Source organism: Ananas comosus, linkage group 17 (genome assembly GCF_001540865.1).
Source record: "Ananas comosus cultivar F153 linkage group 17, ASM154086v1, whole genome shotgun sequence".
In the NCBI taxonomy this organism is placed as follows: Eukaryota; Viridiplantae; Streptophyta; class Magnoliopsida; order Poales; family Bromeliaceae; genus Ananas; species Ananas comosus.
In genome coordinates, this window is record NC_033637.1 from 3,237,215 (window position 1) to 3,352,104 (window position 114,890).

General features: G+C 37.9%; 12 protein-coding genes across 27 annotated transcripts; 6 read left to right on the plus strand and 6 right to left on the minus strand.

Moving 5' to 3' along the window:
* On the plus strand, positions 16,581-27,371 carry LOC109722660 (ankyrin-3). 4 transcript variants are annotated; one of them, XM_020250763.1, is made up of 4 exons: positions 16,581-17,092; positions 22,765-23,040; positions 25,363-25,500; positions 25,591-27,371. In XM_020250763.1, exons 1-4 carry the CDS (start codon positions 16,706-16,708, stop codon positions 27,121-27,123), a joined length of 2,334 nt encoding a protein of 777 aa, XP_020106352.1. In that variant the 5' UTR covers positions 16,581-16,705; the 3' UTR covers positions 27,124-27,371. The 4 variants fall into 4 exon arrangements, with proteins under 4 accessions (XP_020106352.1, XP_020106353.1, XP_020106354.1 ...); XM_020250764.1 differs by lacking the exon at positions 16,581-17,092 and adding an exon at positions 21,105-21,287; XM_020250765.1 differs by lacking the exon at positions 16,581-17,092 and adding an exon at positions 22,367-22,501.
* On the plus strand, positions 27,781-30,468 carry LOC109722662 (transcription termination factor MTERF5, chloroplastic). The gene is made up of 4 exons (XM_020250768.1): positions 27,781-28,047; positions 28,602-28,651; positions 28,733-28,954; positions 29,081-30,468. The coding sequence occupies exons 1-4, from the start codon at positions 27,944-27,946 to the stop codon at positions 30,160-30,162; spliced, it is 1,458 nt and encodes a 485-aa protein (XP_020106357.1). The 5' UTR covers positions 27,781-27,943; the 3' UTR covers positions 30,163-30,468.
* Positions 31,184-39,724, plus strand: LOC109722661 (probable pre-mRNA-splicing factor ATP-dependent RNA helicase DEAH4). Its single transcript, XM_020250767.1, has 17 exons — positions 31,184-31,553; positions 32,294-32,386; positions 32,486-32,590; positions 32,895-33,112; positions 33,203-33,255; positions 33,461-33,577; positions 34,136-34,227; positions 34,546-34,632; positions 35,136-35,350; positions 35,553-35,645; positions 36,233-36,356; positions 36,526-36,670; positions 37,357-37,426; positions 37,969-38,129; positions 38,536-38,711; positions 38,864-39,080; positions 39,287-39,724. Exons 1-16 carry the CDS (start codon positions 31,345-31,347, stop codon positions 39,015-39,017), a joined length of 2,112 nt encoding a protein of 703 aa, XP_020106356.1. The 5' UTR covers positions 31,184-31,344; the 3' UTR covers positions 39,018-39,080; positions 39,287-39,724.
* LOC109723614 (adenylate kinase 4-like) lies at positions 43,077-47,563 on the plus strand. Of its 3 annotated transcripts, none has more exons than XM_020252054.1 (6): positions 43,077-43,416; positions 44,380-44,525; positions 44,627-44,746; positions 44,862-45,029; positions 45,523-45,612; positions 47,185-47,563. In XM_020252054.1, exons 1-6 carry the CDS (start codon positions 43,104-43,106, stop codon positions 47,281-47,283), a joined length of 936 nt encoding a protein of 311 aa, XP_020107643.1. In that variant the 5' UTR covers positions 43,077-43,103; the 3' UTR covers positions 47,284-47,563. The 3 variants fall into 3 exon arrangements, with proteins under 3 accessions (XP_020107643.1, XP_020107644.1, XP_020107645.1); XM_020252055.1 differs by having other exon boundaries at positions 43,244-43,420; XM_020252056.1 differs by having other exon boundaries at positions 43,244-43,396.
* Positions 48,296-52,958, minus strand: LOC109723492 (probable aspartyl aminopeptidase). Its single transcript, XM_020251876.1, has 11 exons — positions 52,620-52,958; positions 52,348-52,483; positions 52,177-52,255; positions 51,802-52,004; positions 51,442-51,511; positions 50,485-50,580; positions 50,223-50,378; positions 49,834-50,010; positions 49,272-49,346; positions 48,979-49,119; positions 48,296-48,683 (listed from the first exon to the last, which is right to left on the minus strand). The coding sequence occupies exons 1-11, from the start codon at positions 52,696-52,698 to the stop codon at positions 48,462-48,464; spliced, it is 1,434 nt and encodes a 477-aa protein (XP_020107465.1). The 5' UTR covers positions 52,699-52,958; the 3' UTR covers positions 48,296-48,461.
* On the plus strand, positions 54,704-65,702 carry LOC109722684 (urease). Its single transcript, XM_020250795.1, has 19 exons — positions 54,704-55,007; positions 55,204-55,337; positions 56,630-56,703; positions 57,095-57,140; positions 57,706-57,811; positions 58,184-58,326; positions 59,063-59,173; positions 60,217-60,374; positions 60,824-61,202; positions 61,294-61,402; positions 61,627-61,766; positions 62,031-62,168; positions 62,257-62,348; positions 63,015-63,144; positions 63,224-63,382; positions 63,574-63,744; positions 64,117-64,251; positions 64,505-64,576; positions 64,884-65,702. The coding sequence occupies exons 2-19, from the start codon at positions 55,212-55,214 to the stop codon at positions 65,103-65,105; spliced, it is 2,511 nt and encodes an 836-aa protein (XP_020106384.1). The 5' UTR covers positions 54,704-55,007; positions 55,204-55,211; the 3' UTR covers positions 65,106-65,702.
* LOC109723351 (4-coumarate--CoA ligase-like 5) lies at positions 65,232-68,064 on the minus strand. Its single transcript, XM_020251688.1, has 8 exons — positions 67,399-68,064; positions 66,645-66,789; positions 66,351-66,496; positions 66,143-66,210; positions 65,935-66,037; positions 65,769-65,832; positions 65,658-65,677; positions 65,232-65,315 (listed from the first exon to the last, which is right to left on the minus strand). Exons 1-8 carry the CDS (start codon positions 68,062-68,064, stop codon positions 65,232-65,234), a joined length of 1,296 nt encoding a protein of 431 aa, XP_020107277.1.
* Positions 74,840-81,927, minus strand: LOC109723352 (4-coumarate--CoA ligase-like 7). The gene is made up of 7 exons (XM_020251689.1): positions 81,578-81,927; positions 80,474-81,106; positions 77,529-77,718; positions 76,745-76,890; positions 76,092-76,159; positions 75,442-75,544; positions 74,840-75,318 (listed from the first exon to the last, which is right to left on the minus strand). Exons 1-7 carry the CDS (start codon positions 81,896-81,898, stop codon positions 75,193-75,195), a joined length of 1,587 nt encoding a protein of 528 aa, XP_020107278.1. The 5' UTR covers positions 81,899-81,927; the 3' UTR covers positions 74,840-75,192.
* On the minus strand, positions 83,560-88,297 carry LOC109722685 (4-coumarate--CoA ligase-like 7). 2 transcript variants are annotated; one of them, XM_020250796.1, is made up of 7 exons: positions 87,428-88,297; positions 87,083-87,298; positions 84,936-85,122; positions 84,330-84,475; positions 84,138-84,205; positions 83,910-84,012; positions 83,560-83,786 (listed from the first exon to the last, which is right to left on the minus strand). In XM_020250796.1, the coding sequence occupies exons 1-7, from the start codon at positions 88,154-88,156 to the stop codon at positions 83,664-83,666; spliced, it is 1,572 nt and encodes a 523-aa protein (XP_020106385.1). In that variant the 5' UTR covers positions 88,157-88,297; the 3' UTR covers positions 83,560-83,663. The 2 variants fall into 2 exon arrangements, with proteins under 2 accessions (XP_020106385.1, XP_020106386.1); XM_020250797.1 differs by having other exon boundaries at positions 87,083-87,295; positions 87,428-88,296.
* LOC109723168 (cyclin-dependent kinase G-2) lies at positions 91,263-99,699 on the minus strand. 10 transcript variants are annotated; one of them, XM_020251439.1, is made up of 13 exons: positions 99,535-99,699; positions 97,931-99,437; positions 97,721-97,849; positions 97,503-97,638; positions 97,341-97,429; positions 97,114-97,225; positions 96,916-97,022; positions 96,635-96,822; positions 96,194-96,533; positions 94,490-94,610; positions 94,133-94,226; positions 93,095-93,262; positions 91,263-93,000 (listed from the first exon to the last, which is right to left on the minus strand). In XM_020251439.1, the coding sequence occupies exons 2-8, from the start codon at positions 99,388-99,390 to the stop codon at positions 96,723-96,725; spliced, it is 2,133 nt and encodes a 710-aa protein (XP_020107028.1). In that variant the 5' UTR covers positions 99,391-99,437; positions 99,535-99,699; the 3' UTR covers positions 91,263-93,000; positions 93,095-93,262; positions 94,133-94,226; positions 94,490-94,610; positions 96,194-96,533; positions 96,635-96,722. The 10 variants fall into 10 exon arrangements, with proteins under 10 accessions (XP_020107028.1, XP_020107027.1, XP_020107023.1 ...); XM_020251438.1 differs by having other exon boundaries at positions 93,095-93,407; XM_020251434.1 differs by having other exon boundaries at positions 93,095-94,610; positions 96,194-96,287; positions 96,471-96,533.
* LOC109723483 (probable inactive receptor kinase At1g27190) lies at positions 106,864-109,692 on the plus strand. The gene has a single exon (XM_020251867.1). The coding sequence runs from the start codon at positions 107,021-107,023 to the stop codon at positions 108,899-108,901; it is 1,881 nt and encodes a 626-aa protein (XP_020107456.1). The 5' UTR covers positions 106,864-107,020; the 3' UTR covers positions 108,902-109,692.
* On the minus strand, positions 111,992-114,395 carry LOC109722827 (putative magnesium transporter MRS2-G). Its single transcript, XM_020250982.1, has 4 exons — positions 113,751-114,395; positions 113,029-113,393; positions 112,476-112,760; positions 111,992-112,376 (listed from the first exon to the last, which is right to left on the minus strand). Exons 1-4 carry the CDS (start codon positions 114,118-114,120, stop codon positions 112,098-112,100), a joined length of 1,299 nt encoding a protein of 432 aa, XP_020106571.1. The 5' UTR covers positions 114,121-114,395; the 3' UTR covers positions 111,992-112,097.

Genomic DNA, 114,890 nt, shown 5'->3' on the forward strand with positions numbered 1-114,890 from the left:
ATAGTCCAATTATAAATAGACATATTATACCGACCGTTTCTAGAGGAAGTCGCAAAGGACGCTTGGTGATTGGTATCCGATACCCAATTTTGAATCCTAGTTGATTCATATTTTCAGTTAAATTTATTTCTAAATAAAATAAACAAAACAGGTAACATGCTACCTATATTTCAAAAAAAAAAAAAGAAAGACATATTATAATTGCCAATATATTAATAATATTATAGAAGATATACCCAAATATTTCTTTCAAAACATATAAAATGATATTTAAGTAACGAGTATTCCTCCCATGCTCTCAAAAGGAGGCCTCTTGTACTTTCGATGATGGAACACGTACATTTGATTTATTGATCCACTCCATTATAAATAATTTATATTATTAAAATTTTTTATAATATTTCGACTATTATACTTTTATAATTATAGTTTTTTTTATACTCATAAATTTCGGCCCTTAAATCTCTCTTTTTGGTCATTTCTATCCGTTATATCGTATTATTCAACCAACCACCTACTCAACTCTAAAAAATCACTATCATTTTAACCGAAAACCACTATTATCCTAATCGCACATCCCTTCATTCAACAGTCGAAAACTTATGAGTACAAAAAGATTTATACTTATAAGAGTATAGTAGCTCTACTCCTATTTAAAAATCAAATTTTATAATTTTTTTACATCATTTATCAAGTGAGCAAAGAGTCCCAGAAATGACTATTTTAATAGCTAACATAGCACGGTTGTAAAATCAACGGTGTAGAACAGTACAAATTAGATAAAATTTTAATAGTAAATTCGACTTATCATCAAAATTAAGATTAATATTTCTGATTTGAAATTTAAATTTTTTATCACTACTTACGTGAATTTTTATTTTTAACTAATTATTTTGAGACTATTCATTTATTAGATAAAAAAAAATTAAAAAATATAAAATTTAATTTTTATATATTTTTAATATTGTAGGTCATATGTAACGAAATTAATAGATGAATCGAATATCCCGTAATAAAAAATAATTTATAAATATAGTAAATTTTTTGTACTTTCGAAAGGGTAAAAATCTAGCATTTTTTAAGTAAGTTAAAGTAGTAGATAATAAGGGGCAAATGGGAGAATCCGAGGGGTTGGTATTATACTGGATTGCTGCCAAGAGAAGCAGTTGTTAGAGCCGACAGCCCACGCTCTGAGAAGGCTGTTAATTATTGGGGGCGGCTCCTCGGGAACCACGTCCCGAGTGCAGACTGACAAAAGAAAGGACTGTGGTCTCTCTCAGACCAACCGTCCCTAGAGCATGTGGTAAAAAATTTAATGATTGGTATCTGAGACCTAAATTTGAATTCTAATTGTTTCACATTTCTAGCTAAGTTTATTTCTAAATGAAATAAACGAAGCGGGTAGCGTGCTACCTATCTCTCTCTCAAAAAAAAAAAAGTTACTGTTCAACGTATTGGAATAAAATTTTATTTCGCAGCAGTTATGGTACGTTTGTTTAACCCAAGTCAAATTTAAGTTAAACAAAAAGTTCAAGTGAATTTAAATTTAGATAAAACTTAATTTTTTTTTTACTGTTTAGTTATACTGCAGTGTAACTAAAAGTTTTACGGTTATGTTATTTATTTGGTAAAAATAAATAGCATAGATGTGAAAGATACATTTTTTTTTCTTTTTTGAGTGGCCCGAAATCAATTACATTATTTTAACGATTCAACTTTCGATTGAAAATAAAATTACAGTGAATCAAACAATAGAAGTGAGTGTTTATAGTCGAAAACTATTTCACGGTCTCTTTACTTACAAGAAAACAAATACAAAAGGAATCAACAATGATAGAGCACGTAGTTTTATGTTGGATAATAATATCTTAAAAAAACCTACTATCCTATTTTTGGACAATACGAAGATTTTTAGTTGACTATTTTTTATTCCGATATGAAAAAATTATAATTACCGACGTGTTATTTGGTGGTGAGTTCAAACTTGTTAACATTTTGTCAAAAGGTACCGACCGTCCCTAGAGCAAATGGCAAAGGGCTTGGTGGTTGGTACCCGAGATTCAAGTTCGAATTCTAGTTGATTCATACATCCAGCTACGTTTATTTCTAAATGAAATAAATGAAGCAGGTAGCGTGCCACCTATCTCTCAAAAAAAAAAAAAAACATTTTGTCAAAAGGTTTTGTAAGGCATTATCATATACATAATAATAAGTAAGATTTTATGCTGTAAAAACCAATTCGAGCCCAACCAAGTTAGATTTGGATGGACACAATCGTAGCCCAACATATATGGGCCTAAAACTTAACCTTGCCTAACCCAATGGGCCAAATTACATGGGCCTTGGGCTTGGACTTCAAGAAATAATCTGGAATCAAACTTAACAAAATGAACCAGGAAAAGTCATGGAAAAAAGGAATGCTTTGTAGGAGGAACATAAAAAAGAAAAAAAAAAGAAAAAAAAAAGAAGTAGAAGAAGAAGAAGAAGAAGAAGAAGATATTGCTTGGAATCATCTTTGGTATTTGATGTATTGACAACTGAGAGGATTAGATTTACTGTCGAGTTTACATCGGTTCGCCGGAGCATTTCGGTAGTAAGGCAAGTGGTTGGGTGAGAGCGAGTATCCTGTCATGTGGCAGGAGATTGGGTTGGACCGAGTCGTATTCAAAGTGGAGAGCTTTTGAGATTAATAATTAGCAACAACGATCCTACAAGGCGCAGGTTCGAATCCCCTAAACCTAAGATGATACTTGAAATTATTGCAGGTTCGAAGTGGGGAGCTTTTGAGAAATTCGCTACTTGAATTTGACTCAAAAGCAATGTACTTAAACGAAGATTAGTCAAGCACTTAAAATTATTCCAAAAAAAGAAAAAATATATAAAAATAAAAACCTATGCAGATATATTATATCGTGCTAAGATTGAACCTAGGCCGTACAGTATCCTTCACCCTGGTCCCAGCCCTATAAAATGTTACTAGCTCTCCTAGCGTGAATATTATTTCTCAAAAATCAATTTGATGGTTGTGAGAATCTCTAACCTAATGTACAACTCATATGTGAATTCTTATATATGACTAGATTCACATTTGAGTCTCTCTCTCCCTTGTGCGCGCATAATTTAAGCTAATAGGGAGTTAATGTTGTTTATAATTTACACTCAACACTCTCCCTCTTATATAATATTTTGACTATAAACGCAAAACACAAGTTTTAAACAATTGAGAGAAAATTTAACAAAGCTAATGTAAAATGTCTAATTAATGTGATTTAAACTCAGAATCTCCTATAACATAATCTTATATATATATATATGATATAATCTTATATTTTCTAACAATTAAATGATAGAGAACAGCTGTTAATCATATATACTCAACATATCTCTGATCTCTCTCTCTGGGTCAAATATTAGGTGAAAGTGTGGGTAGAACAGTGGAAGGACATTGTATATTTATACATATATGATCATGAGTTGACAATCTTACTCATAGTTTGGAAAAGTTGAATGCACCATGCATATAAGAGTTGGGACAAAAGAGAGAGTAGTAAATAACAAGTCTTCTTTTGGTCCATTTTATAGTAGCAAAATGAATTGATTATGTCCACTCAAAAAAGGAATCCAAAATTAGGATCCATATGGAGAGCTGGGAGTGGTGGGGTTAAAGAGGAAGTTGGTTAATTGGTCCTGAACTAGATTTTCCTGAGGAAATATTAACAATAATTTGATAAGGGCTCCACTTCTTCATGATATCCTATTGCTTTAGTTTCTTTCCTTTGACATTCTAGTATTATCCAAGCCATGCATGAGATTCCATTCATGGTAATTATGACCACTTTGGGCTACATATATCATATGTGTGAGTGTTATGCTTCAAGTATAGTTTTGTTTGTGTCCTTCTATATTTGCTTTTTATTCGATAAAACTTTCTCCCCCCAATTTTGAAAAGGCAAAGTTACAGTGACAAATAATGCGGATCAATTCTAATGTGTGATTGTTGATTAATCAAATAGTTTGATCTGTCAATAACAAATTTCGCTCTGTTAATCTATCGTTGCGTGAGCATATCTAAATGATTAGCCTACTCGATAACTCTTCAAATATGGCCATCTCTCTCTCTCTCTCTCTCTCTCTCTCTCTCTCCAAATAAAGAAAAAGTTGAAACAAAATGATGAAACAAGAGAGGGGCAACATTTCAAAGGAGATTGCATATTAATAAAATGGAAGGATGCGTGAGTGGAAATTGTTTTGTCCTGTGAGACAAGAATGTTGTCCTTGAAATAATCTTTGCTTCTGTTAGGGAGCTTTAGGGCACAAGCAAACATGAGTAGGGGTTATTTGAAGCTTTATCTATGTTCCTCTATGGTACTTTAGGTTTTTAAGTCTCCTAATATTGCAAAGACACGAGAGAGGTGCTTAACAAAGTAAAGTCACAGTTTGTCCTTACTATGTTTAAAAGCTTGAGAGTAGTACTAGTGAACTTGATGGATAGCCTTTGTAATCTTTTTTGAGATGACAAATAGTGCCCAAGGGTCACTATTTAGGTCTTGTTTTGATTACTATGGTTGGTAGAGATATTATTTTTACCATGAGCTACATCTCGTCCAATCTTAACATAATTTCTGTCACGTGGCCGGCCAGTGGCAAACTACATTGGAGTAGGGTGAAGCCCTTTTACGGCATGTTTTGCTTTGTTAGAAGATGTTATATAGTTCAATCAATATGTTGTTTGAATAGTGCTTTTAGATATCTCTCAAAAAAAAAAAAAGTGCTTTTAGAAAAAATAACTAAATCAAAATCTCTTTCACATCTTCTCCTTACGGCATAATCATAAATCCCTTATTGGAGGTTTTACATACTTTTATATCAACTCAATATCTCAATTCTACGTTCAATACCCTGTCAAAATTTTTAACCTTTCTTAGTTTACCTAATGCTAGCCAACTTTACTCAGGATAATTGTTGCTGAAGGCAGAAGCAGAAATAAAAATAAATATGCACTACCTTTGAAAAATATCTACTGTAAATTTATATTTTTATGAACATCACGGTATACAAAAATAAAAATAAAAAACCTCAACCCTCGCAACCCTTCTTAATTGATTCAAAAGCATTAGGTGTTGGAGAGAAAGAGAAGGTGATAAGAAGTTTCATACATCTCACTTTATTAATATGATGGCTAGGCCACCACTTAATACTGCAAAAAAATTGTTGATTAGGGTGGCACAAGGTTGGCAAATATGCCCTATAAGATGGAGGTATATAGTTTACCACTAGATCCTAAATTAGGGTTAATTTAGTGCACAAAAGTCGTTTTCTTTTGCTTTGGATAGGATAAACCACATTCCTTGAAGGGCTTAAACTAACCCTAGATATATAGATAGTGGATACTTCTAAATTGCCAAGTAACCCATCAAATTTAATTCGTTACTTACCACATCCTAGCAATATAGTTTGTGAAAGATAAAGGCTAGCTAGGGTTTAAAAAAGTTAGGGTTTTCCCATAGCAACTTAGCTTTGACCATTGGACCCTAAAGTAGGTTTGATTTAGAAGTATTTCTTTTGCCTTGGATATGATAAACAACACACCTTGAAGGGCTTAAAATTATAATAACCCTAGAAGGGTCTAGATAGTGGATATTCCAAATTGCCAAGTAACCCATCAAATTTAATTTGCTAGTTACCACACCCTAGTAGCAACATGTATAGGTTGCCTAAGATCAAGGCTAGGGCTTTGAAGTTAGGGTTTTCACAGAGCAACTTAGCTAAGACTTGACAAGATGCCAAATATGAGAGGACATGTGTTTCATTATATTTAGTCAACAAACAATCCATGATTGGGTTGGGGATTGTATGTCCCCAAAGCCCAAGCAAGTGGGGCACATGGCTTGGAACTAAATTAGGGTTTTAGCTCAAATAGTGCCCTAACCCTAAGTAGGGGGGAAAAAATTAAAAACAAAGTTGCTTGTAAAACAATGGCACAAGGCTTTGAATGTGGCAGTCCTTGTGCAAAACAGTGCATGCATGTTGTAATGCCTAGGAGTGTAAAAGTCATTGTATATATTTAATATATGGAGTAACTTATATAAATAGTTGAGACCATCCTTGAGATTTACCAAGTTATTACAAGGAATTACAGTGAGATTTAACATAATTTGAATATTTAGAAGCTTTTCTGGTGCAGTAATGAACCTACTTTTAGCTTTTGCAATTTGGGTCTTTTTTTTTTAAACAAAAAAATTAGTTCCAAACTACTTTTATTTATCTTTATATTTCCTTCTACAATTATCCAAACATGAACTTTCTCGCTCTAAAAAAAAAAAGAAGAAAAGGGATAGGGGAATTAAAAGGGTGTTTTGATCCATGAAATACTGAACCTAGTGTTTATAACAACAAAACGGCAAGATAAAAAATGCGTACGTAGACCTTATTTGAACTATATCAACCTTAATAAGTCATAAATTTTACCAGCTAATTTAATAATGTTTATAAATAGATACCTGAATTTAGAAAAATTTTATATTGTTAACTAATTTTGCAGCTCAATTTCTTCGATATTTGGCTTACAAACATTAAGCAATAGTGGATCCCGAAGAATAGGAAACAGGGTGCTTTAATTAACTAGCTCTTGAAAGATGTACGCATTTGCTATAACTAATTAAGCTTCAAGTTAAGCGGAATAACTCGATCTTAGAGTTCTCCTAGTAAAATCTATAGCTCAAGATTTTGTGTCGAGGAAATGCTCGACGGCTTCTATTGTTCCTTTATTTCAAGGGCTGTTTTAGATGAGAAATCGTGGGTCGAACTTAGTGAGCATATGAAGGTAGAAATTTAGTATGTTTGGCGCTCGCACATCAAAATCATGGATCTTGCTGAACCCTACTACTCACAAGTCGGCTCATGTTCTCGCAACTCACGATATTGCTCTCTATCGGGACGGCAGCAAGTTCTCTCTCATATAGCCTCCACTCTGTAAAATTACTGAGCTTGGATTCATTATTATCAAATAGATTCTAATCACACATCAAAACGGAATCCTCTCTCACTCTGTCGTACACTTAAATGTCTAGGATATATATATCATATATGAATCTCTAAAGCTGCAATAGTGATCCAAGAGCGTGACAACTAATATTCATCTCAGCTTCACTAATTACAAGATTCGAGTACAAGAAGATGAATATCCAAAAGATCACTAAATAACCATGTCGTACAAAAAATTAAATTAGTCCATTGATCATGTTGTTCGAGCCATTAATAAAATTCCTAATTAATGGACCATCGTTTAATCGATGAACTTGTAAAATGGTCAATGCTAAACATGTAGTATGCGGCATAAATTTATCAGTTAACTTTAACTACCAAATTTTCCTTTTTATTTACTTTTTTAAGGACTGAAAAAAAGAAAATTTAATTATCAAGCTTCTATTTAAGCCTGTTCCTCTTAATAATTCAGAAGAACTTATGACAAGTCATTAAAGTTATTAATTACGTGCATAGTTGTTATTAGGTGAATTTCTCTCCGGAGGTTGTTAATGTTCTGCAATATATTGTTACGGGGGTTGATCAAGTACAAAATTATTCTAATTCCTAAACTTAAGTGAACTAATCATGCTCGAAATTTAGTCCCAACACCGACCGTCCCTAGTTGATTCACATTTTTAATTAAATTTATTTTTAAATAAAATAAACAAAACAAACAACATATTAGCTATTGCTCAAAAAAAAAAAAAAATCCAATTTCACTCATTTAGTAATTCAATGATCAAACAAGCGAAAAAAAAAAAGGGGAAAACTTTAAAAACTTCCCTTGTGGTTTCGTAGTTTCTCACTTTGCTCCCCTGTGATTTAAAGTGTATCAATTTGCTTCCCTGTGGTTTCATTTTTATCTTTTCGGTAGTTTTTTTGTTAATATTTTATTAAATTATATACAAAAAACTTCAGATACCCATCTAGATTTATCAAATATTCACTTTAGTATTCTTTAATTTTAACTTTATCACTGATTTAAGAAAAAAAATAATGAAATTGATAAGAAAAAAAAAAAAAATAAACCACATGGTGGCAAATTGATATATTTTTAACCAGAGGGGGGCAAAGTGAGAAACTACGAAACCACAGGGGTTTCTGAAGTTTTCCCCAAAAAAAAATCACGCTAGGTCTGCTGACGTCACTGCCACGTGGCAGTGAACCACTGGAGACAAAAAGTGAAACTTTGGTTCGAGGCTTTCCTATGCCACGTGAGATTCACGTGACCTAATTGGTCAATGGTCAATGGTCAACACCCACTCGCCAAATTCTCTTGTCCGAGAGATTTTAATTTGTTGCCCAAAATGCTAATATTTCCGAAGAGCACGAAAAATAAGAAAAAGAAATTAAAGGTTACTTGAATTATCAAAGTGTCTCAGAGTGTACGCCATAATGTTCCACACATTCATAATTAATGCTTGTAGACAAACAGAAATGTAAATTTGGCCTAGCATAGCATCATAGCACTCCGTTCAAAGATTTAATCATGCATGGAAAAAAAGACTAACCAATGAATTTATTTGTACAAAATTTTCAAATACGTATGATTAAATTTAATAAGTTAATAATGGCCAAATTTAATGTATCAAATTGAGCTTACACAATTTAGAATGAGCGTACAATAATAATCATTGATGGCCAATTTTGTATATTTACCGTAAAATGACAAATATATATATATAAACAAAAGAGGCTTAAAACTGATTCCGACATCTAAATATTTTATACCTTATTATATTTAATGTATCGCGCACAACGACAGCTGGCCAGATTGAACCGTCGTAGTATTATGCGTGCTTTATCATGCCGTGCATTGCAGATAGAATTTTCGTCCTAAGTTTCTGAAGCAAAAGACAGGAGGAAAATAAGAAAATAATGAACACGATTAAATTAAAAAAAAATTCTTAGCCCCTGATTCGATGATCCCCACGCAAGGGTGAGGGTCCACGGTATGGACCGAGTCACATATAACCCTGATATTTTTTTGTCCTAAGAGCAAACATGATGCAGAAGATAAGAACAAAGTTCAATTGGGCTTATATGAGGCTCAGATGGGATTCCCTTATAAATTAGTGTACCAACATTTTCTCAAAAAAAAAAAAAACATTTGCTGTCACGTTTCGCATTTGGCTCGCAATGGGAAGTGTTGGTGTAGTGAATGAACCAAAGGGCTTAACGAGAAGATGGTATATTTGGTTGGTGGTTTTGTGATTTTTTTTTTAAAAAAGAACTTTTAGATAGTTGGGTTGTTGGCTGCAGCAACAATTTTCTTATACTCTTGGACCTACTTTTTTTTTTTTTTCTAGTTTGTTCTCCATCTATGGGGATGGCAAAACATTTATAGATTGACTTTCAGGTGAGGAGTATTTCTCAAATTTGGGCAAGAAGTTGTTCGGCTACTATCCATCAACAACTGTTCCTAACGCAAGTGGCCAAAAAGCCTTAATGATTAATATCCGATGTTTAAGTTTTGAATCCTAATAAGTTATTTCTAAACTAAATAAACAAACGGTACATTTACTATCTCTCTCAGAAAAAAAAAAAAAAAATCGGTAAATGATTCACAAACATAAAATGAAAGGGACTTATCCACATACTATGTTTCTTAAAGGAGTTAAGGTAGAAAGAGCAACGGTTTTAACCATAATACCTTCAAAATTAAGTATCATATCTGGATGGAAAATACTTTTTTTTTTCAAAATGTTTAATTGTATTATACTGCACTGTATATTATTCGGCTTTCTACTTTCCGCACTGTACTTTTATTTTTTTCAAAGGCACTCCTCAACTATTTTTTTTTAATTTATACGATATAATTAATAAACCTATAATTCTATATAAAAATTGTTTTAAAAAAATTGCTTAAAAGTGGTAGAGCTTATTTTGGTATGAAAAATAAAAAAAAACATTAAAATAACAAAAGAATAATTAAAATTTACTATTTAACCACTGTCTCTTGATAAAATTGTTAAATGTCGTCTAAAATAATGGATTTGTTAACATGACGTAGAGATTGGCAATTAAGAAAAATAATAGTTTGGTGATATCTATGAGAAAAAAAAAGGTATAATTAAAATAGAAAAATAAAAAAAATCTATATATACAGTATAGATATTGATAAAATATAATAATGTAGCGTATCTTTGCGGAAAAAAAATTATATGATATATCTATGAAAATAATATTAAAGTACAGTGCGATAGATTGTAATTAATCCTTTTAAAAATCAATGCAAGTGTATTTGATGAGTTGAGAATTGGAGAACATGAGCCAAATAATTAATTTGCATCTCCCATATTATGTTGCCTACATCCAAGAGCAACTTGATACAAAAGCCATAGAATTGAAGTGTTAACGTAAAGTAGCCTGGCCCTATTAATAACACTTCAAGATTGTGTTTTTTGTTAATTATTTTTTAGAAAAACTTTAAATATCATTATTGTGTTTTCGCGTTTTCTCATTTTAGCACCATATCATTTAAAGTATACCATTTAGTATTATGTAGTTTCGTTTTTCTCTTTTTGTCATCACTTCCGTTAACTCTTCGTTAAATAGTATAGAAAAAATTTCAGATATTTCACCTATGATTTATCAAATGAAAAAAATTAACGGAGGGAATAATAAAAAAAGAAAAATAAAACTATAGAGTAACTAAAGTGATACATTTTAAATCATAAAATATTAAAATGAGAAAGCATGAAACCACAAGGTGGTATTTAAATTTTTTTTTTTATTTTTTATAGAGAAAGAATGATATAGAAAGTTATTATTCCATTCATTTTTTGAAAAACAAATTTAATAAAAAATGTGAAGTAACTAGTTATTGAATTTGAGATCTTAAATATCAGTCAGACAATCACCAAATATTTTGCCACTAACTAGCTATGGCNTTTTTTTTTTTTTATAGGACTATGAGTTTTTTTTTGAGAGAAAAATAATATGTTACCCGTTTCGTTTATTTTTTAAAAAATAAACTTATTTCTAAAATTTCTACGAGTTCTATACTTCTACTTTATTTCTGATTCAATGGTAACAACTCCAACGGAGCATTTGGTTAAAAAAGTATATGAATAAAGTTTCTACGGGAAACAAAGTTAACACTCGGAGCTATTTAAAGCAGATGCTATAGTATGAAACTTCTCATTTGGCGTAAAAAAGAATAAGAAAAAAATCACTGAAACTGTACTAATAATGTATTTTATAATAATAATACTCCTGTATATATATTTATATACATATATATCTCACTGTATCTGGTACTCTTTTACTCTGTTCATGCCACGTGGTGTTGTGGATTTCGCAGTGTATCGGTTCCACCTCGCAAATGCAGCAGTGCCACGCATCTTGTCAACAGGGGAGTGACATGTAACCGTTATACGGAAGAGCTTCTTCTTTTTATTTATTTATTTCCTTTTCCGCTTCTCCAGTGTCAGGAGGCGGCAGCCGGAACCGCGGCTTTATCGGGGGCAACGAAGTCCACGTGGCCACATCTCGTTGACGCACCACTTCCTTATCCCTTAAAAAAAAAAAAAAAAACACAGTTATTATATTACTATTATTATATTTTCAACTAATAAAATAATTCCCATTAAATTTATCCATCAGATCATATGATTAATAGAAAAATATTTTTACTGTACTTTCTCTTAAAAGGAGAGATATGATTATTTGTTACTGATAACATAGTGTAAGTATGATATAATAGACTTTCTCCTTATCGCTTTTTCTCGCACGTGCCCCCGTGTAATCTTCTTCCATTGGCTTGGCTCGGCTCGGCTAGATGATTGGCTTAACATAAAAAACTATAGAATTTAGCTCACTTAAAGAGCAAACTCACAAATTATATTATAATCTGAGTAATTAACTAACGTAATTGGCTAAAATTTTAATAATTGATACTTACAATTTTAAACTTGAAACCTAATATTTTATATTTTTAATTGAGTTTGTTTTTTAAAAAATAAATAAAATGAGCAGCATGTCGTTGTACTTTTTAAAAATATTATAATTTATTAACTTAAAACGATAATTTTATTTTGATAGATTTTAGTTAAAATAAAATGTGCGGTCAAATCGAAGCTATTATAAAATAATAGCTTAGTGTATTTTTTTAAATGAACAAAAATATAGTTTTTTACAAATAGCATGATTTAAATTTTATGTGGGCAAAATAATTTTTCTCAACATTGAGGGCGGAATTTGTAATGACCATGGCCATCTGGTAATGACTGGTAAGACGAATGGTATTGTGGATAGGCGGCAAAATTGATTCGTGCAGTGCCAAAATCGCTCCTAGCTATACTTCCCTCAAATTTCTTTTTTTACTTTTTATTTTGAGTCATCCAAATTAGTAGTGACTAGTTATTATCTGTTAATTATTATAATTTTATTTGCAAAAAATTAATTACAATTAATTTTTAGAATCATTGATTTGATAATATTTGAAATTTTCTTGATCGGTTAGGAAAAAAAGAGATATTTATTGCATTTTAAAATATAAAGAAAAACTATAAAAGTTAAGTATTGCTTCAATCTATTTATTGATTGCCGAAATTTTTTGTGAAACAACCGTTGTACTCTAAAAGTTTAAGCTGTTAGAGAACAGTGTTTAAATATCTTTATATTTAACACTCCCCCTCACGTCTGGGCTCGAGACTTTTCCATGTTAAACATTTTTATATTTAACACTCCCCCTCACGTCTGGGCTCGAGACTTTTAATCGGCCCATGACGTGGGCTTGAATTAAATGGGAGGAAATTAATATGCTAGGAGCCTAGGACCTCCTGCTCTGATACCATGTGAAACAACCGTTGTACTCTAAAAGCTTAAGTTGTTAGAGAACAGTGTTTTAAACATTTTTATATTTAACACTCCCCCTCACGTCTGGGCTCGAGACTTTTTAATCGGCCCATGACGTGGGCTTGAATTAAATGGGAGGAAATTAATATGCTAGGAGCCTAGGACCTCCTGCTCTGATACCATGTGAAACAACCGTTGTACTCTAAAAGCTTAAGTTGTTAGAGAACAGTGTTTTAAACATTTTTATATTTAACACTCCCCCTCACGTCTGGGCTCGAGACTTTTTAATCGGCCCATAACGTAAGCTTTTAGAGTATAACGGTTGTTTCACATGGTATCAGAGCAGGATGTCCTGAGTTCAAGTCACGCCAGGCTCTTAACATATTAATTTCCTCCCATTTAATTCAAGCCCACGTCATGGGCCGATTAAAAATTTCGAGCCCAACGTGAGGGGGAGTGTTAAATATAAAAATATTTAAAAATACCGTTATCTAACAGCTTAAGCTTTTAGAGTACAACGGTTGTTTCACATTTTTTTTTTTTAATGTTTTGATGTTTTACCGTCACATTCTGAATTACAGTGAAAGTCTAAATTACGCCAACAGGCTATATCACACTTATAAAATTATATATAAGATATCTGATCAAAATAGCTATATAGTTGATAAGTTTGCTTGACGAAAAAAGTTTATTAGATTATTTGATGAAGCTTGAGGGATGTAAAATTTATTCTCTCACTCTTTCTTATCTCTTTCTTTCTCTTTCTCTCTCTCTCTCTCTTTCTCTCTCTTTTCCTTTTTTTGACCTAGATAAAATGTAAGGTTAGTGCAGAAAGATGACGGTGATATGACATAAAAACCAAAAGGAACTGAAGAAACCTGTGAAGCCCTTTACTATCTATTGGTAGGTATAAATCACTTCAGGCCATCTGTTGGCCTGCTTTTACTTGATTGATGATTTGAGAACTTAGATATGAGGAGATGATTCAGAATCCTCCTCCTGTTTCCTCTACCTGCTTCTGCATTTGACCATATAGTCTCTGAATTTGTTAAATAATATAAAGTTGCTGTTTACCTCCAATAATTTGAATCATTAATGAATGACGTTTTTTAATTTAGATGTTTTGATAAATTAAGATGTGAAAATTAATAATAATAGAAAATTGCGGGATTCATATTCAAAATTTTTGCATTTTAATACTGCATGCATTAAATAAAACAAAAGAATTATACCTTACATTCAATAATTTAAGCTATTAGAACCGGCGGTTTCTATTATGAGTAACAACACATATTTTCAACAAATTTTATTTTTTTTAAAAAAGTTTGTAGCATACCGCTATTCTCTTTAAAAAATTTAAGCTAACAAAAGTGATAAATTTAATTTATGTATCCAATACATAAGTATCGCAAAATTAATTTTGCATTGAAGTGGACAATTCCTACTCATTACTCACAAAATTAATCATCTACCAGTAATGAGGGCTACATCCCCTCCAATATATTTTTGGAATGAAAAGGATGAACACGTCCGAAGGGTATGGAAAGGGCTCGGAGCCATTGCCTACGAAAATCCCCGGGGCTAAGTTTTAGTGCGGTGTCAGATGATCAGAACCGTCCACAAAAGCAAAGGGTGCATGCGGCATGCCTAGCTAGTGGGCTATTTGCATTAGCTACGTTGCCTTCGGTTCTGTACTTTGGCCTACACAATCCGTCCCCGCCGGCCTCGGCGGAGCCTTTTCCAACTTTTGAACTGCTCCGAATGATAAAAAAAACAGTCGGACAAAACAGGAGAACCGCGCCTCCAGCTGGTGTGGAACGTACTGTCTGGAATACCTCGGCACCTTCCTTCCATCCACTACAACAAAAATAATCTACAGCGATATTTTTAAATATAGGTATATATCAAAAAAGTGCTGCTAACTAAAATTATCGATACTTTTAAAAAATGTTGCTATATGTGGGGTCGCTAGGTATATAGTGACAGTTAAAGAGTATCGCTATAACCTAAAAAAGTGCTGCTAATTTATCAACACTTATTTAAGCATTTAACAACCGCCGAAACTCTATCTCATTGGCTGCGGTGGCGGAGGAGGACGACAGGAAAGGCTCTTCGTCTAGAATTTCAGTGGATTGAGTGAAGAGAGAAGAAAAGATGACAATTGATTTTTCTTTTTTTTTTTCTTTTCTGTTTGTAATCGGGTCAAATGGACTGGGTGTGGTGGTTGAGTAAAGTAATCTTTTATTTTTGGTTGGATTGGACTTTATATTTAGGCATTAGCAGATATTTTTTTAAATTTTAGCATAAATAAGACACTTACTCAAAAGTGTCCCAAACATGTGTCCCTATAATCTAATTCTGTTGTAGTGATCGACTTTTACTTTCTGCACAGCTGATGAAAAACCAGTATTCAAGAAAGATATACAATTCAATTACATATTTGCAAGTTAGTTCTTATTCAGTTCGAAATGAGCTCGAGATCAATAGCTCGTTTAATAAACGAACGCAAACACGAGATGAGGAACATGAGCTCAGATCGGCTCGTCTCCCGTTCGGCTCGAATTTACAATATATATACATACATTAAAAATTTTGACTATTTGAATTTTTGGGCAACCCAAATCATTAGAGTAAGATTTTAAATTTCTACCCTTCTTCTAACTTTTCACCTACGAGTAACGCTAACAATTTAAAACTTAAATATTTGCACGGATTATTGTCTTGGTGCATTTGATTAGAGCTCCTGGTTTGGTGAAATCACTTGTGCGGTCACATTGCCAGAGCATTTTGCAAGCATCGATCTATAAGCTGCTTTTGATTTGGATGTAAATAAAATTAACTTGTTGAAACAAGTTAAAGCACGCCAATGGTGCATTGATAAAAACTAGCTAATTTTAGATAATTTACTATTTGTTAATGTTCTAGACCAACCAAGGTTTGAAAGCTTATCTGAACAATACTTCTGAGAGACTCCATTTATCGTCAATAATCATAGAGTTTTTTTTTTTTTAATCATATTAGGGTTTTACTCATCGCCAAATAGAAAGGTCTTACTATAGAGTATAATTTAAACCGAAAGCAAATAAAAATAAGCACAAACATGAGGGCATAAATCCCATGTTCAATCTTGTATAGTACAAAATAACCGATACATTTACAATCTTGCGGGATATCCTTTTTTAAAAAATATTTATACTTCTCTCGTATAGAAAAAAATTTTAAAATGTGGCAATAATTTTGTATTATCTATATCTCAAATTTAGTCATGGAGTTTGCTGTCACCATATATATTACTATATCTCAAACTAATTAAATTTAGTCATTAAATTTATACATTCCATCATATTTTTTTATAAAAAAATTATTATATATTTTTTTCTAATAAAAAAATTTGTTTAGGATATATAGTAATAAGGAGTGCCACTGAACTTTTACTGCAGCCGTGTAAACTGATCAGGTGAGCCACGAGACGACCTGACAACAATATTAACACCCCGAGCCGCAGAGCGTAAGCCGAGCCATACCTCCACTCTCGAGTCTAAAGAGCAGTAAATTGTCCAAAATACCCCTCCGGCCAGGGTGTGCACCTGGGCTGGGCCCCACTCCCCGTCACTTCTCTCTTCTTTATTATTGCCAATTTATTATATTCAGTATATCTTATTTATTTCCACCCCTGTGTATTTCACCCGAGGTACCTTAACCCCACCCCCTCACTCCACGCTCCCCACTATAAATTATCTCCCTCCCCTCCCCCCGTTCTCTGGCGCTCTCCCTTTTCAAGTTTCCCCAGATAGAACGAAGAGAGAGAGAGAGAGAGAGAGAGAGAGACAAAGAGAGAGGACGAGAGAAGAGGGGATCGGAGGAGATCTCGAGATCAATGGCGGTGTTGCGATCGGCGACGATCGCCGTCGTCGTCGGCGGGGGCGGCGGCGGCGGCGGTGGAGGTGGCGGAGCGGTGGCTGCGGCGAGGGGGAGGTATCAGCAGCAGGTGTGGCCGGTGGACTACGAGGCGGAGGTGTCGCAGCGGCTGGTGGAGGCGGCGGCGCGCGGCGACGCGAAGGCGGCGGCGGAGTGCCTCGCCGACGCCGCCGTGGACGTGAACTACGCCGGCGCCGTGTGGCTCCGCTCGCGCCGCGTCGAGGTGGCGCTCCGCGAGGAGGCCCCCGACGAGGTCCTCGTCGAGTACGAGGAGATCCGCACCGACGCGTCCCCGCTCTTCCTCGCCGCGCACGCCGGGGACCTCGCCCTCGTCCGCACCTTGCTGGTACGCCACCTCCTCCTCACTACCCACCCCTCTCCCTGTTTATCGCGCTTTCGATCGACTTTGGGTCTCTTCTTCAATCGGTAACAGCGGTATTTCGATTTCGATCTCGGTTTTGATAGTTTAAGCAAATTTGATTTGAATTTCGATTTCGTAGAATGCTTCATTTCCGGGTTCGCGCTATTTGATCTCAAAATCGTTTGAAATCTCCAGGAATTAGGGCTTGTGGGGCTCCGTCCGTACGTTACATCTCGATTGCTTCCCTCCATTTAATTTCGAATTTTCTAGTCATCGTATATATTACGAAGCGTTTACGATATACATTTTTCCTTTCTAAAAATAGCGAGTCATAGCATACGCAAGCTCAGATTGAGTGTTTCCGAGTCTCGTACGTTTCGCAGGATATCCCTGCCGTTACGAAACACCCAAAATTTGCAGGTGCGACTCTACTACGGATTTTGTTAAAATAGTGTAATGAGTAGTATGATCTTAAAAATATATATATATACATACGTATATTCTAATTTAAAAAATTTTCGTTTAACACCGTGGATTCGGAGAGATCAATGAGTTGCTCCTTCCTTATCGAGTTGTGAGATCACAGCCGTTGGTTATCCCGATCATCATCCTTTGAACGGCTAAGATTCGCTCAAGGCGCTTAAGATTGGGTAGCGCGTAGTGGGGTTTATGTATAGAAGGTTACTCGATACTCCACCTCGTTACATCTGAAAAAAAAAAAAGCACACCCCATTCTCCCATCCTTTTCTCCTTGTTTTAAGCCGTCGCGTAGCAGCGAGGCCGTACGAGTGAGACCTCCCCTTCCCTGCTACAAATGGTCCCCTAATCCCTCTGTAACCTAATAATTAAGACCGACTCGTTTCTTTAACTCTTTCAATTAATTAGCTTTGAGGTGGGTTTTGGTCCTTTTGGACCATTTTGTGAGTAGATGGTCTTAGTGATCCTATCCATAGAGGAAGTAGCTAGGTGCCAAGTGGATTCTTATGTAGTTATCTATATGCATAAAAACCTCTTGAATAAGAATATTAGCCTCATGTTCAATATAAATTAAGTAGTTCTGATTTTGTCAAAAACACTTGATAATCTAGTCTATCTAGTCGAATGCTTAGTAGATTGTTTAATTAATAGCATAGATTTCTAGCAGTCCATGTATGATTTGTGTTAGTATCTAAAAGAATCTTGTTAGCAAGGCCGTCGGCAGCCACAGTGATTCACTAGTGTTCGCTTGCCTCCAACTTGTCACAATAATCACCAGTTTATTATGTTGCGCATTTTTTATAAAGTTGTATATTTTTTTTTAAAAAAAAAAAATATAATAGATAGTATGCATGCTTTTTGTTTTTTTTTTTCTCTTGACAAAATGAAAACGGTGAGTTGCAACAGTCAAAGCATCTCAATCAATCGATTTCACTTCCACCGGATACTACGATCATCAGTTACAACCAGGAATCCCAATCAATCAATTCTGCTAGATACTATGCTCGATCGCTGTTACGGCGGCATCTCAGCTACTAGTATTGGTTGTCACAATTAGCCAATTTGAACTGCCACTGTCACAAACACCATTGCCAGCGACAGTTCTTCCCTATCGCGCTGTAGATTATAGCATCCTCGGCAATTCTCAGTGGCCACCATTGCTAGCCAATGCTGTACATGGATCGGTCACATTTGTTGCCTAGGATAACTTGATTACGACCATTAGTTGAGGGGTGTTTGTGAAAAAAAAAAAAATTAGTGTGGAGCTTCCCAACGACGTCTTGTAAGTCATAAGAGGCTTTTAATTTACTGTTATGTCCTTTGTCCAAAAGTTATAATTTTTTTTTTTAATAAATTTTAAATGAAGATAAAATTAATACATAACAGTAAATTGGAGGTATGTCAATGAGACTTCATTGAAGATCCACCCATTGAAGTTTCATTCGAATTTTGTACTAATGCAGATTGATTTTAGGCTAAAAGGGCTAACTGAAGCATTTTCCATCTATAAATAAGCTAATGGAATAATAAATGGAACCCAATTTTTTATGTAAGTTCTTTGACCCCCATTTTAATTTTGTCCATTACTTATCCACTGTACATATGGGAGGTGTAAGAACTCGGAAAGACTGGGCGAATATTTGGTTATTTGTAGAAGCCGTGAGGAGACACTGGAATGGGATCACGCGAATTGCCCATATGGAGCATTAAATGCCCAATTTAATTTTTATGTATTTAGCACCATGAAGTAAATGCTCTTTTTCTATCACGGTTCTCCACTGCTGGGACCTCGTACCTCCATTCTTAGTCAAATCTCAACTTATTATTTACAACTTGTAATGCCGCTTTCCGCATCTCTTGTGGCCCTTGCTTGCCATCTCGACCGTCCTTTCCCTAAATAAAATGGCGCCCCGACCGTCCTTTCTCATCTTATTATTGTAAATTGGTATCTTCCTAGATCTAGTTCCACCATTTATTGCTTCGTACTAGAAGTTATGTGATTCGAGTGCCTATTCCAAGACCTAAAAGAAAAAAAAAAGAAAAAGAAAAAGGGGAGAATAAAGCTAAACTAAAAAAAATTAAAGAATGATAAAAAATATTATAATTTTCTTTGCCTTCTCAAGCAATAAATGGTGGAACTAGATCTAGGAAGATACCAATTTACAATAATAAGATGAGAAAGGACGGTCGGGGCGCCATTTTATTTAGGGAAAGGNAAAAAAAAAGAAAAAGAAAAAGGGGAGAATAAAGCTAAACTAAAAAAAATTAAAGAATGATAAAAAATATTATAATTTTCTTTGCCTTCTCAAGCAATTGGAAATAAGTTTTTTCTAGGAAATTGACTTTTGTCAGTGTTAACCTTGATTCTTAGAGCTGCCTTTATATTCACAATTCACGGAAGGTGAAGTGTTAAAGCTAATTTTGAGTTGTTTCCTACGGCACCGCAGATTGATTTTTTTAACAATAGCCAGGTCCCTAGTCTAGATCTTGAAACTATATTTTTCCATTCCTATCTATTTATTTTCACTCGAACATTCCAGTAGGTCTTTTTGGATGATTAAATTGATGATCATTAGGTGACTGATATTCTACTGATGGGACTTGGAAGTACGGAACATGTTTTCACGACCAGCAGAAATTATTGCTGATTTTCTATTTAATTATTTTTGCCCTAGGTTCCATATTTCCCATTAATCTTCAAAAACATCTAATCTATATGTTAATCCGAAATTAGAGTTATGAGTTCTAAATTTGAACAAACAAAATTAACTGCTAGCTGTTTTGGTCGCCAAATAATTTCTGGATATGATAGCTCTAGTTCGAGGATCCGCAAAGATTACTGGACCTCCACCAAATACCAAGCTTGGGCCATGTAACGGACGCTTCTTGTGTACTGTGTAGATGACTCTGGCACCAGCGTGTCATTGTATCTGGTCAGTGATCTCCTAACATCACCGCATTATATGTTCGCCCAGAGAGTTGTTGCAGATGCAACCCAACCATGCCCCCCTGGGTAAATTTGCTTATTCGGGGCTACTGGAACAAAATTAATGCTGCGGAGAGATAACTACAGTTTCGGAAAATGATCCACTCATGAACTTCATCAAGAGCGAGATGGGCACTGATTCATCTTCCTGGGTAGCTAACTGTTGCATGAATAACTTAAGTTTAGGACCATTCAACCCCACAGGCTCTTAAATCGCACCTCTTTTCTTTTAAAAACCCGTTGCCAATATAATTTTTTTTTTAATCATTTCTCATTTGAGCGAAGATTCTTTTTATTTTTTGGGAGATAGATAGTACGCTACTCGTTTTATTTATTTTATCTAGAAATAAATTTAGCGGAAAATATGAATCAATTAGGATTCGAACTTGGAACCTACCAACCACCAAATTTTTTTTCCACCTGCGCTGGGGGCGGTCGGTGGTCCAGAAGATTCTGATTCATGAAATATTGGATATAGCAGTGACTCCAGTAAATGTGGCTCCATTGATGAAGAACCCTCTCTTGATCTACTGTTTGTTTTGTTTGATTTAGTTCCTAGCTACCGTCCGGTGCGGTGTGGATCTTTGTTTGTTTCTCTTTAACATTGTGAGTTGTGAACTGCATGAGTGGCACAGGGGGGATGGATGAGGCGGCACAGAGCGAATGTCCCAAGCCATTGCTACTACGTGGAGGGTTTCCTTCCTTTGTTGCCGAACCGTACGTACGACTAATTTGTCGCTCGCCTGCTTCTTTCGCTCTGCGTTTGCCAGCTGTGAAGTTTGCTGCACAAATGCAAGGAGCCACAAACTTGGCTTGCTTTGTGCCAGCTGTTCTTTCTGAGCCACAGTGAACTCGCCGCCCTGCCTGAAAAATTCAGGAGAAAATGACAAGGCATAAAAACCGACAAGGACTCGATGCCTTCCAATAGCTCTAATGTAATAAGTAAATAATACTCAAATTTTTAAAAAAACTTAATATATCTTTTTCTTTTTTTTTTTTNTATTAACTATTTACTAATTTATAAGAAAAGTATTATTTTTTTAGAGAGATAGGTAGCTTGCTACCTGCTTCGTTTATTTTGTTTAAAAATAAACTTAGCTGGAAATGTGAATCAACTAGGATTCGAATCTGGATCTCGGGTACCAACCACCAAGTCCTTTGCCACTTGTTCTAGGGACGGTCGGTAAAAAAAAAAAAAAAAAAAAACTTTATATATCATTCCTATAGTTTATACTTTTATTTTTATTTTAATACTCTATAGTTTAAAATATATCAATTTAGTGGCCTATGATTTTATTTTTATCTTTGTATTATTGATTCTACTAATTTTTTCATTAAATTAGTGACAAAAATTAAAACTAAAAGGTACTAAAGTGAATATTTGATAAATCTAGATGGAGTATCTGAAGTTATTTTTGTATATAATTTAATGAAATATTAGCGGAGAAGCTGACGAAAGGATAAAAATTAAACTTCAGGATACCAACTTGATACACTTTAAACTGTATGGTACTAAAGTGAGAAAGTGCGAAAGGTATTTGAAGTTTACCCCAAATTTAATAAATGTGTACTAATAAGTTTACTAAGTATAATCCATTTAGGAATAAAGAGCAGGTTTTTGGAAATATTGGTAGAGTTATTTTTATTTAGAGTTAAATCTGGTCACTATATTAAACTGGACAGTAGCATTTAATTCATAGATAGTGATTAGATTTAGCTAACGTAATTTTGTTTTAAAATGAAACGTGGCCAAAGGCAATTAATAGGTGACAAAAATTCAAGTCGTATATTAGCCACAGCTACTCAGCTAGCATGCACTGTGTCATGAGTGCTTCATTATCTAATGTCTAATATACTTCGGCTAAGTCATTGGCTCGAAACCAGTAGAAGTTTTAGTTATTTAATATGCCTGCCCTACGTCTTATTATAAGGTGTAAATTTTTACATAATGTAATTCTGAGATTTAATTTTTTTTTAAAAAATAATTACAAAAATAATAAGATAAATGAGGTAATCTGGACAATCGAGATTCTAGCATGGCTCCTTAATTTTGATATTTTCCATTGATACGTGTTGGCCAACACTCTCACACGGTACAAACGAAGAATCATACAAAAATCTGGATTATGTTTTGCCGTTTGTTAATTTAAATTAGACAGGTGCTGATCGGCTGTGATTTGGTCCACGGTTGCAGGCGTGGGGCGCGGACGTGAACCAGAAGCAGTACCGGGGGTGGGCGACGACGGCGGCGGTGCGGGAAGGGAGGAGGGAGGTGGTGGAGGCGCTGCTGCGGGCGGGGGCGTCGCAGCCGGCGTGCGAGGAGGCCGTGGTGGAGGCCGCCCTGCAGGGCCGCCCCCGCCTCGCCGAGCTCCTCATGTCCTCCGACCTCGTCCATCCCCCCGCCGCGGCCCACGCCCTCGCCTCCGCCGCCGCCCGCGGATTCGTGGACGTGGTGGACGCCCTCATCAAGGTATGCATGCATTTTTTTTCATTGAGCACGTGATTCTACGATTGTTCCATCCAAAGCTCACTTTTTCTTTCCCTACAGATCTAATTATTCTCTGCCTTTTTGTTTTTGCTTAAGAATACAATAAAATTTAATATACTTAAAAATTTTCAGTTGAGGAATTGTTATCCGTAGATATTTGTTGTACAAAATATTCGATATTTCATATCCACCCGAATCCTTTCTGGATCCGAAAGAGATTCAATAAAAAATGAATACTACACGGGTAAAAAAAAAGAAGTACACATTAAAGTTTCGGGTGTAAGTTCAGATACTTTATACTCATAACTGATTTGGATCCGATCCGAACCCGACCTTCTAATGGGTTAGATTTGGAAGAGTTTTCAAATCCGAATTTGTATCCGGTGAAATATCGGATAATAAATAAAAAAATTGGATTAATTACACCAGTAGTCCCCAACCTTCTCACCAATTTTCACTTGAGTTTCCAATCTTTTTTTTTTTTGCAATTGAGTCCCTAACCTTTTGATTTTATTACAATTACGTTTCAACCGTTAAAAAACTGAAACCGTTAAAATTAACGAAATTGCCACGTCAGCGTCTATTTGGCAACCTTTTGTATTTCAATTTAGTTTCCTAAACTTTGCACATTTTTTATTTTAGTCCCTAAAAATAAAACTTCAACATTTTAAATTTAAATTCAAAAATGATATTAAAATTAAAATTTTAAACTAACGAGAAATTAGAATTTTGAATTTGAATTTAAAGTCTAATTAAAATTTTGAATTGAAATTCAAATTTTAAATTTAAATTTTAAATTGAGTCTAAATTTTGAATTCAAACTTAAAATTTTGATTTTGATTTTGCTATTTTAATTTACATTTAAAATGAAAGTTTTGAAACCGAAATTTAAATTTAAAATCATATTCAAAATTTTGATTTTAAATTTTAAATTTGAATTCAAAATTTAAATTTGAATTTAAGATTTGATTTCAATTCTAAATTTGAATTTAAACTTCGAATTCAAATTCACATTTTGAATTTGAAATTTCAAATCGAAGTTTGAAATTAAAGTAGAATTTAGAATTCCAAATGTGAATTTGAATTTAAAATTAAACACAATCGAAATTTGAATTCCAATTTAAATTTGAATCTAAAATTAATATTTAAATTTAATCAAAATTTAAATTTAAAATTTAAATATTAATTTTTTTTTTGAATTTATAAATTTAATGGGTTACACCATTGGTCCTCAACCTTTGCTCTGTTTTTTCAATTTGGTTCCCAACCTTTTTTTTTTTGCAATCCATTGACACAGCGCCACCGTGACGCTGACATGGCGCCTCCGTGGCGCTGACGTGGTGCTGACGTGGCATTTTCCGTCAATTTTTAACAATTATCTAACGGGACTTAATTGAAATGAAATCAAAAGATTAGGGACTTGACTGGAAAAAAAATAAAGGTTGGAGACCAAATTAAAAAACAGTGTAAATGTTAGGGACCGTTAGTGTAATTAACCCTAAAAAAATTTGAAGTTGAGAGCTCAAGGACTTATAAATAAAAGATCTTTGTGGATTTGCATTATAGTGAAATCCCAGTCGCTCTACTATTCTCTTTTTTTTTTACTCAATTTTTTTAACACTATCCGTTATGTTTATTGCTTGAATCTTTTTTTTGAAATAATTTTATTAGACTGGATGCAACTCATTAGAATACGAGTTTTCTATAGTGAAAAATTTATAATATCTATAAATTATTTAATAAAGTTTACCATTTAATAAAGTTTACCAAAACAAATACATACGGATATTTATATTTGATCTAGACTCGATTCTTATCCGATTGGTACCCCATCTTAAGCCGGTAGTGTACAGGTGGTACTATCCAGTCTCGCTCAAATAGTTCCTATGAATATGTTATGAACCTAAGTACTCAGACCCAGACGTGGCTGTAGGATTCAGTATTTAGTCCCATACTGATTTTTGAGTAGCCAAAAATGTTTTCCTTGTATGCCGCTGAGTACCCGTGAAAGTGTTCGCGGAAAGGAGAGATTGGTTGGCATCTCCCCTGACAGGGACGAGAATCTCTGTTAGAAACACACGGTTAAGGCTTCTGCCTTGGCGCGGATCTTTACACATTTTTTCACCTTTTTTTTATGAAAAAGCCTCTAAGAGCAATTTATTAATTCTTGCAAATTCAATGATGAGATGCTATTAATGAAGAGATCTTCAACAGCGACCCCCGCTGTAATAACAGCCAGATTAGCTACCCACATTATCTGTATTCGATTTTTGGTTCCTTAAATTTCTTGACTCTTCTTTGCAGTGTGGAGTTGATCCCAATGCTACAGACCGCATGCTGCTCCGCTCATTGAAGCCAGCGCTGCACACCAACGTCGACTGCACGGCCCTTGTCGCCGCCATCGTCAGCCGGCAGATCGCTGTTGTTCGACTGCTATTGCAGGTGCTGTTTACTGACTGATTTCATTCAACAAGCAAATAAATCTACTTTTCTCTGAATTACTCTCCTTATGTTCGATAAAATGCCGCACAGGCCAGCGTAAGAAAAGACGTCAAAGTCAGCCTCGGTGCATGGTCATGGGACATGGCGACTGGCGAGGAGTTCCGCGTGGGTGCCGGGCTCGCCGAACCCTACAACGTTGCGTGGTGCGCCGTGGAATACTACGAGTCCACTGGCACGATACTTCGAATGCTGCTACAGCACCATCCTGTCAATGCTCTACACTTGGGCCGGACGCTCCTCCACCATGCCATCCTCTGTGCTAACCCGCGCACAGTCCAGACCCTGCTGGCTGCAGGAGCTGATTGCGAATTCCCAGTTAAAACCGTCCGGAAGAACGAGTTCCGCCCGATCCATATGGTAGCTCGCCTTGGACAACCTGCCATCTTGCAACTATTGATTGATAAGGGATGCGAGCTCAATGCGAGAACTGAATCTGGAGACACCGCATTGATGATATCCGCACGGTACAAGCGTGAGGATTGTATAAGAATTCTTGTCTCCGCCGGTGCCGATCTCGGTCTTGTGAACTTTTCCGGTGCCTTTGCGGCTTTGGTTGCTGCTTCTAACCGATGGAGTGTTGGCTTCCAGCGAGCAGTTCTTGGCGCAATTCGTGGAGGGACAATCCCTAAATCGTCTGATCGGTCTGTTTTCTCTCCCCTGATGTTTGCGGCCTGCAGTGGTGATGTGGGAGCACTGGAAGTGCTTTTGATGCAGCCGGAAGTGGACATTGACGAGCAAGACGAAGCTGGGTTCTCGCCTGTCATGGTCGCAGCCAAGGAAGGCCATGTAGATGCCTTCCGCTTCCTTGTGTTCGCGGGTGCGGACGTGGAGCTAAGTAATAAATTAGGGGAAACCGCTATCTCGCTTTCCCAATTGAACAAGGATCGGGATCTTTTTGAGCAGGTGATGCTCGAATTCGCGCTCGAGAAGGGGGCGGCTGGAGGGTTCTACGCTCTTCACTGCGCTGCTCGGCGTGGAGACCTGGCTGCTGTCCGTCTCTTGACGAATAAGGGCTGCGACGTTAACATAATGAACGAAGAAGGATATACGCCGCTGATGTTGGCAGCAAAGGAAGGCCATGGAGAAATATGTGAGCACTTGATCCTATCCGGCGCAAAGTGCGATATCAAGAATCATCGGGGTGAGACGGCCCTTTCTCTTGCGAGGACAAACTCTAAGGCATTCACAAGCGAAGCGGAGCGCGTGATAATGGACGAGCTTTCGAGGGTCTTGGTTTTGCGAGGCGGGAGAGTGAGGAAGCACACGAAGTGCGGGAGGGGATCGCCGCACGATAAGATGTTGAGGATGGTGGGGGCAGCCGGCGTGCTGCGGTGGGGGAAGTCGAGCTGTCGGAATGTGGTGTGCCGAGAGGCGGAGATTGGGGGTAGCTCAGCTTTCCAATGGAACAGGAAGGGGAAGGGGGATGCTTATGATCCCGGGCTTTTTAGGGTGGTGACCACGAAGGGGAGGGAGGTGCATTTCGTGTGCGACGGCGGGGAGGAGGTGGCGGAGCTCTGGGTTAGAGGGATTAGGCTTGTAACAAAAGCAGCATTTGGTAACTAGGGCAGTTAAGGTGCATTTTTTTATTTTTTTTTTTAATTTTCATTTTTAACTTTTTGGCCTTGTAGGAATGGTGTGCTTGTAAGGGGATGGTGATGTAAAGAGGGGAAAGGAAAATATGGTGGTGTTTCGTTGTGAGTGTAGCTGCTGATCTTCATCTCGAAGGCGGGCTTTTGTTTGTGCTCGGGATTATGACTGCTGTATAGCTTGGTTTTTTATGAAAATTTGCTCTGTCAATGGTTTTTTGAGCATTGTTGAGGACGTTTCAAGCATTAATAACTCTCCCGGGCGAGGCTTATACAGTAGATAATTAATGCGCGAGTTGTTCTCACTTTATGCATTGATTTTCTAAGAAAAATTACTGTTAAAATCAAATTGGATTATAAAACAGGTAAAAATGCATTAAGCTTAGAAATCTATGCTTGTTAAAATTCGGGGACCTCAAAATTCATCGAGAATAAATAAAACCCACGTTTAGAAATAATTGCCTGCAACTGATGTACCATACACGTCAAACACCGTATTCTTAAAACTCTATATGAGATGCTTCATAACAGAAACTTCAAAACCAGTTAAATTGAAAGAATCTGTATACAATATTATTCTGTACGCCAGGTGCAGGCAATAATTTGTCGCCCCCCGTTCCTAAATCCTCATTGGATAATCAGATACTTACGGATGAGGCGAGTTCCTATAGACCGAAAATTATCTCCCCCTCTCCCACGCTCTCTCCACTCGCCGGAGCTGCTTCGCCCGCATCGACCTATCTCAAGCCTAACCCCAAACCCCACCCTCATCTCCGCAGACATCAAAATCAACGGCCATGAGCGTCCGACTCGCTCCTCCTCCCCTCGCCAGCGTTCGAACCCCGCCGCAGGAGCCTCCCAACCACCCACTCGTTCTCCCCAAACCCATCACCGTTTCCAGGTCCAATTCCTTTCTCTTTTTCTTTTTTTATTTAAGTTTCATAATTATAGTTATGCGCTGCTGCGAAACAAAAATTGAAATATGAGATGCGATAGAGCACCGAAGAACACAGAGATGGGAACAAGGATTACAACGAAACACTTTGAAATGTTTGGGATGTTGCTTAGGATGTTAAGCTGATCAAACCAAACAGAAACAATCAAAATTTTGAATAGCATGTTGAACCTCTCATCAAGTTAACCTGTGTCGAAATTCGTAAAACCAAGCAAAAGAAGAAAACTGCGGCATGGGATTCTGATAAATCGAATGCATTTATTATATCTTGTGACGATTTTCGTATTATGGTTGCATCTCTTTTTTGGACAGCGCAGTTAACTTCAAAATCTTATTATGTTTCACAACTCTTTGGCCTGTGATGAGATTCAGTAGCATAGTGCATGGCACAAGTAAATAATCTAGCGAAGGTTGATTGATGGTTATCGGAAAACCGAATTTTTTTACCAAACAAAATAAGTTCACTAAGCATGTATGATTGTTTCCGGTTGTTCATGCAGGCTTCACAATAGCAGATTCCCACAACATTTTGTCTGTAAAGCAAGGATGGGTATGTTTTCCTCTGCACCTGTTTTTGTCGTTTCGTTTGCCTCATGTTTGGGATTCTCATGTAACGATATTTATTATGCAGTTGCAGATGAGTTTGGAGTAGCTAGCGCTCGAGGATTTGCAGCGATACCCTCAAGCTTGCTGGCTGCGGAGAGAGAGGAGGCGAAAGCCGTGCTATCTTTGTTCTTGAGAAAACAGGGTTTGAGCAATGCAGTCGCGGCGAGGACTATCAACAAATCCGATTGCTTCATTGACCACCTCATCTCCATGCTCCACACGAAACATAAATCTCGATATCTAGTAGGTTCGAATTCAAACATACGCATTTTTTCTTTAGAGATACCTATGAATATTCCCCGCAAAATCATCCAAGCCGCACTTCATGATCTAATACCATCATTTTATGTTTTATTACGCTTTTGATTTTCAGGAAGAGAGCTTACCACTCTCGAAATCAGAGGCGCACTCGTTCCATACTTAGAAGTCCTTCTAGAAGAACACGGAGACATGCTAGTGGACGTCGTAGAGAACTACCCTAACCCTCCGGGAACCGAAAGATCTATTCCTTCTCCTACTATAATTATATCCGACCCAACCTCGAGGAAGGAAAGAGCGATTACTCGTGTTAGCCAAAGAAACTCTCAAGGTGTCCTCCCCGCACAAGTGCTCTACCTAATGGACCTCGGCATGGACCTCGACCAGATCAAAACCATCGCCCGCAAATTCCCGGCATTTGCTTACTACAGTTTGGACCGTAAAATAAAGCCCGTGGTGGAGCTTCTACTCGATCTTGGCGTGCCGCAATCTGATATCCCCACTATCCTCAACAAAAGGCCTCAGCTTTGCGGAATCAGCTTCTCCGAGAATCTGAAGCCTATGATGGCTTATTTAGAGAGCTTGGGTGTGGACAAGAGCCAGTGGGCCAAAGTCATATACCGGTTCCCCGCATTGCTTACCTACAGCAGACAGAAAGTGAAGGCGACTTTGGATTACCTTGCCGAATTGGGTGTTCCGGAGAAGAATATAGGAAAGATTTTAACGCGCTGCCCCCATATTATAAGTTACAGCGTGGATGACAATCTTAAGCCAACGGCCGAATACTTTCGGTCTTTGGGTGTCAATGTAGCCTCTCTTATACAGAAATGCCCGCAAACATTCGGACTAAGTATCGAGGCGAGCTTGAAGCCAATTACCGAGTTTTTCCTCGGGAGGGGTTATAGCATAGAGGAAGTGGGTACTATGGTTCATAGGTATGGAGCTCTTTACACTTTTAGTTTGGCGGATAACTTGAAACCGAAATGGGCGTTCTTCTTAACGATGGAGTATCCGAGGTCGGAGCTCGTTAAATTTCCCCATTATTTTGGATACAGTTTAGCAGAGAGGATAAAGCCCCGATATAGTCGTATGAGAGAGTGCGGGGTGAGGCTGGTGCTGAACCAGGTATTGTCCGTCTCGGATAGTAAGTTCGAGAGCGCGTTAGAGAAGAAGATGGATAAACTGTTGAAGAAATGATCACGAACTCTATTGGATACGGATGTGTGCATAAAGAGGAGGTTTTCATAGCAAAATATGTGGCATTTCGACTAGAACTCGACAATGTTGTAATTTTGAAGTGCATGTAAAGAAGGTGAAAGCCGAAACGAAGAAGATCAGGAAGATGTTGTTAATTCTTGCACCAGGCTAGGTTGGAATAGCCCATGTCTATTGTAAAATGTTTATATGGGCTATTAACTTGTGTAATGGTTAAATTATTCATGTAGAGATGAAAAGAACTAAATCAGTTACTGATCTTCTCTAGTTTGTAGACATCTTCTTGCTTTAGCTTTCTATGTGCAGCATTCATTTTTAATTTTTATTTTTATTTTTATTTTTCATTGAAATATTTTCTCCTTTGCATCGCAAAGGCTGTTTGTTTGCGTATAAAAGTTGTAGAGATGTCATAAGAGGTTGCCACTTAGATATGCTTTCTCAGCAAAAGCACAATTTCCGCCGTGAGACTATTTCATCTATCATTCATCATGTTAATGATACGAATTTTTTATACGTTTGATACCATTTTTGTTTGTTTTTTTTCCTCTGGTTAAAACGTTATGAATTCAATTTCAGCTTGTACTAGCACAATTATTTAATATACAGGGTATAAGCCATAAGCTTGATGCGTTGCTCTTTTTTAATGTTGTAGTTGGTTAGTTTATAATATATTTGGCTAGATTAAGAGACAAGTTATTTAAAAAAATTTTGAAAGCCAAAATTTTTTTTGTTTTTTTTGTTTTTATTTTTTATTGCAAATAAATATTTTGGATGAAAACGTTATAAAATGATTTACTGTTCACCACAACATTTTTTGATATTTAAAATTTTTAAATAAACATAAACAGGGTACGAAACGAGGCCAACTCTAGCCTTCTCATCTGGACCCAACTTGGACACAAGATTCTTTCGGGCCCAATTTTGGACCATCTCGGATCCGGGTCGGTTACATAACTAGTCCATAGTCCAAACCCGCAGTGAGCTCCCTTCTCCAGGAGCGCATCCTCGCGGGAACACAGGGCGAGGGTTCAGCAACAAACACGAAAAACCCCCAATTCACACTCCATTGAACTCAAACCTCTCTCTCTCTCTCTCTCTCTCTCTCTCTCTCTCTCTCTCTCTCCGGCGACGAGGAGGAGGAGGAGGAGGAGGAGGAGCTTGGCCATGGATGCTTTGGTGGTTCTCCCGATCGTGGCGTTCGAGGATAAGATAGCGGAGACGGTGGAGGCGAACCCGGTGGTGGTCATCATCGGCGAGACGGGCTCCGGCAAGAGCACTCAGCTCTCTCAGATATTGCGTCGCCGCGGCTACACCCGCTCCGGCACCATCGCCGTCACCCAGCCCCGCAGGGTCGCCGCCGTCTCCGTCTCCAGGTCAAATCCCCCTCCTCCCCTCTCCTCCTCTCCCCTTCTCTCTCGTTGTGAGCGTAAAAAAATGATGCCTTTTGAGTGTTATGTAGAACAATTGATTATTCTAAATGCTTAAAGCTGCTAAATCACGGTGTTCTAATATTAAATGTTCCGTATTTCATGCCACGGTTGAGTTTGCGGCAAAGACGAGGACTTGAATTAAACCGGAGAAAATTAAATGAAAGTTGCTATAGAATGATATTTTGAATGTATAGGCTCGAGACATTTCAATAGGCTAAAGATTTGTTGTCGAATTGAATGGGAGGAAACTGAAACTAAATGAGGCTGGGAGGCTGAGGCATTCGAAGTCAAGACGTCGTGCTCCGATATCGTGTGAGACAACCGGTTATACTAAAAGATTAAGCTGCCAAAAAAGACTATGTTTTTAATATTGTATATTCATCATTTAAATTTTCTATACTTGGCCAATGCTTATACCACTGATTTCCACTAAACTCTGGTTATATTGTCCATATATAGGCTAGTTAGTTATTGTGGAATGTGGACCTTTAGTTAGTCATGAAGTACTGAAAAGTTAAAGACAATCTAAGTTTCTGGGAAAGAATATTGTCTTGCGAAATTAATTATGGCACTTGCTTCACCACGATGATATGCTTATGATTTATTCTATCCATCTTAAAATTTATATAAATATTGGCGAAATTTATAATCTAATCGATCCATTCTTGTTCTTTTGTTAATAGGAGGGTCGCACAGGAACTCGGTGTTGTACTAGGAGAGGAAGTGGGTTATGCCATTCGGTTTGAAGACCGAACTTCAGAGAAAACTTGTATTAAGTAAGCTTTCACTTCTATTTGTCTCTGGAAAGACTTGGATTTCATAGTTGCATAATTTTTTTATATATGTAATATGACGATGTGAATCTAAATGCTCAGGTATCTCACTGATGGTTGTCTTCTTCGTGAAAGTCTGTCAAATCCAGAGCTAAATCAGTACTCGGTCATTATCTTGGATGAAGCTCATGAGCGTAGTCTAAACACGTAAAGAAATTTGCCTTTTGATATCGATTAGGCTTTCAACTTGTCACTATATACAAACATACAATTCTCTTTCAGTTAAGAAATTCATTTAAACAAGATATCTAGTGAAACTTATAAATACACACATATATGCTTACCAATGTGAATTGGATAATTCTACCTCAATTGTCTATCTGTTAATTAACTTGTATAATTTTTCGTGGCTTTTCCTATTAATTTTACGTCAGCAAAATTTTTCCCCCCTAAAAAGTGGTGGTTCATTCATAGTTTTTATATATATATTTTTCCCTCCTCTCTGTTGCAGTGACATACTGTTGGGTTTGATGAAACGCTTAATTAAGACACGCTCTTCAAATTTAAAAGTTCTCATCACTTCTGCAACCCTTGATGGCGTCAAAGTGTCAAAATTTTTCTCAGGTTGTCCTATATTGAACATCCCTGGGACCTTATTTCCTGTGGAAAAGTTTTACAGCACTGAGCGTCCTACAAACTACATTGAATCTGCTCTCAAAACTGCTCTTGGTACGGACTATATTTTGCCCTCTTAAATTGCCTATGTTCAGAACATCAAACTTTTGCTTCTACATTTACCACTTTTCTTGCTCTTTGCAGATATACATCTAAAGGAACCACCCGGGGATATTTTAATATTTATGACTGGAAAGGTGCGTTATTTACTTGAGGTGGTATGGTTTTTACATCTGTTTAGGCTAGTTGGTTGCTACTTCTCTGAACCTAAATTCACAAATCTTATCTTCTTCTTAGCTATGGGTCTTTGCTTTAGTTACTTGATCTTTCCTTCTTTGTTTTTTCGGTGCCGTCCAGTGGACTTGCTAATTTTGAACTAAAAAGACAGCCCCCTACTTTCAGGATGACATTGACAAAATGGTGTCAAAATTGGAGGAAAGAATTCAAAACCTTGAAGAAGGTTCTTGTCTGGATGCTCTAGTCCTTCCACTTCATGGTTCCTTGCCACCTGAAATGCAGGTAATGCATCTTCCTTTTCTCTTTTGTAGTATGTGTCTGTGCTAAGCAATTGCGTGGTTTTGATCCTCGAACTTTCTTACTCTTTTTTTTTTTTTTTTTTTTTAAATTTTAATGATGCCGTACATTCACTTCTCATGTACATGATATACTATGAACATACAAAATCGTATGTTTCCATCTTCCTTTTTCTTTATGTGGATTCCTTTTTATTTGCAGAGAAAGTATTAATCATAGTTATGTTGGCAACAGTTGTTAATATATTCTCTTGTTTCATTAATTCCTTAATTAGTACATATGGAACCAACATTTGTATTGGAAAAATCTTTCTTTCGTGAACTGTCTAAAATGAAGTTTAGTTTGATTAATGCTGTTTCTGAGTGCACTTTAGTTTTTTATGTTTTTCCTACTCGTATGTCATCTTCTACAAATTTTTTTTGTCAGTTTGGGGAATGTTTTGGTAAAACAGTTAAACTGACTGATTTTGTCTTCCACTTGCTTTATTGCATATTTTTATGAGCATTGGTGAATTGCTGTCTCATGCTTTTCTTGTTTGTCTAGGTACGCGTATTTGCTCAAGCACCATCTAACTGTCGGCGGTTCATTGTTGCAACAAATATAGCTGAAACTTCTTTGACTGTTGATGGTGTTGTGTAAGGAGCAAGTACATGCAGTTATCATTGCTTTCCTTTCAGTCATCCTTTTTTTTATTCTCCTGCTTCTTCTTTATCTAGAGCTTCCTTTTTTTTTGTTTCATGTTGCCACAAGATATAGACAAGGGGTTAATCTTGTTTTTTTACTATCACTAAGTTATTTGTAAGCTATTTAACTACTTAGGACAAATGAAGTCAGATAATCTTATTTGCTGATCTTGTATGCTAATGTGATCTTGTAACTCATGCATGTCAAAAGTTCTTGCTAAGTATTTATTTAATTATCTTTCAATGTGCTGATTATTTTATTTATACTAGGTATGTAATTGATTCTGGATATGTGAAGCAACGGCAGTACAACCCATCCAGTGGAATGTATTCCCTTGATATTGTGCAAATTAGCAGGTAAATTTTGGTTTTATGATCTGGGAGTCTTGCGTTGCCTTCATTTTGTGTCACTGTGTAAATTTATGCATGAAAGGTCATTCAATACATCAAATGTCTATTATATTGTTTCTATGCACTTGTTTCTTGAACTGGAGGAAAATTATGTATACCAAAAGAGAAACACTAAAAAGTTTTAACACTGGAATCTGATCTATGATGGTGTTGGTCCAGTTAGAAATCGGTCTACATATTTTCTGGTTTTCTTTGAACAGTTTCTTGTTCAGAGTATAGGTTAGTATTTTTATTCCTGGTCTTCTTATCTTTTATTTGCTGACTGCTTTATGCTCATGCTAGTTGTCATGAAGTAGATTCTCCTTTTGATTTAATAGACTACTGAAAAATTGACAATGAGCAGTGCTTCTACATTTTCCTTGAGCAATGCATTTGTCTTACATTTCATCATTTTTACATCAGTTCATTAATATAATTTAAAGTGAGTATGTTGGCACAAATGGTTACAGAGTGCAAGCTGATCAGCGTGCTGGCCGAGCTGGAAGAACTTGTCCTGGCAAGTGTTACAGGTTATACCCTGCTTCTGTGTATAGTGAAGAATTTCTTGATGCAACAGTGCCTGAGATACAACGGTCATCTCTTGCTGGAACTGTCCTGTACCTGAAATCTCTAGATCTTCCTGACATTGATATCTTAAAGTTTGATTTCCTCGACCCGCCATCTCGTAAGCATGCTTTATTTTTCTCCTGATTCACAAGATTTTTGTGTTTCATGGATCGTTTGTCTCAAATTTCAATAGATGCATTGGATACCAAGGTTTCTACTTTTGCAGCTATGCAATTGTAGTGTAACTAATCTGATGAGACAAATTTTAAAATGTGGTCTTTATCTTAACATTTTGTAAGTTGCAACGTGTTTTCCCTCAGGTGAATCACTTGAAGACGCTTTGCGGCAACTGTACCTCATTGATGCAATTGACGAAAATGGGCAAATAACATCTGTTGGACGAACTATGGCTGGTAATAACTTCATATCACTTCACCATTTATTCTTGAACAGATGCTGCTGCATTTTTATATTTCTTTTTTCTTCTTCTTCTCCCTTTTTCTTTTTGCTGGATTATAATTCAAATTATGTTATATCCAAGCAGCAATATTGTTTACCTATTTTTTTTTGAAAGGATGAAGTGGTATGTGGGTGTCAAAGGTACCATGTATGCAGTTGGCAACTGCATAAGCATTTCGAGGTGCATATGCGGTATGTAGGTGCAATCAAAATATTTAAAGTAAAATTAAAATGTATCTGTAATATAGACTGAAGGGGAATAGAGGAAAATTTTTTCCAAGAGAAGTATGAAAGGACAGAGTAACATAATGGAGATCAGGTCAAACTTTCCAGTCTTTAAGAAAATTAGGTTGCGTAATTTGGAGTGTTGAATTTTCTGCATCATGTGTTTAACAGGCATAAAATATGATTAGTGATTGAGAGGTGGTCTTACAAGTTATTAGTTTTGTGTTACTGGAATGAGAGAAAAGTTACTAAGAAAATAGTCTTGGCTCATCAATTCTTCTATGCTTAACATGGAATATTTTACATGATTATGCAGAGCTTCCCCTGGAACCTTCACTTTCAAGGACCTTAATTGAGGCAAATGAGTTGGGATGCTTGTCCCAGGCGTTGACTGTTGCTGCTACTCTATCAGCAGAAATCACATTACATCAAGCTAGAAGGTGACCTTGCTTTCTTGTAACTATATTTCATTATATGCTTAGTTCATTACCAGAAACTATCTACTTTTTTGTTGGTTTATTGTTATTTCTGTGTGTATTATGTCGTCATCTACTTTGAATATTTTTCTTTAAATGTACATTCGTCGTATGCAATATGTGCTATATGCAGTAAGGGCAAGGAGAGGAAAAGGAAACAACAGGCAAGTCTACCCGATGGTTCTGGTTGGGGTGATCATATTCAGTTGCTTCAGATATATGAAAATTGGGATCTAGCCGACTATGATCCAGATTGGTGCACGGACAATGACTTGCAGGTGCTACTGTGGAAAATAGTTTCACAAGTCTCATTATCTTGCAAAGTCTAAACAGATGATGATTTTGTTTCAAGGAAATTTATTACATGTTACCTATTTGCTTTTCATGTTAGTACATATTAATTGTCTATATCTATTTACCTAGTTTAGACTTGGGGGATATCAAATGGAAAGATACAGAAGGAATTAGTAAAAATCTGTTGAACAACCTGCCAAATTGTTACTTTTCTGGTGGCAACTTATTCTATAGATCATGATGGTGGTTTATCTACCACTTTTTACTCTATTTTTTGGGTCCATCGTCATGCATTATTGGGTCAATAAAGATCCCAAAACTGCTTGATGCTTGACAAAGCTTTAAAGGCTAAAGCTACTAGGATTTGTTTGTTGTGCATGGTCTGTAGTTGCTATACATCATTATCTCTAGAACAGGTACTACCCTACCTTAAGCTGATCCATCCTACATCAGAATTGCTCTAATAAAACTCTATCAGGCCTCAATTGAACTTGATCTTTATTGTCAGGACATGCCACAGTATTCTTACCTGTTAGGTACCAAATTTGATTGCAATCTAGGCTCTTCACTCGCCTAAGTTGATTCCCAATTTGCATATATGTGCTACTTAAGAATTGATAATTTTGTTTACTAGACAAAATGTTAAGCACATTGCTTGGACCTTTTGCAGAAACGTAGTATGATGTTCAGTAAGGATGTGAGAAAGCAACTATCTCAGATAATACAGAAGATAGCCAAAGGTCAGTGGTGATTACGTTATTATCGCCATCCATTTTCGATGAAACCATGTCAATCAGAAATCTCCATTTCACCCACTATCTTCATATCGTGATCATTTGCATCATAGATTTTTTGCACTTTTTCAGAAGTGTACCTATTTTCAGACTTGTATATTTGACTTACTACATGTTTTGGGTGTGGAGTATAGTAGTGCCTGCTTGCTGCTACCTTATACATTTATCACTTCTTACCTGTTAGGTACCAAATTTGATTGGTTTTTTAATTCTGCTATTAGGTTAATTTGGATGAGATTGGTTTTTTAATCCTGCTATTAGGTTAATTTGGATGAGTAGATTTCTTGAATTACAATCTCTTCATTTTATTTGTCCGACGGAACTCCTGTTGTGGTCATTTGTTCGTGATTCTCTCTACAATGTACATATGTACAAACAAACAAAAATTTTAGTGCATTGCACGCAGTCATACGCTGTTCTTACTGGTGAACAAACTATTTTATCACGGATTATCTGCTTGTTGACGTTGCTGGAGTTTGAAAATTTAGGTCCAATGGAGGTGCAATCAAGCTCAAGGCATAAAAGGAATGACCATGACTATGAGAAGTTGAGGAGAGCTTTATGCGTCGGCTATGGTAATCAGCTGGCTGAAAGAATGCTTCATCACAATGGTTACCGTACACTTGGCTACAGGTCACAGCTTGTGCAGGTACACAATTTTAGATCACACAATTTAAACACATGGATCATTTTAAATAGAAGCCTTGAATCTTTAGTACGAGGAAGTATTGTTATAATAAATGGTCTATATTATTGTAGAATACTTGTATGCTATCCAAAAAGTGTTAACTTTCAGAATGTTTTATTGCTTGGCCTGTGATGCTTTAGCAATTAGGGACTCCCAGAAGCGTCCTAAATGTCTGAAAGGAAAACAATTATACCTGGCAAAGTAGACTCTGATGCTTAAATTTCTGTTATTTTTGACATAAATGGGGTAAAAAAAGAAACACAGCACCCAATGTTAGAAAGTAGAAAGATAACCCAGTTATCTATAACTGGTATAGAGTCATGATACATGTAGTGTAGCCGTTATAATTTATTCAACGGTCTTGCAGGTTCATCCATCTTCGGTGCTGCAAACTGATGAAAATGGGCAGTTACCAGACTATGTTGTGTATCATGAACTGATAAATACCTCTCGCCCTTTCATGAGAAATGTCTGTGCTGTTGAAATGAAATGGGTCCTTCCCATCTTAAAGAAGCTAGAGAAATTGGACATCGACAAATTGAGGTAAAATCTCCATTTTCGACGATGAGTCCTGAAGATAGATTTTATTTTTTGTTGGTAGTATTATTTTCTTGCCAGTTTTCCACTGAAGATAGATCAAACTAAAATCTGAAGAGAAGTTTGCTCGAACTCTGATGAATGCTTAAATCTGACAGTGGTGGTTCCCATGGTTCTAATGGATCTGAACCAATCGAGGATAAAACAACAAGCCTGCCCGCAAGTGACAAAGATGTTAAGCAACCTGTTGATGTGGATAGTAAAATTCAGGCGGCACGTGAGCGCTATCTTGCACGCAAAGGAAAGAGATAACACTACATTCTCAGTGACGAAAAAAAAAAACATTGTTGTTAGTCTTGAAGAGATTGTTAACTGGTAATTCCCGTTCCTTCTTATTCTAAGGCACCTAATGAGTTCATTTTCTCTTTTTTATCTTATTGTTGAAGTACGAAAAAAAAATTCCGAGAAAATATCTAGAAACTACTATGATTGAAATTTACAACATGGCACATTGGATATTTTACATCTTTTTTTTCTCAAACTAGCTTCTAACTATGATAGCTTTCTGCCCAAATGTGCAGGTGACGATTGGATATTCTTTATTTATACATACCGTCGTTTGTGCTTGTTCTTCAATGGTATCCAACAACCCCTTGATGAGGAACATTTGGAGAGAGATGAATCCAAGCACCAAAATTATTGTTCTCGCCGATGGTTGAAAAGGTGCTGCTACCGATGGTCACTCGTTTATTACCTTTTTACACGGGTAGACGAGTAGATAGATGTGCTAATCTGATTCAATGGAGAATTGCTGTTTATCATGAAATCAACAAGTTAACTTTGTACTGCTTTCTTATTATCTGTTATAACTCAGTACTTTTTGACATTTGTTAAGCTTTTACGCGGTGCTTCAATTTTTTACCTTTACAGTAGCTATAGATTAACTTGCTAATCTGATTCTATGAAATGCTTGTGCTGTGAAAATTATATGGAAATAAAAATTGATGTGAATTGATACTTCATATTTTTATCCAATTCGGATCGAATTCTTATCTTATGTTCTATTACAGTAAGTGTTAGGGCCTGTTTGATTGTTGGTTTCTGATGTTTGAACTCGTGACATTTGTTTCGACACTGTAGTCACGAGATTGTCTGAATTTTCACTCACAATCATATGGAGATCAGTCTTTCGATTTCGGTAAAATGTGGGATGAACTTGGATTCAGGAAACTCACGAATTCTCTGCTTTCCAACTCTCCGCTTCCAAATAACCCTTCAACACATTACTAGGGCGCATCATAGATGTGAAATGAGAAATCATTCAAAGACTAATGTGATAGTCTTAGCGATACCTTTGAAAATCAAATTTGGGTTATTTTTCGAAAAGCTTTCATGATCCCAATGGTCAAATGCAATCCCATGGATCAAACCACGTTGCTTGGTCTAACTTGTGGAGCCAATACGCTGATCGGCTGATGAGGTAGTTGTACACCTAAAACACCAACCAACAGAAGCTTCTTCCACCAGACTCTCGAGTCTAGTCCCTACAGTAAACACGACCAGAATTAGTTGACTAATGCCCTTTTTTTTTCTTNTTTTTTTTTTTTTTTTTTTAACTCCAAAATAGGATTACTTGAGCTCTAAGTATTAAAAAAAAAAAATTGCACAGGGCCTGGGCATCCAAAAAAGAAAGAAAATTCCTCCAAAATGGGGTTGTTGACTTCATTTCTAGTGTGATCTGAAAAATTAAATCACTAATTAATGCTGCCATTTGGTTGAAGTCTATTCATTAATTATATTTTAGAGTACATTTTGATATTTTTTTTTTTTTTTTAACTCTTTGGCCCTCGTGGGTACTTAGGAGGTGATTAGCTCAAGCTTTCATTGTTAGGTGAGCCAAAGCTGTGCGATTAAATCATATCATCAAAACCATCTTAAACAGAACAAAAGGAAGGGCCAAAAAGAAAAAGAAAGTCAGAGTTGCAACCTGAAAATCGAGCTTTCAAAATTCATACCAGATTTGTACTGGTTAAAAAAAAAAAGAAAATCCGAAAACAATATTTTCATTTAAATTTTGGAAAAAATTAATTTTTGTTGCCTTTTCTTGTTTTGCATCTCATTATTGCCTTGAGGCCTATTAGCATTTAAAATTTTATTGACACAACATATTTTGAAAAAAAGCATTTACCAACTGATCCAAGCAATGTAACTAGCAAATTTGTTATGCATCATATAATTCACAATCTTTTGGTTCTTGCTATATGCTTTATCCAAAAAAAACGTTGTGAAATGAAACTACGCCCCCAGCCCCCCTTTCAATAATCAACTGAATAAAATAAATATGGATAAAATTAACTTAAAGTTTTAAGTGAAATCACAGAAAAATTACAATACGTTCAAGGGTGTGTTTGGTTCCACGTAAAACTGTGGAAAAAAAAATTTCAGTGGAAAAAAAATTTTCGTTGGAAAAATGGTTTTATGTCGTTAGTGTTTGGTTTGTTGAAAAAAAAAAATAGTTTTTCATGACGATTGTTTGGTTGGAAGAAAAAAAAATAGATAAAAAACTATTTAATATTTTTTATTATATATTATTAATATATAATAATTAATATATTTTATATATTATTATAATTTTTATATACAGATTAAATATATTTAAAATTACAATAAACATATTACATCATATATAATATATTTAGAGATATTAATAAATAATTACAAATTTATAATAAAATATTATATATATAATAAATATATATATTTATAAATATGTATAATTAATTTTTACCATCTCATATATAGAGCTAGGCTCCTATGCTTTCGAAAGTACGAGGCCTCCGTACTTGTAAGTTGTTTTTGATGATGGGACGTCCGATTCGGCGACCGGTTCCGTTAGACATGATCTACGCTATTGGAACTATATAGAAACCAAATTTCATAATTTTTTGACTTCGTTTGCCTAGTGAACGAGTAGCCTCAAAATAAACGGCTGAAAATAAAAATCTCATAAAAAACAATGATAAAGGACTCAAATTTCAAATCGGAAGTATTGCACTCGCTATTGACGTTAAGTAGAATTTTCTATTAAATTTTCATATAATTTGGATACTTCTACACCATTGAACTTAAAAACGTGCCGCATCGGTCATTAAAATAATTATTTTTGGGACCTTCTGATCGCTTAATAAATGATGTCAAAAAATTATAAAATTTGGTTTCTAGATAGTTCTAATAGGGTAGATTATACCTAATAGAGCAAATCGTCAAATCGGATGTCCTATCATCGAAAACAACTTATAAGCACGGAGGTCTCGGTACTTTCGAAAGTATAGTAGACGCACTCCTCATATATATATATATATATATATATATAGAGTCCAGCTATGGTGCTTGTAAAAGTACCAAGCATTTGGTACTTGTCAATTTTCTACCATTAGATCTACGCCTTTGATCATTTTCCTCCGATAGATTATACTATTCAACCAACCACCCACTCAACCCTAGAGGGCCCACATCATCCTAACCGCACATCCTTTAATCCAACGGTCAAAAACTTACAAGCACCAATAACTTAGTACTTTTAAAAGCATATGAGAGAGAGAAAGAGAGAGAAAGAGTAGGTGAGCACACGGTCCACGAGAATCAGACTCTCTCGTGGACCGCATTTTTTTCAACGCTGTGAGCCCCGACTTTTGGGATCAAGTTTTCGTTTTCCGCCCGCGGTGGGCGGAAAACGAAACTAGGTTTTTTACGCAGAATCCGTAAAAAAATTTTTTCCGGCAACTTCTTTTACTAGCAACCAAACCAGGGAAAATCACTTTTCAAAGAAAAAAAAATTTTCAGAGTGTTTTTAAAGGCAACCAAACACCGCCTCAGTAAAAAAAAAAAAAAGATAAGAAATATTTTATTTATTAATTCAGTTATATTATATTTTTTAGGATAAACTTTAAATACCACCCATGTGGTTTCGTACGTTCTTATTTTCGTATCATGTAGTTTAAAGTATATCAAATTTGTATAATATGGTTTTATTTTTCTCTTTTCTTCAACTCCTCCATTAATATTTTGTTAAATTATATACAAAAAAAACTTTAGATACTCCATCTAAATTTATCGAATATTTCTTTTAATACTCTTTAGTTTTAATTTTGAATATATAATAAAAAAAATAAAATCACATGGTACTAAATTGATGCATTTTAAATTAACCATAAGGTACTAAAATGAGAAAGTACGAAACCATACAGGTGGTATTTGAAAATTTCCTATTTTTTATAATTTTATTCAAAAAAATAAAAATAAAATCTATTTTTTAATATGGTACGTTCGTACTTAACTCCAAAAATAAAATGCTCGGTCGTAAATATCAAAGGAGCCCTTCAAAAACCTAATAATTAAATGCTCTACTGGTCCTCGGGGCGGCAACGGGCGAAAGCCGTACGAGAAATCCTAAGCGAGCCCGTCTCTCTCTCTCTCTCTCTCTCTCTCTCTCTCTGTCACCTCACCTACACCCATTTTCCTTTCTATTTTTTTCTAGCCAAGGTGTGTGTAGAGAGAGAGAGAGAGAGAGAGAGAGAGAGAGAGGAGGAAAATGGCGAATCTCGAGGACGTGCCGACGCCGGATCTGATGACGGAGCTGCTCCGCCGCATGAAGTGCGCCTCCAAGCCCGACAAGCGCCTCATCCTCATCGGTACCCTAATCACTTCACCCGTAGGTCCATCGATCCATCGATCGAGCTCTCCTTTTTTTTTTTGGTTTTGGTTTCTCGCCAAAACCCTAGTTTTAGATCCGACATTGACCCCTTTTGATGCTGTTTTCTGGTTTCTATATGCGATTTATGCTTTCGATTGGTGCTTGAAGTGCTCCGATTGAGATTAGGGCCGTGTAGCTTAGGATCTAAGAGGGATTCGGTTTTGGTATGTTGTTTATCTCGTGTTTGGGAAATTTCCTGTTCATTTGCGAAAACAATTTAGTCGTTGTTGATGTTATATTAGATAGTTTGTTGCGTTCATGGACATTTTTGTGTAACTTTATGTTGTTTCAAGTCGATTATCTGTTGGTTTTAACTACTCTTATGATCATGTTAAATTATCACATATTAGGAATGTAAATAGAGGTGGATAGTTGTTGTCGTATATAAGGCAAAATAACTCTATAGTGTTGGTATGAATCATAAAAATTCAGCCTTTTTTAACTGCATAATTAACACCAACGGCGATGTGATTGAAGTTTGTTTATAGTCGATGTAACTTCGATGATGGTAGATATTCGCCCATCTGGTTGCCCATATGCAAATCATTATAGTTGTTGGTCGTATTTCTCCGATGCGGTATTCCTTCTTTTGCTTTTCATGTTTGCTGTCGAAAATTCTGTCTTATGGATTTTCTTTGTAAGTCATTTAGCTTGTTTCATCAATAAATCTGCTTTTCGCATTCTGACACTACTTTCGACGTAAAACAACACATAGAACCATAGATGAATATTTATACTTTAATGTTTGGTGCGGAAATATATTATCATTTGTAACTTTGTTTTGTGTGGGATGGAACAATTTATTATGGCTTATGGCATATTTCTCTCTTGCATTTTTCTGAAATGCAAGAGAGAACCTTTTTCAAGCCTCCTGTTCACTTAAGCCCTTTTTTTTTAATTTTAACTCGCTTTATTTTGCAGGTCCGCCGGGATCTGGAAAAGGAACTCAATCGCCTATTATTAAGGACGAATACTGCTTGTGCCATTTGGCCACTGGTGATATGTTGAGAGCTGCTGTTGCTGCTAAGACCCCTCTTGGAATTAAAGTGAAAGAGGCTATGGACAAGGTACTATACTGGAGCTTATTTGACAAAAGGGAAAGGGAAGAGAAAAGGTTCAAACACTTTTTCGCATTTGCTTATTGAAAATTCTGTTCTTGCTTTTTTAGGGAGAGCTTGTCTCTGATGATTTGGTTGTTGGAATTATTGATGAAGCAATGAAAAAGCCGTCCTGTCAAAAGGGTTTCATTCTTGATGGATTTCCTCGGACTGTTGTTCAAGCACAAAAGGTCAGATGCGTGTACTCTTTGATGAGTAAAATAGACCTGTTGGCTTTGGAATTAATTTTCTAATTTTGTGTGAAAGGTTTATTTTGATCACTACTGAATCAACTGGTGGATGCAGCTTGACGAGATGTTGGCCAAGCAGGGCAGCAAAATTGACAAGGTTCTCAACTTTGCAATCGACGATGCTATATTGGAAGAAAGAATTACTGGCCGCTGGATTCATCCCCCTAGCGGAAGGACCTACCATTCCAAGTTTGCACCTCCAAAGGTTTCAGGAATTGACGATGTAAGTGGAAGAACAAGCAGCTTATTCATTAAATTAATCATGATATTTACTCTATACAATACACATATTATTTCAATTGGTGTGAATAGTATCTTACCATTTGATCTATCACTTCATATTGCGTGCTCTTCACCTTGCAATACTTGAACTTTCTGTTTCTAAGCTTAGCTATTATTCACTGTTTTATAAAGCAACGGGCTTGGTAGAATGTTTCTCATATCTCAAAGTAAAGAAGTGGTGGCTGAGTAGACGAGTCCTTTCTCTTTCATGCTACTTTTGTAAGTGCATCAGGGGTTATTTTGCCTAAACATCTTTCGTGCTGTTACGTGACAAATTTCTTCTTGCATGGTTTATTAGCTGTATACATATCTTGAGTGTTTCGAAAACTGTGTGTGACTTAAACTCAGGCGTTACTTTAGTTGTGGAACTTATTCTCTCATGTGCTTATATTACTCTCTTCTTCTTTTTTTTTCTCTTTTCTTTTTGTTTCAAGGTCTCTGGAGAGCCATTGATTCAAAGAAAAGATGACACAGCTGAAGTCCTCAAGTCAAGGCTTGAAGCTTTCCACAGGCAAACTGAACCTGTACGTCATCTCTTTCGTTCCTTCTTGACTAGTGAAGTGTTGTACTAGGCCCTTTTAACAATTTTTAACTGTTAACAAGAAATTAGTGAAATTTTTCTATTTAACAAGCCTCCTCTTTACGTTGGTTATGTATGAGTAGGACTTTTTACTTGTATGTGAATTATATATAGATGATTTATAATATTGGTTACACAAGTCTAGCAACAATAACTATAGTAGGCAATCTACTGAATACATTTGATGGATTTCCTGTTTCTGTTAGTAATATCATGTTAAATGGAATCCTTCTGCAAATTCTCTTTGATCGCATTTTCTATTTCCATCCAGAATTTAATAGGTGCATGGGTATCAAATTGATATGTAATAGCTGACGACTGCTTGCAGCTGTCAAGGGAAAACAAAACCTTAAAATAAAAAAATACAGAAAAGGAAAAAAGAAGAAAAATAAAAGAGAAAAAAAAGAAAAATAAAGATGCTTACAACTTTGGAAAAGGTATGGTTATGGAAAGCACTTCCAAGCGGGGAATTCTTGCAAGGCCTTGTATGAAAATTGGTAAATAGGCCAACAAATGACGAACCAAGAGAGTAGTCTCATAATATCTGATCAGCGTTCCCACACTGCTGAAAGAATATGCTTAGTTTTGCTGTAGTAGTCAGTCCGGTCAGGCTATATCCAACCATGAAGTGTCAAGTCAGGATTACACACGCGTTTACCTACCACCCAACAGCATGTAATTAGAAAGTTCAGTTTTCTTTCATTTTTAGTTTTTATCTATATTTTCATTATTTTGATGGTCCTTTTTCTCTTTACTATTTAAATAATTCTTCATGCCATGTTACAATTGAGTTGCATTTTGATGGTACCACATATCATATGAGTTATATGCACTTTAATTTTAGGTGATCACACATATCTGCATTAAAGTCTGAGAGTATAGTTTTACTGTAAATTCTTCGGATGGCATATATACCATTAACATGCTCAATGGGTACCTCTTCTTTTGTTCACTGATGAACTGATTGATAGATGAAAATGTGGGGACGATAATATACCTTGCTTCTTTGATACATGAGAGTGTTGAATCTTGCCCTCCTACCTCTTTCTTCTTTTTCAAAGACTCTGTTACATCATTCTACCTCCTCTTTTTCTGTTTAACTTCTTTCTTATTTCCTTTTCTTCTGTCTTTTGTATCCTCTCACTTTGAATCTTTTCATTACAAAATGATTCTCTTATTACATAATACTTTGCTGCCCCTTTTGTCGCATGGTCAGGTTTCAATGGAAGCTGTTGCCAGTTGCGACAACTTTTGCATTACCACTATTTTTGGGGATATTAATTGGGTTCACTCTTGGCCAGAAAACTTTGGTTAAAAGAATTTAATTCAGCTCGACTTTGCCCACATCTGCTGAATTTTCATATATTGCCTGATTGTGTATCCTTTTGTTTTATCTATAATCTTTCTTCTTAGATTGGTATATTAGAGCTTTCCTGGTTCCTTCAATTACTTGCAATAAATGCTGTTTTCTATAGTTCGGAAATTTGAATTGTTTCGTATTATTTCCATATTGCAGGTCATTGACTACTACTCTAAGAAGGGATTAGTGGTGCAGCTTCCTGCTGAGAAACCCCCCAAAGAAGTCACCACCGAAGTTGAGAAGGCTCTTTCCTGAGATGCAGTTAACCATTGTTGACTATGACCATGATCTATCAAAAACCCCACTTGGGTTCATCTGTTGTCAAATTTGATAAAACTATTTGCTAGGGTTTATACCCCATAGATTTTTTTTTTTTCCCCCTAAATCACTTTAAACCTTTTTTGATCGGCTTTGCTGACTATGAGAGCTTTTCTACCGAATCTAGCGTCAAATAAAGTTTTTGTTTCCTGTCAAACATGCACTCTGTTCTGAAACCTGTGACACTGCAATGAATTGCTACATTTGGCAAGGTTTAGCTTCTCTAGTTTTACTATCAAACTTTTTACCAGTTTTCTTGCAGGGCATTCAACTGAGTTTTGAAATGATATATTCGTGACACAACTGGCGTCAAAGAGACCAATCTGTGTTCGTGAAGTTCTATCCCTGTACTGGTTGCTTTTTGTTGGGTGCGAGAGGTTTCCTAGGGGTAAAATTGCATAAAACTTACTTAAATTGTAGGCCATTTAAATTTAGCTATTCAAATATTTATTTATTGATTTATTTTTTGCTACCTAGTACTTCAATTTTTGCTTGATCCGAGTCAGTCAAATATTTTAATTTTAACATTTGAACGTATTATTTATCTTTATAAATTTATTTATTATAAACTTATGTATTACATATAATAATTCCGGCTCTTTAAAGAAATTTCACTATCATTATTATGTTACCTGTCGGTAAAATCAATACTTTTACCCTCACCAAAGTTAATTTTCAACCCCCCTAAAAAGAAAAAAAAAAACTGCCCACTTTTCTCTAAGGAAAAATTCTAGAATACATCAATTATATTGATGACATCGCATTCTCAACTAATCAAATAAATTTTTTTAAATTAATCTGTCGCATCATAATTATAAAAAATATTTTTATTATACTTTTATTTTTTTAAAAAAAAAGATGTAACTAACTTGCTATTACTGATGTGATGCAAGTGCGATACAGCTCAAGATACTTGTGGGAGGGCACATCCAAACTGACCAACATGCAGTTAACTAACGAGTCACGATAAAATTATTAAGAGCATAATATAAATCTCACGACATAAATTATGTCTGCTTTAACAAGCCTTTCCAATTTAGCTTCATTTATGACAACCCTGTAGGTTTACTGTCATAAGATGATGGGTAACACAACACAATATAACGTAAAAAACCCTAAAAATCAACCTTGATTTTGGCATCCAGCTCCGTATATTCGTCGAAATATGCCTTGAAATGCTCATACGAATGCCTCACATCATCGACCGCACACATTTCCCTTATGCTATGCATGGACAACTGCGGCGCTCCGACATCGACCGTCCGGATGCCGACGCCGCTAGCGAGTATGGGGCCAATGGTCGAACCGCAAGGCATATCGTTCCGAACAACAAAATCCTGCAAGAGAGAGAGAGCGCACACATTGTAAAAGAAATGCATCATTGCATAATCTTTATATGCCTTCATATTTCACCTTGAATTGGAAAACATCAGGGATTGAAAGGCTGTTGAAGTTCTTTATCAAGGAAATTGTAGCTAAAAAGCAACCCATGCTTAGAACACTAAGTTAGGGAGTTGAGAAGCATGGAATGTATCAGAAGTTGCAAAAAAAAAAAAAAAAGAAAAAAAAGAAAAAAAGAAATCAAATATTGTAGCTAAAAACATGATCCTGAGCTTTGGTTTGTAAGTTAACCTGAATAGGTAGTTGGTGCCTCTCTGCAATCTCCCGAAAGATAAATGAAGTGACAGCATTTGTCGCATAACGCTGATTTGCATTATGTTTGATAACAAGACCTCCGTGAAGTTTAGGTTGATGGTTCTCCTCATGTTTATCCTACAAAGACGAGCAAATCAAAACAAATGGAAGAGCACATTAATAGCGCAACCTGGGAGCATTTGAGACAGATAATTCTGAATAGTGAGAAGAACATTTAATGTTCAAATCCTATATGCCATTAATTTCACATACAAAGAAGTGAACCATACCATATAATTCGGGTGTAAAGCATGGGCCATGTCTGCAGATACCACGAAGCTTTTCTGTATTGCCTTTTCTAGCAACTGAAAAGCAATTGGGTCAGGTCTTACTATTATCTAGCAAAGCGAAGCCAAAAGTACTTTTAAGAACGTAGTGACTATCTTTTCAGAATTTCAAAGGAGAAAGATATGATTATATCTAACAGTAGTCACATTTTTAAGAGAAAAGCTCACAAATCAATGCAGCCAAGTATACATCAATAAATATGCCCAAACAAATGTAAAATTCGAATGTAACAAATTCTTGAATTTGCTTTATTGTTGAGAAAGAGAATCTGCAAGGCTATTTGCTTTTTGTGGATAATTTAGTTAGTTGTTTGTTAGTAGATTGTCAGATAAAAAACAGAACTACATCATCTTAGTGGATGAATCTTTTGAAACAGTGAATAAGTGCAGCATGAAGGTATTCAAGAATTAGCCCAAAAGGATATATTAGGACGATCTGACACTAAATAGAGAATAAATAATGGTGAGAGGAAACAATACACAATGTACGAAGAACAAAGGGAACCTTAGAATCTGAAGAGCTGAAAAATTGTGTTATTCTCGACAGAGCATCCAACATGGCAGGGGAACCAGCTCCCTGAGCTGAGTCAGATCCAACCTCCTCATGATCAAATAATGCGACCATTCTTACACCAGATTCCTCATCAAGAGAACTTTCCGGAGACGTTGAATCTATTAGAGCCTGAAAAAGACTGGTAGATGAGGCTAAGAGAAAAAAAGATTGCAACACTCACCATTTTTAAGGAATGATGTAGCGAAGAAACTCACAGACAAAGTAATTAACGGAGGCAATTCACCCCCCCACACACAAGACACAGACAAAAGGTCCTACAGTTTCATCCGGCTTTTCCTACTGTATATATAAAGAGTGCAACATAGTGAAAATGGACAGACCTTAAGAGAGCAAAAGGACATGCAGAGGTTGTCAACCCTTCCAGAGAATATAAATTCCTTCGCAGCGCCTCCTATAATGCTTGGTTGAGTGTCACAAAGTTGCAGCTCAAAATCACATATTGCATCAGGTTCGCAGGAAGCCTCATTGGCAATCAACTATTGCAGATGGAAATTAATATCGACAAAATATTTGAATGTAATGTAACATAGATCAGGCAAATAGGCCTAACAAAAATGAAGTTCAAAGCTAAAAAAAAAAAACCTGCAATAAAAGGGAGTGATGTTTTTTTTCATCTACATGCTGCTTCGCATTTGATTCAGCGGTACAGTTCTCTCCTACTAATTTCTGCATTTCGCCCTACACCATTGGTCAAGAAAATGAGTAATTGCTTTGTAAACGAAAATACAATCACACAATATATTGTAATACAAGCCTACTTATTCTTTTTCCTAATTTATGCACCACAAAAGATAATTATAATAGATTCCAGGAACTTGAGGGCCACTTAAAATAGAAATATTTCAGACAGCCGTCACAGGACACCTCGAAAAGGCAGAAAGAGTAAAAAGTCACAAAATAGAATAAGCAGTGGCAGTCCTGTTTTCTTCTAGGATTATAATTAGCATCCTCAGAAAAGAAAACAACTAACTTCACCAGAGGGCACGTTCAACAACAGTGGAGTCTTGGGATAAAGTAAAATACAGAAACTGATTAATATGATGAATTCATAAAGCATAACTTTCGTTATGATTCAAAGCAGTACACCATCAATATCATGCTTTAATCAGCCAAGAAAATCCACTATATGTTACTTGTTGTCCAAGTGATATCTAAGCTTGGTTCCATTAGCTAACGAATCTTTAATTCATCCATAAAATAAGCAACTCAGAAAATCATGGGTAACTTAATAGCTTTTCATTTAATGTAAAGCTCAACAAAAATAGGCATTAATTTGCAATATCAAAATGCAGGGCCATATAGCACGTAAATCACAAGTGCATTCCAACAAGTTATATAACTAGCGTGGTTTCCCATCACAACCAGCAATAAAGTTTATAGATTACATAACTAGTATATATGCTGTCAAGTTAAAAAAAAGACAATGGAAAATTGTGGTGACATGAACTCCTTTAGGCAAGCATTTTCGGCAAAAAAAAAGAGGCATATAACAGCACAAGGATGTGCCGAGAAACTAAAACACGAACACAGATAAATTACCTTAATGGCTGTTGCCAGCACAGGGACAAGTTGACTGTGGGTATTAAACTTGAATCCTTCATTAACGCTCCTACAAATGACATAATGACAGGTCTGTAAGAACTAATTAACGTCCATTAAAAAAAAAAGAAAAAATTCCATCATAACAGATAATCTTCTTTCTTCCCTTTAATTCTTTATCCAAAGCTTTCCTATCTTTTATCCAACCTTTAGAAAAATACTGCAACGTTGGAAAGTGTATTAATCGCACATGAGAGTGCTAGAATGCTAATAATACCTGTGTAAGCAATTAGATACCGCGAAAAATGGAAAATCACATAATCTAAACCCGAAATAGCTAGCTAATGCAAACTAACCAACCTATCCAAGTGAATAGCCAAGGTGGGAATCCGCAAAATAGGCTCCTGAATCCTCACAAGCTTATGTGAGTAGGAGATTTCACCTCCCTTCTTTTCTCTAATGATCACCCTCCCAGCCAGAGTCAAGTCGCGATCGAACCAGGTGTGCCACAGCCCGCCGCCATAAGTCTGAACACCGACCTCAAGATATCCTCCTTTCGAAACCTAAAGAGAAACTACATCAAAAACACTTTTTTTTTCTCCAAATCCCTACAAGCAAAGCTGCGAAACTATGTCCAAGCCTTAAAACTGAATAGAAGATCATCCAATGGTTTCAAGAACACACAAGTCTACTTTCTGAATTGCCAATGTCAGAGCAGCATCAAATTAATTATACCTTGGAGATAGGTTTGACTTTGAGGCACGGGCTATCGGTGTGCGCTCCGACGATGTGGAATCCATTTCCGGCAACGTATCTACACATCCATCATACCCCAGTAACATTAGAAAAGAAAAGAAAAAAAATCATCTTTTTACAGGGATAGAGAGGAGTATGAGATCAGCTCACTTCTTCCCAACGGCGAATGCGATGATGGTCGAATGGTTCCTGGTGAAGAAGTACTTGCCTCCGATTTCGAGCTTCCAATCCTCCCTCTCAGACACCTGCTTGAATCCCGCTTTCTCCAAACGCCTTTTCGCCTCCTCTACAACAACAACAACAACAACAACAACAACAACAACAACGCAGATTAAAAGATCATGTGTAGATTGTAGGGAAAAGAAAACGGAGGAATATTTGGTTTAGGGGATTTGAGGAAGGGGGTGTTTAGTTTAGGTTACCGACGGCGTGGAAGGCGGTGGGCGAGGCGTTGAGGAAGTCGACGAGGTCGACGGCGACGGGATCGACGGTCGCCGACATTTGCTTGCGTGGTCGGCGGCGGCGGCGGCGGCGGAGGCACTGCTGCTCCCAGAAACGTTTGATTGCAAGGGCCGACCGCTTTGCTCGTTTCCCTCTCTACTGCTAGGCTAGCCTACTACTCTGGATAATAACAGCAGCGGAGAATTGGATTCGGAGGAAAAATTGTAAATGAGTTCTGTGTCTGATGCAGGGGAATTTTTTGCTCTGTAATCGGGTTCCTCGTTTCGATTGATTGACAGAGATGTGCACCTGATCTCACGTGCTGTGCAACTGCCTAAACACACATTTTTGTTTTGCTCTTTTTATCTTTCACTTTTAGCATCCTCAGATATTTATTTCTCATAAATCAGCCTACAAAATTTATATTTACAAGATTGCCTTTATTTTTTGAAAAAACTTCAAAAGTTTTTCTTGTGGTTTCAATTTTTTTCATTTTAGTAGCATGTGGTTTAAAATATATCAAGTTAGTACCCTGTGGTTTCTCACTTTATCACTTTAGTACCATGTGGTTTAAAGTGTTTCAAGTTAGTATCCTATAGTTTTGCACTTTATTACTTTAGTACTCTGTGGTTTTAATTTTGTATCAAGTCAGTACCCTGTGGTTTTTTAAACCATAGGGTACTAAAGTAATAAAGTCACTTTATCACTTTAGTACCTTGTGGTTTAAAGTGTATCAAGTTAGTACCCTGTGGTTTTGCACTTTATCACTTTAGTACCCTGTGGTTTTAATTTTGTATCAAGTTAGTACTCTGTGTTTTTTAAACCACAGGATACTAAAGTGATAAAGTTAGTACCCTATAGTTTAAAGTGTATCAAGTTAGAACCCTGTGGTTTTGCACTTTATTACTTTAGTACCCTGTGGTTTTAATTTTGTATCAAGTTAGTACCCTGTGGTTTTTTAAACCATAAGGTACTAAAGTGATAAAATGTGAAACCACAGGATACTAAAGTGATAAAGTGCAAAATCACCGAGTACTAACTTGATACACTTTAAACCACAGGGTACTAAAGCGATAAGTGAGAAGCCACAGGGTACTAACTTGATACACTTTAAATCACATGGTACTAAAATGAAAAAGTGTAAAACCATATGGAGGGTTTTTAAAGTTTTCCCTTATTTTTTCACATAAGTACAGCATGAGCATCACTGGAGCGTGACTGATCAAGTTGAATACGATAAATCATTCACCGTGAAACACGATTAATTCACCGTGTCCAAATATAATGAATGATTCATTATATTCAACTTAAATTCTGAACCATCGGTCACGCTCAAGTAGTGCTTGTATGGCAAGGATAGGACGAATCTTATAAATACAAATTTTATAGGACTGTTTATAAAAAAAAATTTCGACGGGAGCAAAAAAAAAAAAAACACAAAACCTTTTGGTTTTGTTTGCGACCAAATTCTCTACCAATAGGATGCCGCCATGTGGCTCCAATAAAAAATAATAATAAAAAAAAACACCCTGCAGTAACACGGGCCGGGAGCGTGGGCTTTCTGGTCCATAGGACTGACCTCTTCGCCCATGGACCCCAAGGCCTATAGATATGCCGCATAGAGAGTGGAAATAAGGCCTGTGGACCGATCGGCCCGTTAGGCTCCTGGTCCGTTATTGTCGGTGGCCGAGAGGCTCGTGGACTTCCTGGACCAGACGGGGGCAGTCTACGGGCCTTGAGGCTAACTGTCTCCTACGGCCGGCCAGGCCATAGGACCTGAGGCCCAATGACTAGAAGGTGTACGGCCCATGAGGTCCATCAACCAGGTGACCACGAGCCTTGAGGGCCGCGGACACTTTTGCCTTACCAAACTCAGCTCCCGGACTTGACGATGCTAATGGATCTGGGTTGACGGAGCTCCCGCCTAGACTGGATCCGAATGGGTTGGTAAGTGCCTAATAATGGGTTAAAAGATAATCCGTCCCAAGTCCATTCCGATCCGTCAGAAAATGGAGCGGTAGACAAAAGAGACTCCGCCAAAAGCTCGCTTCTCTGCATCTCTAGCCGACTCACTGCGCCCTAGGTTTCACGCCAGAGCGCCAATCATCAAGCGGAGACAAATCAACGGCGGGGATGAGAGAATCGCGGCAAAATGGAGATTCGCCGTCGAAAGGTACTGCCGCACAAAACAGCGTACGAGAACTTGCCACGTGGGTGACGCTTACGCAAGGCTCGCGTCATCCCACCTTCGCCGTATCAACCTCCCGCGTATCGGAAAGTCAGCGACTTCGGAAAATCTCTGTTTCTGGCTCCGGCGAAGACCTTCGAACCGGAAGTGAAGCGTTGTCGACTGTCGAGTTCCAATTCAGGTTGAGTTACGGATCGATTTGTTGATATTACTATTCTCGCGTTCCAAATTCGCTGAACCATTTTTTTTTTTTTTCAATTTTCGCAACAATATCTACTAGAAGGCTGTTTCTAGAATAAGAAGGATTTTTTTTTTTTTTTAGATTTTTGGATTATTTACTGATAAATTTTGAGATGAGATGATTTTTGAGATGTCAGTTTGAGGGATGAAGTTGGTGCCGAGAGAGGTCGAGAAGTTGGGGCTGCACAATGCCGGATTTCTCGCGCAGAAGCGCCTCGCCCGCGGCCTCCGACTCAACTACACTGAGGCTGTGGCTCTTATAGCAACTCAGGTATCTTTTATTCTATTTCCTACAGTTGGATTTAGATGCTAAATTTTTCATTGATAGTTGTTGATATGCATGATTAATTGGGTGCTAAAGTTTTGAAAATGTTGAGATCTATGTTGAATATATATATATATATATATAGAGAGAGAGAGAGAGAGAGAGAGAGAGAGAGAGAGAGAGAGAGAGAGAGCGGCTGGTATACTATCGTACGGAGGTCTCCGTGCTACCAAGTTGTTTTCAATTATGTAGCTTTTAAATCGATGATCAGCTCCGTTGGACTTGATTTATACTATTGAAAGTATTTAGAAACTAAATTTCATAATTTTTTGGCATTATTTACCTATCAAACGAATAGTCTAAAAATAAACGGATGAAAATAAAAATCTCATAAAAAATGATGATAAAAGACTTGAATTTAAGATCAGAAATACTGATCTTACTCTAAATAGTAAATAGAATTTTTTATAAAACTTTTATTAGATTTGGATTGTTTTACACCGATAAATTCACAAACGCATCACATCGACCATTAAAATTGTCAATTTTGAGACCTTTTGATCACTAATCAAATGATGTCGAAAAAGTTATGAAATTTAGTTTCCAAATATTTTTAATAGTGTAGCTCAAGTCTAATGGAGTCGATCGTCGATTTGGAAGCCGCATCATTGAAAACAACTTGATAGCACAGAGGCCTCCGTGCTACCGATAGTATACTGGCCTAGTTCTCTCTCTCTCTCTCTATATATATATTTATATATTAAAAGTACCGTTCTTTGGCAGCATAAGTTTCAGAAAATAAAGATGCTTATATAATTTTATATGGTATTAAAGTCCCGTTAGGCTTCTAGTATAATTAATTTTTTCCCATTTAATTCAAGTTTACGTCTTCAGAATATCAAAATGTCTTGAACTCAGGAGGGGGGAGGAGTATTGAATATAAATATTAAAAATATTGTTGTTTGGCAGCTTAAGCTTTTGGAGAATAACGGTTGCTTCATATAATCTAGTAAGTATTGTGTATTGTGAAAGATGTTTTAGTTAGGGCCTCTTGGCGCTGACTGGAGCTACTACAGAAGTGTTGTTTGAGTAGATACATTCGAAGAAGCTTTTAGTTATAATCCTCTTTGTAGCTTGACTACCTTCGCTATTCGGCTTGAACCAGAAGTTTCAAATTATTTTTTGGAGCTTTGGCTTTTAGGGCTTCACCTTTTTGATGTGGTGCCCTGCCTTTCTGCTCATTTTATTACATTTCAGTACTCTGAAAAAATGCTTTCTTCTCTTTTCTTGATTCGCAGATTCTGGAGTTTGTTCGAGATGGAGACAAAAGTGTTACAGACTTGATGGACATAGGAAAACAACTTTTAGGCAGGTGTGCTATTTTTAGTGAGAAATTTGTCTTCTTTGGTACTAGTGCTGTTGTTTTGGATGAATTAGCAGTAATTGGAATTCTCCATTTTTATCATTCTTGGTTAGCTTGTGGTGCTCCCTGCCTAGATGCTGAATAGCATCTTCCTTAAAAAAAACAAAAAACAACAAGAAGATGCCACTAGCTTTTGTCTTTTGTTGCCAATGTTGCATAGAAAGTGCATATTGAAAAGAATAACAATCTGCGAAATTTTTTTGTGCTTACTAGTGCTCAGATTGACTTGTTTTTATGTTTGTTTACTTTTTACTGACTATTCATTCTGGAATTTGGAGGTAATACTATTTTCTGCTGATACACTTTGTTCTTAGCATTTAAATTTTTTCCTTTTTATCAGGCGTCAAGTTCTTCCAGCTGTACCAAACATTTTGGATACTGTTCAGGTAATTTATCTTGCAAAATGTTGCCCTACGCAACCTTACTGTCTTTTCTAATCAATCAGTAAATAAAAGACTTAGGATTTACACATATCCTATGTCCTTGTTTTCTTCGACCTGTACAGTTTTAAGCTAATAGGAAAATCTGATTGGCAACTTATACGGCTGATAGAAGGTCCCTCATGGCAAGTATGCCACGCATGTAAACTTTTTCTTGCTATATCTGTTTACATAAAACAAAATCATGATTCTCACACATTGCAAGTAGCCCAGAAAACTAGCTTCCTTGAGCCCTCCTGAAATTCTTTTGGCACCGCCAGATGATATGAAACTTTTTAATTTTACAGTTCAACAAGACATAATATAACAATATGAGTGCAGGATGAAGTGTTTACATAGGTAGAGTAGTTTTTCTTTGTTCTGAACTTAATGTTTTCTTGAATGCAGTTGACTTGATAGTATGCTAGTTTAATAATGAGAGCTCCACTGAATACTTAAATGGGATGATGTGTTTACTTTTGGTTCTATTACCTGCACATGCTTTCTCAATTGTTAACATCTTCATTTTTAGGTCGAAGGAACCTTCTTGGATGGCACAAAATTAATCACCATCCATGATCCTATTGCGGGTGATGATGGAAATTTGGAACTTGCACTGCATGGTTCTTTTCTTCCAGGTGGAGAATGCTGATTAGCATAATGCATCACAATCCCTTTTTTGTTTTCCCCTTTTTTTCCCTCTTTGTTAAAAAAATTGTCTTCATATCTGTAAACCATAGTCATAGATTTTAGTTGAATCTCCATGTGAAGACTTACACATAAGCATACTAAATGAGTCTCTTGCCTTTGCTAATGCACCTGGGCTTATGTTTTCTAGTTGTGCACAGATCTTATAACTAGCAGTACCTGTTAAACACTATTTAACCAATGCTCTGAAAAGGTGCCTCTTTTCTGGGAAAAAGAGGGAATGATGAAGTTAGACAGCTTTTTATACTGCAAATTTAACCGATCATTGTTCTTTTCATTAAGTGGCCTTATTATTTCTGCAGTTCCTTCACTCGAAAAATTTTCCGGGGATGAAGATGATTGCTTTCCTGGTGAAGTCATTTTCGAATCTGGAAATATTACTCTTAATGTGGGACGTGGGGCAGTGGTACTGAAAGTTGTTAACAAGGCGGATAGGCCTATTCAGGTGAATCGTCTTTGCCTGTTTTCTTGTATTGGTCTAGTTATGTATCTCCTTTCCATTTTAATAAACTTGATTTCAAGAAGTTCTATCATGTGTTAGCTACAACCTGACTCCATTTAGTGAAGGCTGTACATATATTATATATTTCTTTCTGATGCTATATTTATAGTTGTTATTGTCTACATCAAAATCATTTCTTGGGTACTTCTCACAATGGGAAACAATGCATTTGAGAGTTCTCAAATTAACTAATAGTTAAAGTAAATTCTGGCAGAAGTTACTGCCTCACCTTCTATGTCTCTACCAGTGTCCTTTGATCTAATCATTGCAAAACTGTTTTTGGTATTTGAGTTTTTGATATAACTGTTTCTTTTTGATAATTTAAGTTTTTGATATAACTGTTTCTTCCTGTTAGATAGATACAGATAAATGGAATCTTTTAAGTCCTTTCTTAAAACTAATCTTGTCTTCCATTTGTTTCAGAATGTTTCACTATCATCAGTATCACACAGTGTTACCTTGATAATCATAAATATTTCTTTGTGTTCAAGCATTAATATAATTTACATCGAGTCTGATTTGTTGCTGACACTAGCGCAGTATGAGATTTACGTTGGTATTTCTATTTGACATTAATTTGATCCTTCTATCATTTTTGAGAAATGTTCTTTTTCCCTATATTTGTTATTTTCATCTATTCTATCATGAGAGAATTCTGCGTCTATTGTTCACTTTGTAGATTGGGAGTCATTATCACTTTATAGAGGCGAATCCCTACTTGATTTTTGATAGACGAAGGTCCTACGGCATGAGATTAAACATACCAGCTGGAACAGCTACTCGGTTTGAGGTGATTGTCATTGGTATATACACACGCAAACACACACACACACACACACACACACACACACAGTAAAAACTCATTTTCCTATTGTGGCTCTGTTAAGTGTTGCATTCTACATGGCAAACTTTGACAGCTCAAAGAACATGGCAAAGTGTGCGGTAACTGTTTCTCTCCATTATTTGGCATTGTCACTTTATCAGCATTATTTATTTATGTCATGTAAACGTATAGTGTAATGTGCTTTGACTTGATTAGGCATGTCCCCTTAAAGATTTTGCGTAATTGATTAGTGATTCCATGAATTTCTAATTTTCTTTTTTTTTTTTTGTCTTCTCGGCTAGTTTATCATTCAGGAGAGTGCTTGTTTTTCTAGACTAGTGTACCTTGTTGGTTTATGTCTTTCCCGTTGGAATGATGCATGTACTATACTGTAAAACTTGTTATCTAAATTACTGGTGGTCCAGAGAAAAAGAATTGGTTACAGCTTAATTTTCTCCTTCATTAGCAAGATAACCTAATAAAAATCAGTTCTGATACATTCTTTTTTAGCACATGATGATATTCAGATTTATTTCGAAATATTTCTTCTTGTAAAAATGCTCAGGATTTTTATCTGTCTTTAATGCTTTAGAACTGATGTAAGCGATCAGAAGAGAACTTTTTAGCACATACATCTTCTTTCTGCCAATAACTAGCAGAATTTGTCACATATTGTATACTTCTCTTGAGAAGAAAAGGTTGTATTTCTGAGGAAAATTTTTGAAGAATAATTTCATCTTATTTTCATCTTAGTTATTAAATTGCATAAAAGTCTGGCTCATAAGTTTTCATCTATCTTCTATTTTTCCAAACTCCAAATATTTCACTATAATAGAATGTCGATTCTTTGCGCTTTCTGCAAATTTGAGGATGTGGAAATTTAACACCCACAAGCACCATGATGTAGTTGGAGCACCTTAACCTAAGTTTGTTCTTAACACCATAAAAGTAGATTCTATCTCGCATTGAATCAGACAATCTCATATTAACTTAAAATTTGTCTTTTCCAGCCAGGGGATGCCAAATTTGTAACCCTCGTAAGTATTGGAGGTAGGAATGTTATTAGAGGTGGAAACAACCTTGGAGATGGCCATGTTTCTCAACATGACAAGGTGATGAAAAATGTTATCACCAATAATTTTGGTAACGAAGAGCAGCCAGATGCCAGGTTTGGATCTCTCATGTGCATTGATTATTGGCAGTTTGGCATGTAAACCAACTGAAATTTAGCACATTGGTTACTCGACACTATAGACAAGTTAATTACTTAGTTTCTCTACTTTTATGAACTACCAGTTCGCTTACTCTATTTATTTTATTAATGGCTTATGTAGTAACTAGGGTTATCCTTCAGCCAAATAATGCTATATTTGGCATAACTTTGTTTAGTCATCTTAATAACTGAATATGTTTGTTTGCTTTTGATATTCTTCATCAGCAAAATTGATGATATATTCTTATAAGGTTTAGTTGAAAATGGAACTATTTTGAATTGGGATTTAGTTGGTAAATGGTGACTTACTTGGTAACTTAAGAAGAGTTCAGGGACTATGTACTTATTTGTCTAGGAGGCTATGTATTACTTAAATTCTAATGTAAACTCAACTTTCCTTGCAGTGAAGGTGTTATTGGAAATAATTCTAGTTTTAACTGCACAATTTCGCGTGAGGCATATGTGAACATGTATGGCCCTACTACTGGCGATAAAGTACGGCTTGGTGACACAGATTTATATGCAGAAATTGAAAAGGACTTTGCAGTTCATGGCGATGAATGTGTATTTGGAGGTGGAAAAGTTCTACGTGATGGAATGGGACAGGCTACAGGCTATCCATGCTTAGCCTGCTTAGATACAGTTATTACCAATGCTGTTATCATTGACTATACTGGAATTTATAAGGCAGATATTGGTATTAAAGGAGGTTTTGTTGTTGCAATAGGGAAAGCGGGGAACCCTGATAGTATGAATGGTGTACATGAAAATATGTTTGTGGGGGTAATCTCTTTTTCTTTGGGCGATTCTTACTGCTTGTAGTAACAGGTTGTGTTTTTTAGCTGATAGACTAATGATAAAAATTTAATTGTAGGCCAATACAGAAGTTATTGCTGGGGAGGGCATGATTGTAACTGCTGGTGGCATAGATTGTCATGTCCACTTTATATGCCCTCAGTTGGCAGAAGAGGCGATCTCAAGTGGTAAGGCTTCTTTACTTGCTGAAAATGGTAACTGAACATAAGTGGGATTGCCAACATAACCATCATCATTAAAATTCTTTCTCCTCCCAATCTCTGTCCATGTTTATGTATATCAAAGTCATAATTCATTCGTTTCTACTTAAGCAAGAAGTTTAGGTTATTTCTCATTTATGTGAGTAGAATGAGTCTATGAGAGCTTTAACATGAGAGACTACTATAATTAGGTATCACAACATTGGTTGGGGGTGGCACAGGCCCAGCAGATGGAACTCGTGCCACAACTTGTACTCCTGCACCAATTCAAATGCAGTTAATGCTACAATCAACTGATGATTTGCCGATCAATATGGGCTTCACAGGAAAGGTATTGCATGATTTTGATTTGCAATAATAATGCGAATCCTATATTTTAGGCATGATTAATTCATGTAATGTTTGTAATTTAAAGTGTTGTAAAGGATTTTATTTGTTGGTATGATGAACCTTGTGTTCATGCATAATATTAATCAATATAGAACTGAATGAACAAAAAGGACTGATATCTTTAAGCAAAAAGGATACTTCAAATTGGAATTCTTTAAGCAAACATAATGTTGCCATATCTTTTGATTCATGATGGATCATGCAGGGTAACAGTGCAAAACCGGAGGGATTAGTTGAGATCATTAAGGCAGGGGCAATGGGTTTGAAGCTACATGAAGACTGGGGAAGTACCCCTGCTGCAATAGACAATTGTTTATCCGTTGCAGACATTTTTGATATCCAAGTAATTGTCCTGTTCCGTCACACTTCTAACTTTTGGTAAAGACCAATGCAGTGGATCTTAGTTCTCGATGCTAACTAAATTTGAGCAGGTCAATATTCACACCGACACCTTAAATGAATCAGGATGTGTGGAACATACGATTGCAGCATTTAAAGATAGGACAATACACACTTATCATAGGTAAGCAGTTTTTGGTTAAAGTGCTTATTGTTTTTGTCAGCAGGAGACTTGAATATGGGGCACATTGCCTTACATTTTGGCTTTATTTACTTATTTCCATAGGTAATTGCACTTTATGCCTACTTCCTTTACTACCTTAGTTTCCATAGGTAATTATATTTCCAGCTAAATTCATTTCTAGAAAATGGACGAAAGGGTAGCATGCTACCTCTCTCTTCCTCTCTCCAAAAAAAAATATATATATCATTCACCTACTAATGTATGAAATTAGTTTCGAAGAAAAAAAATGTATGAAACTATTGGTTGACTTAATCTCATGCTGTTTGAAGGCCCAAATATCTGTCTTTTTGATGTATCACAAATCAATTTTATGTACTTGTTGGCCTTTTCATTCTGCATGACTAAAGGGTGCCGGCAACACTGTACTTGATGAAAGGCCACCCCCTTTATGTTCTACTTTTGGAACCTTAGGCCATGCCATGGCATGGGCCACGCAGATTGCAGAATGCAAACACTATGGCAACACAGTATGTATACCACAGCATACCAAGAGCAAGGCGGAACAACAATGTCTCCATCATACCAATTAAGTTGGAGAAGAGTTACTTCTAGAAAAGTCAAGCTAAATTTTGAAGTTGTAATTTATCCTGATTATATCGTGAACAGCGAAGGTGCAGGTGGTGGTCATGCTCCAGATATCATCAAAGTATGCGGCGTGAAAAATGTCTTGCCGTCATCAACAAATCCTACCCGACCTTTTACTTCAAATACTGTGGATGAGCACCTCGACATGCTGGTAAAGAACAACTTTTTTTATGTTTTTCTTAATAAACTTCTGGGAACTGTGTTCTAATAATTGGTTGGATTCACTGTAGTTGGTTTGTCATCATCTTGATAAGGACATTCCGGAAGATGTTGCATTTGCTGAGTCTAGAATCCGTGCAGAAACAATAGCTGCTGAAGACATCTTGCATGATATGGGGGCAATCAGTATCATATCATCTGATTCACAAGCAATGGGGCGCATTGGAGAGGTCAGTTAATTTCACTTCTAGTCTGTTATATGTAGGGGTTTTTTAAGAAATCATTTGATAAAATGAGTAAACTAGGTGAATATATAGGCTGCAGTGATATATAAAGTAGATTAACTGCAAATTGGCGAAAGATCAAATGGTGATTAAGTTTTTATTCCCCAGTGCATTTGTTGACGCCCTATTATCATCAGGTGATTACCCGGACGTGGCAAACTGCTCATAAGATGAAGACGCAGAGAGGTAGATCAATTGAACCCGGTGAGGCTGACAATGACAATTTTCGAATCAAGAGATATATAGCAAAATATACCATTAATCCAGCCATAGCTAATGGTTTTGCAAACTACATTGGTTCTATTGAGGTATGTTTCCTCTTTAAATTATTGTTGCTAAGATTTTAGGGCATTGTTAAAACTATCCTACAGACCTACAGAGGTGGGCTTTGGTGTGTTAGATATTTGATCCGTGGGGCAGCTAAAAATGGGCTAGCTTATCATCTTATTCTGTAAAAAGACTGGTCTTGAGCACTAACAGGATATAGTTGCAATGAGCCAAATAAATTTTGTAGTCTTACACAAAAAAAAACCTATATTTGCTGAATGATGTACTAAAATAATAATAGTAATTTCTCTGTTTGGATTCTTTTATTGGCTCTTTTATTCTCTTCGTGATTACTGCAACGTTGAAGCTGAATTTTAAAGGAACAAATTACTAAGGAACATTTTCTTTGACAGGTTGGAAAATTTGCTGATCTTGTCATATGGAAACCTCCTTTTTTTGGTGCAAAACCAGAAATGGTGATCAAAGGTGGTGTGATTACATGGGCCAATATGGGTGATCCAAATGCCAGCATTCCAACGCCAGAACCAGTATATTTTCAATCTCATCTGTGCATTACTTTTGTAGCAATAATATTTCTATTTAAGTTGCAGTGATGTGTTTAATATCATTAGTACTACTAGCTTAACTTGCCGTTCGACTGCCGGGATTTAGGATAGTCTTTTATGTAATTTCAATAGAGATACATGAACAAAAAATAAAATATCAATGCAATTTTAGCTTTTAATTTTCCAATCTGCATGTTCTTGATTTTTATATAGCAGTTTGTGACTGTTAGCGCAGGTGATTATGAGGCCAATGTTTGGTGCATTTGGAAAGGCTGCGAGCTCCCACTCCATTGCTTTCGTTAGCAAGGCAAGTTCGAATTCCTTCAAATTGGTATATGTGGGTCATATTTAGATATGTTGTTGTGTAAGTTCCTGCACAGGACAAATAAGAAAACTCTATTCCCCTTCTTTACTTATTTTCCAATGAAAGCCTCATTTTTTTGAAAAAGTACTCCTGATATTAAGCTTTTGAAGTTCACTGCAGGGAAGCCCAAAACTTTCTCAATATTTTCTCTTTCCTCTGAAATTCAAAGATTTCCCTCCAACTTACATGGCGGAGTAACCAAAGCATGGCTGAGAATTATCTTTTTTTAACCTTACTGATTCTATTGCAGGCTGCAAAAGAGGCAGGTATTGCGAATGACTACGGGCTCAAAAAGAGGGTGGAAGCTGTGGGTAATGTTCGCAGACTCACAAAGCTTGACATGAAGCTCAATGACTCACTTCCCGAGATAGATGTCGATCCCGAGTCCTATACTGTTACGGCCGACGGTGAGGTTCTGAAATGTGAGCCAGCGTCTTCCCTTCCGTTATCTCGAAATTACTTCCTCTTCTAGGATGCGGAGGCCATGCTGAAGCTACCCGCCCTCATCCGTCAACAGAACTTCAGTTCATAGCAAATCGGTGAGTCTGCCATAAATGGAAAGTAATCGATTGCGTTTGGGAGCAACACTCAATTATTATCACGCAGAGATGTGCTTCCTCTGTGTTTTGCTCATAAAGAATGGAGAGTTACTCAGAAACAGTTGCGATTCTCTTAAGCTATTCTGGGTAATCAATGTGGAAAGAGTATCAGTTTGATGCTCATAATGTTTCTGCTAAAAGAGCAGGGTGATGTTGAATTTGGAAACTGAAAGAGTGCGCAAATAAGAGGTTTTGCACATTGAACAGTTCCTTGAAAACTAATGATAATAATCAGGTAATGTTTATTGTTTTATTACATGTAAATGGGAGCGAACAAACAATCGGAGCAGGAAACGACTGTGTCACATAAATTACTTCCTTCCATTCAACTTTATTTGCAGAGACAAACTGCAAAATATGTCCGGAGTTATACGGACATGGCATTGTTTGGATCCATGGATATGACATTTTTAAGAGCCACTCACAGCAAATGTGAATGGTTCGACTATAAATGTTGCCAAATTACAAAATGATTTACAAATTCGAGCTTAATCGTGACAATGCAAGTTCCACCAAATCCTTCCTCAAGAGCTTACCTGAAGCATTCCTCGGTATCGAATCCACAAAAAGAACACGGCGAATCCTTTTGTACGGCGCAACCTGCACCGTCATTAGATCATATTATGAACGTTTTGATTGATTCACAGGGGTGAAGTTGGAGTGAAAAAAATCAGTAGCTGCATAAATTTTCGATAAACATACTTGTTTAGCTATGAATTGCATGATCTCCCTCGCGCCTAAAACGCTGTGAGGCTTTCTAACAACAAATGCAACAGGTACTTGACCTGCTTCCTCATCTGGATATCTGCAACACGAAACAATTTTCTAAAAAACAAAAAGAGAGAAATTATTGCGACTACAATATTTACATGTTTCAAACACAAAAAATTCGCTTTATCTTTGTATATACGGAATCACGGCAGCGTCAATTATATCTGGATGTGTCTGAAGTAACTGCTCTAGTTCAGCTGGGGGGACCTACATCAGAATAAATAAGAAACCATAGAATTTCTTAAGCATGAAATGTGGCGCAGCATAGATCATTTCTCTTTAAATTCATGTAATATCAATTACATAGAATCCCTCACCATTGAGAAGTTCATTTTCTCGGTAATTACCTGGTATCCCTTGTACTTTATTAACTCTTTCAACCGATCGATGATAAACAAGAATCCCTCGTCGTTGATGTAACAGAGGTCTCCGGTTCTCAACCATCCTTCAGAATTCAAAATTGCAGAAGTTGATTCCTCATCACCAATGTATCCTATACACAGTATAGTATGCAATAAAGATGTAGTTAGATTACATGAACTATTTCACAATTACGTAAAATTTCCTTCGAAAGAAGGCGGTGTGGAATCACCTACCCTGCATTACTGTCGGCGATCGGATCCATAGTTCCCCTTGCACACCTGGAGGCAGAGCAAGGCCAGTGACAGGATCTACAATCTTTGCTTCAAAGCTCCAGACGAGACGCCCGACAGATCGCATATATTTACTCGAGCCCGGATCATACGAATTGAAAGCGCTACCCGACGATTCGGTCAAGCCATATCCCTTCATAAGCATCAAAATTTTGTAATCTCACGACTTTGGAGTTAAAAACCTTGTATAACGAAAGCTCTGTTCATAATTCTGCCGAATCTCTCCGCCTCTCACTCTCTCAAGTCTCAATGTTTTTCTTTTTTTTTGAAAGATAAGTAGCACGCTATCCACTTCGTTTATTTCATTTAAAAATAAACTTAGTTGAAAATGTGAATCAACTAGGATTCGAATTTGGGTATCGGGTATCAACCATCAAGCCCTTTGCCACTTACTCTAGGGACGGTCGGTCTCTCAGGTCTCAATGTTGTTGGCCGAAACTAAGTTCTTACTGTTCAGTTCAGATGTTAAAATTTAACAAACAGTTGTTAGAAAAGTACTAGACATTCATCAAGATTTTAGCTTTTAACAAAAACTATGAGCTAGTTATACTAATCCCAAATCATGATTGAACAAATTTAGCTTCAATTTGTAAGTAAGAAGCTCCTGAAACTAATCCTCTTCTTATAATTTAGTTTGATTTTATTGTTATTAAAGGCCTAGTTTAGTAATGAGGTGGCTGTACTATAAAATGCTCAACTAAAAAAAATGGTGGAGATCAAACTAATCGGTCAGAGAGCTAACCGGGATCAGTCTGACATTAGGAAACACGGACGAGAACCGCCGGATCAGATCCGTGCCAATCGGCGCGCCGCCACAGAAAGCCGCCTGCAGCGAGCTCACATCCTCTGCCGCATCCTCGGCCTCTCGGATCCTCACCAGCGCCAGCACAGCCGGCGGCGCCAATGCGAGATGCGTGATCCGGAACCTCTCGACTATCGCCAGCGTCCGCTTAGCATCGAACCTCTCCGTCTGTATCGCCGCCGTCTCCCCCGCCGCCACGGACTTCAGGCAGAGCATGAACCCGTAGACGTGGAAGAGCGGCACCGTCAGCAGCGTAGTCGTTGTCGCCCCCGCTGATGTTGCCGGAGGCGGCGGCGGCGATAACGGTGGGCCGATCAGCAGCGCCGTCACCGATATCAGGTTGCGGTGGGTGAGCAAAACGCCCTTCACCCGCCCCGTCGTCCCCGAGGAGTAGAGGATCGCCGCGGAGTCCGATTGGCGGATCTCAACGTCCTCCACCGTGGGATCGGATTCGGAGATTTGCAAGAAGGATCGGAATCGGGGGGAGTCGAGGAGGATGGTGGGGAGGTCGGACGGTAGCTTGTGGGCGGTGGAGGAGGTGGCGAAGGCGACGGAGGGTNTATGTTTCCTTAAAAGGGACACATGCTTCGCTGTCGACGTGGACATTTAGTTTGTGATGATGCTTGTCATCATCTCTCGACGATCTCTTTTGTCTTTGATTTGTTTGACTCAAAGTATATGTATCAGGTTTAGGTTTTATGTCTCGATGAGCGTGACCGCTCAATTCAGATGATACATGTCTTTGAGCTTTGTTTTGTAGATGGACGTCATCCTCGTGGAGATCGAGTCGTGCTGCCCATCCCGAGATTGAGCGCTGCGGGAATGGAGCTAGGACCAGGCACCTTTCGCGTCGTCGGCCTCGGACACCGAGACGTTTTGTCTCCATTGTTGACCCGCACTCTTGATGACATTTTTGTTCATCAAGAGTCACCCATGGCGGGTTTGTTGTAGCCAGGTGGGTGATTCAGATGTCTTCCCTCGTTCTCATCAATCTTTTCGTACTTCATTTGAGATGGCGATAGCTAGTGATGTGATAGTACGAGATGTGATTGGTTGACATCCTTTACAGGTTAGACTGGATTAGGTTAGCCCTGACATTCGTATGGGCAGGGGCCCTGACACTTATGTGGGCAAGGACGGGGCAATGCTGATAGCCCGAGATAGGTGTGATTGACCAGGCACCTCTCGTTCAGGTTGACCGTACTCGCTGTGGTTGCGCTTTCGTGTTTCGGACTGAGGCCTCGCCGTGAGCACCCGCGATGGGTTGGCTCATACGTCGCATAGAGACAGCTCGAGTTTGTCCGAGACTTTTCGGTTTCAGTTCTTTAGCTGAGATTGACCAGATTGTTGGTTGTTCATTGTACGGGAGCCATGTTAGTCTGCGGTTTTTCCGCTATGCCCAGGTGGCAGTTGGGGCTGCCGTGGGTTGTCAGGCCTTGTCAGATTTGCGATGACATTTTTAAGTGAGCCGTGGAGTCGCGCTCACATTGATTTTAGATTTGATGGACCCTATGAACGATACTACTATGACGCTGTCATGTTTTAATACGTTGCCGGGTATCCCGATTTAGTCCATCAAATTTATCCACTGCTAAGGTTAGCACAAAAGAGGATTCAGTTTAGGGTCAGGTTGTACATGTAAATTCTAAATGATTAGTACAAGAGTTATGACTAAAATAGGTCCTATAGTAGTGCTAGTAGTTTGGTGTTGTACTAATGGCTTTGACTTTTTAGTATGTACAGCTGCTAATGCCATGAATCCTTATTTGGATACATTTGGGTGGAATCAGCGATTAGGGGTCGTCGCTCCTGTAGGGTTTCGTTTCCTTGTGGACGACCTAGTTAGGCGTTTGGAGGTTCCGGTCTTTAGTACGAGGGCGGTTTGAGATGTGTATTTTAGGCTTTTACTCGTGACTAAGACGGAGTTTTTGTCGTCGTCTCTTCTCTTATTAAGGCTAGTTCTTTTGGTGGTGGTTTTGGTCGTTCATTCCCGAAGCACCTAAAGAGAGCTTCAGGGCTTAGGTTGCTTGGTTCAGAGCAGCTTTAGGATGCGAGGATGCAGCTCTTCCTTGGCTTTGCGGCTGCCAGCTGCGACCTTTAGTCACTTTTGTCGTGGAGCTCGAGCTTAAGTTACTTCGAACTTCATCTCTTCTTTAGGTACCTCCTTACTCTCTATGGGTGGAGTTGGTCGCTGAGGTTAAGGTCGTGCCGCAGCTCTTGCCGCTTTTGTAAGGGAGCGGGCCGGAGGAGCGCTATGATGCCGCTGCGTGCATACGAGCCTGCCGAGGCGCCGCGCTACAGCTGCTGCTTTACGAGGTGTGCTTGGGAGAAACGAGTGTTAGCCGATCTCTCTCTCCTCTTCTTTTAATTAATTCCTCCGCCTCCAACGTTGGGAGATTTACCTATTCGTACGTACGTACGTACGTACCCCCGTGTACAGTAGTATATATATACATATTCCTATGATGTGTGTAGTAACTTTTGTTGAACCTTCATGCCTCCGGAGGAACGATGGATATCATATGGTCGGATGGAGTATATATATATATATATATATATAACGGCGGATTTGTCGGCGTGCCCGGGGAACGAGACATCCGGGGCATGACAATGTGGCTTCTAAATTGACGATCGATTCCGTTAGACTTGATCTACACTATTGAAAGTATTTGGAAACTAAATAAATTTTATAATTTTTCGATATCATATACCTATCAAACGAGTAGTCTAAAAATAAACGGCTGAAAATAAAAATCTCATAAAAAATGATGATAAAATACTTGAATTTAAGATCAGAGGTACTAATTTTACTATAAATAGTGAAAAAAATTTTATAAAAATTCCATCAGATTTGGATTGTTTTGCACCGTTAAATTCAAAAACGTATCACATCTACCATTAAAATTGTCAATTTTGAGACTTTTGATCACTAGCCAAATGATGCCGAAAAATTATGAAATTTAGTTTCCAAATACTTTTAATAGGGTAGAACAAGTCTAACGGAGCCGATTGTCGATTTGGAAGCCGCAATATTGAAAACAACTTGGTAGCACGAAGGCCTCCGTGCTACCGATAGTATACCAGCCTAGCTCTCTCTCTCTCTCTCTATATATATATATATGTGTGTGTGTCTGTGTGTGTGTGTGTGTGTGTGTGATTGCTTTGCTCATGAAAGAACTTGGCATTGTTAATTTGGCAACATTGTTATACTTTTGCTGGGAAGTGACTTATATAATTAGGAGAAAGTCACCTACAGGGCAAATATGGTACGCTGATCCAGATGATTGATCATAATTGTTATCTATCTAATATTATAAATTTCATCAGTAAATTAAAAAGGAATATGCTAATTAAATAAAATATTTATACATTTAGACATGACTTATTAATAAGTCAAATTTTAAATATAATACTTTTTTAGAAAGAGGCACGGAGCATATTTGAGATTTGCCAAAGATAGATTGGTTCTAACTTCCTATGTCTTTATCCTTACGAGCCTTTATCCTTACAAGTCATCGTGACAAAGCTTGTTCAAAATCCAAATTAAAAAAAGAAAAGAAACAAAAAAAAAAAAAACCCACTAATTGCACACTCCATTCCTAACAATTAACAACCAATATTTAAAAATTAAACCCACCAGCGACTCAAAAATATTACTAAACTAAGAATCACTGTTTCAACCTTGATAATACTTACTGACCGTCCCTAGAGCTAGGGCTGGCAAACGAGCGAGCCGGCTCGCGTTCGACTCGTGTTCGGCTCGATATTCGGCTCGCTCGAGCTCGACTCGAAATTAAATGAGCCGAGCTTGAACAAAATAAAAGGCTCGAAATTTATTTCAAGCCGAGCTTGAATATTACTCGGCTCGTTCGAATTAGGCTCGAAAAGCTCGAAAAGCTCGAAAATATATATATATAGGCTGGGACTACTATACTCTTATAAGTATAGACCCCTTTGTACTCATAAATTTTTAACCGTTGATTGATGAGATGTGTGGTTAGGATGATGGTGGTCTCCACTTAGAATGATAGTGGTCCCCTAGGGTTGAGTGGGTAGTTGGTTAAATAGTATGATCTAACGGATGAAAATGATTAATGGAATAAATCTAAGGGTCGAAAACTTATGCCACCGTTTGGTTGGGGGTTAAGGGGTGGAATAACCCCTTAACCCCCAATTTATACCCAAACACCACTCTTTTGGGGTGGGGTTAGTAAACCCCACCCCAAACCGGGTTAGTGAGGTTTACGAACCCCACTCCCCCTCCCAACTTTAACCCCGCACGCATCCCGAGCCCTCACTTTTTTCTTCTTTATCAATCATTAACCCCACTCCCCTCCCAATTTTAACCCCGCACGCATCCCGAGCTTTCACCTTTTTCTTCTTTATCAATCATTATCTTCTTATCCCACCTACTCCAACCAAACACTTTTTTTCACTATCTTAGACTAACTCCAACCTCCAACCAAACACAAAAAAATTTTAACACCATATAACCCTGAACTTAAGCCTATCCCTGGAATAGCTACTTTTTCTTAACCCCGAACCAAACGGGGGCTATGATATATACATATATATATACATATACATATATATGTATATACATATATATATGTATATATATATATATCTCAGACCAATGATATAAAAATACTCATAACCGAGGAAATATGAGTATTCAAAAGCTGGGAATCTAAATAAGGTAATTAGTAAAAGTAGGCAATCTAGTATGATAAATTGGTTGATGGGTTAATTGGGATCTCCTGGTGAAAGTAAAATTCATCCCTGGCGGTAGTAGGATTGGTGTGTAGGGTAGTTAGTATACTCATATTCCCCCAGATATGAGTATTCTCATATCATCGGAGTCGGATACATATATCTCTACACATATTCTCTGATATATATATCTCAGGCCGATGATATGAAAATATTCATAACCGAGGAAATATGNTTATAGTAGTAGTGATCAGCAGGAGAGTAGTGGCGCGAATCTTGTCCTGCTCAGCGGGTGGTCCATTTTATTTTATTTGAAAAAATTATAACACTAATAATCTCATAATATTGAATAATATAAAAGCAAGTAAGAGACTTATATAGTTTATTTGTGACTTGTAACTATTAAATTAGTAAATAAATTTTATTATGTCAGGCTTTTTATTTGAATAATTATTTAATACTTTTTATTTGAATAATTATTATTTAATACTTTAAATTTATTTTTTAATAAATTTAGGTTGGCTATGGGTAACGTGTTGGGACCGCAAGAAGCTTTTGGAAACAAAGAATTGTCCGAGGATAGGTAGAGAATCCGGCAAATGCAAGTAGGGCTGGCAAACGAGCGAGCCGGCTCGCGTTCGACTCGTGTTCGGCTCGATATTTGGCTCGCTCGAGCTCGGCTCGTTTCCACCCCTAAANTAAGCTCGCTCGAGCTCGGCTCGTTTCCACCCCTAAATGCAAGTGGGAGAGAGAGAGACTAGAGAGATAACAAATTTTTTTTTTTTTTTTTAAAAAAATCTATGATATTGATAGACCTCTCTTTCATGCGTTTTCACGTGGATCCGCCAAGGCGCAATTTCCAAATGTTCATGTCATAGATCTCGACGTGGAGATGCATACATATTAATATTGAAGAATAATGCTTTGGCCCACAATTTGTATTCCACTACATTATTAATATATATATAAACATAAACTAGTACTCACAGGTATTAGTGTAAAACGGGCCGGGTAGCACGTCGGCCGCCTGGCCCGTCACGACCTAGCATGGCACGGCTGCTGTCGCATTCGCGCCGGGCCGGTTCGACCCGGCTTTTCGGGCTGTGCTGGGCTGAACATTCGTGGTCCAAAGGCCAAGCACGGTACGGACCAGTGTCAGGCCTGGACATGATGGACAGGAAGGTGGGCCGGGTGGCCTGCATGGTGTGGGCCGTTTCTACTGGGCCGGCGAGGCCCAGGTATTAATAAGGGGAATTAGGCCTGTAGGCCTTTTAGGCCTGCCTTAGACAGGCCTATTTGGCCAGGCTTTATTAAGCCTATACAAATCTTAGGCCGGGCTCCTAGGAGCCTAGGAACCAGGCCTTAACCCAAGTCAAAAGATCTGCTAAGTCCAAGGGTTTGCGAGACCCTTGGATGGTTGCCCAACAGCTGTTGAGCCGTTGAAATTTTTTTTTTTGAAAAAAAAAAAATACTTTTTTGGCTTTTGAAAGAATAAAAAAATAAAAAAAGACATCTTTTTGGTTAAAATGACTGAAATGGCAACACTAACATTTAAAAATTGACCGTTAGAGAGGGCATTTTGGACAAACACTATTTTTTTATATTTAAAAAAATTAATTTTTTTACATCTATAAATACTCTTATAAATCTCCAAATTCATCACAACAAACATGCTTCATTCATTTTCTTCTACAAACACTAATTCTCTCTCAAACTTTCAAACGACCACTAATTCTTTCTCTAATGTAATGAAGAAAAAATTATGTTCGATTTTTTTTTTTTTTCCTATTGTTTACTAGCTGGCTGTGTAAACCATGCCACCTTATTTTCTTAATATATATTTTTAATTTTTAATTTTTTTAACTTTCCTCAAATGTAACTATGTAATATGATTAATTCAAAATCTATATATTTTTCGCCATTACTTTTTTTGAGAATATCAAATTCTTTTCAAATAATAAAAAAATATGAAAAAAATAATATCAATTTTATATTAAAGTTGGTTATTAGATCAAAGAGATGGAAGTTAAAAAATTTATATCAAAAATCTATATAATTGANTGGATCAAACAAATGTAAATTAAAATATTTATATTAAAAATCTATAAAAGTGAAAGTGAAAATTATTTATCTCTAAGTTCTAAATTTTATATAATATTAAAAATTTAAATTTATTGTTAGTATTAACTTATAATTTAAAAATTAGTTGTCTCTATTTCTAAAAAAATATTTTTTTTTAAAAAAAATATAAAAGAGATAGTTGGGAAGGAATTTAAAAAAACTTTTTACTAGACTAGCATGAAGCCCGGCCCGGCCTGGCCCGGCCTGGCCTGTGCCGGGTGGGCCTGGGAGCCGGGCCGGGCCTTCTTCTCTGAGAAAATATGCCAGCACGACCCAATCCGATTTTATAACCGGGTCAGGCCCGGCCGACCCTTGACCTGAATCGGCCCGAGTAATATGGGCCATGACAGCTCAACGAGGCCCACATTACACCCCTACCCATAGGTAGGGGGTTTAAAATTTCAATTTCTCATAATACAAATTTTACTATATTATTGATGTGTTATTATTTTTACATAAAAAATATAAAATATAAAATTAATCATAATTTTTAGAATTTAATTATTATGTTTAAGAGTCACGAACTCACCACATCAACAATAGCACGGGAACCATAATGTGGAAACTCCACTGATTTAAGCAAATATAACTGTGAACCCCTCCGTACGGTAGTCACTTCCAGAAACAAGGGGTTGATTGAAGCGAACTTCTTACTGAGCCCCTCTAACAAATGAAAATAATGCTTTACATCCGAGCAAACAGTGGAACGCCATTCATTTTTGGCTATTCTATTTAGGAAAAACTGGTACCTTCTTTAAATGTAATTGTAGTTATAATTAACTCGATCACCGTCACAGCAATACGAGTGTAATTGTTCTATCAATACAGCATTATTTTCATTTGTTCAGAGAAATGCAAAAGGCTCAATCACATTTGCGGCCAAGTTGCACATAGATAAAGCTATAGCTTCGATTGTAATCTCGAGAACGCGACTTGTACCAAATCCTTCCTCAATGTCTTCCCTGAAGCATTCTTAGGTATTGATTCAACGAAAATGGCACGGCGAATCTTTTTGTATGGTGCAACCTGCAACATTATGAGGAAGATATTGGATCTTGCGCCTCGAGCTCTTGTGAGGAGGAGCTTAACTGAATTAAGTTGGACTACACATCAAATATGAATATACATAAACGACAGGTATTCATATACCTGTTGAGATACAAATTCCGTGACTTGTGCCTCATTCAGCGTGCTGTTGGGTTGTCTTACAACAAAGGCTATGGGGACTTGACCTGCATTTTCATCCGGATATCTGCCAAAAAAAGCAATTAGAGAACTTGGTACTTGTTTGGCTCTTTTCTAAAATTTTGTTTTGGTTTTTCTTTAAGTTCTGTATCTGTAAAAGCATCTGATATGAGACTATTTGGTTTTCTTTTCTTTTTCTTTTTTTTGAGAGAGAAAGATAGCATGCTATCCGTTTCGTTTATTTTATTTAGAAATAAACTTAGCTGAAAATGTGAATCAACTAGGATTCGAACTTAGATCTCGGGTACCAACCATCAAGCCCTTTTGCCATTTGCACTAGGGACGGTCGGTCTATTTGGTTTTCTTATTGTTTCTTTAATTTGAAACCCATCTCACAATAAAAAAGAAAAAAAAATAGTACTATACATGTTTTTGTCTATTTGTTGTCAAAATAAAAACACGTATATATAGAGCATGTAGACAATCACACAAATAGAGGGGGAAAAAAAGAAAATTGTAAATAATGATAAACTTGCATTTAAGGATTGGTGGGTGAACCTACAATTTATCTTTAATTAAAAAGCTTGTCTATTTTTTTTGCCTAGTGTACTCACGGAATAACTGCAGCCTCAGTGATTTCTGGGTGAGTTTGAAGTAAGTGCTCGAGTTCTGCAGGGGGAACCTGCACCAAAGTAATATCTCAAGAATATACGACAAAATTTAAATGCAAAGCAAAATATTCCATGAACTATGCTTGAATCAATAGATTAGTAGGACTAAGAAAATCAACTGATCTACTTAGCATAGCAGTTTCCCAGATCTGTAATCAAAAGTTAGCATATAGCCACTTGAGAACTTGTAATTAATGGTAAGTAATACAGTAGGCGCATTTTATGCATTGCAGATACATCCTTTCAAGATCATAGGTGATTTAGCATTCTTAAAAGGTTGTTCTAGTCATCTGATCAACAAATTCAGAATATTATACGAGCTCCTGAAATAAGCCCTGCAGTCGATAAGCCTCATGATGGAAATACAGAACCAGTTCTAATTTACAGGTCATAAGCAGTCAACGAACCTCATGTAAAGCTTAATCATCTAGTAAACTAGAAAACCTTGAAACTGGGTTATATAGCATCAGTTTGGTACGTGATGATGTATGCATAATTGGCGTGATTTACGAATCAAATGCACAAAAAGCTGATGATTTTGTATCAGTTTGGTTTATCACACGTTTCATAACAAGGAAGATTCAAGCAGTAGTTACCTGGTATCCCTTATATTTTATCAACTCTTTTAACCTATCAAGAATGAAGAGGAATCCATCGTCATCGATGTAGCAGAGGTCCCCAGTTTTGAACCATCCTTCGGAGTTCAGAATTTCAGAGGTTGATCTCTCGTCACCAATGTAACCTACACTAATGTAATAAATAGAAATGACTTCAGCATAATATTTATCAAGCGCCACAAATATGTAGAGATAGAGCTAGTGGGTCAGTTTATGACAGTTCAAAGTAAAATCCCCAATTTGACAGACTAAAATAACTTTTTCTTCTTTTTTTTACCTACACTAATGTAATAAATAGAAATGACTTCAGCATAATATTTATCAAGCGCCACAAATATGTAGAGATAGAGCTAGTGGGTCAGTTTATGACAGTTCAAAGTAAAATCCCCAATTTGACAGACTAAAATAACTTTTTCTTTTTTTTTTTTTTTGAGAGATAGGTAGCACGCTAGCCGTTTCGTTTATTTTATTTAGAAATAAACTTAGCTAAAAATGTGAATCAACTAGGATTCGACCTTGGGTCTGGAGTACCAACCACCAAACCCTTTGCCAATTGCTCTACGGACGGTCGGTCAGACTAAAATAACTTAAATAAAAAATAGTTCACAGCAGGTATCAACTAAATTAATAAGATTCGGGGAGTTTCCATACGCTTTTACCAAAGTGACTAAACACTCTAAACTTGACTCAACAGCTGAATTGTATCTACGTCAATACAAAATTAAACATACACACACACTAAAATGGAAGTAAAGTTGCTTACCCTGCATAATTAATGGTCCTCGAATCCAAAGCTCCCCTCGAGCGCCTGGAGGCAAAGCAATTCCAGTGCCCGAATCGACAATCTTTGCTTCGCAGCCCCACACGAGACGTCCGACAGAACCGATACGTTGGCTTGCTTCCTCACCATGAAACCGGAAAACACCGGTCGTTGTCTCGGTCAATCCGTATCCCTTCACACCCACTAGAATTTATCACTATAAAGACTTAGAATGAAAGTAAAATCCAACCCGCGCTTTTGGTTTGGTTCGGCGGTTGCACATGCTTTTTCGCACAGCTCTAGTTACTCTGGGATGTTTGGCTCAGCCTATTCGACTAGAATAATCAAACAGAGCTAGAAAAAGGAGTAGGACCGATGGATTACTCGTACATATGCCTAATCCCGAAAAAGGAGGGAGCAAAGGGCGCCAACGACTTTAGACCTATTAGTCTTATTAACGGAGCACAGAAGATCACTTCCAAAGTTCTCACTAATAGGCTTGAGGGGGTGCTAAAAGATATTATATCACCTACTCAAACAGCATTCCTAAAAGGTAGATCGATTCTGGACTCCTTCGTAACAGCAAGTGAGGTTGTTAATTGGTGCTATAAAACGCAGGGGGAATGTGTAGGCATAAAAGCTGACTTTGAGAAGGCTTACGACAGAGTATGCTGGGGATTTCTCCGAAAAATCATGATATGGCTGGGGGCAAATCAGCGTTCGTGCGGTTGGATTGACCAATGTATTGCCAACGCCAAAATTGCTATCCTTGTTAATGGGGTTCCATCCAAGTGGATAAAAACCAAAAGAGGACTACGTCAAGGGGACCCGCTCTCTCCGTGCCTCTTTATTCTGGTTGCGGAAGGTTTAGCGAGATTGATAAATAAAGCGGTCAAAAGTCACTTGATAAGAGGAGTGGGACCTAACAGCGAATCTAAGGTTGCGTTTATCCAGTATGCTGATGATACAGTATTCTTTTGCGAAGCACACAGCAAACAAGTACGGAACCTACTCTTTGTCTGGCATATTTTCGAGCGGTCATCGGGGTTAAAGATCAACAGGAGTAAGTCAGAGCTTTTTTATTTAGGCAGGACGGCCCACCGGGGAGAGCGGTTTGCTCAGATTTTAGGTTGTAAATTGAGTTCTTTCCCGATACGATACCTTGGACTTCCCCTCAAGAATAGTCGACTCAACAAAGCGGACTGGTGGCCTATCATTAGTAGAATCGAGAAAAGGATTGAAGGATGGCAAGCAAACCTTTTGTCGGTCGGTGGAAGATTGACACTAGTAAATTCTGTCCTCTCAAATCTAACTATGTATTTTTTTCTCGGTGTTGAAAGCGCCGAAATGGGTCATAAAGCGCATAGAAGCACTTAGGAGGGCCTTCTTTTGGAAAGGAAGGAGCAGTGTGTCTGGCGGACATTGTTTAGTGAATTGGAAAACGGTTTGTCGAAGCAAAAAAGAGGGGGGCCTAGGAGTCATGGCCCTTGAGACCATGAACATAGCCTTATTAGCAAAGTGGCGGTGGAGAATGTTATCCGATAACGGCTCGCAATTGGGCAATTTTATTCGGAGTGCCTACTATGTTAGAAGAACACCCCTTAGGGAAGGGGGTCTCTTTTCGACCTTCTTCCCAATGGTGGCAGAGTGTGCTAAAGACAAGGGACATCTTCAGGTGTGGTTTATCTTTTACGATAGGGGACGGCAACAATGTCGGTTTCTGGACAGATAAATGGATTGGTGAAATGCCCCTGCAGTCACTCTTCCCTCGTATCTTTAACGACATAACATCGCGAATCCTTAAGGTCAGACAGTGCTTCGGGAGAAATGGTTGGAGGTGGCACAAGATTCTGCAAGGTTTCGCTCCGGAATCTCAAAATGATAGTGCATCATTACTGGAGTTGAGGGAACTAGTAGATACCCTCCTGTTGACGGATAACAGAGACGTAGCCAGATGGAGATGGACTGCAACAGAAATTTTCACAGTTAAATCTCTGTATACTTTCTTGCAGGATGGCAGCGGACATGAACGAAGGTTCGTTCAATTGTGGAAGATCAAAACGCCTCTGAAAGTTAAAATCTTCGGGTGGCTAGTACTAAAGCATAGGGTACTAACGAGAGATAATATGGCCATGAGGGGATGGTCTGGAGAGTTGAGCTGATCGTTCTGTTCAGAAGATCCAGAGACAGTTGACCATCTGTTTGCTGCATGCAGTTTCTCACGAGACTTGTTCGGGTGCTTCATGCCCAATAAGCGCTTCGTCAATACGTGTGCTTCAACCGACTTGATCTGGAACACTTATAGCGCTACGTGGGGTAATGTACGGAGAAGGGATCTATCGACCATTATTACCGTGTGGTGGGCTGTGTGGTGGGATATTTGGTTGGAACGGAACAGGAGAATATTCGAAGATAAGAAAACTCCACTGAGGCAACTAGTGTTGGACGTTCGATCTTTTAGAAGGGTTTGGGATCTACATTGCATCTAGTTTTTTCTTTTTTTTTTCTTTTTTTTTTCTTTTTTCCCTCCGGAAGTCTAGCTGCTTCATCTATGCTTAATTCACCTCCCTATTAAATGAAGCGGTAGCATGCTATCTTTCTCTCACAGAAANGTTTAAAAATAAAAAACTATTACCTCCTCAACTAGTGAGGATATTTTGAAATTGGCCCATTACTCTTTTTTTCTTTACTTGATTTTTTTTCGAAATGAAATAATTTTAGTCGATTAAATCCATAAATAATTTATTTCGGTGCAACTAAATTTAGAAATTTTATTGCAAATAATATTGAAACAAAGTCACTAGATTTAATGACAATTGTTTAAAGTCAAAAAAATTAGAAGCTAAGAAAATACAACTAATAAAAGTAAAAAAAAAAAAAAAAAAAAAAAAAAAAGGGGCTAGAATTTCCAAATTTGAAGGAAAACAGAATAAGACAACAGTAGTAACCTGGGTGAGGCGTGCATTGGGAAAGCTCGCCAAGAACCGCCGGATCAAATCGGTCCCGATCGGCGCCCCGCTGCAGGTCACCACGGCCAGCGAGCTCACGTCGCCCACCGATGCCGCGCCCGCGCACCCAGCCTCTCGAAATTTCACCAGCGCCAGCACGGCCGGCGGCGCCAATGCGAGATGCGTCAGCCGGAAGCGCGCGACGGCCTTCAGCGTCCGCTTGGCGTCGAACCTCTCCGTCTGAATCACCGCCGTCTCCCCGACCGCCGCCGCCTTGAGGCAGAAAGCGAAGCCGTAGGCGTGGAAGAGCGGGACCGTCAGCAGCATTCTAGCCGCCGGTGCAGCAGCAGCAGCCGACGCGGCCGCTGCCAGCGGCGCCGTGGCCGCTATCAGGTTGCGGTGGGTGAGCAAAACGCCCTTCACCCGCCCCGTCGTCCCCGAGGAGTAGAGGATCGCCGCGGAGTCCGATTGGCGGATCACAACGGCCTCCACTGTGGGATAAGATTCGGAGATTTGCAAGAAGGATCGGAATCGGGGGGAGTCGAGGAGGATGGTGGGGAGGTTGGACGGTAGCTTGTGGGCGGTGGAGGAGGTGCCATTGGCGGCGTCGATGAGAGCGGGGTGGGAGGGGAGGGGGGAAGAAGGGAGGAAGGAGAAGGCGAAGGAGGGGAAGGAGAGGGGGAGGGAAGGTGGAGGGAGGGGGACGGCGGGGCGGAGGCTGTGGAAGGTCGTCGTCGCCGCGCAGAAGCCGCTGCGAGGGTCGACGTCCGGCGGAGACTGTGGTGGTGGTGGTGGTGGTGCTTCGGCGGCCATTGATGGAGTTGAGCTTGATTACGACGCAGAGGATCAACGTCGACGGTGAATTATAGTAGTAGTGATCAGCAGGAGAATAGTGGCGCGAATCTTGTCCTGCTCAGCGGGTGGTCCATTTTATTTTATTTGAAAAAATTATAACACTAATAATCTCATAATATTGAATAATATAAAAGCAAGTAAGAGACTTATATAGTTTATTTGTGACTTGTAACTATTAAATTAGTAAATAAATTTTATTATGTCAGGCTTTTTATTTGAATAATTATTTAATACTTTTTATTTGAATAANGGGGAGAGGATGAAGGCGACGTCGCCTTTGGACACGGCGCCGGAGGAGCGGAGCGCGGCGGCGAGGGAGCGGATTTGAGAGAGCAGCTCCGGGTAGGAGATGGCGTCGCCATTGGCGGCGTCGATGAGAGCGGGGTGGGAGGGGAGGGGGGAAGAAGGGAGGAAGGAGAAGGCGAAGGAGGGGAAGGAGAGGGGGAGGGAAGGGGGAGGGAGGGGGACGGTGGGGCGGAGGCTGTGGAAGGTCCTCGTCGCTGCGCAGAAGCCGCTGCGTGGGTCGACGTCCGGCGGAGACTGCGGTGGTGGTGCTGCTTCGGCCGCCATGGGAGAGAAGAATCAGACCAGCGGGGGGATTCGCGGTTTCCGTACGACTGACGGGGCAAGGCAAATTTTTAAATACGTTGTTTTGCGCATTTTTGTCACTTTAGTATTTTATAATTTAAAATATATTAATTTAATATTTTAAAATTTTTTTCGTGAGTCTTTCGTTAATTTTTTATTAAATTATATATCAAAAATTTCAGATCATCCATCTTTAATTTATCAAATATTCACTTCAATATCTTTACTTTTAGGGTGCGTTTGGTTCTCGCTATCTTTTAAAGATTCCTAGTAATCCAATGGAAATAAAAATATATGACGGTGTTTGGCTAAACGCACTAAGTAATCTAGTTGGTAATATTGGATTCACTTAGGAATAAGATTCACCCCAAAGTACTAATCTCATTCCCTTGAGGGAGGGTGGGTATCCTCATATTAATGGATTGAGATAATCATAATATGTCTAATCTCTTTCTTTCTTTCTACCCGCCGGCTAATTGATATTATTTTTCTTTACACTCTAACCTTATATCTCTCTCTAAACTTATTTTTCTCTCTAAAATTCAACTTTTTTTTCTCTCTCTAAACTAAGCTTTCTCTCTCTCTTTTTCTAAAATTTCAACTCTCTCACTCCCTCTAATTTCGACTATATTTTTCTTTCTATTTTTTTAATTATGCTCTCTCTCTCTAACTTATACTCTCTCTCCCTTTTTTCTAAAAAGATGTTGAAACTTTTGGTAACATTATCTAAAATTAATTAAATAAATAAATTAATTAATTGTATATTTTTTGCAATATAAAATAACATGGCTAATTAATATTACCGTGCGAACCAAACACAGGAATTCTACATTTTTAGTAATAGAATGAATAGGAATAAGATTCTCAGATATCTTTTATTCCTAGTAATCTTTCATAATGCGAACCAAACGCACCCTTAATTTTATCACTAATTTAACAAAATAAATTAATAAAGTAAAAAAATTTGAAACAATATAAGTGGTATTTGGAGTTTTTCGAGGAACAAAGACCGCGGGTATTTGAGCAGCATGTGCGTGATGAACGGGCAGCACGGATTTCCTACAACCTGGGTTCTACGTTTTTTGCTGCTACCAAGGTACTTGGGATTCTTCCATGTTAGTCATCCAATATGTCAAAATATTATTTTTACTATTCAATATTTGTTTTTTGTACGTCTACTATAATTTGATTTTTAAATTTAAATATATTATTTATTTTTATATATTTTATTACGATATACACCGAATTCAAAATTTTAAATCAAGTAGTGTTAACTGATTCAAATCAAATAAATTCAAATTTTGGATAGTTGGAAATTTTGAAAAGTTAGATATATGATGCAAAATAGTTCATCGTGTAGATAAATTCGGTATGTTTTGATCTATTTTATTTGTTGCTACTTAGTTAGCAGCCCTTTTTTTTTTGTTTGCCACTGAAAACTGTCTGATACTATTAGATTTTTAAAAAAAAGAAGTTAGGAATGAAACAATAATCCTTTTGTTTTGTTTTGTTTTTTATTAAACAGGGGTATACCAAAAAGTATAATTTGATATTTCCATTTTCATATTTATGGTCTTTGCCATACTACAATATGGCTTTGGATGGCTTCGGAAGCTAAGTAATCCAATGGGAAACTTAGGCACTGAAGCAAAACGGAAATTAACATCAATATAAATGTAGAAATTATGTATCAAGATAGTAATGTATACTTCACAATTCTCATTAATCACCACACCAACCATACAAGTCATAGTCTAGAAACAGAGCCACATATTTGGTTTATAATTTCCCTTCTTAGTATCTTCCCAGATGGCGATTTTGGTATTCTGTCAACAAACAGAACCTTGCGTATCTTCTTATACGGCGCGACCTGTTAAAAAAAATTAAATGAAAACATTCACTTCATATATGTTGTGTGATAATCCATAATCTTGCTCGAAATCTCTTCTTCCACAAAATATTAATATTTGAAAAAATTTGGAGCGAAATATACCTGCTGAGCAACATAATCCATTACTTCGGTTTCGCTGATATCGCATCCTGGTTGTCTCACCACAAGTGCCACAGGTATTTGACCAGCTTCTTCATGAGGATACCTAAAGCAATGCGAAAATACGATGATCGTAAGTAAGCATACAACTGTTCTTGACAAAATTTTTGTGCGTATAAAAGTTTATTTTTCACTTTATTCAACTTCTGATTACAGAGTTTAGAAACTCACGGTATCACGGCCGCGTCGAGGATCTTCGGAGAAGATTGGAGCACGTGCTCCAACTCTGCAGGTGGAACCTGTGATAGCAACCAAATAATGCCCAGTGAAACTAAATTATGTTATCCAAAGATATTAAAGAAAAGAAGTGTTCTTTTTTGTTACTACTGAGCAAAAACTTTTCATAGAGATAAGAACAAGGACCTGGTACGCCTTGTATTTGATTAGCTCTTTAAGCCTATCAACTACATGAACAAATCCATCTTGATCAATGTAACAAAGATCGCCCGTCTTCAACCACCCTTCGCTATCAAAGGCTGAAGCATTCGCTTCGTCGTCCCCGACGTAACCTAAGAAAATAGAATACGTATGTAATTCGGATCAAATGAATATCAACTCTTCAACCTAATTTGCGTGTGTTCTCTTGTACTATTTTTGCTTCAGTACTAATAATAAAACAAGTAAACTCAACATCTGAAATGTTACAAAGAAATGATTACTTCTAAAATTTTCGCATAATTTCTGTATATTGATCCAACACTTTTCGACTTATAACACCGTCTCCGAATCTAATCCTACATGCCTAACAAGAACATTTATCTCATGAATAAGGCAAAAAAAAAATAGTAAGAAGGAAAAATAAGAAAAAAGAGGTGTTACTTTTCTTCTTCTTTTTTTGAGAGAGAGAGAGATAGGTAGCATGCTAGCTACTTCGTTTATTTCATTTAGAAATAAACTTAGCTAGAAATATAAATCAACTAAGATTCGAGCTTGGGACCTCGAACTAGCATGTTATATTTTTTATATTACCTTTCATGAGAGCCGGGCCTCGGACCCAAAGCTCTCCTTTTTGGCCAACTGACAGTATATTACCAGTGACATGGTCTACGATTTTCACTTCGACGTTCTGCGCAAGGCGACCGGCGGATCTCAGATGACAGCATTCTTCGGGGTTGATCATCCTCGATATACCTCCGGCCTCTGTCGCACCATATCCCTAGCGCCCAAAATAAAAAAATGTAGGAGTCTGGATAAGACAAAATCAGCTTTACAATAAGATAAGAAAATAGAAGCTGCAATTTGAACTGTTTTTAGTGTCCCTAGCTTGGCACGAGGACACTGGAGGGACTCGAATTGAAAAAGAAATGTCATGGGTTCATCAAATAGCACTAAAATTACTAAATTTTGAGTATTCCATTTCTATCTTCAAAATTAGTAACCAAAGAAGATTTACTAAATAAACCTTTCAACAGTATAAAATAGCTCTATTTAAACAGTATCAGGTCGGGACAAAAGATGTCATGTCATTCATTACATGTCTAACACCACCCAACTTTTTCAAAAAAAAAAAAACAGTTGCAGTCAAAACATAGTTGGCACCTGCCCATCTTCTTCATGCAACTACTATTTTTTGAAAACTGCTTACTAATATGTGTGACTTGTTGAAAGGAGCTTTCGCTATCCTTTTTCTTTTTTTTCCATTTTGTTATGCAAAGACAAAATACCAGTGTTTACAAATAGTGGCAATCTCAATTATTAATGCACACTGGGCCTCCTCAACTTATTTGCTTGCTAAGCTGTGCACTGATGTATTGCTAATCAAAGGGAGTTGCTGCGGATAACTGTTTATGATAAAAATTTGATTAAACTCTCTCGATGCGAAACTCAAATAATCGGTAGTAGAGCGACTACCGAATTTTCAGCGATTGATGCCAGAGCAAGTTACAAATCCTGATCTCCAAAAAAAAAGATTTCTACATACTATTCATGTGTAGATAAATATATAATATTTTAAATTTTACGTGCACAAATTAATTAAGAACTTTTAAATTATCATTATTTAATGACTGGTATAATTTTTTTTTTTTATAAAAAAGTTCTTTTTAGATGTTTTTGAAAAATTATTTCTCTCTACTAAACTCTCATGCTCAAACCATAAATGAAGTTTTGCTATCAATTTTCCTTTTCAATCAAATGGTTTATTTATGAATTTTTATTTATTTTGAAAGGTATACTAATCCATTAGTCACGGGGATGGGAAAGAGTCACGGTAACACAATCAAAGCAATTGATTATGCAAATCAAACAATAGGAATTTATTTTTAAAATTAAAGGAAGAACTCCTTAATTGCCATCGGAATGCTAAAAGTGGTGTGACTTTTTTTGCTATGAAATTAAAAACTAAGCAATCATGTGAGACTTGCTTTTATTATCAAATTATAAATGACTCTTTGATGTGCCCCCACTCCCAACCCTAACTCTATTAAAAAAAAAGTCATAGGAGTTTCTGTAGCGGTTCTGTAAAGAAAATTAATATTAAAAAAAAATAATTTTGATATTGACAGATAGAAAACGTCGTATTTATTCATGATTTGAATATTTTTTTTTTTTACTCCAGCAATATTAAGAATAATTTTGGCAACATTAATTCTCTTCCGTAAAAAAAAAAAAAAACTTTTACCAAGGGTTTTGTTTAACTTTTCTTATCACATTTTTGTTCTGTTTGGTGTAAAAAAATTAATTTGGTAAAAAAGAACTTTTTTCATAATAAATTTGTAATAGAATTATATTCTTACCCAGTTTGATAATTAATGTACTGTTCCTACTCATCTTAAATTGTACGTATATGTAAATCAATTGGGTTGACCATCACTGTCTCACATCCATATTATGCAGGATTTTGTGAACAACTCCTGTTGGATGCGTATTGCTACAGGTTCCTTAATAAAATGTTATCTATGGCTTAATATATATTGTTATTATATTAATAATAATATATTCGCATCAATAAATAATTAATGTAGACTATATGCCCCATACCAATATATATCATTATCAATCTTTAAAATTAATTTTTTTGGGAGATTCAAAATGTATTTCTAGTCAGAGCATGCCAGCACATTAATCCCGTTGCAGCAGCAGTACAACGTAAATAGCACTGCTGACGTGTAGCGTACCTGCTGCAGCTCCACGCGTGGGAAGCGTGATTGGAACCGCCGGGCCGCCGCCACGTGCAGCGGCGCCCCGCCGCACACGACTCGCCGGAGCGCCGGCAGGCCGTAGCGCGACGCCTCCGCCGTCATCACCACCGTCGTCTCCGCCAGCGCCACCCCCTTCAGCGCGAAGAAGAACCCCAGGGAGTGGAACATCGGCGCCCCCAGCAGGGTCACCTGCTGCACTAAAATATAAAAATATTAAAACACTGTTCGTTCGTTGAGATATTGTATCATATGATATAACACTCGGTTATTTAATACTGTAGTATCAGAGCAGAAGGTTTCTGAAAACTGGTAATTGACGACCTGCGGTCCGTCGACAGGGCGCAGCGCGTGGAATCCGGCGGCCATGGCGATGAAGCTGCGGTGCGGCAGCGCCGCCGCCTTCACCTGCCCCGTGGTGCCGGACGAGTACTGGATGGCCGCCGTGTCCGACTGCATGATCTCGACGTCGGGAACGGGCGCAGAGTCGGCTTTCAAGAAGGAGCGGAATCGGGGGGAGTCGAGGAGGACGGTGGGGAGGTCGGACGGGAGCTTGTGGGCGGTGGAGGAGGTGGCGAAGGCGACGGAGGGTCTCGAGAGGCCGACGAGGCGGGAGATCTCCGGAGGGGTCGAAACAGGGTTCGCAGGGGAGACGACGACGCCGAGGGAGAGGAGAGCCAAGTAGAGGACGGGGACGTCGAGGCGCGGCGGGGAGAGGACGAAGGCGACGTCGCCTTTGGACACGGCGACGGTGGAGCGGAGCGCGGCGGCGAGGGAGCGGGTTTGAGAGAGCAGCTCCGGGTAGGAGATGGCGTCGCCATTGGCGGCGTCGACGAGAGCGGGGTGGGAGGGGAGGGGGGAAGAAGGGAGGAAGGAGAAGGCGAAGGAGGGGAAGGAGAGGGGGAGGGAAGGGGGAGGGAGGGGGGAGGCTGGGCGGAGGCTGTGGAAGGTCCTCGTCGCTGCGCAGAAGCCGCTGCGAGGGTCGATGGACGGCGCCGGAGAGGAGGATTCGGCGGCAACTGCGGCGGCGGCGGCGGCGGCGGTCTCTGCCATGAGGAAATTATGTATGTGGAGTACAGTGGGTGGTTGGACGCTGGGAGGAGGAGAAATGGTATTAGTTTGTGTTTTTTGTTTTTGTTTTTATAATTAGTAGTCTTCTTTGGCAGCAGTTTATGTGTTTAAAATTTAAAAAATTCTGTCTGCACATTTTATAAAAAAAAAAGAAAAAGAAAAAAAGTTTGTGTATATTTTACATTTTTTATTATAGTTTGAATAACTCTTTTTCAATTTTTACTGCTAAAAAAAAGGTTAATAAGATAAATTTCAAATTTTAAAAATATCTAATTACTTTCAGTTGACAGAAATATTTTAATTAATTTTTAATTTTTTTAAAGATATATATTATAATATTAAGATCTACTGAGAAATTTGAGATTTTAAAAATTTCTTTAAATATAACGCTTGCATATCATTTACTAATACGTGGGGCCCATGCATTGTCAGTTCGACTGTCCAGCATCCGACGGTACTGAGGGGTCATTGGAAATTTCTTTTTTCTTTTTTAAATTACATGTTGATACACTTGTGATACAAGTGCAAGAAACCATGGGCAGGAAAAGTACTTATAATTTACTAAACATCAATTTAGTATCCTGTTCTTTTATTCTTATTTTTTTATTAATTTTTCTGTTAATATTTAGTTAAATTATATACAAACAATATCAAGTATTCTATTTAGGTTTATCAAATATTCCCTTTAGTTACCACTGATTTAATGAAAAAAATAGCAAAATCGATAATAAAAGACTAAAAATGAAACCACATGTCACTAAATTGATATACTTTAAATCACAAAATATTAAGCTGAGAAAGTGTGAAACCACATGGTGGTATTTGAATTTTTTTTTTTTTTCCAAAATAGGTGGCGAATGTTGAGAAGAGAAACTTTTTTTTTTCATTATTTACCTCGAGTTCTTTTTAAATTTAATAATTTTGTAGCAAGTAAAATTTTGATTGATTAATTTTAGTTCTTTTAAATTTAATAATTTTGTCGCAAGCAAAATTTCAATCGATTAAAAGTTAATAGCTATAGAGTTATTAAATTGGATAAATTATTTTATCGTAATCGAATATAAAAATTTAAATAATAGAATTAAATGTTAAAAACTCTCAAGTAAAAAAATGGAAGTTGAGGAGGCTATTTCGGAATTGTCCGATGATTTAGGAGATTTTTATATAATTTTACTGATAATTTTACTGACGTGAATTAGCCCTGTAGCCCACAAACGAGTTTCTTTGATTTCGCCTTTCACGTCGGAGTTTTTCTAATCTTCAAGTTCATGTTATCCGAAAAATTGTTTTATAATGTGTTAAGCAACCAAAAATAAATGAGAAAACTTAAGTATCCTTTAAATATTTAAGGATAGAAATACTTAATCTAAGATCAAAAATATCTTCATTGTGCTGTTAAAAATTATTAATTTTTAAGTACATTTGATCATAAGTTAGATGATATTGAAATATCGTAAAATTCTATATCTAATGAATTGGCAGTTTCACATCCTTGTTGGCTTAAAAAAATCAGCATTCTATCTTGTAGTGGAAGATCAGGTTTGGTTCGAAATGACGGAAAGTCCAATTGGATTGAATTATGTTCGAAATAACGTGAGACTAATTAGACCGAATCACAATTGAAATCCGTGAGCACTGTATTTGCACGTTTTAAGTGAATTAACTGTATCTTTTTAACCGCTTAAGTTTTAAGGATGAATGGTTAACGCCAACGATCACAATCCTATGATCAAAAAATAATTTAATAGAGTTGAAACCTGAGTACTATTATTGGTAATAATTTAGCCCAATTGTGACCTTGAGTTGAGGGCACCCGCTAAAATTATTAGGACACAATTTGGCCCCACAATGACATATCTATCTTGAAAAGAGATTTCAACTTCTCATCAACAAACACAAGAATCTTAATAAGGGATTTCAACTTCTCATCTGCAAACACAAGAAAATGTAAAGAGTCACTGTCCTGACATAATATTATTGATATATGATGATCATAACTGTCTGATCACGTGCAAAAGTAAACCTGTTATGGAAAAAAAAAAAAAAAAAAATTTAAAAAAAAGGCAAGAGACCACAAGAGTGGTTGCAATGAGACATCTGGCCTTTGAAGAAATGGCCATCCAATAAGTCAAACAATGCATAGTTTTTGTTAGAACAAACAAGTGGAAGCTATTTAAATTGGCCTTAGTGAGGCATTTGTGAAGTGCTGTTATATAAAGCTGTTTAAAAAAGTTTCGACCTTGTGTGCTTGTTATCCTGTTTGTCAAAGTTCATCTTACTCCTTGCTACGGTAAAAAGCACTAATTATTTATAAAGCAAAAGTGAAAATATATGAGATCTTTTCTAGATTGACAAATAGTTGTGGCACGCCTTTTTTCTTGAAGCCCCATCACATAACATACAGGATATTCTAAAGTTAGCCCTCAACTTTTTAAAGCTTACAATAAACTAAAGTTCAGATATATTTTTCAGTTTTTCAAAATGACCTTTAACTTTTACTAAACTCTCAATTAAAAATCAAATCTCATAGCAACCTACAATTAACAGCAATTTAAAATCCAATCTACTGAGCATAGTGAATAACAAAATATTATCCACTTCCTCCACCGGATGAATTTAAGTTATCGTCACACAGAAATAATTAAAGTTTTTAATCTGAGTTAAAATTAATTAGTAGAGCTTCTCACTTCTGATATAGTCTGAAGAACAGTTAGGAGAAAACCAATATCGTATTCTTATTATGCATCAGGCCAAACAAGAAAAGAAAAAAAAAAATACAAATCAAATTAACTTACCTAAACATTAGATTCTTTCAATAAAAATCCAAAACAATTGTACTTCATATCCGCATCTTAAAATATTCTTAAAAAATATTTATCTCATTTGAATCGTTTGTGACCCCTCAACAGAAACCATCAAATTGAGTGGCTCTCATCTGCACATGCAACTTTTTCACACACCAAAAAATAAGCTAAAATTTTAGTTCACGCTTTGTTTTTCCCCAATAAACAAATTCATTTAAAGTCAGCTAAACACATTAATCGCACCATAAAATGAAATAATCTTTCCAGTAATATCACCCTCGACATTTCGAAAAGAGTTTATATTCAATGAATAACCGATAACATTTATGAAAAACAATTACAACATCAGAAAACAGATACAGCAAAAGTGCAGCTAGAAGTGCACCTGTATCTTCCGACAAAAGAAACACCTGAAAATGAAGGCACACATAACAAGCAATGCTGTCAAAACAAACTAATTTCATAGAGATAAACTTAATTAAAACAGCTCAGTTTTGTTAAAAGAACAAAATGAGAGTACACATCTTGGCTGCAACCATATCACTATGGCACCTCTGTTAAAGAATGAACGTAACCTAACTTGGTACTGCAATAACAAGAGATGGAGTCTCATCTGGCAGTTAAAAGAAACTAATAGATACTGGAGACCAAGTAATACATACTGATGCCAGTTGCTTTGCTTGGTTACCGGGCCAATGCGACTTGCTATTGTTTTGTTCAAGTGAACATGCTGCAAACCACAACAGGCTTTAGAAGTGCCTGGCATTTATTAAGCAGATCACACACATCAGAGAGAATATGTACTTGCTGCTTACATCAGAAAGAATTTCAAGAGAGTGGAATCAGTATTATATATCATAACAAATGGCAACTTTCTCATTTGAACCATCTAGAATTCCACTGGGCATCAGTTCACCTGCGACTTACGAATGTACTACGGAACATACCTCAGTAGACAGTAGCTATGAATTGTAGTTACTGCCCCTCCCAGCTGTGGGAATCAGTACATTCTAAGGCAATTATGTGGGGACGACAGAGCCATCCTTTCCTTTTCTTTACATTTGTTCCCAGCATCACGGTTGCACAAAATCCATCCAATCACTAAAAAAGATCCAAACATTTTCCCCCCAGCTTGGACTCCAAACGTGATCTTCGAGAAAACCAATGAAAAGTTGTGAATCGATCAACTTATGATCACACAGCTACTGAGTGCTTCTTGAAGGTTAGCAGTCTGGGTGAACTGAATTGTGGCAGATCATACAGACAGTAGTGTCAACAAATCTTTACGGCCCCAACCCTACCCTATGCTTAAGCAGAGTTTCTGTACCAACCTGATCTTTGTACCATTTGTAACAACTTATAGGTCACTGTCCATATGAAAGGATGTCCATATCGTAGTGAATTTGTCCAGTGTGCCGCGTCACGCAAAAAGTGATTTGCATTAAATATCAAACTAAGCAGACCACCGAAGAAACCTTAAATCAAAATGGGCAATTCATATCGCGAGCAACAGGGCGGTTTATGAGCAAAAGAACTTCTTGGCAAGGTATGTGTGGACATTGATAGACTCCAAAATATGAACACTATTCATCCGCATCAAAAGGACCAAGTTCGTAAATTAGCATACCTCCATGTAATTGCTTATCAACATAGTGAAAAACAGCCCCACCTTCATGCTCGCCTTCTTGATGAAGCTTCAAGAAATGATATCATGATCCTACCTTCAGTATGATGGACATCTCATTCTGTCATGGAGTGTAGATAGAAGTTGTGATAACAGATAGCTTTGATGGTCAGGCTTTCTATTTATTATGTCGACATAAAAGACTAGAGTAGAAACTTTATCGAAGTCACCATCTTTTCCGAATGATTGCAGTTTTCTGGTTTTGTTGTTTTCGAAATATGCCACCTAGGCAAAGCACTATTCAACCGGTCAATCTTAAAATATCCCTTCAGTTGCAGGTTTAGGCATCTAGAAGCTCCTATAGTGCCTCTCCATGGTGATACGGTGCCGAAGAATTCCTAAAAATATCACTGATGAAATTTAAAAAGAAATAAGAAGTGAAATCAGGGGGAAAAGTTTATAATACAATCAGCCATCCTGTTTTCAATATACCTGGTGAACTTTTGACAGACTGAATTCCTCCTCAGTCCTCAAATCCCTGATGACTCCTAGCTGGCTAGGACACCAACTGGTAGGAGCTATTACTTGTGGGCATCTCTCTCACAAAGAGGTGCCCTTTCTTCTCTTCACCTTGATAGAAAGGGCTCCTAAAGATGTATACTAAAAAATTGGAAGAGCTACATTGTCATTCTCTATCTCTTTAACAAAGAAAAAGAATCTTATCTGTAGACCACACCCTCCGAAGAAAACCATTCTGATATAATTCTTAGACATGGAAACAAGAGCATTAACAACATCAGAACACCTGAGTAGGAAAAATAATTATACTAGGCCAGTTAGCTGAACAGGATCCAGAGCCCCACTCAACAGTAGCATCAAGTTTAACACCTAAATTGTAGGATGACTGGCCAATCAACCGACCTCATTATTAGAAAAGCGAGGCGACTGGCCAATCAAACTCATTCCAAAGAATAAAAAATGGTAGCACTGTACAAGTTAAATTTTTTGTATGATATTTTTAAAGCCTACTCGTTTCTGGTATATTGTTTACAAACAAATGTCCCAATGACTAATAAATACACATTTTCCAGATATATTTGAAAGCGGGAAAAGTGATAATTGAAGAATGAACGTGCTATGTAAATACAAAACATAGTGGACGATGAACGACATCTTTCTAATCCATAAGATTGTATTTCACAAAAAAGCAGGTTTTATTAGATATCATAAACAAAAGATAAAATGCATGAAACAAGAGCCAAAAAATACCATTCCCCGAAGTCCAGCAAACGGTTGTAAAAACAATATATCAGGCCACAGTATGACTCCGAACACTATCTTGGCCACATTAAAAGATTAGGAGCTACGCGCCACGCGCATCATGCGGACAAGGCATACACAAAAATCAGCACTATTCTTTGCACATAGACGATGGGAATATATTAGTAAAGTTTTATAAACCAACTTTCACTAAATCCAGAACAGATTTCTCAAGAACATAAGCATTCACCTGGAACATACTCGACTTACCCTGGCAGTATCACCTATCCCATTCGAGTTGCTGTCTATGGAACTGCAGCATCAATTTGCGGCATCAATATCAATAGTGCCTTGAAGAACAATTCTACAGCAACAGCAACTTGGTGATAGCATTACAGCTATATGAGAAGGAAAAAAGGGGGGGAAAACAGAGAAAAAAAGGGAAAAGGACAGAAAATTGCCACCTCGCCATCGTATGTAACTTAACAGGCAAACAACATCGTAGAAGAGTATAAAATTGAGAAGTGAGCAAATTGAAGCATCAGAACAATGATAAGACAGGCCAAATTATTTGTCCGCAATAACTTAGCATGACTGGACAAGAAGAAACAAGAGTAGTATACTGACCAATGGGAGTTTCCACGCTTTCAGTGGGGGCTTTTTTTTTTTTGAGAAAAAGAAAACCTAGTAGGTTCACCAAGTTCAAGAGCTGTCAAGCTCCAGATTTTGAAGAACCGCAAACTTAAAACTGCATAAGTGTCAAAAATAGTCGTAAGTTTCACTGGCTTTTAAAACAGTTCAGATAATAATCAGCAGATCATCTTAACTCCAAAGTGTTATGCAAGGAAAAGGGTGATAAACAGCTTTTCTCAAAGCTTATACAAGTCATTAGAGAAACCAAGATGAACTAATAGTCCTCTCCAGATTTGAGCAATGTTAAACTTTAACACACGGGCATGAATAATATGTAAAGTATACCAAATCTTCTTTGCCAAGACCAAACATGAAGTAGCATTCATCAGGCTGCTCATAATTATATGATAGTCTATCAAATTTCTAGCTTCATTTAACGAAAGTCTTCTTTACCATATCGATCAACTCTTAAAGCCATTTTACATTATTATTACACAAGCATCACACCACTTTATTCTGTAAATTTGATACTGCGCAAATTTCATCACATTAAAATATATTGCTATATATAAGGTTTGCTAACGATCCGCTCTAGTCCATAATCGAGCAGAATTTGGTAAATTTTAGTTTGGATTAGCTTTGACTTCTAGCAGACTTACATATTACTCAACGACCTTGAAATGATTCTTTGTTCATACCTTAGTTAAAAACCTTTTCAAATGAAAATTGAGACAAGTCCAGACACAAATAGTGATACCAAAAGAGTGGTACTATGACAGTAAATAAAATAAGAGACGGTTTGGATAAATTAGGATTTGCATATGGGGTCGCCAACTGGCCATTGACTTTATATTTATGGCCACAAAGGAGGAAGTTTATGAAATTTCTTTATTGAGTTAGCAAATAAAAATATGGTTCTTTGACTTGGGCCTTACTTTCTGTTTATTCTCCTTGTTCTCCTTTGTTTTTCTCCTCATCCTCCTCATCTCCAATTCAATCTTCCCATAAAAGTAGCGAGTCTCATGAGCAACATTCTGTGAGCCTCTTTATCCCAACTACTACCAACAACAACCATAATCAATCAAGTACACTTAAGAAACCACATCTCCCAACCGCTACAACAACTCTATGATCGAGGTTGGATCAATATTATAATATTTAATTATGTGAGAAATGTGTTTCTAGCCTTTGTATTGGATAATAACCAAATCTTCATTTATGCATAATATAGAGACTACACTATACCTATACAGAGTGTAAGAGAAGTGTAAACGAAGTCTGAAAGTCTAAGTTGTATGAGTTTGACAATTTGAGAGTTTACAACTCTTTTATTTATGTATTACTATGTTTTTATATAGAATTGAAACTTTCGAACTGTTAATCACACATAGCTAACAAAAGGCAGGAAAAAATAAGTGCAAAGAGTCCCAAAGGCAATTCTTTTCCTCATCGACAAGCATACAATAGTTAGCTCAATATGAATCTTTATATTTCACCTATGCAATTATAAAAGAAATTTCACCTTGCAAGAAGGATAATTTCACATGCACACCAATACTGTCAGAAAAAAGTTACACAAAGCATACAGAAGACATCGAGCATGAGGTGTTACAGTTATTGTGACATCAAAAGCAAGAAAACACATCATCAATGATGACAGTGTTAACACTTCATGTACAATCACTATAGGTGAGTTACCTTTCTGCTAGAATTCTCCCCTCAATTCCTTCAGAAAAAGAAAAGACCACCTCAGGACAAGCTAAAATGATCTTCCGCTTCACATCATTCGTCTCTTGCAAAATAAATGCAAAGATCAAAGGAAAAGGTACCAACAATGAAGATAAAATATTTATAAACTTCAGATATTTCAAGACCAAGATGTTTGGCATCATTTAAAGATTACAAGTAAGGAATATGTTACATAAATGCATTCAAAAGTGATATTGACTTGAGCAACAAATCCAATATGCCACACCTTACGATGTAGGTTTCATTAGAGGATTGCTTTATCTCATGAATAGGCCAAGCACATTTTATCCTGCAACAAAAATTGGTTTTGGCGTAGTATAGGAAGAAGAATGTTATCCACCCAATCGCCAAGGGTGCCTGATAAACAAGAGCATCAGTTGTCGCTCTCACCTCAGAGAAATCAACCTGCTGTCACTACCAGTGTTAGTATTGCATCGATCATCAATAGCTGTGTGCTCTACCAGAACTTTGGTTTCTCTTAACCGAAAAGGCTGTGTGTCCCTAACTCCCCTTTCTGTAACTCTTTTATTCGCTGCTCCGCAAGTGGATCAGGACTCTTCATGGTCCTCCTTAGACGCCTATATTATTTGAAGAAACAAGTGTCACTGTGATGGAAAAATCTTTCAAGTAAAAGTATAATTATTCATCTGACTCTCAGTGCATCCATGTACCTGTCCTGTGCATGTTGAGCAGGGAATGTTGGCATGAAATCCTTTGATTTAGGCAGAGGAACTTCACGAAACCAATCATGTTTGAGAGCAGCTTCTGCTGTTATACGCTGCAACAAGCAAAATAACACACAATTAGAGAGGGAAAAGGACTAAAGGAATGATAACAAATATTAGCACCGAATGGCTCTAGCGCATCACCTTCTCAGGGTCATAAGTCAACAGTTTGTTGAGTAAGTCAAATCCAGCTTCCGACAAGGACGGGCGTCCCGAAAATGATGTGGGCGGGAACTTTTCCCGCAGCCTGTTGTACCTGTTGGATCAAATGCAATGGCTACTTAAGGGAAAATTGCAAAGAGTAGCAGTGCTAAGTAGTGCTCGTTAGCGGAAAATCAATAACAAAGCAATCAAGTAGAGAAGAAACTTACGGTTGCTTGACAAAGTTGGCTTTCACATGAGGTAATTTAGCAAATCCCGGCCATATCTTCTCGTTTGGTGTGCCAAGTGTTCTAAATATCTTCAAGAAAGAAAGTTAACAATTAGATTGCAACAAGCGAAACAAATGTATTGCATACCGTTAGAGAGGGTACCTTGTCAAGCTGGTCAAACTCGGTTTTCCCATTAAAAAGCGGTTCTTTGGCTAAAAGTTCAGCCATTATACAACCCAATGACCACATGTCAATAGCAGTAGAGTATTCTTTTGCTCCTAGTAGAAGTTCAGGTGCCCTGAAAATGCATAACACATCAAACATTGAGAGAAAAATGAAACGAGAACTATGAAATTACAGATTGTTGGGTACAAACTTACCTATACCACAAAGTCACAACCAACTGAGTATATGGCTTCAATGGGCTGCCATATTGACGAGCCAGTCCAAAATCACATATTTTTAACTCACCACGGTTATTCAAAAGTATATTTGAAGTCTTCAGATCCCTAAAAGAAAGAGACCATATATTAGAAGATATACTATGTATTTCCAAATACTGCAGAACGAAATATACGCAAAGAACTTGCCTGTGCAATACCCAGTTGTCATGAAGATACTTGACACCCTCCAACAGCTGCAGCATCAAGCACTTAACCTCACTCTGACTAAAGGGTTGCTTCATCGCCTCCATGAGCCCTTTAAGATCATGCTCCATGTACTCCATTACCATGAATATACTATCTAGGCTGCTACCTACAACAACTTCCTTAACATCAACAATGGAAGGGTGATGAAAAGACAACAAAATGTTTATCTCCCTCAGAGAGGTCAGCGGGAAGCCCTCTCGTTCCTTCTCCATCTTAACCTTCTTCAGCGCAACAACCTCGCCAGTCTTCTTGTCCCTTGCTCTGTACACAACTCCATAGGTGCCTTCATCTATCTTGTTGAGCCTCTCAAACTCATCGACGCTTCTGCACCCTTGCAGCATGTTGATACATCTTTGTGGCGGCTGTGCAGGTTCAGGGGTTTTAGCCCCATAATCCTCATCCTCTGACTCTGTCTCAGACATTCGATCAGACACATAGCTGTCGGCCTCATTCCTGTCAATATCCATATAGTCGTCCCGTCCGGAACCAGACGACTTAGACACAGCCCCTGCAGAACCCTCCCTCACAATCTCTCCAAGCTCAGGGCTTGGAACTTTCTTAAGCGATCCTTTTCCCAACGAATCAGCCGGCGACGTACTTCTCTTTTTCTTCGGCACAGCCTCTGCGTCTTCATCTTTTTCATCATCAAGTGCATTGTTCCCATCGGCCCAGCGAGAAGATGAAATGTTCCGTGCAGTAGGGTACTCATAATCGTCCTCTTCCATCTGCTCGGCTTCCGGATAGCCGCCCAACTCACGGTCACGAGGCGAATCAATCGAATTTGGCAAGACGTGCCCGCGAGGCAGGGGAGGAGGAGGCGGGGGGAGTTCGACGGGCTCAACCAATTCTTTTCTACTTACAGAAGTAGCAATAGCAATAGCAATAGCACTAACAGTAGCAGTAGCAGTAGCAGTAGTGGACTGCCTCCCGTCATCCCTATCCCACACTATAGGAGAGAACTTCCTCTTCTTGCTCGGAGAGGGTATCGAGCGGCCGTTTTCCCCATCCTGGAATCCGTTATCATTATTAACCTGCAGCTGCGGTGCCTCAGGGCCCTCCGATCCGCTGCCGCCAGACAGCTCCCCAGGCTCCCGATCAGCCGACCGCCCCGAAAGCCGGCTCCTTTTCTGATCATCTTCGCCGCCTCCGGCCGAGCAGTGTCCGTTCTCGACGACGATGCTCTGCCGCTTCTCCGGCTGCTGGTGATGGTGGCGGTGATAGCCATTCAAAGGCTCCCTCTTCTTGGGGAGCCCCTGCGAATCCCCAACCCTAGCCCCCAAATCGCGGCCGCGGCGGCTCCTTCGATCCGGGCGATGCCCCTTCCTCCTCGACGCCTCCTTATCCAATTCAAGGCCCCTGGATTGGTTGTCTCGCAGACCCCCGTGCCGCCCCGACGCCATTGAAACCACAAGATTCCGATCCAGGGAACGCCGAACCTTACGAAACCCTAGATATCGCAAACCCAGGCAATTGGAACCCTAGATGATTAGGGAGGAGGGAGCGGAGAGGATAAGAGAGATGGGGAATTAGAGAATTTATCGGACCTGGAAGAGAGGCGGCGGCGATGAGAGTTCTCCCCCGACGGCTCTGGAAGAGAAAATGAAGCAGGCAGCGGAGCTTCCGTAAAATCTCAGGACGCTTTTGTCCGCCTTCCGGGTTGCTTCTCTCTCTTAATTAGGGCTAGGGCGAATCACGTCAGCGCGTATTTGGAAACAAGCGTTCAGTTCGGCTTTGTACAGAATATTGTGGCTTCATTAAAAAAAAAAAAATTAAGAAAAATGTTACAATTATTCTTGTGTGAAAAATAATGACAATTTATGAACACTTTTCATAGAACTCAAATTTATAAAAAATATTTATTTTATAAACTAATATTATTTTAATATAAAATGTTATATTGCTTTCAATTGAACTCGTGTAGAGATCCGTGCAATGCAGCGGGTAGATAATATAAGCAAAATTTAAAAATTTTAATAAAATTTATATTTACGGATTATTGATATATAGAAAACTACACCATGTTATGTACAGCCAATTAGTATGACTAAATTTAACTATTAAAAAAATAAATTATAACTAGAATCCACTCATTGATAAAATATTAATATGGTGCATATAATTAATTGTTGCATCTTACATGTAATTAGATGAGTGGGAGGTGAAGGATTGGGCGTTGAGAAGAGGAGAAGATGGTTTGATTTAAAATTGGGCTATGAGAATGAAGGGTAACATGTTACATAGTAAAATAAATTTTTATGGTACATATAAAAGAGTTACAAAAGAGAGGGGGTGGAAGATTAATGGAGAAAGGAGTTGATTAAAATTATAAAGTCCACTCATTCATAGAATATTAATATGGTGCATATAATTAAATATTGCACCTTATATATAATTAGAGGAGTGGAGAGTGAAAGGTATCATGCCACGTGGCAAAAAATATTGTGGCTTCATATAGATTTATAGATTATAGATTATAGATAGATTATAGATATCTTAAATTTTTACGTGCTGCTCAATTGTATTTAAAACCGTCATATATAAACAGANATATATATATTACACAAGTGATATGAAAGCAACTCAAATTTGGTTCAGCATCTTAAAAAAAAAATTGCTAATTGTCTGATCCCATTTTACGGCCTGATTCAACAAAACAGAGTCAAATTGCAACTAATTGAACATTTCTGCCTATTGCGAACTTCATCGTTCAAATGAAAAACATAAAAAGAAAAGAATTAAAAAAAAAAAAAACTATTCCGTGCTGTGGCACAGTAGGCATGACAATTAGAAAAGGCATCAAACGAAGCTGCAAACAAAAACAAAAAAAAAAGGGTAGCAAGATCGAGCTCATTGCTTACCAACAAATATCTTTGGATTGTTGGTGCTAATCATTAATCCCCAAAACTCGAGCAGTTAGAAATATACAACTAATTCACTTAAAGCATATAAATAGAGCGTCCACGGGTCTCGATTGTGACTCGGCCCAATCAACCTCACGCCACTTCAAACATGACTTGGCTCATCCAACCTCACGTCATTTCGAACATGACTCGGTCCAACATGACCTCCCGCCATATGGCAGAATACTAGCTCATTTAAGCCAACAAATATTTCTTCGCCCAATAAGTTAGTAGAGAAAGCATATACTAAGAAAAATGACAACACACAATTTGAGTACTTTGGCCTTGGGCCTTATGTTTAGTATTATTCTCCTTCCTCGTACGCTTTTTTTTTTCCTACGATGTCTCCCCTGCCTCATGAACAACACTCCGCAAGCTTCTAATATGCCTATCAGATTCAAACTATGTCCTTATTCAGACTATACGATAAGTGTAAATGAAATCTCCAAGGATGTATGAGTTGGAAAGCCCCAGATGATACATCAAGATGGTAGTCACCCAAGAATAAGAAATGCTGCCTAAATGCCCACAAAGATAACACAACCAAAACAACGTGGAACCAGCCCCACAGCATGTAAAAAACATATTTGCTTATTACATGGAATAATTGCGCAACCATGCATCTTCACATTAAACCCTTGCAAAAGAGAAACTCGGTCAAATAAATATTGAAATTCCCAGAGAAATTCCACCTTGCAAGAAAAACAATTTCATATGAGCACTAATACCATTACCATCAGACAAAGATTCAGGAGGCATACAGCAGAGGCATTACAATTATTGTGACGTCGAAAACAAAATTAATCTTCATTTACTAGGTGAATTACCTTGCGAGAATTCTTTCCCACAATCCCTTCGGGAAAAACGAACACCACTTCTTCCAGGAAAAAGGCAATAACCATCCTCCGCCTCACATCGTCTCTTGCAAAATAAATGCAAAAATTAACGCAAAAGGCACGAATAATGTACACAAACTATTTGTAAACTTGTGATATTAAGAACAAGGTTCTTAAAATTGTTTACAACATAGTACTACGCAATATGTTACAGAAATGGTTTCTAATGTGATACCAGTCTTATTGATATGTATACAGGAACTTCAAAACTTGCGGTCGCTGATCTTCGAGTGCCCCTGGTAGAATTTCATGAATTCAACTGCATATCTGCAATAGTAAGAGCTTTTGTAGTTACTTCTTTTCGTGTAAATCTGATTAGTGCACAATCGGATTATGGATATTAGATTAGCTGCGATGTAAATCTATGTCATTGCCCAATTAATGCTTCCATGTTGTCATTTCGTGCTGCTACAATTGTCAGCTATCTTGTACGTAAATTGTTACATCTTACTACATGTTTCCTGTTATGGATCATGATTTATCCTAATAAGTTTAGGATAAGTATAAATTATATATTTCTTATCAGTTAAGAAACATATCTTATAATGAATATTTATTATATATTAATAAATATCTCAATCCTAATCCTAATTAGATTCAGGATATTTAGGGGTTCCGTTATTCTATATATACGCCCCCGTTTTCTCCCGTAGAAACGACGAAAAAAGAATACGATCTAATTCGATAATCCACAAAATCTTCCTTCTTCTCTCTCTTCTTCCTCTCTGGGATTTCCACCTACGTTCCCGGGATTTTAGGGTGTGGACATAGGAGAGGACTTTGGTAGCCCTCTCCGATTGGCATCCGTGACGTAAGGCGATCCGTTCCTTGACGTAAGGCGTACGCATGGAAGAAGACGGGAAAAGTGGGAGATCTAGAAGCATCGAGACAAGGACGATCCAAGAAGGCTTGTAAAACGAGAAACTCGATCCGATTCCGGTTCCCGGATACGTTGGCTATCCGGTTTGTAAGTTTCCGCTGCCTATTATTTCTAACATTTCCTAACGCTTCATTTTTATCATGAAGTCCTGCAATCCCATTTGCATAAATGTATAGAACCTTATGAGAAAATTTTGCATCTTGTGTAGAAATGGCGCTGCAGCGGAAAAATATATCAAAGTCAGCATCTTTTGCAAGCTATTCTAACTCCAACAGCAACTTCCACAGAAACTTCAATTGGACCCAACAGGTCCTTAACAAGTTCAGACAAGTTTCTTTCTGATTACCCTACCCGGTTAAAAATGTTCGAAAGAAAATTAATGTCGTTCAACGGTGACAAGTGACAACAACATTTCGTCCGGTCATTGCTGAAGAAATCGATGGCGGTCAACAACAGTGATAATGTTTTCACGGAATTTTCAGCTTCCCCACAGATTGCGATGGATGGCTTGTTTTCATTCTGCTTCTCTTTTATTGTGATTTTTCGATGATGATGATGATTCGGTATGTTAATCGCAAATTTAGTGCCAAAAAATGTTGCAAAATCTCTGTTTCTCTCTGGTTGACTAGTGAGGGGTCAAATCGCTAAAATATACAGTGGCTTTCTCTAAGAAAACTTGGTAAGCAGTTGTATTTGGGTTGCGTGAGTGATAGAGATTTGAACATTCCAAGTAGAACAAAGTAACAGCTATTTGGAGAAGTGCTTTATCTGACTATTGACTCTCTTCATCTTTCTGTGGAGAAGGTCTATAATTAATTAAAGGGATAATTGCCTATACACTACTCATACATTTGAAAACATCCGATTTATTTTTACTTTTTTTTTCTTTCTAAAATACCTCTCATATGTTTTACCGTTATTATAAAATACCCCTGCAGTTATCTCTTGTTAAGTTAACTTGGGTTAAACGTGAGTTAAATATCTACCATAGTTAAAAAAAATAAAATACTAATTTTGCCCTTAACTTAAGAGTAAATAAAAAATATTGGTGACGGTAGAGGGATATATTAAAAAAGACCAAAAGTCAAAATACTTTTTGTGCCCCAGATTTTAAAGGCAAATAAGAAAATTAGTGATGGTGGAAGGGTATATTTGAAACGGCATAATAGTAATTTTACAGAAATAAAAGAGTTCATTAATAGATTTTAATTCTAGAGGTATATTAGAAATAGGTTGGAACGTAGAAAATGTATTTTCAATATTAGCCTTTTAAAAAGGATAAATCGAAAAATCGGAAACTTTTCAAGGTATATAAGCAATTGCCCCTTAATTAAACATCATTGAAACATAAACGCAATACTATTCGCCAAGAGTCTTAAGTAGTTAATACTCACTAGCTTACTTAGAGGCTATTCAAAACATACCATTTTTGCCAATCTCATCATCCAAAAACTTAAGGACTTGTAGTTTGTGACTAGATTTCGCCAACAACTTTTTAAGAGGGAAATTATTATAATTATTTGGAAAGGTTAAGTGGAATCGAAACTCTAATAACAAATTATTGTCCCACCAGTGTACTTTAAGCTCGTGGTTAACCCATAAAGTTGCACTCAACACGTGAATGATCACAATGTCTTACAATCAAGCTATCCATCATTAAGGACATTCTTTTATTTTTATATTTGTTTGTACAGTTATCTTATACAATAATTTATCAAAATTAAGATAAAAATAAAATATTTACAGGATGAATAAATCAACTTTTAGCCCTATAGTATAATTTACGCAAAATTTGAAAAATTTGAATAAAGGGTAAACTTCAGGTACCACTCCTGTCGTTTCGTACTTTTTTACTTTAGTATCATATAGTTTAAAGTATAACGAATTAGTGTCATATGATTTTATTTTTATCTTTTTGTCAACTTTTTCGTTAATATTTTGTTAAATTATATGCAAAAATTTTTAGATACTCCACATATATTTAGCGAATATTCACTTTAGTACCATTTAGTTTTAACTTTGTCACTGATTTAACGAAAAAAATTAGTAGAATCGATAATAAAAATATAAAATGACACTAAATTAATAGACTTTAAACTGACACTAAATTACTACGCTTTAAACAGTAGAATATTAAAGTGAAAAAAAAATTGAAGCCACATGAGTCTGCAGGCTACTGTTCAATTATTGCATGCACCAGGTTCATGGTAATATATACGTATCCTCGATTCGGTCCACCATCCAACGAGTGGCGATTTTTTTTTAATATTATATTTAAATGTCGGATTGTTGGGATTAATCTCCGGTACGTAAATGGAGGGTGGATGGGATGAGTGGTGCACAAAAGTATAGATGAACTGGGTGCATGCATATTTCGATGGCGCACGTGGAAGGATGCTGGGACACACAAATCCACCGTCCAGTTACAGGTCACTCAGCTATTGGACGGTGGATCGTTAAGCATCCGCATGCGCCGTTGCTCGTAGTATGGCCCACTGCGCATGTGGGCCCCACGGGGACAGTGCGAAGTGGGCCCACAAATTGTCCAATCATTTCACTAGTCCCCAGACTCTTTACTTTGCTCAGAGTTTTCCCTCAACTCCCGCAACTTTGTTTTTACTGACACCCAATGTCAGGAAATTACTGCATAGACCTGGCCCACCAATCTCCCCAGAACCGGTTCATAAAATTTAACCCTGTAGGTCTTTAAAATGTTTGACTATAAACTATTAGAAAAGGTTACAACTAAAACATCTAGAAAAAAAAAAAAAAAAAACTGATTGAATAGGGAAAAAAGTTACCTTTTTCTTAATATTTTGAGAATCTTTAAAAACATTTATATTTTTTTTATCTTTAATTGCCAGTCCGCAGTCGCATTCTATTGTATAGAATTTGTTTTTGAGATATACAACATAATAATGTCAGAAAAAAAAATATAACATATTAAATTTCAAATATCTATATTGTATATATAGCAATTTAATGTTTTATTTCAAAATATTCGTAATTATGTTTAGGGTGTGCTTATTTTTACCGAAAGTGAAGAAGGATGAAATAGTTTCGGCTGTAAATATTTATTTTTGTTGTTTTGTATTATAATATAATTTTTCTTAAGTAGAAACTCAAAACTCTCCAAAATACGAAAAAATAATAATAATATTAATTTATCCACCACATCTCTAATTTTTACGTTATTCACTTTCTGTTAAATAAATAATAAAATTAAAAAATTTTAATTTAACTATAATACAAATAAATAATAAAAAATAATTTTTATCTTAACTCTGGTTTTTCCAATAGTCTATTATAAAGTGAATTTTATCACTGACTGTCCCAGTGCAAGTGATAAAGGATTTGGTGGTTGATACTCAAAATTCGAAATTTAAAATTTAGGTTATATTTGGGATTGCGAGAAGATTGCATTATGCAAGGTGAGAAAGTATGATGAAAAAATACCCTATTTATTTTCGTATGTAATATTGCATTTCGCATATAGCGATAAATTGGTTACGATATATTTTCTGCAGCCCCACTGAAAAACGCAGAAACATATCCCTATATACTATTTTTCCAGTTTCATTTTATCTAATAGCGTCAGATGGGTCTCAATGCCAAACTAAACCTTAGTTATTTAATATTTTCAGTTAAATTTATTTTTTAAAATAAATAAGATGAATAGCATGTTTTTTTTTAAAAAAATAAAAATAAAAATGATCTTTAATGAAACAACAAAGAGGCTCTCAACTGAAGAGTGAAGACTACGGTCCGGACAGTAGTATATTCTTCCCTTAACTGCACCCAGCGCGGTCCAAAATATCCACCAACAACAGCTGAAATTTACTCTCTCTGTCTCACTACCGTCCAGATCTCCCATCTCGAAGCACTAATAATTGGAGACTCGGTGAATTTATATGGAAAAGTTGGAGAGTCCCTCAATTATAAGAAATTCTGAAGCGATTCCTTGGACTATTTGCACTTTACTTCCTAAACTTAGATTTGAACGAAATTAACCAAAAAATTGAGGATTTCATTGAGCTTAATAGTTTTAACTAGCTCATGGCAAGTAAATCTTAATTAGTCGAAATTTATTAGCTAATTAAGTGGTTGCTTGAATTTAAGAAAAAGAAAGATTTAAAAAGTAAAAAGAGTATAAATAAATAAAAAAATTAAAGCCGAGGAAAAGTTTTTTTTTTTTTTTTTTTTTTTTTTTTTTTCCCATTCCACCTCTTCCCATTTTTCTTTTTCCTTAGTCCAAAGTCAAAGCCGCCTCCTTTTTACCCTCCTCCCTCATCTCCATCTCCCCCAAATCCCCTTCTCTCTCTCTCTCTCTCTCCTCTCCAATCCTCGCGTACAAATGAGGAAATTCTACGCTGTGCTCCATCTCCTCCTCGTCCTCGTCCTCGTCCTCGTCTCGGCGGTGAGGGTGAGGTCGGGGGCGGGGGCATCGGGGGCGGCGCCGCCGGGGGACGGGGAGGAGGACGACGTGCGGTGCCTGCGGGGGGTGCGGGACGCGCTGGGGCGGCGGCTGTCAGCGTGTGACTTCGCGAACGCGTCGACGGTGGGGTTCGTGTGCTNGGAGAACCGCGTGATCGCGCTGTCGCTCCAGTCCATGTCGCTGTCGGGCCCCGTCCCCTCCGCCCTGCAGTTCTGCCGCGCCGCCACCACCCTCGACCTCTCCTCCAACGCCCTCTCGGGGCCCATCCCCCCCGACCTCTGCTCCTGGCTCCCCTACCTCGTCACCCTCGACCTCTCCTCCAACTCCCTCTCGGGGCCCATCCCCACCGACCTCTCCGCCTGCCGCTTCCTCAACAGCCTCCGCCTCGCCTCCAACCGCCTCTCCGGCTCCGTCCCGGCCTCCCTCGCCCGCCTCGACCGCCTCAAGACTCTCGACCTCTCCGACAACTCCCTCTCCGGCCCCGTCCCCCCGGCCCTCGCCTCCGCATTCGGCGCCTCCGCCTTCGCCGGCAACCCCGCCCTCTGCGTCGACTCCTCCCGCTGCGGCGCCGGCGGCCGCTCCCTCACCCGCACCAGCCTCATCATCATCGTCGCCGCCGGCGTCTTCGGCGCCGCCGCCTCCCTCCTCCTCGCCTACGCCGTCTGGCGCTGGTGCTTCTCCCCCTCCAAAAAGTCCAGGAAGAGGGCCGGGGCCGGGGCCGGGGCCGGGGCGGCCGGGGAGGAGGACGGGCGGTGGTGGGCGGAGACGCTGCGGGCGTCGCACAACCGGCTGCTGCCGGTGTCGCTCTTCCAGAAGCCGATCGTGAAGCTGAAGCTGGCGGATCTGATGGCCGCCACCGCCGACTTCCATCCGGACCACATCGTCGCCGCCGGCAGCTCCCGGGTCGGCACCTCCTACAAGGCCGTCCTCCGCGACGGCTCCGCGCTCACCGTGAAGCGCCTCCACTCCTGCCCGCTCCCCGAGAAGCCCTTCCGCGCCGAGATGGGCCGCATCGGCCAGCTCCGCCACCCCAACCTCGTCCCCCTCCTCGGCTTCTGCGTCGTCGAGGACGAGCGCCTCCTCGTCTACAAGCACATGTCCGGCGGCGCCCTCCCGCCCCTCCTCCGCGCCCCGCCCCACGCCGCCCTCGACTGGCCCGCCAGGCTCCGCATCGGCGTCGGCGCCGCCCGCGGCCTCGCCTGGCTCCACCACGGCTTCCAGATCCCCTTCCTGCACCAGAACGTGAGCTCCGGCGCCGTCCTTCTCGACGACGACGGCGAGGCCCGGGTCACCGACTTCGGCCTCGCGCGCCTCGTCCGCGCGGCGCCGCCCCACGAAGCCGCCGCCAACACCTCCCCCTTCCTGAGCGGCGACTTCGGGGAGCTTGGCTACGTGGCGCCGGAGTACGCCACCAATCCGATCGCCACCACGAAGGGCGACGTCTACGCGTTCGGGGTCGTGCTGCTCGAGCTGGCCACGGGGCAGAAGCCCGCGCAAGTCAGCAGCGAGGCGGCGGGGGAAGACTTCAAGGGGAATTTGGTCGACTGGATCAACCAGCTGGCCGCTGCCGGCCGGTTGACCGATGCTATCGATAAGTCCCTGCACGGGAAGGGCCACGACGAGGAGATCGTGGAGTTCTTGAAGATCGCGTGCGGGTGTATTGTAGCCCGGCCCAAAGAGAGGTTTTCCATGTATCGGGTATACCAGTCGCTGAAGGATGTCGGAGACGGCTACGACTTCTCCGAGCAGTTCGATGAGTTCCCGCTGGCTTACGGCAAGGATGATTCCGATACCCAGTAGCTGCGGCTGGTACCGTCGGGCAGAGGCCTGTCGTCGGATGCTCTCCATGGATACCTTATCCCGTGCCTGCATATGTCGGTCACATCAAGTGATGGACCATCTTGCTAAGTAGTCCGACGGTATGGCTTTTCATCTATTTTGTAAGTGATGGTATAGCTTTGGTCGATCCGTTCTTTTACTGTCGAATGATCAGTTATTGGCTTGCGCTTTAGCTTTTTCAGTGCACGAAATTTGTAATGTTAATAGAGGCGGCTCTTGGTAGGGGTAATGGGCTCCCTCGTCGATGTTGTACACGCTCTGTACTGTCATTGCAACGGAATTTAGTTTAGCTATTTTCTCAAGGAGTCACCCCTGAATTCGGCGAACCATTTTGCGCTTACTTGCTCCACGGTTATGGAACACTGCAGTACTCGGTGGTAGTGTATTATGTATTTCCATTGATATGCCGAATCATAGGATAGGTTGCAAGATCACTTTTTCATTACATCGATTTCGTGTCTTTGTTTGCATAATAATATGGTAGATATGCGTTAATGTCATGATTGGCAGCTTCTGTCTGAAATAGGTGTTTGATGCTATTAACACAAGCAACTAAGGTCAGTTTGGCTTTTATTTTTTTATTTTTTTTTATTTTTTTTATATTTACTCTGTGCTTTGGGTGAGTACTGATGAATGTGTTCTTGATCACATATTATTTCTTTGCTTCCGCCTCTTCAGGCTCGTTGTTATGAAATGACTTTGTATTTCATGCTCATGTGCCCCTGCGGCAGTGAAATTCATGTTCAGTGCAACACTTTGAAGTGATTATTATTTGTTTTAGTTGCTTAGTTAATTGCTTATACTTTGATGCTTTCTCTGAATTTTGGCTATACAATTTTTCTAAGTTCCTACGAGCTCGCACCATCCTTTAGCCTATTTCCTCCTAGGCTGTATATTAATTTTTATAACTACCATTCGAACACCAAATGCTGGTGAGAGCGAAGATGTCAAACCAATTCCCATTGTTCTTTCATTAGGTCTCTATTCTATGTAACTTCTCTAAGTATTTGTCTTATAATTATCTTATTCGAAGGAAGGGTGCATCCTCTTTATTATAGGATTTTGAATTTCCGAACATGCTGTGTTTCAAATTAGCTGCAATTATGGGATCTAGTACGAAATGAGCATCTGATTTTTGTTTTTTCCTTTCTTTTAAATGGGATAGTTCAACATTATCATATGTTAAATTAATTTGGATTTTCTTCCTCTATATCTCAGGTGTGATGTTTTTGAACTCTCTCTCCTTTCCTAAGTCACTGATACACCATGAATCTAACAAAATATGGAGCTCAGTCATGTCCATATTGTAGCTGAAGCCCTGCTCGACCACGCTATAGGTTGAGTAATAGCTACTGCAATCCATATCAGTAGGTTATAATAGTGCGTGGGTTGCTTCCGACACTAAGAAACTTTTAAACTGAAGTTCCGCAACAATACCTTGGTGAATTTCTGTTCTGCTTTTAGCCTTTTAGCTTTACTTTAAGATGGTTAAACTGAATGCAAAAGGTGTTGAGGTTTCTTATTTGAAGTTACACCCGGTTAGCGAAACCTAGTTTTGAAGTAACACTCTGACAGCTGCAAGTACTAGACTTATCGACAATTATACTTTAGCTCAGCAGTGATTTAATGCTCACAAACATCTTTTAGAAAGAATAGATATCATGCACTAAAAAGCTTTTCTGTTTTCAGTGATTTTTTGTCATTGTATGGGAAAAAACCAAGTTGTCCTGGTGCTTTTTTTTGTATTTGTACACTTTGCCCTTTAGGATGCATCTTTACAGCTTATGCTTCTGTAGACAGATTGTTTTATGGTTTAATGGAAACAGAACCAGAACATCCGTATAATGGTGTCTTTGTCTTGTTCAATTGGTCCATTGTTGCAAATTTCTTCTTTCTAGAATAAGCACTTCTCTCGCACAAGTCGGAACGGTAGCTGCTGCTTTTGAATCTTCATTGGTTTTTATTTTCTGCACTGCTTTTAATCTTCCAATTATATCATTGCCTTCTCCTTCCTGTTCATGCTGCTACTCTCTTTTTCTGTATTATTGATTGCAAAGACAATGCGGTGTATCAGATCAGTTCAATAACCTGTTTCTAGCTGCATGTTCCTGATCTGTAATTAATCTGCGAATTGCAAGCCTGACGTGCTATTGCAATTTCTATTCAGTCCAAAGCCAGCAATAACATATGACGCATTAGTATCATACAGACGCCCTCCCAGACTTTGTCTGGATGATTTATTCTCTTCGTATTTGCTATTTGTTTAGTGATTTCCTCATTGAATTCCCAAATACTCTCGTATATATATATATTTTTTGGTTTTTCGATTTCGAAACACATGCAATAGCACCAGTTACATTTCTGAATGCAACTTTAGGTCAACCTATCAGTTTATGTGTATTTCTCGAGTTTAGGTAAAATCGCACTAGACTTTGAAATGTCCATTTCATCCGCTGCTAATCTTTTATTTATTTATTTTTGGCATGTTGGAGAATTAGCGAAATTGCATCCCTATTTCCGAGAGGACTTTTTCTGCATTTGAACGGCTTTTGTCTTTGAACCAACAATGGTAAAAAAGAAAATGGAGAAAAAGGGGAATTTAACTTTGAAGAGGAAATGAAACAAAGACATGAAATAAATTGAATTTAAAAATTTTATGTTGAATTTGAATTTACAAATAAAATTTAGAATGTGATCATAATTTTAATTCAAATTTGAAGTAAAATTTAACTTTAAAAATAAATTTAAAAATTAAAGTTAAAATCAGATATAACCTCTTAATTAAACTCTTCATTTTTGGTAACTACCGAATTTTTTGAACTGAAGTTAAAAAAGTAAAATTTAATTATAACTCACTTTATCAGGCCACTTTTATAAAGTGGCTTCCATATACATTTTCGTAAACTAAGTAATTGATAAGACGTTACTTTTTAAAAGTGCCATTTTCGATGCTTTATCTTCAGCCAACCAAACATGTCTTAAGAGTCAACCATCAATAGTATGGTCAAAAACCGACTTTTTAGAATTGATTCGATACACATAGTCCACATATCTGAGGTTCCACTTATTCAATTCACAGAGATAGAAATGATGTTGGCCAACATTTACACATTCTAGCGGTGGGTTTCGACTAATTCATGCGCATTAGATCTCATTTTTAAGGGCTAAGCAGTTCCATCCACCAGGCATAGCCCATCAAGGCGAGGAAAATCAAGAAGGAGAAACCCGAGGAACCAACCACAAAGGGCCAAAAGAGGCCGTAAACATGGTAGAAACTGCACGGCAAATTCATCGTGAAAGCCGATGCGATGTATGTCTCAAGAGCTATGCCGAAGGATATCACCGCTAGTATCAGCTGGAGCTGAATAAGTTCGTTACGCCGGTGGTCGAGTTGGATGTTCATGTAGTCCTCCGTGTCGTCGATATGTTCGCGAATCTGTTAATCCGATAACAAGGAAGCAGGGTTAAGAATGATTATAAACACGAATAAGAGCACTTCAGTGAGAGTAAAATCAGAGAATAAGTAGCTACTCACCAACAGGATCTTGTTGCGGGTTCCATCCAGCTGCATGAAATAAGCCTCAAGCAACATGTCCAGATCCTCCACATCATGATCTACGTATATACTTGTGATAATGCTTGCATTACTCTGGAAATTAGGGTTATGTTTTGCGCTATCTGTTCCAGCTGCAACAATGCTATTAGAAGCCCCAGAAGCCGTCAAGGCTTCGAATTGCTGATTCTGAATCTGCTTCCTTGTTAAGCACAGATGTGCCATGTCTTCATGATCATCTAAAAGATGCTCAATTTCATCCTTAACCTAGCAATCGAAAATATGCCGTGTTAACTTAAGGCAAGATAAATGATTTACAAGCACTGTTATGGCACTTTAGGGATTAAAAAGAACACACAGAAAGTTGAACAAAAATAACAGAAGATGACATACATGAAATGTCGTAAAAAGATATCCGGGATAGCTACGAAATGCAGACAATAACAAGTTCACGCTTTTCGTCGAAAAAGAAAACAAATTCGTGCCATTACCACCGAAAGAGCAATAGCTAATAAAGGCAGCATCCAAAGATTACCTTCTGGAGACGTGCGAGCAAACGAGTAAGATCGCCCTTCAGGCACCGCACCCTCTCGAGATTCTTGTTGCTCACCTTCTTAGTTAGTTCATCTAAAACAGGGTAGGCAGCTTTCTCGAGTTCAGCAGTCTCTGCGTCCAAGCATGAGCAGACGACATCCAGCGCAATCTCCAGCACCTGGAACTCAAACGGCAGTTCCCGCTCGATTTCAGCTGCCTCAACAGGATTCTTCATAGAGAAATGTTGTCTCAGTTGATCGACAAAAGGAAGGACTTCCTGAGACAGGGGATCCAGCAACAGCACTTCTTCGGCAGTAACTACGGCCCTGATGAATTCAAGATTCACAACCATAGCTCTCTCCCGGGCTGAAACCGAGAAAATAAAGGTGAGCAAAATGAGGCATGGAGAATTTAAGATCGCACATATGAGCGATAGATAGGTACCTCTACAAGCAAAAATGAGTTATTAACCTAATGCAATTCACAATGGTATTATATGTGTTCGGAATATCTGTTTCCTGCAACAATAGCCTTATCTGAATTGAGTAAAAGTCCTCAATTTATGGCTTTTTTATGCAAGAATTGAGTTTTGGAAGGTATGTAAGGAAATTTGGATTTTGCAGGAACTGAGCTTCAAATTGTTCCATAGATGTGAAGATTTTGAATAATAATAATAAAAAAAAGGCTCGGATTGAAGGGTGTACGAGAGGAGGAGAAGCTCACCGAGAATGTTGGAGGAGTAGGAGAAGATGGGGCCGAGGATCCGAAGGTCGCGCGCGGGGATCCCCACGCGCGCGACGATCGCGCCCTTGTCGAGCTCCACGATCTCCGAGCGACCCGCGCGGCCGAGCCGCATCCACAGCCGCGCCCCGCCCTTCCTCTTCGCCCCCTTCGCCGCCGCGGGGGGCGTCTCCGCCGGCGCCGGCGCCGGCGCTGGCTCCGAAGACCCTCCGCCGACGCCGCTCCTCCCGGCGCTCGACGCCGAGGTCGGCTTCGGATGCACCGATCCCCGCCCCGATCGGTCCTTCTTCTTGGCAGAGGCCGCGGCGGGGGAGGAGGAGGAGGCGGAGTGCTTGCGCCGTCGTCGCAACATGGCGGCGGCGGCGGCGGATCGGGAAGAGGAGGAAGAGAACGGTTAGGGTTAGGGTTTGGGGGAGGGTTCGGCTTCGATGGCGTGGGTTGTTCGAATACTCCCTCTCGGCGATCGCTACTCCTCGAGTAGGGCATTGTGAGTAAGAATTTAAAAATGGAGGTGGCGGGGATTGAGAAGAGCTTCTTCTTCTTCTTCGTCGTCTTCTTCTTCTTCTTCTCCGGATGTTTACGTTCCACGTACAAACCACCCAGAGAGCGCCCTCCACCCTATAATGCCACTAAATAATCTTAATTTATTATATTTTTTAACTCGAATTTTATAAATTATTATAATCTAGTTAATTTAATCTAAGTTAATTAATTAAACATTTAACGTATTATTCATGTGAAAATAATATGATTTTGTATGCATTATTACGCTGTCAATTATAATATTGTCGTCTGACTTTTATACCAGTAGAACGTCAATATTTGAGCAATTAAGTTGATTTGTGAAACTTAAGCTTAATTATTTAAAAAATTTGAGTAAAAATTATAATAAATTAAAGTTTAAAGATTAAAGTGTTACATGCCTCATATTTTGAGGACAAATCATGTAATTTAGCTTTTTTTTTTTGTCCTTAAAACTTATTTAGGAGTTGGTACACGCTGTTTTTTTAAGTGACAAATTTTTGTTTGTTTTGGTAATATATTGCGAATCATTGTCACCAAATTAAATATAATCATTGTCCTTAAATTATTACCGACCGTCCCTAGAGCAAGTGGCAAAGG

Bases quoted from the DNA above. Each gene is read 5' to 3' on its own strand.
- LOC109722660 (XM_020250763.1), top strand. From the start codon at position 16,706: ATGGCGGTGTTGCGATCGGCGACGATCGCCGTCGTCGTCGGCGGGGGC. The intron at 17,093-22,764 runs GTACGCCACCTC...CCACGGTTGCAG, and splicing joins CCCTCGTCCGCACCTTGCTG to GCGTGGGGCGCGGACGTGAA. The intron at 23,041-25,362 runs GTATGCATGCAT...TCTTCTTTGCAG, and splicing joins TGGTGGACGCCCTCATCAAG to TGTGGAGTTGATCCCAATGC.
- LOC109722662 (XM_020250768.1), top strand. From the start codon at position 27,944: ATGAGCGTCCGACTCGCTCCTCCTCCCCTCGCCAGCGTTCGAACCCCG. The intron at 28,652-28,732 runs GTATGTTTTCCT...TTTATTATGCAG, and splicing joins TGTCTGTAAAGCAAGGATGG to TTGCAGATGAGTTTGGAGTA. The intron at 28,955-29,080 runs GTTCGAATTCAA...TTTGATTTTCAG, and splicing joins TAAATCTCGATATCTAGTAG to GAAGAGAGCTTACCACTCTC.
- LOC109722661 (XM_020250767.1), top strand. From the start codon at position 31,345: ATGGATGCTTTGGTGGTTCTCCCGATCGTGGCGTTCGAGGATAAGATA. The intron at 33,578-34,135 runs GTAATGCATCTT...TTGTTTGTCTAG, and splicing joins CCTTGCCACCTGAAATGCAG to GTACGCGTATTTGCTCAAGC. The intron at 36,671-37,356 runs GTGCTACTGTGG...GACCTTTTGCAG, and splicing joins GCACGGACAATGACTTGCAG to AAACGTAGTATGATGTTCAG.
- LOC109723614 (XM_020252054.1), top strand. From the start codon at position 43,104: ATGCTCTACTGGTCCTCGGGGCGGCAACGGGCGAAAGCCGTACGAGAA. The intron at 44,526-44,626 runs GTACTATACTGG...TTGCTTTTTTAG, and splicing joins TGAAAGAGGCTATGGACAAG to GGAGAGCTTGTCTCTGATGA. The intron at 44,747-44,861 runs GTCAGATGCGTG...TGGTGGATGCAG, and splicing joins CTGTTGTTCAAGCACAAAAG to CTTGACGAGATGTTGGCCAA.
- LOC109723492 (XM_020251876.1), bottom strand. From the start codon at position 52,698: ATGTCGGCGACCGTCGATCCCGTCGCCGTCGACCTCGTCGACTTCCTC. The intron at 51,512-51,801 runs GTTGGTTAGTTT...TGTCATTTGTAG, and splicing joins TTGGCTATTCACTTGGATAG to GAGCGTTAATGAAGGATTCA. The intron at 48,684-48,978 runs GTTAACTTACAA...TCTCTCTTGCAG, and splicing joins GGCACCAACTACCTATTCAG to GATTTTGTTGTTCGGAACGA.
- LOC109722684 (XM_020250795.1), top strand. From the start codon at position 55,212: ATGAAGTTGGTGCCGAGAGAGGTCGAGAAGTTGGGGCTGCACAATGCC. The intron at 62,349-63,014 runs GTAAGCAGTTTT...TATCGTGAACAG, and splicing joins ACAATACACACTTATCATAG to CGAAGGTGCAGGTGGTGGTC. The intron at 64,577-64,883 runs GCAAGTTCGAAT...ATTCTATTGCAG, and splicing joins CCATTGCTTTCGTTAGCAAG to GCTGCAAAAGAGGCAGGTAT.
- LOC109722685 (XM_020250796.1), bottom strand. From the start codon at position 88,156: ATGGCAGAGACCGCCGCCGCCGCCGCCGCCGCAGTTGCCGCCGAATCC. The intron at 84,206-84,329 runs GTCCTTGTTCTT...TTGCTATCACAG, and splicing joins TCAAATACAAGGCGTACCAG to GTTCCACCTGCAGAGTTGGA. The intron at 83,787-83,909 runs GTATATTTCGCT...TTTTTTTAACAG, and splicing joins TGGATTATGTTGCTCAGCAG to GTCGCGCCGTATAAGAAGAT.
- LOC109723168 (XM_020251434.1), bottom strand. From the start codon at position 99,390: ATGGCGTCGGGGCGGCACGGGGGTCTGCGAGACAACCAATCCAGGGGC. The intron at 97,430-97,502 runs GTACCCTCTCTA...TCTTTCTTGAAG, and splicing joins AGTTTGACCAGCTTGACAAG to ATATTTAGAACACTTGGCAC. The intron at 97,023-97,113 runs GTGATGCGCTAG...TGCTTGTTGCAG, and splicing joins TGACTTATGACCCTGAGAAG to CGTATAACAGCAGAAGCTGC.
- LOC109722827 (XM_020250982.1), bottom strand. From the start codon at position 114,120: ATGTTGCGACGACGGCGCAAGCACTCCGCCTCCTCCTCCTCCCCCGCC. The intron at 112,761-113,028 runs GTAATCTTTGGA...TTCGATTGCTAG, and splicing joins TGCTCGCACGTCTCCAGAAG to GTTAAGGATGAAATTGAGCA. The intron at 112,377-112,475 runs GTGAGTAGCTAC...TCGGATTAACAG, and splicing joins CCCGCAACAAGATCCTGTTG to ATTCGCGAACATATCGACGA.